Below are 141,856 nucleotides of genomic sequence, written 5' to 3'. Positions count from 1 at the left end.
GCGAAGTCCTTGAGTAAAATCTTAACAAGAAGATTCTGTTCAAGAATTCTCACTCAATATTCATACCAACATTTTTTCAAATCTGTAACACTTGCCGTCTCGAGCAATTCTCGAAAGCTTCAAACTCGCTCAACAGCGGAAGCAAACTTGCTTTTTTGATGTTTTTTTTTAATAAATTAAAGATGGATTTATAACACTTGTGTAGTTGGAAAAAAAAGATCTCTTCGCTGCTTTTTAACAGACTGACGACAACTCACATCAGACGATTTTTTTTATCGAACGATTAGGGATCAGAGTGCAATATTTTTGATCTCTCGCAATCAATCATCCATGGATCGGATTGTTTTTCAGTGACAAAGTTCTTGTGTCAGCTTTTTCCTTTTTTTTTCTTGTTTAACAAAACTAGTAAATACGTATTCTCTTAAATATTCTATTAATTATTAAATATTCTCGCCTAACCCTCCTAAATATGTACTTATTAGGATTTTGAATTCTTTATAGATACATATCCATTTTCGAAAACAATTGGATTGCAAATTTATTTCTACATAAAACAACAGTCGACAACATTGTGTCAAATTGATCTGCTCGTGTCTTCTGATTCTTCATATTGCTTTCTGGCCTTTCTTTTTGATTTATTCTGGAAGTATTAAACCATTGACACAGAGAGCTCATATGTAGATACAAGTTTTTATTTTTGCTACGAATTATACGTGAATTCTTGCACATTCGTGCATTCATTTCGCGAAATACTAGACGAAGTAAAATGTTTCTGTTAATATGAGAACTTCTCACCGTGATTTCTATCTTTTTTTTCGTGCAAAATAGAAAAGTTACTTGTTCCTGGTAACCATCTACTAGAAGAATAAAATCTTAGGGATTTACAAACCACCACTACTCCGGAAACCAACGCCAATCATGAATCACTGTCCTTATTTTGAAACGCTCCTAGATAACTCAACTTTATAATTAATTTAAGCGAAGCTCTTTTTTAGGATTGCGATAATTGCGTTTTTTTCGTTGCTGCAATTTTTCTTATTTTCCTATTTTCCTTGACACTCATTCCCTCTTCGCTTTGCTCGAATGTTCGAATCATGGGCGCACTGGAGTTACTCGGTGAAAACATTCTATGTTAATATTGCCCTGGGCAGCAACAGGACCAAAAAGGAGCGCAACTACAGCGGCGTCAATGCGTTGTGCACATCGGACACCCCCTCAGATGTTCTGTGTTCTTGTGCCGTTGAAAAATTTGATTCTATCGCAGTGAATATGTCCAAAGTGATTCCTTTTATTGATATATATTTTATATATTAATATTTGTTCCTTCATAGATATATTTATGTATATTTTGTAAGACAAAGTAGGAGGACAAATTACACAAAAGTTGAATGGATGTTACAAAAATCAGATAGCTCCCAAAATTTTGAAACCGTTTGAAAAATTGTCGCTAGTTTGAGGAAAGTCAATGTTTCCAATTTTTTCTCTTCCTGGATTACCCAAGCGAAATCTCAGTCTCAGTATCTCAGTTTATAGCTTGGTTTGAATAAGAATCGCTCAGATTCATTGGTTTTACCGCACGTAATGGAGCCGGAACCATTCAGTGTAAGAGAAAATTAGGCGATATTAACACTAAGTCAACACTTATTTATATAGAGTATTATTTCTTTGTGGTAGGGCGTTTTTCTTTATCTTTTTATAAAAAATGAAAAATATTTTAAATGTTTGAAGATTTTCAAAAATCTCCCACCGATTTTCCGCTACACAGGAGAAGAAATGACGCAAGAATGAGGAATAATGCGATTGGACTCATCACGACAACCACAAATATGATAAGTTCCCTACAAAAAAGTTAATCTCTGAAAAGAGAGGACCATTTAAGTTACGTGGAAAATTTACTGCGAGATTTTCAAGCCAAGCGCTGATCTTAGATAGTGTGTGTCCTTATATGCTAGGCATCGCATCAATTCTCGTCGTCTTCTTGCATCAAAACTTGGATTCACATGCCATAAACCAGGTATAGTTGGTAGCTGTTCGGGATTTTGACGAGAATTCCTAACCAGTGACTAAAAAAGAAAAATTATCTACTTTGTTTACCATTTAGCTGGAAAATATGATGCAAGCGTGAGAATAAAAATCAGAAAAATGCAAACAACGTTTACAAAGCTGGGCAAACATTAGAAAGGAATTAGGTAATTATCTTTTTCGGCACTCTCCGCTTCGCATGAAAAAATAATGGCACACCTACAGTAGTAAAATCAAACAATCAAACTTTGTCTAATGAAGAACGAGTGATGGGTACTGGTTACGGTAAGCGAAGTACGAAATCGTGCTGTTCCCGGTGAGAAACGATCGAGTGTCGCGAGCAATGCTTATATAACTCTCTCTTTAAACACAGAAATGAGTAAGGTGCACTCAAATATATCAGAAAAAAAGCAAAAAAAAGCTTTGTTGTAAAAATCGTAACTGTCATCAAATGACGATATAACTGACAACAATCGAGTTCATTTCGTTACATCCATCCGTACGGCAAAAGCACGCAACTACAACATGCGAATGCTTCGTATGGTGATAGGCTGTACATTTTCCACTTATCTGCAATCATACATTTCCATTGTGCTTATGGTTGCCTTTAAAATGACCAAAAACCCTTCAAACGATCTTCAGAATTTCACTCTTTTGGCTTGCAAACGCCAGGTAAACTTAGGTTAAAAAGGGGATAATGTCACTGGCTGATCAATCTATTTGGGATGCACCAACGCGTTCCAGTGGAGTTCGTTATCGTTGAGATTTTGGAACGTGCTGGCATATACAATGACTTGCGGGGGCCAGCCGATGATCAAGTCAGTGTTTTTATCCTCCAAGGCAAGTCTGGTACCAATTTATCGACTTCGGAGGAATGAAAGGCTTGCTGAGCACTAGGGCGGATTCGAACCTCTGATCGATCGTGTAGGAAGCGCAACCTCTAACCGCTACACTACACCCGCCCTGACTTAATTCATACTCGATATAATTAACCACTCGGAGCAGAAATACGGTATTCAGTTCGATGAATTAATTATTGAAAGGTCTATGTTGTAGTTATGGAGGAAAGGGTTCAATTCCAAGGATGAACACTGAATAAGCGGGGTGAGGTGAGTGCGGCCCTGTTCCATCTGCTATTTATAGTTTTTATATCATTAGACTATTTCAGATCTATCCAAAAAAGGTACGTCGTTGAGGGTTGCAGAAAAGGAGAGTCCTACAACCGACAGCCAGCGAATGTTGATGGCGTCGAATATATTGTTTTGTGTGTACTTAAGCACACAGCGCAAGCACTTACGAAGCGTGTGTGTAAACGTACACAACGAGCACATAAAGGACAAACAAGAGGACACATGGAGCAAAGGAAGTAAAACTTACCTGACAGGCACGAGAAGATTCATTTGATGCGCAAAATGAGCAAATATTACTCACGACCTGATAGAACATATCATGTCGTAGATGCTTGCGCTGTGTGTGTAGATACATACCACACATACCATACGTGGATACCACACGTGGTATTGTATTGGACGCCATTCACTTACGCGACGTATGGGATTTATACGATCTAGTACCACAAAATATTCGCGAAAAAACAATGATTGCCTCCAAATACTCGCCAGAAGCCAATATTTTCAGCCGGATAACTGCTATGCAATTACGATTCGGGAAAGGGAAGAGGTAATGCGTTTCAAACAGAGAAAAGAGAGATAGAAAATCACTGCTATAGATGAGTTGTACAGTTTTATACTCCTTCCTTTCTAGTTTTGAAATTCAGTTAGGATTTTTTAAATGAATTTAGTACTTATTGAATTTACTAACGAATTGTATTAAAAATTACCTCATCTAGTGTTGATAGAGCACCAAACCTTCCTATTGCCGTCTTATTGCATTCATCTGTAGGATATTCTTCATAATAAACACAATACTTTCTCTGAAATTCGAACCGTAGTTATAATTAGTAATTGTGTAATAGCAGAATTTCAAAAATATAAATCCACTTACCACAGTCTCATCGGATTTCACTACAGCACCTCTACCAAATTTACATATGAGAGCAAGTGCTTGGGGAGCAAATAATATCGCAAGAAATACGGTTAAAAGTTTGTTATGCACTAAAAATCGTTATAGTTCGTTGAACCGCAAGATATTTGATGAGGAACGAACTTTTTAAGCCGTACGTAAGCACGAGAGAATAGGAAATGAAACTACTTTTGCCCATGTTCGACTGTCTTTAGTCTTAAATGCTTACGTATGAACGTTATGATCAGTGATAAGAGCAAATCGATAATTCTGGACCATTCATTCTGCAGGATTCACCTGTCGAAATGGTATAGAATGAAGCACTGTCATGGGAATCTCAATTCGCATGCTGCTTCCGTCGTTGCCATCTGGGTATCCCGTACAGCAAGACAGACCAAGACGATCTCGTCCATGGCCTGCAATATGGCGTAAATGTCAACATTAATATTTCACCGTCCGCTAAATTGATTTCAACCGCATCACTGCAGCGCTGCAAACGTTTCACCCCGACAGCGGGCTCACGCAAAGGTCCCACTGCGCATACTGCAACTATAAACGTGTCAGCGACATAATGGATTGCAGCTCACGAATCTTGCGAGTTTTTGGCTAGACTGTACGATACATGGATTTTTTTCGGCTGCAAAGCATTCGTGTCTCGCCATCTGCGAGCAGATATGTCACAACCAAGGATTTCGATTATCTTATTTGTACAATTAGAGGTCAGTGATGAAATAATGATCAGCGATGGGTAGTCCCGCCTCATATCCCGCCATATTCTCGTGATATGGCTCCAAGTGATTATCTCCTATTTCCCTGGATGCAGCACTTTCTGAAGGAGAAGCAGTTCAAGAATGATGATGCGGTCCGTAACTGTGTGCTCAACTATTTTGAGTCCCGGTTTTTTGAAGATGGGATTCAGTGGATTTCGCGCTCGATGGAAGGAAGTCATCGATGCTTGCGGTGAACATTTCGATGAATAAAGATTTCTCGCTTTGATGATTTTTTTTTTGAATTTACCGTCCAGTCGAGAGTTTGTTTTGCACCACCCTAATATTAGACGTTTGTAGGCCATTCTTGAACAAGTTTTGATCCACCTACTGACTCCATAGGTTTATTTGATCTCATCGATTTTCTTTTAAGGATGGGCAGAGTGCTGTGTCTATATCTTGTTTCAGCTACGTATACCTTTGTTCTTTGCGGCATTGATTGATCCAGAAGAGCTCGAGATTGTTTGCATTGTTCTATTATGTTATTGTTATTTTCCTTAGCATTTGAAACATCCACCCTCATCTTCCTCTATCCATGTCATCACAATTTTGTTAAGAAATTGCAAGATAACAGCACTGAATCATAGCCTTCAGGAAAACGTCAAACACCAGTGAAACCAGATGACACTCTGGAAGTTCCTCGGCTGTCGAACTTTACTTGACATACCGGATATATATATATATTTTTTTTCAGTGACCATCGCAGTAACAATAATAGTCCATGATTTGGTTGATACAAACAATTTATCTGATCTCAGCCTCAGCTGAAAATAACAGAAAATTTCCCTTCTACCTTACATTTGAAGCCATCTAAATTATATTGCAACTTAGCTCTGTCAACATCGATTTTAAAACCCCTTACTCTAAATTTCTGAGTAAATTATTTAGCACATAAATGAATAATGTCGGTGCATTATCGAATATTGAGTTAGAACGATCATGTTTAACAATGTTGTAACTAAAAAACATAGTCATTAGCGTTGTAACTAGTAATAAACAATCACTCTTAGTAATTTTCTTCATTACTAGCATAATCATAACTCGATGCACTGAGTAGTAATCGATCATCTTCCCAAAAATCCCCCAACTCCAAGTCCACATCCGAGACCACCGTACATTCCCATATATCCCATTCCCCAACCACCAAAACCGCAATTCATCATTCCTCCACCGTAAATTCCACCCTAAAAATACATCTATTATTATATTTCGACATTATTTTGTATTGATAACGGTCTAAGTATTACAAGCATCAATTGTGCAGCTGTTTCCGTTGTAAAAGTGCTAATAATTAGGAGAAGTGTTGCGAAAAGAAACCTGAAATAAACTCATTAAATGATGCTTATAAAAAATAATAAATTCTTCAAATTTTTGCTTTTAAGGTCTTTTTTAGACTCCTTGACCCTTTTTAAGGATTTAAATGGAACTCCACCATCGAAGACACATTTCTCGAAAATAATCGATAAATAAGCATATATATCCATAAATCACTTAAGACCATTTCAATCTTTTTGAACGCTAATAGGATGCTAGAATAATTTTTTCGAAGTTTATTGAAGTTACCGGGCTTAATGTGCGAGTTCTGCCTTATTTCGCTCCCAAATGCGTTTAATTCTTACTTTACTATGATCGATAAGAGTATGCATTTGTGTTACTTTTGTACAAATATCCCATGTCGTTATTTTCAACACTGTTTCGCTTCACCGATGGTGTGTTGAGTTCCATGTGGTCCGACAAAGCGCGCTCGTGTCTTGCCGAGGGTCGGGTTATCGGCGCAAAAATCGTGTGATATAACTTCTCATGGCAGATTTTAAATAATCGAGTACAATGAAAAATGCAAAAAGGCCAATCTACACGTAACTTCCTGCAAATGATCCTCCGTTGCAGAACCTATTGGCGGCTACAAACTCGTCCTTTTTTTTTGGTTATGGCGTCCAATGCGCCCTACCACAGCGCTTGGTCGAAAATCATCGATAAGTATAATCGGCTAAAACGACATGATGGTCGGTACAGTTGCGTAAGCGGGTGTTCTCGAAGCGGCACAGGAGGATAGCGGTTGGGATCGAGGTGGGACCATCGTCAACTGCAGCGATGAGTGGAGCTAGCAAGAGTCACCACGATTCTATCCGGTAAGCTTCACCGAACCGCTTTGAGCGCAGCCGCTTACGCAGCTGCACCGAGCTTCAGGTCGTCTCGACCCGACTTTAGAGCGCGCGTGCTTTGTCAGTGTATGTGGAACTCTGGGGGCACCTACACGTGAGAAGCTACATACAATCGGGTCAGAACAACCTGAACCGAGTAAGAACCTAGTATTCCGGCTCGTGAAGTCCTGAAAGCGTTATAAATCCTACGTCAAAATCTCAAAAAATGAACCCCAATGATAAGTGCATCTCTATCGCGCTAGAATTCGTCCTCCGCCCTTAAGCTTGGTATTAGATTGAGCTAGTCACCTTACCACTGGTATTTCGCAGCAATAAAGAGGTCGTCCCTGTTCCTAACGTACGATTTATACTCCCACTTACAGTCATTAGATCGAAAACTGTACTTAGGATTCCGTATTTTGAACTGCTAGAACGTTTATCCGGACAAATCACTTTCGATTCCACCTTCTCAGACTCTGAGAAAGGTGAATTTGCCTAAAAATTAGATAAGAATGAACGATTATAACTATTATAACAACTTAAGAAAACAAATAATAAATTCTATATTTGTCCAGGTGTGAGAGACTATAAGGACCTTCAGATGATTTTAATTACAAAATAACTTACAGGTGAAGAGAACCCATCTTGCTTACGGGAGCGGCAGAGGTGTACAGCTTTTTGGCTCTGGAAATCCTTGAATTTATATACCATAACCCAAGTACGCCCAAGTAGCGTGCTCAAACAGACCTCTCGGCATTAAAAAGTTTGTAATATTTACACAAATTGATGTTAGTAGGTATGTGTAAAGTAGCACAGATGAGTGTTACTTGGAGAATTGAAGGTGGGAATGTTTTTTTTTCTTACATTCTATAGCCAAGCATTTCAAACGATATTGACAAACACGTGTCATGCGGGTTACGTTAGCATTTTCTATTTGTTCCGGCAAAAAAGGAGAAAGTGTCTGATTTGACGAATTCTGAATGCTTCAATCATTCGATTCACGGTTACTGTATATCTCTATGAAATAGGTATTCTTTTTCTTTGAAATAATCTCTTAGATGTATAAAACTTTCTCTCTATGATTAGGAGTTTAAAATCTATTTAAAAAAGTTAAAATAAAATAAAATAATAAAATAATACTTGAAATAAATTTAAAATCTTAGCCAATCTGCGCAAGTTCGCGAAATCTAAGATTACCTACTGAACCTCCAGACCCATCTGCTATTTATGGTGAACTCTTGCATCTACAATAAAGCTTAATGCCTCGGCGAATATTTTTTATTTTATCGCGAAATTATCGATTCGCTTACCTATCTTACAAGACTTTTCGTCACTAAATGTAGAAATATCGGCAGATTAAGGAGAACAGATATTGTTCTGATTTTTCGTTCCATGGTTTTATATAACACTTTTTGTAATCTAAAGTACCCGTTCCTATTTCGATTGGTATTTGATCAACCACAACCCCTCTACATTTCCATAATTTACTCTGGACCATAATTAGATTTACGGTAGAATCATATTTCATCTCGTTCTTGTTCCCTTCAAAAAGGGTAAAAATAAATACATTTTGTAAATGTATTTACATACATTCACAAAATGTATTTGTTTTTATAACGCTATTTATTGTTTATTTGCATCTATTTTTACATATTTTATTTATTTTTGTTTCTTCATTAGCCACCTTTGTGATTAAAAGCAAATATTTTCGTTTCGTTAGCTAAACTCTTTATATGATGCTAACACATTCATCTGTAGATCTATTTGAACACTATTTCATGTAAAGCCGGAATGACATTTGAGAAGTAGTGAACTGCTCGATTTTTTCGAAATCATCCAGTTTTGAGAGCTCATTCAAACGAAATCATGTAACCTGTTGAAGTTTTCCCAGTTTCCTTCAAATTCCTGTATTTACCTATCGGTCTGTTATGCATTTTTATTTTAAGAATGAGAAAAACGCAAAGTATGAAAAGTTCGTTTTTCTTTGATTTGTCCCCATAAACTAGATCTGGCATCGCGACGATACGAGTACAATCGTCGTGCTCTTCTCGGAAATCAGAGGATTTCTAAAAACTGCTAGAGGTTCCGAGCTTAAAAACTGTGTAACATTGCTCCCATGTTCTAGGAATAATTGACATCTGTAAATCTCCGTGTAGGCTGGTACAACTTGTTGAACCATCAAAAAGTATTTCGTTCTCAGCCATCTTTTTCAGGATAACGGCATGCTTGAACATCTCGTTCAAACAAACAAGGATTCTGGTTCAAGTATTTCAAACAGTTGTTCGGGTCTTTTCGTCCTTGCACTTGTTTTTTTTTTTCTTCAAAACACAAAAGTTTCAAGAGCAGTACAATTTAGATGGATGATCATCGAAAAATAAGTGTTAACGCATGAGACTTCTTCTACTCTTCACGAAGTTCGCAGTTGTACTGCGCCAGGACGTATACTCTTTTGCTTTGAGGTATTTATTAATCTGTTTTAATACAATTTTATATTATGAGTTAAACCGGAAGAACTAAAGATTTGAATATAAATTATTAAAAAATAAAAAATTCAATAATAAATTAAATAACAAAGGTTTAAAAGCTTATATTATTTGGAATAGAAAATGTCACCTCATGAGAATGAGATTTTGTTTTGCTTTTTGTTTAATAAAAGGCGATCAATACCAATCTTGGCTACAGCTCAAGGAAATCAATTAAAAACTTCGTTTTGCTATAGTCTAGCAATAAATTTCTTAACAGACTTTTCATACTCTTTTCGTGCGTTTACAATATATTTTTGTTATAGTGCTGCCGATTTGAAATATAAGCTATAAATTTTCCACGGTATGAGGCCAGACCATATTGTCTAGCTCTTGCAGTTGCAGTTAGTTTAAGCAGAGTAGGTCTTAAACGAGTTAATAGTAGCGGTAGAGGCTCCTTTACTTTTTTGGATCCCCTGCTGCTGATTAGCGTCGTTAAACGACTTTTAAAAGAAACTGAAAATAGCTGGAATGAGATTTTTTTTAAGAAATTTGTCTTGAAGAAAATGACAGTAATTGAAAGGTGTGTAGGCGAACTCCGTGACCCTTTGCAGATGATCTCCTGGAGCACAATACGTTTGCATCGAAATGCCTGTTTGTTCCAATACGACCACGCAGCGGTTGACGAGCTCACCTGACTCCATCAAGCTGCCATTAATCACCAAGGCCCGCTCATTGATTGCACCTAAAGTGATTTTCATCCAGCCAATGTTTCCATTGCTTCTTCTATTTGCGGGCAAGTTTTCTAACTGGATTTTCTAAAAATCTTGACTTTGATGCGAAAACTCGAACTTTCCCCTTGGAAACCTCACAGAACTTCCATAGCACCTTCTTCAATCCACGAGATTTGTAGTGATCATGACAAAAAGAAAAAACGGAACACCAGTAAACTAGGCAGCAAAAATGTCAAATATACCAAATGGAATATCAAATATCAATACGAATATCAAATATACCAAAATACCAATATACCAAAAATGCCAAATGGACTTAACTGTCACTGATTAGATAATAGCTAATATCAATTAGAAGAAGCTATGACCAATTATATGAAAATTCCTCAAAAATTTCAAGAATAAATTCAAATAAGTTGTTTGGCGACCGAACCGATTAATGCACAGAAATTTCCAAAGTTTAAGGAGAATCATCCGGAGTTAATATGAGTCTAGGCTATTTCCCAAAAGTTTGAAATGAGCCTAATACACTCGTATCACTCATACGTCTTCCAATAGTCAAGAGAAATGGAAAACTGGGAAAAAAACTTCCATTTGCTCACTGAAACTTCTTGCCTTTGTATAAAGCTTTGTATATAGTTTTTTTTTCTCTGACGCTTTACATGCGATTTTAGTGATTATTTTAGAGATAGAGGAGAAGCATCATGAAATATTTCACTGAAATTACATCTTCCAATTTTTCTTTCTTCTTTAATTTCTTTTGAATTTAATTTCAATTGTTTTATTCATTTTTAGCGCTAATCCTGCCAATATATTCCCATGTAAGAGTTGTTGGGAACTTGGCTATCGTAGCTCGCCCTATTGGACACGTCGGGACAGACGCGGCTCCTGTTCAGTCGAATGTTGGGGAATTTTGGTAAGATCACGGTTTTTTCTCCTGGTTTTGCACAACTTTTCTTTTTCTGCTCTATTTACGGAAAATGTGTAATTTTTATAGTTGTTTAATTAAAGGTGCGGAATTGAAAAGGTAGGCGAGGAAATACCTGTTCAATATGGAGAGTTCACTCGACTTCGAGATGGAAAGGTAACAACATTTGTTTTTATTGCAGTGTTTTGTTTTTTTTTTGTTGGAAAAGTCCCCATTTTGTTTTGAAAAAAAAGCCCCTCAACTTAGAAAAGTAGGTTAATAAGAACGTTTATGCAAGGAAATGAGGCAGTTCTAAGTTTTAGTTGGGTAGGCTTGTTGCAGGATCGAAAGAAACTCCTTTTCAACTTGTTGGTCCTAGCACGTCTTACTTATTACAGGTGCAAAATATGCTGCGCCAACAAATTAAAGCTATTCTATTATGTGAACCTCAGTGGTGACGACATTATCTAAGATAAAGGTACAGAAAAGTACTTTCTAGCACGATGAGAGTCTACATAGTTTGAACTGCCCACCACCTATCACTCAGCACTCATCTAATTAAGAAGATTTTTGAGGTTACATGTCCCAGCGATTGTAGAGTAGGCACAATCCACATGCATTTATGTTGTTTAGTGTTGTCCTTAAGAGAGGCACAAGTTAGAGTGAATACTTGTCATTGTACTCTTTCTTTTTGTTCGCTCTAATTATTTTCTTACCTTAAAATTCCTCCTTCCTTAAAATAAGACCCATCCTTAAAATAAGAAGAAATAAAACTTATTCAGGTTATTTTCAAGGATACCGTGCAAAATATACAATATATATGTTGTTCTTTGAGATTTTCGAAGCTAAAATAAAAGATCACAAAGCAAAGCTGCATTTCGGCAAAGCTCCTGCAACAGTTGCCGGCAAATATTTGTGCGAGGTTCGTGGCGAAGACGGGCAATTACTGAGTGGCAACATGTTTGTTTACTGTGAGCCCTATCACATCTTCCTTCCATGTTTCAAATTCAACTCACAGTTTAATTATCTTAAGCACCTCCCGTTCTACGACTCCCAACCGGCTCGGTGTTCCATGAAGTGCCGGATGCTCGTCCGCCAAAAGTGATCGGTGGATTGCGCACTGCAAAGAGTGGTGGGAGTATTGAACTGCGTTGTCCCGTCTTCGCATATCCACAACCATGGGTCAGATGGGAAAGAGATGGCAAAGCCATAGGTTCGTCTGTTCCCTTCACAAAGCAATCTTCTTTTTTTATCCCGTACAACAAAATTATGACTCGTTTCAGGACCTGATCCTTCTATAACATACGACGGGGACAACCTCATACTTTCTAATGTAGAAGCCAACATGGCCGGAACGTACTCATGCATTGCCGATAACTCATTTCCTATGTTTGTGGATGGACCGTCGATGCCTCATCAACTGATCTTCGAACAAAAATTCACTGTTGATCCTTAGCGATAAAATATCTGCGGATGAGGACTCTTTCTTCCTCTCGAGGACTCTGACCGAATTTGTAGGGATGTTCTTTGACGTTTTTCTGATATCCCCGAAAATCACGTCTTGAAAACTACTTGTCGGCAAAAGAAGCCAACACCTAAAATTTCCGCAAATGCTGGCTTCAACGTTGCTAAAAGAACTGGAGCAGCTGGGCAAGATCTAAGCACAACCCTCCTCTTCATCGAAAGTAAAATTTCTCAATAAAGTGCCAACAAAAATCGATGGTTCGGGTTATTCATTTTATGCATGCACACTGATATTACAATAAAATTACAATATTAATAGTCAGGAGAAAATAAGGTGAAATAAAATTGAGTGTAATTGCTTTACTTTCATACTTTACATGCAATATTATTATTTAATTAGACAATATCTCCGAATTGGGTACAAAAATTTCGAAAATTTTATGTACATAAAAGATATAGGAGTTAATCTGTGAAAATCACGTTGAGCATTATTGTTTCCTCCTGTTGCCCAGATTCACCATTGAACACGAAAATCAAAACCTAAAAATATGAATAAGCCATTGTGATCTACATCAGATAACAAATAATCTTTTAAAAATAAAAATAGAAACAAACTATGTAAACATATTGTGGAGAAAACACGAACAGAATAATATGTGATATTACTTCTAATCTAATTGGACTCCGAACTACATTATGGAAATGTAGTGGGATTGTGGTTGATTCCATGCCAGGAATATTCAACACCTCTTCCCCCACTTCGACGACGTCAGGACGTGAAGACGAAACACGAAACGTCCGCGGTATACTATATGGATTCGATATTGGTAGCTTCTAGAACAAAAAAAAAACATTTAGAGATGGTCGGAAGGTGAGAAATATGTGAGATCACCTTTGTAATAATCGTATCTTCCTTGATTGGAATACGCATGTCGTACGTTTTAGAGATATTAGGTGGTTCAGCTTTAGCGTAAGCTATCCATATGTTCAACAAGCGTTTTGAGGAGACTTCTACTGCGGTCAAAACATGGGTTCGGCGACCTGTGTGTGAAAAAAAACAATTGCGAACATTATTAATTCAGTCACACTTACATTAAATAATCATTGATGAAACAGTTCGGCTACATATCACCCACAATCCTCTAAATGTGCCCAGTATTTTATAAAGTCAACTTTTTCTAGACTTTTTTAAAAACGAAATCTATTTTTTTGCGTATGTTGTATTGTCATAACTAAAAAGACCGACTCTCGGGGATTGCTAGCATTATGCTCTCTAAATGTTTTAAGCAAATAGTTTACATCAGTGCCAAATGTTTTTTGAATGGCCCTACTTTTTTCTCCTCCACATAAATTGTATTATAAGATTATATAGAATGGTTCTTTTTTTTTACGAAATATATGGACTAAATATTCATTCACCCACTCTATTCTGTAAAAATAACTAACAAACTCGGATTTAGATAAAATTATTGGTTACAAAAAAACAACACTAATGAAAGTCATTTTAACAATATGGATCACAATGTTCCACATGTGTCTGGAAAGAAAATAAAAATCTTAGGAAACCAGGAAATACCTGAATAGTCCGGCTCATACTGTAGTGTCACTTGGTGGATTTCGTTAGTAGCCAGGAAAGGTTGTTGTGGTACAGCATGGACGCATGGCGATGAGGAATATATTTGCACCAGCTCATTCGAGGTTTGCGATCTAGAAATAAGTACACGCATTCATATCTGATAAATTTCATATCTAGCGAACAATCTCTCTTTAATCTCTATCTAACAAGCTGATTGTAAAGCAGTACAAGAAAGAAATGAAAAAAGCTAGCTAAGCTATCAAAACTTCTACTGTTCTGGTTGTGTATAGATGGCGGACAATGTTGTGTTTAGATTTTTGCAAAGAATCTTCAGGAGACAGAACCCGATAAGCTGTTTTCGCTCACCGTCTTCGTCGTCTTTGACGTTAAAAAGTAGCCTTTTACCAATATATCACATCACTGTCACATAATTACCCAAATTTGGATCTACTTTTTAAGGTGTTTCTGTCGTTCCCCGGCTACATCTAGTTATAGGCTGCCAGGTTCCAGGATTTCTCACCAGGAAGTGGCCAAGCTAGAGCTAATTGCTTCTTGCTAAGAGTTACGAAAGGTTGGCAATCACTGACGATTCGTACGCAACAACTTTCGTTGCCTGTGGATGTCTTTAGAGGGAGCGTTGAAGCAATTGATTGAATCTCTTGATCCTTAAGCACAGAATAAAAACCGGCGATCAACTTGAACTGCTTCTTCGCATACCCCCGACCACAAAAACAAATATAGGAATATGCTGACTCATGGAAATCCTGATCAAGATCTGTATTCTTTATTGTTTCCAAGATTATCTTTATTGTCTGTGGATCGCTTTTCATTCACTTCACTGCATAAGGTTCACATTGAATTTTTGACCAAATGTGAGTGAAAATCATTAGCTTACAAGGATAAAGATGAATAGAAGAACAGTTGTTCATAAGCGGTTTCCTTACTCATCTGAAGTGTAGTACAAACGAAGCTGAATTCAAAAAACGTGCTACTAATGACTAGATACTAGAACGCAAAATTACTGAACACAAAGAGACAAAAAAGTCTGATATTGGATAGGAATGCGGCAGAATTCCTCTTCAGCAAGCACTTGTGATTGCCGAACAAAAACCACCCGTTAGAACTTCTTATGCAGCATACACAGATGTTGATTTGTCAGTGCAGCTGCACGCTTCATCCTTATGTTCTCCCAATCGTGTTTAACGCTTGTTACAAACGAATACTTTCTCGCAGTTTCCTCCTCGTCTATTTCTTCGCCCTTTACTATACCATATCTCATATCGCCAACTCTCCGTAAACTCTCAACACCTGGATAAACAATCGGTAAACGAGAGGTGTGAATTAGCCACTAATCTATACCCAGAATCGGAAAGAAAATTAGCCCCTCAACTTAGAAGGGGCCTGCCTAAATCTACGATTTCGGAAATAGATTTGTTTCGGTATTACTAGAAAGAGATAAGTGCCAATGAAAGAGTGAAGAAAGGACAAGGATCTCTTTCCAGACACGGCTTATTTTGCGCGATATATGCGAAAATCCACCGGTAAATGAACATGACATAACCAACGAAATTTTAACGAAAAAAACTCCAAGTGGGTGATTAGTCAAGCTAATTTATGTCGAATTCATGCATATTTCATTCACCTCATCTATACGCTACAATGAAGTAAATTTCCCACGTGAATTACTCAACATACATATTTGTTTTGTCTTACTCCCACCGAAATTGTCATAGGCTGTTTTCGGCCGTTTATCAAAGCTCTCTTACCTTCTTCAGAGAAAAAAAAACTCTCGCCATAAAGCGTAGCCCAAAGATTGATACGATTATAACATACCTATAGTAGAACGCAACAATCTAAGTGAAAGTGTAACAAAACGAAAATCCTGCAGCCGAAACGATGCGTCAAGAAAAGAAAGTGTGGGTTTGATCGAAAGATCGTAGGATGTATACGGATCCACATACTAAAGAGTCAATTCCAATCTCTTTACCACCAAAATCGTTGGCTTCATTTTTTGATTTTGTTTATTATTACTATTTTTATATTTATTATTTTATATTTATTATTTGCTTTAATTTATTATTTTTTCTTTTGAAAATATGTGTTCACTTTACGTTGATTACATACCGTTAAACATAATATTAAATATAATTAAATACATTACATATACATTGCACCTGACGAATTTACGGCAACGGCTGCTAGCCGTTGACTGTATCTTCGCCATTTTCACTTACAAAATCCCCCCTTTCCGAATTTTTCTTTAGGAGAATAACTACAATGGAAACATAAACCATTATCCTCTATTCCTTTTCCTAACTGTCTCATCCAAAGTGATTTGTTTAGTTGTAAAAATTCATTACGGTTGTATTCCATTACTGGACCCTGTTCCAACCGTTTAACAGATGGATGTTTCCAAGGCCGAAACAATTTTAAAAATAAATATATAACTATATCTACATCGGCAGATAAGTTTTACTTAGGCATATTCAAGCCACACCCATATATGCCGGTGTAACCAGTTGCATTTTCTGCTTTCTCATGAATTTAATAATGATAAGGAATTAAATTACTTATTAAAATGTAATATCTGCTGCATTACAAGATGCATATTCTCTTACGAGCACAAAACTTGAAAGAACTGTATGCACGCATCCGATTTCAATCGTTGTGCGAGCATTCATAGCATGTAGTGTGGCGATGGAATATTACATCTTGATCGCCTTTGTTATGCAACTCTTCACGCTCACGGGTGTTTTCTCGCCGTAAGTATACAAATAGAAAACATAGGCAGCTGTTTGCATCTAAGGAATGAACAATCCCCCTCTTGTCAGCTGTTAATTGCGTTGATGATGAGCGAGAAGCGGTGCCGAAAATAAGTAGAGAGACCAGCCTCGTCAAGCAGAAAAAGCAGAACCTAGGAAAGCAAAGAGATTTATTAAGAAGTCCTGAATATGACCATATATTAATTGGCTACGCTCGCTCAAAGAGAAGTTTTCGGGAAAGGCATGGAAACCACCTTTTTGACTGGCAAATACATAAAAATATCCTCTTAATCCTCGCACGAATGCAAATACCAATTGGAATCGTCTTTTATACATGTGTTGTTGTTTATTCAAAGCGCAAAAATCCATTCAGAAGAATTACATGTGGTTCAACCCAAAATTTCTATGTTCATTTTTTTGTCAGAAGAACTGTAAGCAAGCATCACAACTTATTTTCGATTCATGCCTTTTCTAGGGTGTCCAAAAGTTGAAAACTTCACAAATCAGTGCATAAGAGCATTACTTCTTCACAGTTATTTTATCACTGTTACATGCTTATTTACTCAAATCTTAGGAGAAAAAAACTTTTTTCGTTAAATCACACAGTTGGCCACGCATTCTTGTCTCTTCTCAATGTAATAAAAATTTAGTTACAAAAATTCACCGATGCAGAATGTGCTTTCTTATGAATTTATTATGGATCTCGAAAAGAATGTTCGGATACCTTACGGAACAACTGTTCCAAGACATGCACAGAATAAAGTTGTGTTCTTTGAGAAAACCTACGTCAAAACCAATAGGGAAAAAAACAGAAATGAAGAATTTCTCAATTTCCAAAGAAATTGAGAAATTTCTAAAAATTTCTAGAGACGACCCATGTAAAGTGTAAAATTCTTGTTTAAAGAGTTCGATAGTTGAAAAAAAAAAACAACCAAATAGCTCGGGGGTTACAGCTCTTTTCAACTAATAACATGTCATTCAAAATTATTTATTAATTTTATTTCAGATCTTCTCGTTCCCCTTTCGTGCTTCCTTAAACGTCAACGTAAAGCTCAACTTCTTGGAGAAATCTACAGCTGGATTGATTTTAGTTTTCGTAGATGTAAGCGATAAAACGAAAATAAGTGATTAAAACTAGTGTAATCTGATCAGTGACCATTGCATGGAAGTTAAAATTGAAAATATCTCTTATTATAAAAAAAAAACGCTGCAGCACCAGCACACGGAGGTGCGATAATATTTCATTTCAAGATAGCATTAAAACAATTCTCGAGAAAAACATCGTAGATGGCGCTGTGTTGTGTGCATAAACAAATAGTTTTTAGTCTGAGCTCACAAGCAGAAAAATCACGTAGAAAAAACGATCCCGAAACAGGTTGAAGATCTCATTTCAGCTGCTTTTGCAGCGATAGCGGTGGTTGTTATAGCGTCTCACTCTTATTCTGAGACCGACATCTTTCTTTTTTACTCTTTTTTCATCATTTTTTTTAACATTTTGTACAGTAGTAACTGGTGAATATACAAACGAATAAAGTTATTATGGTCACTGAGCCACAAATCAAGTATCCTATTTTAAAGAAAAAGGTCTCCAAGTCTTTCAAAGAAAGAGTTGTTCAAAAATCACACAAATATACCCTTAGAACGGGATTTTACCACCAAGCTCAGAACAGAATTTTTGGACTCCGCCCTAATTTAAGCAGTAAGGAATTCCCCCATTCTTCACATCAATTATTAGAAGCGTAGTGAGTGTCGTGAGTCATGAATCAAGCATTCAATTTTCAAGAAAAAGGTCTCTGAGACCCATTCCATCACAAATTACAAAATGTGGGTGGAGAATCGAAGAACTCAATCAATCCTCAGTAAATCCAAAGACAGATGTCTCATCGTTGGCTGCAAAACATAGGAATTGATTACTGCGTCGACGAGAATGTATGCTCTGCACTCGTCGCTCACGAAAAACCGCAACTTCGAGGAAGTACTCGCACTGTTGGGATAAAGTTTATCCTAACTTTGAATGTTATTGCTCTAGTGATCACTAAACAAATTACAACTTCCTTCACCACTCTTCACTGATACTGATCGTTTAACTTTCGCTGACGTCATTCTCAGATCGAGTTCTCACACGGAGCTGCTTTATTTTTGATATCACGTAAGTCAGCTGCTCCCGTGCCGTGCCATCACTCGCCCGCCTACACGTTGTCTTCACAGTCGCCAGCAATCCTGACGGACGCAAGTCGACGAGTATCGGATGAGGTAATTTGTCGCTAATGAAATCCACAAACCGCTATAATTCTTGTAAATGATTCACGAAGGTTCCCTGTGTAGATGTTTGCCAACTTCGGAGGTCAATTTATCCTCAAATCCAATAAAAATGTGCCCCCAACTTAGCAAGCCCGCTGGTACCATCTGAACAACTGTCTGTTAAGAAGTTCGTGCGTTAGTGACTCCCACATTCAGTCCCTTTCTGGAACAATCCATAATTTTTCTAGCTGAGCTAATCTTCATTCATTTCAACGATGCTGTCATCATATGAATTCGTTAGCATTTCATAATGTCATCTTAAGCTGCTGTATTCAGCATGACGGATTACGCATTGGTGCGCGCAAGAAGCGCAATTTTCCCTCGTTCGTCTTCTTTGGACAGAAGTCCTAGTCTTCTGGTGGGTTCTCAAGTTTATTTTCCACAATATCTTGCTTGCTAGAATTAACGTTCGTACTATTTTCCAGTTATAACTTTAATCTCTGGTACCATGAATGCACACTTCACAAACTTTCTTCTTGTCTCAGAAGCAAAAATGCATGCAGTAATTTCCATTTTTGCTTAATTCTGCAGAGTATAAGGTTGCATCCTTGCATATATTGGTATCGTGGCAATAGTTGACAGTGGGTACGTAGGAATGGAGAACAAAGCCTTTCAGGGGCAGTTAAGTTGGGAATAAATTCCTTAAGAATTGCGACTTAATAAAACTCTAGCGTTCAATGAATGTTATCCACCGTAGGACATGCTTCCATGTGAGCTATGTTAATGCGTACCAAATCGATAAGAACTTGAAGTATGAGGAACTTATTATTGACGGATTAATTCCTTACACCTAACTATTGTCATATACTTTGTTGGTTTCTAGGTATAATTGTTTTTCATAACTATGAACAAATGCTCTTTTTTCCTGGAAAAAAGCATAGAAAGACCTAAACCCATTCAGTAGAAAAATCTACCTAAACTCGTTAATGCATTGCTGATGGATAACTAGCCAGGAAATGCACAAATGAATTAATTGACCAGATTCACATTCACTCGTTCACACAACATTCAGTGCAGTGGGAGAACAGCCATGAACCACAATTTGACTTCTTCATCTCCAAAATGTCTCAGTGTAACACCTATTCCCCAAGAGCCATGCACTAACATTCGAGCGACTGCTCAAATAATTAGAAAAATCGAGGAAACTCGATAATCCAGCATCATTCATCATGTTATATCCTACCACGGTAAGAAGTTTAGGGACGAAAAGTTGATAAATTAGCTTCACTTGCATTTTCATCTTCTTTTTCCAATGTTCAGAAAAATCACAAATATTCCTTCATCGCACTATTCGCAACAGTTAAATTTTCCAAGATTCTGTCCAGAAAAAAATTACTGTTTCGCTGCACAAACATGAAAACAAGAGTGGGCACCCTTAAGTTATAACTCCAAGTCATTCCCAAAATAAAACAGTGTCTGAACTGTTTCTTCCACTTAGAACTAACTAGAAAGACGCTAGACTTCTAATTTGACCTCACAGTGGAGCCGTAAGCGAATTTGAAGGGAACATTCCCTTCACTTGTGCCACGCTGAGACAATTGCTTCTTTCTTTTCTTTTTTTTGGTGCAGCTGATAGAATCAGCTTTTCTCAAATGTTTTTGACTATTGTGACACAATATAAAGGAGTGGTGGGACATCGCAAATATATGTGTTTCTTTTTAGTTGACATAAATTGCAAGAGTTTAATTTTCACTAACAGAATCTGTCCTACACAATTGATGTCATAACATTAGTTACTACTATTATTTGCAAACTTGATTCGAAAACTTAGGTTAAAAACTCAGTGAGAAAAAAGTTGAGTTTGACAGAAGCGGTTGCCGATTCGGCAAAGATTACAGCACTCTCCTTCGAAAAAATGCTTCATTCTTCATCTTCATACTTTTTCTGTTGTAATACTTTCTCTTTACGATGGCAAGCGTGCAAATAGGAAAAAGAAGAATTTGAAAAAAAGTAAGACAAAATTGAAGAAAATCGAAAATAGAAAAGGCAAGTGAAATTACACCATCATAAATCTTCCTATCTGCTATGATCATTCACAAAAAAAATACTTAAGCAGTTTATCAGTTTTAGTTTTCTGTTATTTTGCATCCGATTTGCAGTTTCAGTTTCTGTCTTTTGGAAACAAACAATATGTTTTTGTTGATCGGCAGGCAGATCTACGCAGTAAAGCGAATGTGATGCAATCAAGCAAGCTGAACCGCCAATGTTCACTGAAAAAATAATGTTGAAGCTGAGAATTTCGTTTTTTTTTCAACAGGATAAAAATTTCCGACAATGAGTGAGTTTCTGGTATTTGTTTTTTTAAACTAAACTTAGGTACTTTAACTCATGTGGACTACACATCATGCGGACTACCCATCATACAACCACACCATCATACCGTCATCTCTACATCCGTTTCTTTGCCTCACGAGTAAACAATCTACTGAAAATTGCACCAACTTCACGTGTTCCTTTTCTTTTCGTTGGGCGGATTTTCTGCTCCTCTCAAAAACACACACTCTATCGTAAAATGATGTTACAATGCATGTGTTTTGTTCATAGACACACATAGCGCCCACGCCTTCTCAAGAGGCTGAGGGAAAGGATTTCTCGGAATTACCTACTTGTTATCGTGCACGAGCACGAGTTTCATGGAGAGCATTTTTACCAATAAGACGAGATAGGCGTACCATTAAACCATCAAGAAAGTGATGGATTCCAGGAACAAAGAAAAAAACGAACACCTCAGTTTATGAGTCTGTTTAGGAGCAAAAAATGAGCTATTCCCGAAGACAACTTTAGCTATTTTCATCCGCTATAACCTATCATGGAACACTGATGCGGAAATTTTTTCTCCTTCACTTAACCAATGGACTAGTAGCAAGAGTACACGCGTATCAGTTCATTTAGTAGCGCATCACCAACAATTAGGGAAATATCGTCTAATGATGTGCGATAATAGAAAGAGTTTGACCTTACACTGATCCGTCCACCTCATTCATTTTCTTCTTCGATCACAAAAACTGAAGAAAAACGAGAAATATTTGAGAACTATAGCAATGAAAGACCTACAAAGGTACTAAGAATAGGTGAATACATGGGAAAGAGCTGCTTTATGACTGAAATCAATCATCTGTGGCAACTCCATCAAACTGTAATGAGGCAACATCCCCAGATAGGACCAAAATTGTCAGCTTTTAGCACTAAATACTCACGTAAAAGCATCACCCCACGAATCTGGGATATTGAGGGTTTCAGGTGGGTTATGCCTACACGAGGTCGTAGATTATGGAGAGGGGCTTCGGCTACGAGCGTTCCGGGGCGCTATTTTCAACGAGTTCGATTGGAGTGAGTCAGCCTTGTGCACGCGCCGCATCTTCCGTGCCATTTTTACGGCAATTAGGAAGAAAGGGACGGAAGCACCCTCCTCCCAATAATCTACGACCCCCTATAGGCATAACCCACCTCAAACTCGCACCGCCCCAGATTCGTGGGGTGACGCCTTTAATCCCGAAATCTTGAATCTGCTCCAGTGCGGGCATACGCCAATGAGAAACGACACATTCCTTGAGTTTGTAAGCAGCAAAGCATTACGAGGGTGATTGTTTCAGAGAATTTCAGCTCTGCGTTACGTTTCTCCTCTTCTCATGTGAGAGCTGTAAAAAAAAACTCGCTGCTGTCGACAAAGTGCGGACTTTAAGACCCTTCACTGATCACTTTTTAAAGTGAAAAAAGGATGAGGAAACATGTGGAGGCTGTCGGTCGTCGTATGAGAACCAATTACATGATATGGCTATAAAGAGCCTCTTCCAAGAGGGTTCCTGAATAAACGATCGCGTATTGATTGCTACCATAGACAAATCGACATTTTTAGGTGACACGCAGTCGCTCGCTCAGCGATCTTGCTGGGTACTACCGTTGGAGTGATAAGTACAGACCACAGTGGCATACTGTGTATCAGTACACACCGTACAGATGGCGCCGCGATTGGGAATTGGTTTGTATTTGCACTTTTTTTTTTGCTCAGCCAAAAATAACGTTCTAATATCTGGAAAAATGCACATTCTCAACCCCTTTTAAACAAACGTTTACAGTACGACGACTACTGGTACGACCGTTACTACTACTTCTCGCCACTGTACAGTTCTACGTACTCTCCTTATAAACGATACTATTACAGGTAACCATCGCCTGATAATTCAATAAGAACCACATCCCTTTAAAAAACTAGCAAACGCTCTCACATCCTTTCTTTCTATTACATATTACTACTTCATTCTACTATGCATAATACATAGAAATGAATCTATCTAACACAATCTTACAGCGACTATCTACCTAACCCATATTACTGGAGTCCGTACTCCAGTTATTGGACTCGCTACAAGGGTTACTGGTAAGTTGAGTTGAGTGCTGTTGTGTAACAGTAGCACACTAGCGGATCTCACCTGATCTACAAAGGATTATTCGGGAAATGGTGGTCAAGGTCCTTATCCAAATCTCAGAAATTCGTAACATAAATGTTAACAAAATGAAAATAATCAGAATTTTCTCGCACTTAAATAAAAAATTTTCTAATTCTGTTCCGATATAAAGCAGGATTCTCTGTGCTCTCACCGCATTTACAGGCCTCGCGAGTATTAGCCAGTATAAATACGTAAGCGCAGATACGGCAGTTGTTACAAAGCAGTGAAGAACTAAAAACTACCCCTCATACTTATAATTTTACCTATAGATGGCCAAATATTTTTTAAATACACTTTATTAGTGAATTTACCTACGCTCCCTTAAGGAAAACTTCCCCGTCTGTATCTAAAAAAAGAAGAAAATATACAGGACAGCGCCAGAAATTGATAGATACAAGCGCAGCCCGAACTCTTCCTAAATTCAAAAAGAACAAGACAATAGCAAAAAAGCGAATACAGGTCGAAATTCAGGGAGCAACACTGCAGCCGAAGAAAACTGTAGACAGAACGAGTTATGGAGCTATAAATTTGGTTCAGGGACCTGTCATTACTTTCCGGATTATCTAGTAGTTGCTGCTAGGACATTGCACTTTCCATAGAAGTGTAGCAGTAATATAATCTCGCGCAATATTTACAGTTCTTCACGCTTGTACTATGCCAGAAATGTATCAATCATCTCGCAAATATCAATATGCCGTAGACACCAACAACAAAATTTGCGACACTTCTAGCACATTTTTGAGCCGGACCCCACCAAAAAGACATTCGTGCCTCGAATATCCAAATATTCAAATGACAAATGTAATTATAATATTCAAGCATTTAAATCATATATCAACTGCAGCACCGCTATGGAACGTTCATTGTCCTAACGACTAGAAAATTTCACAGTATGCTCGCTTTTTTAAAACTGAATACAATAGTGTTTCTTTCCTCCTTACGCTTTTTTATAACTGCACACAAACGTTCCTGTTATCAAGCTTAATCTTCAAAGAATTAAGGTACGACTACGACTACCCATACTATTACCGCCGTTACTGGAACTCCGCCTACTACAGATATCTCAACAACACCTACTATCCGTACAGGTACCGGTCGACGATACGCCACGCGTACGTGTAATTTTGTGTATTTGCGCAAAAATCGCTCTGGAAGTTTGCGTTACACAATTTTTAAAAGATATTTCACACTAAACAGTTACCGTTGGCGAATCGTTCCACATCTTTTTGTGTGAATGTGTTGTTATCGGTCTGTGAATATCATCCATAGAATAGAACTGTTGAAAGTACCTCCATTAGATATACATAGGTAAAAAATGCATGGATTTTTTCGTAGATTTGTAGTACAATGTTCTGTATAGTGTTTAGCACTACACATGTGAAACTTCACAAGCATAATATCAGTGAAATCCATCCAGCAAAATTGAAAACGAAAAAAATAGAAGGGAAGAAAAGACTGAATACCTATGACGTAAATGTCATTTGACTCAACCAGACCTTTCGAAAAAAATGCGATAGACTGGAAGTGAACACTGATTCTTCCGTTCGAAATCCCTTTGTGCTGGTAGAATACTCGCATAAAATTTTCAATATTTCTTCAATAATCGAACATATCGCGTAGAGGTTTACTCGCACATAGATAGATACTTATGTCACGAGTAAAGATATAAAAGACCACGACGGGTTGCCTTTCATATCTAATCCGTACACTTCAAGAAAACCTTGGGATTACTGGGCTTACAATGTGATGTTACCGAATAACTCTATCCCAAAAATTAAACGACATAGTGCGAGAGTGGGACGCGCAAAAAAATCACCTGATAGAAGGACCCACCCAGAAATAAGAGAAATCGACATTACACACCAAAAAACAAAACAATGCTCTAAAATGCGTAAATTTTCCTGCAAAGTTTCTGAAATCCTTAGATTCAAATATTACAAATACCTCATAAGAAAAGCGCGACTAGGTTACAAAAAACACCAAATTAAGAAAATTAAAAAAATAAAGACTTTTTAATACGTAAAAAGTAATGCTAGAAAGTGGAACTAAGAAAACAATTATGCACCATTTCGAAGTGATTTGCCAAAAAAATTCTACAAATAATTCCACGACCTTTCTCTTATGGGGATCAGTACTGAACACGATTTCTACGGACCCGTACTGCAATCTAAGCTTCATGTTTGAGAACTAGGATGAATTTAGAAAATGTGTCCTGTGCGGCTTTTTTGTGTGTCATCATACAACTTATATGTTCACAATGAATAAGTTAATTGCAATGCAAACACACAAAATTTCAGGTCCTACCTACTGGATTCTCTCTCGACTTCCCTTGGTCGTGGGTTGAGCATGTATAAGGCAGGTATCGTAGGCTTAGTAGATTATTTCAAAAATAACCATTAAAACATTGATAGAGAAACTATTTTTTGACAAACAGCATAAATTTTGAAATAATCGCACTAATGCTTTTATGTGCCTGCCTTAGCGTTTTCATCTAACACAGTTGGCTTTTCAAAATAAGTGCTTAGAAGTGATTTTTTCTATTTATTTAGGTCGATATTTATGGTACTACTAATCCGTTTTCCCCGCTTTACCTGTACACTAGATATTGAGAAAAAGGTCTGTCACACGGATTCAAAACCAACACGGGTAATATAACGTAGGAAATACCTGCAGGCACAGCTAGGACGTAGCTTAGTGATAATATTCAAAAAAAATTCCTAGACCGAGTTGAGAGCGAATGTGAAAAAGTACAAAAAAAACCAAATTTTCTGCATTTCGAGAAGACCAGTAATATCCACTAGATCGAAGAAAATCAAACACACAGAATAGCGAAAAATCCGAAATCGACCTAATACCTTATTGAGAAGCATTAGGCAACGATTGAGCTGTATATTTTAAAGAAAATAGATTCAAATTACACTTCCGAAAGCACAGAAACAAAGAGGAAAAACTATTTTGGGAATAAGAACTATAAGGATATACGATTTCGATCACGATAAACCAGTTTGAATTTGTTTTGCAGATGCAATGGATACATATTTAAATGTAAAATTGGAAAGCAAAAGAAATATTCTGACAATGACGGAAAAAAAAGGCGGAAATAATAAAATCAAGTTCAAAAATCGAATGCCTTCGAATTTCCTTTCTTTTGCATTTTATTTTCAGGCCTTATACCGTACCGTACGCTTGACACATATTGGCTGACACCATCTTACTGGGATAGACGTTTCAGCGATTGGCGTGATGCTTACAGCACTACAAAAGACTTGTACCTACCGTCAACGTTCGACAGAAAGACACGATCATATTTTGCTAGCTGGACTACGTAACTTCTGCTAGTCTTTGATTGTCCGATTTTATGCATGAGTTTTAAATAATCGATCGATGTTAACGATTATGACATTGTATCAAATCCATAATCAAAGAGTAATGTCGAAACAACTGAAGTATTGAGCACTTCAATCAAATGCCATAATCGTTGAACTCGTCCATAGCGATGACGCTTCGCTTTTACATGTGTAAATGTTTTTTTTTATTCCCGAATTTATACTGCTACACTACTGCGTCAAGTAATGCTGCCATTTTAAACATATGCACAGGCGAAATGAAAATATTACCGCCGCCAACAACGAATAGTTCGTGGAATTTATGGAAGAGTAAATATTTGCTATGAAGTAGCTTTTCGAGTTAATTGCTGCACAAAGATAAAGTGTGCACACCATCTTTGTAGGTAGAAAAAAGAAGAAGTTACAGACACTTATTCTCTTTCTCACTGAAGGTTCTTTTTTGTAATTTTTAATCGCATGATTCCCTCTTGAAATGTCCAATATTGAGAAAATTTCACGTCATTTAATTTCGGTCAATAAGAAACGTTTTTTCTTTTTTTGCCCCTTAGTCTTTTATTATCGTCCTTAGTACTGTGAAGGGACCCTAGAAACTGTTCCAAAAATTTTTTCTCCGCAAAAGCATATCGCATATATGCACCAATAGAAGAAGCTCCATTGAAAAATTTGCTTCCTAGAATCTAGAAATGCAAAACAAAAAATATGTTAATCTAAACGTATATGAATGTATGTAAGTAGGAAGTTTGCATGACCCGTATGCGTGAACCGTAAAGAAAGAGTAACATGAATTTTTCACATGAAAAGATGGAAGGAAAAAACATGTTGGCTACGTGTTGATGATTATATTTTCAACATTCCAGCTTCCAGACACCTTCCAGCTTGCTAAACACATGTGAAGAAAATTTCTTCGTGTTGGTTCCACGGTGAAAAATACAAGAAGTTTTTTTTTTATTGCGGATTGAATAGTATCCACGATCGTACTAAAACTACGCCAGATTAAAGACTAATTTTCTAAAGTATCAAATTTTGAAAAGTTAGCAGGTTTACGCAGGCTGGTGAGAGATTCATGAGTAAAGCAAAGGATTCTCGCCAAATAACAAAAAACTACCAAAAAAAGTTATGATATTATTAGAAGAAAGTAAAAACGGTTCAGATAGGAATTCTAAATCGATAACTTAAATCCGAAAGAATTTTAAAGGATTCAGAGGCATGGAAAATCTCAAATCAGATTACTATTTCTATAATTTCAACACTCGCACGGTGAAGTGGGAAACTTCAATAAATGTAAATTTTAGCTGGCAATGCTCCGCTTTTGAACGGGAAGCCACAATATTGCAGGTAGTGACAGTTTCCCTGTGCGCTTTAATAATGCCTTTATTACCGTTTAATCAACGTATTACTTTACAGTTTATTCAACAAGCACTTTCACCTCATAATGTCGCAACTTAAGAGTTTATGTCTCTTAACGACTGCGACAAGAATCATTATAAATTCCTTGCAGTGAAAGGTGAAAGAATCCAACAAAAAAAACAAAAACAAGAATCCAACAATCAGTCTTAGGAAAAGGAGTTCCTAGAAGTCCTTAGAAGAAGAACAAGAAGAGCTTTTAGATGGAAAGAAAAAAGAAAATTCAAGATGATATAGTTATCGTCAAAAAGCAGCTGGAATGAATGTCTTCCTACCTCTTAAGCGTAATAGGTATCTTAACTGACTGTCCCATAGTACTGTGTAGATCGATCCGCTGTAGGGCGTGGATCATTATTCGCCACGTCGACAAAAGCCTAAATGATCGCTAACATAACAGATAGAATGAACAAAGTAGAGGTATATACGGTTTTTTCCCACAAGATACTGTCAATAACCTGATAGAGATATGAAGAGAAGAAAAACAAAATCAATTAACAGTAATAACTATTCCACCGACACACCTGTATCCATAACGATCTCCGTATAACAACACCAACAAAACTCGCACGCTGGTCGGCTCACCCGCAAATGCCTAAATTCAAACGTTTCTTAAAAAATATGCGCTCCAAATCGTTTCGTCGTTGAAACCTTAAGTAACGGAAAGTAAGAAAGAAAGCGGACAACATCGACGGTAAGACATGTCAGTGGTGCTGACGTCACAGTCCTCAATGACCCAAGTTTACCCCGCCTCACACAAGGAATTTAACTTTACATCAAAATGCGAAGCAGGCGGACACAGGTATTCCACCGAATATTTGTAGAAAATTTTCATCACACCGTAACTGCCAACTCCTGTTCAAGACCATGATGCTGCAGTAAAACCTTTGCGCTAGGATCCAAGCACAAGACACTTCCAATTCGTCGATCCTCTTAAAAACCAAAAATCAGACAAAACTATCAAACCGTAATTTCGAGTGACTGAATTCAGAAAATGCAACTATACTCGAAGATGCAACACACTTGCTATTCCTCGAATTTTTATAATTCTTTCGCAATTTGAAGCGGCTTCAGTGAAGAATCGATATGTCTCATTGACAACACATGGACGATGTTCAATTCGTAGGTCCAAAATCGAGATTGCGGACGAGTTGTCCCATCTGCGGAATACGACCTAAAAAAAATATTATTGGGTCTTTCTTCGACTCGGCATACTAGTTCGTCCTTCAAGTGAATGTTTTATTTATTTGTTTTCTGAATTAATAGAGATGACCATGGTACAGTGTATAATTCACTAGATTCGAATCGAAAATTGATAGATCTTGAAATTGTGGTGCTTCCAAACTGTCTTTCGCGTATGTACTACAAGATTTCACTTAGTCGAAAAAAAAAAACCTACTACTAGTTATGTAGGTAACTGGCAAATCTGTGGAAAACGTCTCACCTTTGTGGAAGTAATCTTGTCGTCCATTTGTTTCGTAGCTTTTAGATCATCGTACAAAAACGGTACGTGCACGGCTTCCATTGGTTTCAAAAAAATTTCCATGTGGCCACTATTTTGCAGAACAAGGTTCTTTTCCATGGGTGTTTCCAATGAATTTGCACGTTTATAAAACGACCACTCATCCATATCAGTCACTATGCTGAAGTTCAAAACAGAAGTGCTGCTCAGGTACCCCAAAGAACAATAAGAACAGTGAAAAAGCCTAATTATCACCTTAGACCAGGCACATCAATTTCGATAACGCAATTTACTGGTTCCGGATAGGTGTTCTGCAGCAAGTATTCAAAGAAGGACTTTTCACCAATAGTCGGAAAGATATAATGGCGGGATGTGATGCCTGAAAGATTTCACTTTGAAATCAAATGTTCGAAATCAAATTATTAGCAAAAACCAAATCTAATTTTGCACCTTGGAAAACAGCTTCAAGAAGTTTCGAGGCTTTACTTTGGTTGCGTAACTTTCGATAAACTTCTAACTCCTCTTCAAAAAGAAACTTCTTAACTGTCGTCTAAAAAGATGATATTCATATTTTTCGTTTATAACGTTGAAGAAAAGGTGAATGAAAAGAAAATGGTGAATCATGAGCGCGGAAGTGACAGCATCTATATACGACAACATCAATAACGCATGTTTGAGAAAAAGACCTTTTGTTGTGTTGGAATTACTCCATATTTGAGTTTTTCCCATTGACGAATTCGGTCGTAGCTTTGTTCATCAAAAATATCTTCATATCTTTGTTGAATGTCGAGTCTAAACATAGAACTGAAGTAATGAATCTAATTCGTGTTGAAAATTCCAATAGAATTGCATTGCATGAAGGAAAAATAGCGAATAACTTTGAAAGATTAGTTGTTAACTGCACAGTTTTCCACAGAACTCTGTCAACAAAACAATTTTTGAAGATGCAAATGTACGATTGGATGCAGAGCGCCGAAAAGAGAAAAAGAACAGAAGAGAGCAAAAGTATAGTACACCCAAACCAAAAAAAAAAACTGTGGACGCACATTTGAGCCACTCCGAAATCAAACAAAAAACAGCAGGTGAGAAAAGACACAAGCAAAATAAAAAATATTGAGAAATTCTGAGTTGATAACAATCGAAACACATCACAAAACGTAGAGGTAACAAAACAAATAGTTCAGTGAATGTGCATACCTTTGAGCATGTAGGAATTTTTGCAGATTACTATCATGGACAGGATTCAGTGGCTTAGCCCGTATTCGATAACTATCAGGACCTTCCTCACCAAGCCCTTTGAGGCGACGATTCACCACACAGGTGGTGCGACTATGGACCAGATCTGGAGCAGTTTATTGGATTGCAATTGTTCAACAAAAAGCCAATCCTAGAAAATAAAAAAAAACTACTTCCTTAGTATTTTGAGTTTTTTTTCTTGCAAAAGAGAAAAAACATTAGAAAACAATGTGTAAAGTGCGATATGGAATTCTTTGTAAATAGCACCTGGCCCCATAGACTTCACTAAAGATAGGAGATGCAGAGTTTGAACTTACTTCGTATACAACAATGAGCTAGATAAAGTGGGTGAATCCTATAATCGGCGTCAAATCCATGGAAACACCGGAATTCGCCGTGTTTGCCCGCTCATTTTTGTGTCGCAAAAGTTTCCGGAGTTCCTGACAGGGCCGTTAGCGGAGTAGCCGTTATAGATGACGTGCGATCAAACATTTCGTTGCACCACTGGTCCGGTCTGGACCAACGAAGGAATAGTGAGTGATATTAGGAGACGCAGCGACCCACAAAAACCGTATAAATAGTTTGCGATTTTGGGAGAAAGACATCGAGAATTTCATCCACTTGCATATTCCAATGGCTTTTACAGCAAAAACCCTTCTGGTCTGCTTCTCAGTGGGCGTGATATATCTCACACAACTACAAGTAAGAATCTTTACGAACTTTTACGAAAAGAAATTCGACTTCCTTGCTATTTTCTGAAGTTCTAAATTTTGAAATTCATAATATTGCCACGATACTAGTCTTCTGCTAACTCAGCGGTATATACATTTCTAAGTTTTCGTCTACCTTTTTCAAAATATTCTGCACATACAAAAACGAAAAAAAACGAAATACTGACTATTTCAAGTTACTGCAAATCCTACAATATCTATGCATATCACGTATAGCAATGTCCACAAGTCAGTGAAACTACAGGCGCTGCCAATTCCCGCTGGTGATTCCGCAATCGAGAGCACCTCTACTGATCTTGCAATTGTGAATACTACTGCTATCGACACCCTTTCGGAACCAGGCAGTTCTCTAAGAGTGAAAAGACAAGGTGGATGCGGTTGTGGATGTGGTTGCTGCTGTTGTAGACCAAGGTAAATGCCATTGTAATGCACTTACACCTCTTGTCGACATGCATCCTGTAGTTACTCCTATTACGGTGCGCCCTCATTTCGTTCAGATGTTGTTGCACTTGCTGCAGAACTTGTTGCTGTACACGATGCTGCACGTGTTGTCGCCCATGCTGCTGTCGGCCATGTTGTTGCTGCGGAGGAGGTGGTACACAAGACATTGATTCCAATTTATAGGATCTAAGCTGCACTATATCTTAGGTGGTGGTGGTTGTGGTTGCGGATGCGGTGGAGGATGCTGCGGATGCTGCGGTTGCGGTGGTGGTGGCCGCAAGCGACGATCACTCCAGAATTTAAAGATTAAATTGGCCGATAAGATCGAGAGAGAATCTAGGTGAGCAGGAGTTCCAATAATGCGCAGTTTGAAAAAGTAGTTTGTGGTAGAAAAGTTTTCAAAAATATCTCTGAATAAATCCATAGCCCAAACACATTTGCAGGGACGCTCTACCGGCACTAGAAGCCGCTTACGAGCAGTCTGAGCAACTCGAACAGTCCAAGCAAACCGTGCAACCCCAAAAGCCAGAACAGCCTGAACAACCACAGCAACCTGCTCAACCCTCTATCAACAAGTCCAAGGATCTCAATGAGTTCCCGTTCACCAAGCCAGAGGAGAATGCTGCCACTGAATGGCCACAACCAGTATTCGAGTTGATAACAGAGACGTACGCTTAGGCAACATAGGAATATTTATTAGCTATTTATCATAATACAATAATAAATTTATTTTTAAAAAATTATACTCATCTATGAGCTAGATTTCTCTCATTTGACGCATTTTTATACAGGTTTAGGACTGCCCTCGCAAGAATTTGCATTAAGCTCAAATTAGACACCAAGACAATATGAGAGTGACTTTCCAACTCATATAGCCAACAAATCATTCATTATACGGGCCAACTGGTAGATTTACTTTCAAATTCTCTGTAAGAAATTCTCCAATACCTTGACAAAACCATTTACAGCCGGACTAGTTTACCTTAGTTAACAGATTTGACCAACCTTAGATGTTTCAACACATCAAAAAAAGTATTGGCTATGATTTCAAAGGATATAAAGTAGAAAAATCAGCGTACCTATTTGATTAGAAGATGGATGACCTATGTTCGCTAATCGCAAGTACAGTAAAGCTGTTACTCGCACTGGTTCAGGTAAAGCACTAAACACGACAGGACACTGTACTGTGCACTGAACGGCATCCCTGCCATTTCGAAGTAAACTCTGAATTCTTGTTGCATATAGGAAATGGCGTACAAATGATGTAACAGATATGATAGAAAGTAGTAAGGAATGACGTCATTAAATAATAAATGAAGATGATTCCCAACCTGAAGAGGAACATAACTGGCTCCAAGAAGCATCAAAGACTCAGCATCCCACACCTCTATACAAATTGAACTCGTACTTAAATACGTTATAAAATCATCACGATCGCTTTCATTTTGTCGTTGAGGATCCACGAGAAATTTCACCTGAACCAAGCTGAGTAAATTCAAGAACCAGGTTGTCAACATCAGAAACATAATAGTGTGACAAAAACAATCACTTTAAAATATTTTAGAGCATTCAAAGCAGTAAATTTGATAAAAACATCATATGAGTTCCGAAAGGAATTACGGCAACCTAATTTAATGTGCAAGGAAGTATCCCTGCCGGAAAATGTCGAAAGATGCATGATCAAATATCATCTTTCACGTAAGCCTTCATAAGGCACTGTGTATGCGGGGATTGAACAAGAACAAGAAGATTAATCTTTTCATCCTCGCCAAAACTTAGTGCAAGAAAAAAAAAACAGTAACAAATCGTACCGTAAAGCCAGAACCGCTATCAGTGACTTCTTCACCATTAGCATCCAAACGTTTGAGGATGTTTGGATCGTTACTAGAAGTGCTGGATTCTGACAGCAGTAGTCTAAAAAAGTACTTTCTTAAGCAGAGAAGCTTTAAAAAAAATTCTGAATCTTGTTCTCGATAATTTGAATGAAGCTAAATTGAGCAAGTAATTCCAACTTCCCACATAATTGAACATGGTCACAGCGAAATTAATCTCAAAAAATTCTAGCAAATTAAAAGCGTAGTTTTAAAAAGATAAACTTTACAAAAAATTATTACCCACCCTTCCGTGGCAATTTGCTGGAAGCGGTAGAATTCCAGCGTAAAGAATATCTTACGCACCGGAATCACGTCACGCTTGTTTAGGCTGTAACACGACCTCCATGAATAAAATAAAAGAAAAATATAAAAAAATATGGTTACATCAATGAAGGTGGATTTGATATAGTGGCCTAAGAAAACTGTTGAGACCATAGCTTTTTTTTTCAACCGTCTTGATTATGAAGTAAAATTACCACTTTAGAGCCATAAATTGAAGAATTATTTCGTTGGTTCCTAGTCCGTCATTCATTTCCACTGCTCGGTTTGGAAGAATTGCAGAAGACACGTCAATAAGAGTGGGCGAATCACCGTCACGATCAAGAATACAAGGAAACTAAAAGTACAGACATTTTCTTACCTTCTCAAATAACTAAAGAAAGGTCAAGATACCTGAACATTAGAAAGGAAAGCGTAGACCGATCGAGATACATTGGAAACCCTAAAAATAAAAACTTTCACCGTTTTCATTGACTTTCATCTAAAATGCGTAAATATCGTGATGTGAATCAGGTCAGCACTATACCACAGTTCAATCAAATAAACTTTAGCCAGTCAACTGGAACTTCACTCAGTGCTGCCAGGGCCTAAGACATGAACAGAATATAGTGTAAAGAGGCTTTCGCTTCGAAGGCTACAAACCACCTGCGAATCCAGGTTACATGGGAATAGCATCAACACTGTCAGTTGTTCCAGCTAGTAAGTTTTTCCTACGGTAATGATAAAGCCGACCCCATACCTAGCTTCTTTCATTGGCAGCACATAAGACGCTGGCAAATTTTGTCGAGGTGACTCTTGTTCGATGATGCTATCAATCTTCTCCAGCAACTTAGGAGTGGTAGTATATGTGGGTCTCTGGAATTAATAATACTGTATAACAGATTATTAAGAATCCCAAACTCACATATTTCACTTGCAGTGGACATACTCATAATCATAAAACTGGCTGATTCGGACAACTATGCAAAACATTAGATTTTGTTTAGAAGCAAATTTCTCTTCAATAACAGATACAGTACAATGTACAGTTGTACAGAGACGACCGTCCTCGAGGAAGGTAGTTAATTGCACTCTCCAGAATCGGTTTGTCTTCACAAGAGTACACTTATTTAAGCTCGTACTATTTTACGTGTAGCACTTCTCAATTGTGATCGCATTTCACATATTGGTCAAAGCCCAGTTAAATCCAAAAACCCGCAGAAAATGCACGCAATAATCTAGGAATTAAACCTATTTGTAGCTTGGTGAATTCCTAGCTAGTCAAGCTCATAACATGCTTACCAATACGCTTGCAGATAGAAAAGGTCTACTTCCACCAATTCCCTTATTAGTATTTATGAACGGCTCACCTTGGTAATGATAGGTGGCAAGGCATCTTCGTGATCCTTGGCGTCTGAAGATTCATTCCGTCCTGATTCTGGTTTCTTGGGCGAGGAAAGTTTTTCCTTGTCAGAATCATAAACATCTATTATCTCTCGGCGAGGTGCAGGTGTAAGAATGGTTGACCGTGATAAAGAGTCGTACGAGCGCTTAAAACAGCAGATCATCATGCTTTCATTTCCAATATATTTATATATATTATGTCTATCTTACACTTGCTAAATCTTCTAACACAAAATTGAACTGTATCGTGATCTTTGGTGCACTTTCAGTGAATATGCTGTCGTCCCTGCGGTACAAGTGAAGCAAATTTTTGAAGCACAGACTTTCTTCAGGATTGGGGCGAGGACCACCGATGAGCGAAACTATAAAACAAACATGTAACACCAAAAGTTTAAACATAAACAAAAGACATAAATGAGGTATGTGAAGTATCGATAAAACACAAAGGGAACATCATTTCTAAAGCAAAAGATTTTTTCGACAAGATTTAATTTAAAACTAACATTTATTTATCAATAGAAAAACTATCTGAAGCTTGGTGCGGTTTTGTAAGCTGCTGTGCTCGAACTGGTACGATGGAGGTGGCTTTATCATCGGAGGTGGGACCATCTTTAGCTTCACTCAGACTGCAGCGATGAGTGGTACTAGCGAGGGTCCCACCCTAGGCGCAATTCACAGCTCACCAGGCCGATTTTAGCACGACCGCAACACACGGCGCAAGCTTCAAGTAGTTTTAAATAGTATTGCCCATGTTCGACTGTCTTTGAATCTCGGCATGTTGAAACGTAGCTTTTAATTGATTTTCTTGAGCTGTAGCCAAGATTGGTATTGTATTTTAATTTTATTCTCGTTTTATTCTCGCTGATACTGTAGATTGTCTGCCTTCCAGTTAGAATTTTATTCTCGTTAATACCATTTAAAACTATGTTTTGAATAGTATTAATGAGTATTTAAAACGTAGTTTTAAATAGTATTAACGAGAATAAAATTCTAATTGAAAGGCAGACAATCTAGAGTAAACGCATATGTTTAGAGATGCGAACAAGGAAGATGTTCTACCTGATGCTTGAATGCGTCCGTTTGATTGTAACTGCGCACGTTTTGAAAACGGTTGCCACGCTCCCCAACAGATGATTATGGATTGGCTGTGGAGGATGTTTTTCTGCAAACGATGATATTAATCTATTAAGAAGTACCTCTACTGTCCATTTACTAAGTATCTAATAAGTATACCAGTCCCTTCCAATTTGCAAGTTTAACATAACAAAGTTAGAAATAAAAATCAACGAATTTTTGTCCAATTAATCTGGCGAAATAAATGTATTCTTTTGGCGGGTGTAAGGCAATAACAATTGATTTCGCAGCGTCTGCATGGTCAATATTTCCCTAGGCCAATCAATCCTTTCATCCGTATAGTGTCATAAATTGTTACCAGACTTGTCTGGTAAGACAAAAACATGGCTAGCTCCGTGAGTCATTGTATGGCCCTCACACGGTTTTCAACCTTTTTTTTGTGTAGAAGTCGAAACATTACACTCCGGCCACGAGCAGAACAAAGACGTTTATAGAGTAATAATACAGAGTAACATGCTACAAAAGTGCCGTAAGGCTTTTCTTATGTCTTCAGAATAAAGGCAACAAGATTTCACTTGTTCAAATTAAAAGATTATCCTGATGTATTTCAGCCCAGAAGCCACCTTGAGTAAGTACTTTCGTGGAAATTACAACACCGAGTACAAGCTCTACAGGATCCTTCGATACGCCTGTTAAACATATTTCTAGCGTCACTTTAACGAGAACGGTCTACAAGTTCCTCAAAAATTGAAACTCACGTCGTTTGAACGAAGTCCAAGCAAATAGTCGAGAGCAAAAACAATTACCAGCCGATCGTCGTCTGCCATTTTTGGTAATGAAACACGTGATCTCACGAATAGGGAGTTCATTTCAGATCTGAAAAAAATCTGCATAAACAAATAACATGAGTGTATCGAGGTAGTGAGCAAATTAAGAAAAAAAACTAGTCATACGCGAAAATTTAACGATAGTAGAGAACAGAGAACTGTTATTTGCTATGACAAACCTTATATCGCTACTACTTCTGCTCATAGGTCGACCTTTGCGACGAAGTGAATGTGTACCTCGAAATTGTTCGTCCAAGGTAGACAAATGGACAACCAAAGGTTCAAACAAAAACGTGAAACTGTTGTGCACACCAATCTAAATCTCGAAGCAGAAATGAGCACAAAGGAAAAATTTCTGACTTTTAAATGAACTTACTCGTAACCTTCGTTCAAGAACTTGCATAGGTTCGCTTTTAGCCGACGGGGCATGGTTTTCACGATATAATCTGTCAGTGTTTATCTAAAATGCAATATTAAGCAATGTATAACTCACTCTGGAACAACGTTCCCTTCTCTTCTTATAAGTCACCTAATTCGTCAAATTTCATATTTATTAGAAAAACTACAATAGTTAGCCCACATCGTCTAGCACGAGTTTCTCAATTCGTTCTGCATGAGGCCCAAATGAGAGTGCGATCTCATCCAAAGAAGACAGCACATGTGGCATTTGAGTTGGGGTCGCCAATTGTGGTCCTGGAATGGATTGGCTAATGAAGATACTTTTACAAGAGTTTTTCTTAGCACTTTCAAAAAACTTTACATGTGAAATTATTCCTGGTAGCAGCAAACCAAATTTCTATAGCTAGTCTAGCCCATTGCACTGCAATACAACGGGAGAATTGTCTACATTTCTGTTGCCGAAGATTGATCGCGGAAACTTACTTGTACAATTCTTGCATAACATTCGATTTATAAAGGCTCACCACTTTCGTTCATTAGCAATCCAGGGATGTCACAGCGATTCCCAACAATACAGAAATCCGGGAAGTAGTCCACAGCATCAATCAATAACGGGTGAGAGTAGAGTGAACACTCCAGCGTTCCCGAAGCTGTCGATTCGTGAAGTGATTTTGGGTTGAACGTGAGCACTTTCGGAGACCCAGGGTACAATTTTATTCTAAAAATGTCTTGTGTTCCTTTTTAAAGTAACTAATCTACGAAATATTTAGAAGTTATAGTTATGGATATTCCGAATTAAGTTAATTGCGGACAAGATCATATCCTTGACAAAAATGTCTCCCGATTTTTCCTATCATCGCTATGTTTCACTACTTGTGAGCATGCGTACATTTCTTTCTCAGCAAAGAAAAATAAGGCTATTTTCAAGAAAAAAAAAAGCATGAGGTTTGCTTCTGAGTTACGTATCAATTGCTGTTGACTTTTCTATGCTTTGATGAAAAGGAAGTAAAGGAAAAAGACCAAAAACCGCTATAAATGAGAATTCTTCAAGTTAAATAGATAATATTTCGTTCAAAGAAATAACATTGACATTCTTAATATGGAAACACATCTCTGTATTCGAATGAGAATCACAGCAGTATGAATTCAATTTTGATTTCGAATCTCAAAACTAACTCATTATTAGAGGAAAATTCCGGCATCACTGCGCAGCAAATTTTGTAATACACTAACATACCGGAGACTACTACCTGTCAGGCACAAATTCTTACGAATTAAGACATACCTGTGCAGTTCTAAACCAGATGGTACACGTGAATAATTAAGTATCGTTTCGCCGCAGCCGCTTATGGACAACAAGCCCCAGGCGACCGTAACTGGCTGATGTTCACCTCGTTGAGAAAGTACAGTTTGAACGATCTCAAGAACCAGCTGAACAGAATCATCAAGACGTGGACAGTGGAAAAAGAGGTCCTAAAACGAGGAAGGCTAGTTTATCAATGAAAAAATATGACCATATATCTGGACACAAAATATCGAATCGACATGTCTTGTGACGAGCCTAAGTAACCATGTAACATGTTGAATACGGAGAAAAATGAGAAAAAGGATGCAAATTTTTATCTAACTCTGTATTCAAGTACAAATTCTTATAATCTACTTATTTTGGTTATGTGTTACAACATATCTCTGCGTACATCCCATTGCTAGATTCGGTGATACTCAGTAACAAGAGATGGAACTACAGAAAGAAAAAAAAAGAATTTTTGTGGCCTATTTGTGAAGTAAAGAAAGAGGTAAGCTTTATTCATAAAGAGGAAAGCTCTATTCATACTTGAAAATGGCCGCCACACAATAGAACATTCAATTCAACGGTTCTTTTTGGGTAGCGATTAGAAAAAATAAAGGAATCAATTTAAGAAACGAAGGAAGCGTGCTCACTTCATCAATATTACATTCGTTGTGTCCCGCCTTTCTATCAGCAGACTGGTAAGGACATCCAAAAAACTGTCCTGTTTTCGAATCGAAAAAATAGCACGATATATGATATGGTGCATTATGTAAGAGCTGTAAAACTAGTTGTTGTCATAATACTTAACAGATCACCAATCATCCGCTAACCTTAGTTAATCTCAGCGTACGTACAACCACCGCATAACCTTCGGTGATTGCATTAGACGGCACTTCGCGACGTATTGGTACAACACGCCTCCTAAGAAAATGCCCATACCAGTCGTTCACACGAGACGTCATCCAGAAGACAGCATCCAGGCAAAACCTTAATAGATTTCTAATGCTACTAGGGAAACATTCGCTTAGTACCATAGGTAGAAAACATACACAGCGAGAAACTTTAGGTAAGAAAAGATAGATATCCTCATGAAGAAATGCATCAATTTGTAAATACATATGTAACGCAAAAAATCAAAGCGGAAAGAAATAAACCAAAAAAAAAAGCAGAAAAAATAAAAGCTATTCACAAGACAGAAACGTTAAGGCAACATACCACTTTTTACAGTGCACACAGCTGAAGCGTGACCTGCAATCGTTGCTAAGCAACAGACATGAGGTTCTTTCCACGGATCACCCATACCTTCAGTACATAAGTACTCAGTGTTTCCTAAACGCATCCATAGAAAAACGACCAAAAGAAAATTAAAAATTTTATCGCGAACATTTCCCATGTGTCGAAGAATAACTGGAGTCTTTGTTTTTTGCTTGCTAATCATAAATAAATTTCATTATGACAAAAATTCAATAGAAATTGATAGTGTATGATGAAGGTTCCAGTTTGATTGTTGCAATTCACATGCATGAAATACTAATTAAAACTTTCCCCTCCGAAAACAGCATAAAAACACGTAAAAAAATCAACGAGCTTCGTTCTTGTCATACTTTTATTAACGCATATGTATATGTATATATGCATATATTAATTCCAAGATCTCTCGGCGAGAATAAGTACACTTCGAAAAATAATCACCGCTAATTTGATGAACATATTTACTCATGTAAACAGATAGTATATGAATGATAAATAACCTCATAATTGAGATATTCGTACCGTGACTCACATTAGCTTCAAGAAATCTAAACCTTAATGTTAGGTAATTTAAGTGCATAATCGTGTATCTTTAAATATCATAACTTACAGTAGGGTCAAAGCGACATGAAGCTTCGGTGGAGCGTAGCGGCTAGGAGTGTGTTGAAACCCTTGCTGGGACCACCCATCGCTGCTGTTTGCGACGGTCCCATCTCGGTCTCAACAGCTACCTCCACCGCGCCGTTTCGAGCGCGTACGCAAATGCACCGCAACTACACTCGTGATTCATGTCGTTTTAACCCGACTATATAGTAGGGTCAAAACGACATGAAACACGTACGCAATTGCGTACGCGGCTTCTTTCGAGGCGTTTCGGTGGAACGTAGTGGCTAGGAGCGTGGTGAAATCCTTGCTGGGACCACCCATCGCTGCTGTTTGCGACGGTCCCATCTCGGTCTCAACAGCTACCTCCACCGCGCCGTTTCGAGCGCGTACGCAAATGCACCGCAACTACACTCGTGATTCATGTCGTTTTAACCCGACTATATAGTAGGGTCAAGACGACATGAAACACGTACGCAATTGCGTACGCGGCTTCTTTCGAGGCGTTTCGGTGGAACGTAGTGGCTAGGAGCGTGGTGAAATCCTTGCTGGCATCACCCATCGCTGCAGTTGGCGACGGGCCCACCTCGGTTCCAAGTGCTGCCTCCACAGCGCCGTTTCGAGCGCGTACGCAAATGCACATCAACTACACTCGTGTTTCATGTCGTATTGACCCGACTATACCCAACACTGCTATGAGCGCAACTCCCGCAATGGCACCAAGTCGTTTTAAATCGCCTTGACCCCTTTACGTCTTATCGCTGCTGGGATTCTATTTTCGATAAGTGTTCATTTTCGACTGTGCACTAATGGCGGGCATTTACTAATTCTTGGTTCTCAATCCGTACGTATAAAGAAGAATCTTAAGAGATGTCGGTTGCAGACCATCGTGAACCACCTCTCGACGCACTTGCAGAGAACGAATGTACAAATATTTGTTCTGATTTGGAATCAATCTATCACAGTGATCAACAACCAGACTATAAATAGGATGGGATAACCGCACTTTTGCTTATACTTTCGGTTTATGTATGTGATCCACGCACAGCCAGTGAGTTCGCAAACGTTTGTTGTGAGCAAGCTTTGAGCTGTCATTTTGAGTGCGTGTACGGATGTTATGGACGATAGCAGTCTTTCACTTCATATCCGTCCTATCTTCGGACAAAATACAATCAAGCATTCGATGTACTGGCAACGCCACTTTCCCAAGCGAAGAAAATGTTGTGGTTTGTTGAGAGAAACGAAAGTTCCTTTATAAATATATAGATCGACAATGATTTTTCCGTCTTTTTTTCAGTACAACTACTGCACCTACTACTACAAATTTCTCACGGATGATTGTACAGGAAAGAATGGTTCTTTTCAAGGATACGGATATTTCACGAACGGATCGGTAGCATCCTTCGTATACATACAGAGACACCGTTACCTATGTCTGCCGGACAGAAACGTGTTCGATTGGAGCAGTGTAGAGTGAATATATTAGGATGGCCGTGTGTTTGCTGCGAAAGGAGGTGGATAAGGCACGAAATTCGGAGATTAACCATTTCGAACGTTTGCCTACGGATTACTATAGTCAGAAACCTGAACTGAAGCCTACAAAAACGGAAAAAAGCCCTTCTTGAGTGCGACTAGGCTGTTCTTAAATGTAACATACCACGAATCTGATGTAGTGTGGGAATCCGTTTGAAAAGGTTCAGATGGAACGTTAGATCGCGGGATCCGACCTGGTTAGGCTCATCTTTTTTCAATCATCGTAAAAGGAATGGCGTGGGACCTGCTTTAGTTCCTACGAGGTACTTTAGAATGATCACCTTTTCCAACGTCCCAGTCTCCTCAGCAGCTTATTCTTTGGTTTTACTCGAATAGGCTAGTGAGTAGACCTCATTAATTTTCGACCGCTAGCACGTGAGTGCGGCGCATGTTGGGTGGGGTGTTGCATTTGAAATCGTAGGAAAGAACGCCGCCATTAACACCGTTATTAATGACCATTAGGGAGAGATGAGCGGAACCTCCACAAGGATCGCGTAATCTACAAACCCATCTCTAGCTTTTCCCGCGGATTCCCACATCACGTCAGATTCGAAATACGCTGCCTTTAAGTTAAGAAATTCCGACCGGCATACAGCCGGGTCAAAATGGCCTGCAGCCTTTGTGCACTTGTGTAAACGGCTACACTATGCTGAGGGGAAGAGGCGAGGTGGAGCGTGGCTGTTGGGATCGAGGAGGTGCGAGTCAAGCTAGCCATTGTCTGAGCTCGATTTCAACCGCGCCCCGCTTCGAGTGCAGCCACTTACGCAATTGCACCGAGCTGTAGGTCATTTTGACCGGACTACTCTTTTGGTAGCAGTTTGAATAGTTCGAGAGCAGGGATACACCTCAAAAACTAGCAGCTTGCAAGGCTTATTTTGGTCAACATACTTTCAAAAAATTATTCTTACAGTATGGTCGCACCTGTGGTCCATTGGCAAGAGGACAAAATATCTATTATATTATTTGTGTATGCGACACCGACTACTGCAATAGTTTGGAAGGCGTCCAGGTCGAAACTGAATGTTTTTCTTAACCGGGCATAACTTCTAGCAAATTCATTTCCGTTCTTACTTCACCCGAGGTCAGACCTTCATGTCTTAATAATGCCGAGCACTTTTTAGAGCTGTTCAAAATAAGCTGTTTTTAAACGTCTTTTAGTTTAGGATAGCAGTAATGGTCTTAAGTTTTTGAGAAAAAGGTGCAAGCAATGATCCCAAAAAGTGATCGTTGATGCTATCTAAGCCGGTTTCTTGAGGTCTGAACCACTAAACTAAGTTGGTTATCTCTTCTTTTTTGTTCGGATTCATCGTAAAGGCTAAACCCTTTTTGGAAACTAACAACTAAATAAATCGTTCAAAATTCGTTGCGCCAAAGGTTGATTGCGAAATATCGTCAGCGCTTTTAAGCCATGGGTCAACGAAAATCTCATTCATTTCCATAATGAAAAATTTGACGTCTGCTGACTCTTCTGATGATTTCACTCTGATTACTATGTGACTGGAGCTTACATAGAAGTCCAAGGAAGAACATAAGGGCTGGGCTGCCGATCGTGGATTGCTCTGAAAGGAGCATTGTTCCCCAATTCTGGAAATCTGGTAAGCAGATTCACGAATTCACAAAGCAGACGAATACGAACGGTGAAGATGCGTGCTGCAAGTTCGAACCCTACAAACGCCAATGCAAGTAAATTATGCTAGTTGTCCTAATTACTGAGCCAACCAACCTTGTCCAATTGCTCGGACCCCATGAAACCTGTTTAGATACCCATTAAAACCACTTTTCGAGTTCCCCAACTCCTTTTACCTCCATTTTTGTAGTCATATAGAACGTAGCCGGATGAAAATGTGTGATTTTTAAAGTTATACTACTGCTACAGTCGGGTCAACATGACATGAAGCCTGGTGCAGCTGCGTAAGCGGTTGCGCTCGAAGCGAGGCGGAGGAGATAGCGTCTAGAATCGGTGTGGGACTATCGCGAACTGCAGTAATGAACGGTCCTAGAAGGTCCTCACTCGATCCTTACCGCTAGGCTCCCCCGCGCCGCTTCGAGCGCAACCGCTTACGCAACTGCACCGTTCTTCATGTCGTTTTTACTCTACTACACCAATGTGCAGACGGCGGGTCAAAACGACCTAAGTATGGTCCAATTGCGCAAGTGGCTGCACTTGAAATACATAGCGCATGGATACCCCTACCTGCAGTCCGACTGAAGATAGCGAGCGTTCACTCTATAGCGTTACTGTTTACCACATCAGACTTAAAGTCATTTTGGCACCACTGTACGGTCCGCATCTCTCTGGTGTTGTACACACTGTTTCTCCAGGCATGTGATTTTTTTTTCAGTCTATTATGGCAAAAAATGCAAGAATGACTCAATTTGATGTTTTTGCATTAGATTCCTATCCAGAATCTGATTCAAGTATTCGTATGTATAACTGTGCGAAAGAAGACATAAATGCAAAGTACCAAGTTATCCATGAGGCAGAAGAGGCTAAGAAATTCATGTGAGAAATTACAACATTGTTTAAATAATATGCTCAAACCTTGAGCTGATCGATGCGCAAAAAAGTCATATGAAAAATCATTCCATATTCTTTGCACTGTTTCATGAAGAAGAGCGATTTTATTTCGAAGGCAGCTTGCCACGATCTTGCCTCGGAAGTGATAATGTTGAGATCTCTATGAAAAGGTAGTATTGGGGTGTAGATCAAGAGTACCAGCATGTTAACATAAAGTTTTTCCTGATCGTCTTGAAAAAAGACTTGGCGCGGAAGACGACCCTCGTATTTGAACCTCTTATGTTCGAATCGAATCCACCGCCCCGACTGTACTTCCTCTGCGCACGAACCGATTGATAGTTGGGTCAAAACGGCATGAACCACGGGGCAGTTGCGTACACGGTTGCGCTCGGAGGGGGTCGCTGGAGATGAACTGTGGTCGCTTAGGTTGTCACTCCATCCCAGGGCTCCACCGCATCGCTTCGAGCGCAGCGATTTTCGTACGTTTGAACGCGCCCCTTGTAAGTGCTCCGACCCCCTTGGTTTTACTTGAATCGCGCCTAAAGAGACCTGGTACTTCACCGCTCGCTCGTGGACGCAGCGTGTGCACGAACGTGCACAAAGGTGGCTCCTTCCAACTTACATGGAAAGAACGGAACGAACGCCGTTTCTGAGGACGATTAAGGGAAATTGAGGAGGCCATGCTCATAAATTCGTAATCTACACCCGAACGCTAACTTTTCCATCAGTTTTCCACCCTACATCAATTTCGTGATACGCTGCCTTTAATGGAGTTGCAGCTATGAACGGAACAACCATAATGAGACAACCGAAACAGGAAAAAATTCAGGCGGAAACTTTATATTATCGAAGGATTTTCAGGTTTTTCATAATTCTTGCTTCTGTCTTAGGAGGAGTTGGCATAATAGTCCTCCTTGCAATTCTTATTCCAATTTTCATAAAAATCCGGAGATATCGTCATAAGGTCTATTTTATCATATATTTCATTCACAAATTTTATTAGAAAAGGCATGCCCAAAATTTCAGAAATGGTTAGCAGAAACATGGGAGGAACGTGTGAGAAAAGCTGCTACGGAACTAAATAAACAAGAAGGAAAAGAACCAAATAAAGTGAGTACAGGAAGAACACGTGCGGAACGCAAAGCTAAAAAAATGGCAGAATCGAAGGAATCGAAGGAGAAAGGATCTAAGGAACAGGGTTCTAAGGAATCCGTTGAAAGAGGATCAAAAGACATGGGTTCTAATGAAAACTTTCAAAACGAAATATTTCCGTCTGCGTTTGGTCCGAATGAGCGGAGGATGTCGGTTGACGGAATTGGATCAAGGGAGAACATTGAAGGCGGAAAAAGATGGTGAAAACGAATAGTGATGATGCATTTCGAAGACAGGACACCACTATTCTGACGATTTTTAAAACTATAACTAGTAATCGCAACAATTTCTTATAAGTAAATAAAGGTTTTTCGCAGCTTGGATGCGTGTCCTTTTGAGCCATTCACATTTCGTTTTTTTTTTTTTTAACTTGATAGTAGTAGCAGACAAATATAGAATCTAACAACCACGAAGAACAATGCAAATAGCAATGCAAATCTATAAAAAACCACACTTCTGCTGTGGGTTGAACTTTTTTGGTAAGCTGCTCAGCCAACAGAAGAACGTGCGTTCCACTGGTCCGCTATGAGACTTAAAGTGACGTCGCGGGGAATGGGTTCCTGAGATAGTTTATTTTTTGTCAGCTTTGGGACTATTAAGCATTTTCACCTGTATGTACTGCTTTACTGTAGGCCATCTCCGAGCTTTTAGTTTGTACGCACTGGATTTCTGAGGTTTTTCGTCGTAGGCCTGTGCATGATTAGCGTTTTTGGGTAATAGTCTACTTGGGGTAGCTCAGGGTAGGGAGCTTTTTCTCCATGATCAAGTCTTGGGCCCTATACCTTAGCAGACGTAGCACAAGTACTAGTTAAAGCAGCTGGATAAAGCCTCTAAAGTCGAGGGAAAGGGATTAAGAGCGCTGAGGAGGAACATTTGAGGCTGAAGATAATAAAGTTCAAGGTTTAAAAACTGATATGACCTTAGGGGTGCTCGATGCTATTGACACCAGAATAAACCGGCTAGGAACACAGACAAAACAGAACACAGAAGGAGAAAAGACCTTAGTAAGACTACACAGCTGTATCCATGTATTACTGTGTGAGCAAAGAATGGAAGAAATTGGAAATGATTTAGAGAAGGCCCGAAGAGCTGTTTGGGCACTTGGACCAGTCTCCGCTACCACCGGAATACATAAGGCCGTTACATCTTGTCTAAAGACAAGGAAATGAGGGCGGTAAACTCTTCGGAGTTAGTTTTCTTTCTATTTTGAGGATGCTCCTTTCTTCTTGTTGTAGTTCTGCATGAACTGGCTCATGTATTCTCAGCTGCAAGAACCTTTTTTGTTAGTCTTATCGCCTGCTGTTAGGGGACCTCTAAGACCCTCTTTGTCGGTGCTGGATTTTTGTCTCTTTATTTAATTGTGCATTATTAGGACTACTTCATACTCGTAAAATAAGCCTAACTAACTATGTGTATTCATGCATAATTACATGAAAGGTATGGTAAATCAGAAGTTCCAATCCCAACAAATTAAAACCGAAGAGGGAACATTCTGGCAATAATACAGAAATCCTAACTAGAACAGATTCTGTTGCCACTAGGGCCTTTAAATGATCTTAATTATGAAAAATTACACAAATAAAGAACAGAAAGCTACGAAGGAAAGAAAAAGCGCGATTTTCATACTAATCGTGCGGACCAAGGATGTAGAGCATCAAAACGCTCAACTAGATTGTGCACATGTCCACTTATAGTTGTATATTTCGTTATCGTCGAAGCTGAATGTTCAGGAATGCCAGAGAAATTTCTACACTTGGTGCTTTTTAATAGCCCCAATACGCCTTGAACATTGACTCAGTGGAAAAACTGGATGCACCATTCTCAAACCTCGATGACGAACTCGTTGAGAATACCTTATAAAACCTTATCCAGCAACCTTCATGAAACTGACATCAGGTTTCGCTTGACCTCTGTAACTGAATCCAAAAACATGACAGCTAAATTACACAAACAATCTCTAGTTTATTTAAAACAATCGCTCATAACGTATAAAACAATTTCAAGACTCTGTTATAATATTTCAATAAGAAGGAATATGCAAGAAGAATTACCGCGTAATTAAGATAGAATTAGATTTTTTTTTATTATTAGATGAATTAATTGTAAAGTGGCAATTGACATATGTTTAGTTGGAGATATAGGTAGACTTTTGTGAACATCTATATGGAAGATTTCAATCAGTCCATACTTTTCAACATCAACAGTGCCTCGCTCTTATCCCGAATTCACATGAAAAATTCAGCCACGTGTTAGTATAAGTTTCTCGTTCGAAGAAGATACCATAAACAACCAAAAGAACTGCCTTCGCGTTAAAAGAGAAATGACCATAAAAGGTTACTAAACCCATACAATTTTGTAGACTTGGGTTCCATGCATCCCGATTGACAAAGACTGAAGGTCCTGGACAAACACGCATCACGAAGGCGTGCATATCCCGCGATTCTTTGAGATATTTAAGCAAAAAAAAAAAGAAGAAAGAAAAGATGAAGAGATGTCTACTAATCTTGGTACAAAAATTCTTCACCTAGACTTTTGCAACCTAGGCAGCTTCCTTCGTTAGGTTGGAAAATTGAGAGCGAACGTAGGACTGAAGAGTTGAAGCATGTGACCTTTGATGAAAGTTAGCGGATTTGGTTAATGATCCTAATTTCAAGCAATCAATAAACATGAAGACGGCGAGAAAAGTTCGCGCACTGATTGAACGCATCAAAGGTATAAATAGATTGGCAAGATGAAGAATTAATAAGAACTACATTAGCTATCCAAGGAACCAAGAGAGAAAAAAATTGCGAGATTCCAGTTTACACCTTGTCATTCAATGTCGTTGGAAGCCCATTTCTGATGTTAGCAGGTCCTTTGCCGTTTTGTTTCATCGCCAATGTTTTATCGGACTTTAACTCATAGCATCGATTATGGTCTGATCCCGTAGGTTGTTCTCTCACGCTTTGTTCGTAAAGCATCCGTTTGTACCTGAAAACTCTAATTTTAACCACTTATTACTAAAACCGAAACATGCTGGGTACGGAATAAATGCAATGCAATTTGACGTGAAATTTAGAGGAAGAAATTACAATTGAAGCGCTGCATCCCAAAAAAGACTGAAGCGAAGGAAAACGAGAAATCATGCTCCTTTCCATATTGTATTAATACCTACAGACAGAAACAATGCAAGATCCTTACCGTCAAATTCATCTGGACTCTGCACTCATTAATCGAAAGGAACTTACGTGGGATTAATTATAAACGAAAGGATGACAGCAAAAACAGCTAGCACACACCAAATGTCGAGATTCACTGAAATGATCCACATCGACCGAAATTAATGAATCTTCTACAATCATCGAAGTAACAAAGAAGAAAGAGTAAAACAAGAAAACTAACACTGCCAGTTCCCAGATGTTGACTTCTCGTTGAAATCGTAAAACAGGTTCAGATTCTTCACAGTCTCAAACATATAACTCATGATGAACATCCATAACTGCCTATAGGATAGTAATATCAACATTATATTCAACAACTGGGAAGGTGGTACCCACCCGCTCAGCACTAGTAGTCCAGATGACGTCGCTTCATATACGGGGAAGGTGGTCTCGACACCCATTTCCACGCCGATAGGAAATTGTGGTATCGAAAACGCACCGAGTGCCGCACAGGCGAGCAATAAAACGGCCGAGTCGCTTGTATCCGTCCATTTATGGCGAAGCCACTAGAAAATAGTTAATTTAACTATCTATTGGATGCTGCTACAGATAGTTCTACACTCCCGCTATACTCGCTTGTCACTGGCGGTGATGATCTTATTGAAAGCGATTAGGGAAGGATCGACAGCAGCATTCCCCAGTTCGGTACTGAGTATAACCAGCCCCTATTAAATATCTATCCGCCATCCTGGACACTGTCGGCACCACCATGATAAGTAAAATGAACAAAATGAACAATTACATTGAGAGCACGTTCGAAATAACTCAACATCAGTCGAATTGCAATGCTTCAAGTGGGAGCAATCCGTAAATATAGTCATGTAATATTCAAATACATCTGAAACTCGAAAACGGCTGGAAAGTACAGAAATCACGTATTTTGGTAAATTTTTCAGTTCTTATCAATCTCGGTTTAACGAATTTTCTGAAGATCTTTTTAACTACAGTCCATTAACTAAAAACAAAGAGTATTAGTAACTGATTAACTTCGGTGGCAGAGCGTCAGAATGAACACGTCTATTGGAACTTACTATTCTGACAAAGATGGCAACAACAGCAAAGCACACCCAACAAAAGCGAACGATTTCCTTGAACATCTTTGTAAAATCGGCGATTGCTCCGCAAATAAGCGACGCGGCGACTCCGGTTAACGCTGCCAATGCGGTCGGATAGCTGAAATTCTGAATCTTGCAGTGGAACAACATTAGCAACGTCTCCGTTTAACCAACGCAAAGAGATTGTATCCTTGCTCGCTGATGATATCGGACAAGATCACCATGAAAGCCCAAAGTTCAGCGAATGCTAGAGCGAAGGTGAACAGTTGTAAGACGAACTGCTTACTCCTGAAAGTACCTGAATAGAGATGTCTACTTATGAATAGGTGATAGGATCATTCAACTCTAACCTGAAGCATACAATGATAGCCTTCCAAAAAGTTGGCGCATCACTGGAGTGATTTTCAGATGAAGCAGATGGAGGCGTAGGAGGTGAACCGCTCCTCACGAATAAAGATAATGCAAAAGTGATAGTTGGCATAACGGCCATGCTGGCGTTCTGGAAAAATATGAGGCATAAATTTCCACCCATAAACAGAATAGTAGTGGAGCCACATAAGAGGAAATTACAATTCTTTCAAAATCTGATTAAATGCAGCCAGTGAAAAAAAGGATGGAAAATTAAGGTATCCTGAGGGACAGCTTACAAATGCCTTTATGCTTACAAGAGCATTAAAAGGAGACGGACCGTGTGGAAAGGTTATAGGCATAAGTGAAAATTTGGAAGGTCATGAGTTTCAAACCATACGAACAAAAGTAATTAGCGTTCAAGCTTTCGACAGAGTCAACTACAGTAAACTGCTCAATCAACAAGAGCTTTACGGATAGTGCGCTCGCTCCTTTTTATATAATGTATGTAGTGTATGAACAATATCTGAATAATAATACTACGCTCAATTCCCCCTAATCGTAGTTGATTCGCTTGTAATCGAGACGTGTTTAGAGTGAAGCGTTCTAACGCACCTCGTAGGAACCAAGTCGTTTCCCACGCTTTCTTTTAGGACGATGAGGGAGATTCGAGCGTAATAACACTTATTCTGAACGTCGTTATTGCCCAATGGTACAAATATCACACGAAGACACTATCTCCACTACTCCCTAGCATACAGGAGTGACTTCTCTGATTGTTCAGAGAAGTTTGAGGACTAAGCTCCTTTCTAATGACATTAAATTCTTTACTCGTATGACTGTACAAACCGAACCAAGTCATAAACGTAACTCACAAACTCGAACATGTGCCACGAATATCGCTCTACATGAACGCCCTCTGCGAAATACACTGATGGGACGATAGTTGCCAAAACAACGCCGAGAGGATTAGCTGAATAAAAACTAGGTCAAGAGCAGTTTGCTAATTCATTGCTCAAATTTCCTAAAAAAAAACTGCTTATTATTTGCTAGTCGTCAAACAGCTGATATAGTCGGGTCAAAGCGACCTGAGTCCTGGTGCTGCTGCGCTAGAAACGGCGCCGTGTAGCGAAGTGTTACGATCGAGTTTGACTCTTCGTCAGCTCCACTAATTTCAGCAGTACGATTACAGCAAGTGAGGGTCCATCCCGGATCGTAACCGTTGCTCTGCCGCAGCCGCCTAGGCAAGTTCACTAGGCTTCGAGCCGTTTTGACCCAACCGTAGCATTTTCGATATTTATTCAGCTGGAATATTTGTGGGCGTACCTATGAATGTTAGTACATTTGCAAGTGATCGCTGACGATCCGGAAACCATGTCTCGGCAATTTTGGACGGCAGAACCAGAAAGAATGCCTGAGCTGACGCGGCAAATACTGATCCTGCAATAGCACATCATGTGTCAAAAGGAAAAACGTTGTTAAATTGCTCAATCCCTCCTTATAAGACAAAAAAACCAGCACTTTTTAGAAGAGGCCTCTAGATTAGATTTCCTCACCAGATTGGAGGAATCAAACCTTGTAACCTATAAAACTCATTCTATTGGATAAAGGTGCTGTAACGGAAGAGGTGTACTTTGGTTGGACACATCGGTTGGATACATATGTTAGACTTACGGTACGATTTTTTTTTCCGCGAAAAAACGCATCGTGTAGCAGAAACAATTTTTCATTCATTTTAGCACTAAAAACGTTTCTGCTGCAAAAAAGTCCCAGGTCGCTAGGTCCCACAAGGAAGTGCCGTTGCAGCGAGGATATTTGCTTCATCTCCATCGTATTCATCTTCCCAAGGACAGATGTATTGGATAAGAACCCCAGGATACACTCAGAACTCCGAATAAGACCACAGCTGCCTCCTGAGTAACAAGCACACGGTCGTCAAATAAAAACGAGATATTCTGGAGTGAAGGAGTATACTCCGTGGGTTGCGACTAAAAAAGAACTTGTTGGGGAACAAAGCCTTATAGGGACCCATCGAGTGGGGGCACAGCATTGGACGGTAATGAGGCCATAATCAGTGCTGGACATTATGTATCTTCTTTTTCATCATAGGAACTCCTGTCTAACAATCCATTTTTTTCACTTGATTTTTAAGTTGATTTTTGTTCATTTTAATTGATGAACAATTGAACGAATGAATGAAATGAACAACAAATGAACATTTGATAAAAACACAACCAAAACACATTGAGTACCTGTATGAAGCAATGTCTGCCTAACAGCAGTGTTGTCAATCGTTGGTATCGACGATATTACTCGAAGCAGAGATCCAACGAAATTCAGCGATGTACCGCACATGATCTGCAATATCCGCTCATCGTTCGTATTTATTTATGACGTTCGTTGATTGAGAAAAAAAAAAGAAGAGAAAAGAATAAATGAGGTCAGTTATCAAGCTGACGTTACTCCACACTCGTGGTTCACCAATATTGACGACATCGAATTCGAATTTGTGCATCGTAGCGATTTTCCCAAAGTTCTCTACCAACAGTACGGAGATGAAACAGCCGTCACCACCAACAACGAGGGTGAAGCATAACGTTAGCCCCAACAGATAAACTAACCGACAGACGAATACCGTAATTGTCAGTGATGTACATTCCAATTATACCAGTGATAACAGCCACCAGCTAAAAATCGAAAGTTTCACATGCGCGTTTGTTTTTTCATTGACGACACTTCCAAAATCAAATTGCGACCTCAGAATGCTTACTTTCGTCATGAAAAAGTTCTGAAACATGAAATCAAAAGAAACAGATATACCTGAAATATCTGGCTGGTGAAGAAAGCAGGCGAACAATCGCTACCGCTGCAGTAGAATTTCCGTGTCTGTTCGGTTAGTGCGATGAAACTAAGCCAAAGCTGAAAATTATTGTATTTTTTGAAGACGTAAACGCTGCATTTGATCTCTTATAATATGAACTCAATGGAATATTGGTTAACCTAAATCTCACATCAGAGTATAAATACAGTCGGTGTAAAACGTGTTGCACCGGGATGAACCCTCCACTGAGCCTTCTCTACCACGCGCAAAAATCTCCCTGGACTTCTTTTCCTTTTGTTTTCTTTAAAGCGTTTCCAATTTTTACCGCAAGTACAGTATATAGATGGGACTGAGTATTCTTTTCAAAGTACTTTCCCGTTAGCTTCATACTTTACTTTGCTATTAGGGCCCCTCTAAAATCTTATTTCGTACGGATTCATTTCTTACTCCATATTTTTGTGTAATTGTACACTATTAGCATCCCCCATAGTCATAATACTGAGAAATCCTCTTTTTTTTTGCCTATCAAGTAGTCTCTTCTGATTTCAGAGCATCTCCTCAAAGACGTCTGTTTATAGGAATTGGATTCCTGCCCCCACTTTTTGTGTAACTGTGCATAGTGAGCCCTTGTCTGAGACGGATTTTGGGATTTTGCTGGTGTTGGGATTACACCACACAGTAATAATGCATAACTACTTAAAAAGGTACAGAAATTGAATTCCCACAAAATAAGATCACTGAGAGAATGTAGAAGCGACCGAAATGATAGAACTAGATAAGGTGTCCTTTGCTAAAACCGCGTAATCTTATCTATACATTGTTATACGGAAAACGATGAGAACTAAAACTAGAAGTCACGAAGAAAAGATGTTCATTGAGCTTTTCGCGCCCTGTAGAGAGATCTCAGCGCAGGCTTCAACTGCGGATGCGTCGCGTCGCCCAGATACACACATTTTACGCTGAGTATACTTCTAACGATATTTTTGGAGCGATCTTCAAAAAAGCGACACACACTTTCAAAATATATACACTGATTTTTTTGAGCGAAGTTTTAACCTCGCTACTAACCATCAAACCACTTTAGAGGGGAACATAATGAAATAAATATTCAAATTCAATAGAAATAAAGTACCTACTTTCGAGTGAAGTCAGTAAGTAACTAAGTCAGTCTTAAAAAAAACAATAGAAATCTCGAACCATTGCATTGGAGATTGCGAGAAGACAACACACACTGAGCACCAACCAACGGGCAGGGTAAACTCGGTACCGTTTGCCCTCGTGGGTTGTATCCGCCGATTCGGGTTGCGGCAGAATACGAGAGCGCTCACCCGAGAGGCCCATGAGCAACTAAAATTTTTCTGTTGTAGATTTTGAATGCAACATTTGCAGCGTGCTGAGTCTAGAAAAAAGGACAGACAGCATTTGCACACTTGCAAACGGGAATTAGTGGAAGAGAAGAATTCGAGGGAAAAACGTGTCTCCAGTTGGTTGCTCTTTGATTCCTAATTAGGTTATGAAACTAGCAAAAAGTTACCAGAACTAGGCTAGGCCTATCTGCTGAACGATAGTGATCGTTAACTACTTGTTTTCACACTGAAGTTATAGTCGAATTAAATCGGCATAAAGCTCGGCGCAGTGGCGGGTTGCACTCGAAGCGGCGCGGTAGAGCACAGCGGTTAGGATCGTCGCGGGACCCTTTCTAGCGCCATTCATCGCTGCGGATCGCTAGGTCCCACCTCGATTCCAACCGCTACACTCTACTGCGTCGCTTCTAGCGCAGCCGCTTCGCAACTGCACCGAGCTCAAGTTATTTTGAGTTGAGTTTAACAACGACGACATAAAGTCCTAACCAAAATCACATATCACTATTTTAGTGCTGTTTTCAAAGGAAATGATGAGAAACTAGTATATACTTTTTACTAGTGAAACAATAAATGGATGAAACACTTTTTTACATTTATTTCCAAAACAAACAAGTGTGAAAAATTATAAAAAGGGAATTTGAAAACAGAAAAGAATGCAAATGCAACAAATATGTGAGATGAAAACTTCCGAACCATAAAAACCATTATTTATCTCCTTCTTAAAAAATGCGGCAGATGTTCTAACACAATTATTTGTGACCTAATGGTAATGTGCATGAATACTGCAGTAAAAAATAGGAACACCCTTTTACCCATCATCTCTACATGGAAGAAAAAAATTTCTAAGCATTGAAAGTGATCAGTAGAGGAGAATGTCGAAAAATAAATATTTTAGAAGTTTATTCAATGGAAATGGATTACGTGCTTGGTTAGTGATTGATTTAGGAAGTGATTCGAATGGATTTCGGCGCCATAAAAATTGATTGAAGATCATCCAGTAGAACAACAAACACACGGCACTCTCGAATTATAGCCTCCTCCACATTCGGATGAGGGAATCAGGGGAATGAAGTGCAAGTGGGAGCAGCTAGAGGATTTTTTTCCTTGGTGTGCATTAGCGGTAGAGATTTTGGTTGACTAAAGTCATCTAAACAAAAGCGCGGCGAAGTTTACTAACAGCTAAGAGAATATGATGACGATTGTTGGATCTTTGACGCCATGTCCGGAATTGTACTAAAAATTGTACTAAGTGAAAATCTGGAGCTGCCCCCTAGAGCGAGCAATGGTTTGTCCACTAAGTTAGAAAACAAGAAGATATGGGAATAAAAATTCAAAAGCATCGAAATTCTTGCTGTTCTGCCGACATTTTTGCTTTACTAACAAGAAGAAGCGGATGTAGGATAGCCAATAACATCCGTAAATGTTTCAGTACAAATTGATTTCTTCTTACAGGAAAGTCTTAGATTGGAACTCATAAATTTTTGAAAAGCTAGCTATACTTAATCAATTATAGCGCGAGTAACAATCCCGTTTCAGGTCCCGAACTCAGCTTAAAATTTAGTGGTTTCAACGCTCTAACCTACTAAATATAGCCAGTTAGAGGGATCTGGGTTCTACTAATTGTAATCGTTGAAAAAACTACTTTATATGAGCGATAGTTGCGTAATATTAGTACTTTAATGTGTTGATTGTTGTGAGATGTGAGATAAACCACGACTAATCAAACCGTCCAACCCATCTTAGTTAAATTTACTTTACTTGACACACAGTGGTATCCTTAGCCAACTACTGTGTTTGACGATTCGTTTTCGACGACGAATGTTTGGATAAATAAATGGGTTTCTTGAAGCAACTGTAGATTCCCCTTGAATCTTTATGCCCTATTATTTTTACAAGAAGACGAAATAAAATAGTAATAAAATTAGAAATAATCGAAGTGTTCTTTAAATAACAGATGCCTTCATAGTTTTTATTATACGATGTGAAGTATGGTCTAAACGACATGAACCACGGTGCAACTGCGTAAGCGGTTGCGCTCGAAACGGGGCGGCGAAGCGTAACGGTTGGAATCTAGGAGATTCTTGCTGATACCGTTCCTCGCTGCGGTTCGCGATGGTCCCACCTTGATCCCGACCGCCTTTTTCACCTCGCCGAGCGCAACAACCGCTTACGCAAGTACGCTACGCTTCATGCCGTTTTTATCATACGACGCGCCGTGTATTAGTCTGTCGGATGGCGATAAGCCCAAAGAACAGCTCGTAGATCCTCGTTTTGTGTGTGCACGTGATAATCGGTCCGATCGTTCACAAATATTCGACGCGTCCTACGAATAGCATTAAAATATTAACTATTGATCCTAAAAGTTAATTAAACTTGATTCTCAACAACACATTTATAGAAAACCCACCAGATTATAGCATATAGCATGTAACAAGTTTTTTAAAAAAATTTTGGCAAAACTGAAATATGCGTATTCATTCCAAACAGCTTTTATTCACAAATAGTGGATGCTTGAAGGTGATGGATATCCAACTCAGAAATTTCCACTACAACGAATTCGAGGCGAAACATTACCGAAGACATCGTTACGGGTGCATAACAGCTTTTTCCCAATTTTTAAACAGGAAACCACTTGGAGATAGGCAAGACCAAGCAGAGAACGAGTGAATGTCTTACTGTTGGGAAATTTAAAAAAAAATAGAAATTTAAATTCAGATAAAATATAATGGAAATATTAACAACTACAGTTACAAGTAAAGTCAAAATAAATAAATATGAAATATAATATACAACAAATATATATAATATACAATAAATAATTGTACAATTATTCTATACTAAAAATATTAATAAATTATTATTTGTGGACTTAAATTTTGACAGGATTTTTTATGGGAAGCGACGGGAACTTGCAAAAGAAGCTTCAATGATGTAAACAAAACTTCGAAACAACACACTAAGGCAGAATAAATTCTGTAGGGAAAGTATTAACGACATATCAAAATCACGGAGCTCATTCTGTGAAAGAAGTAGACGCAAGGTAAGCGTGACTTTTCGGCGAAGCACGAAAAAAAGAAAACACCGCAAAAATTGGGTATAGCTGAACTCAGCAGCAGCAAAACAGTGGTTAACGATATGCTATGCGATTCTCCGGAACAACATGAGTACGGCCGGCCTATATCCGTGCCAGCGCTTAAGAGAGCAAATATGTGCTAAACCATCTTCACTGATCAACGCTGGAAAACACTCACGGAACCATCGTCTCAGCTCTGATTGACAGAGTTTTTCACTTACGAAACTGTGGATAAATTTCAACAATAAATCCAGTACCTCAATCCAACAGATATGCAAACATTTCTCCAAGAAGAAAAAATGATAACTCATTCAAAAAATAGATGGAAGTCGTCCGGTGATTGAGAACACGGAAAAACGTCGAAATGTGTTGTCACCTTCCGTGAATTTACTTCACCGAAGGAGAAGAAGTAAACTTCCGTGTCATGTATGTATAAACTAAGATTTCCAGCATGGAACGCTTCTTTTCGACAACAACACACAGCGTTCCAAAGGAAAAGAAAAGAGGAAAGATTTGTATATTCCGTTTCCTGAAGTGATGCACTCAGTGAATGGGAAGAAATTCTGCAACACCAGAGCAATCCCATATAAAGTTATTATGGCAGCGTTGTTATGATCGTGAGAAATTCATCCTAAGTGTCATGGGATGGAAAAAATGATCAAAGCACGAATAAGCATGGCTTTTTTAAACGACTTTGCAATTTAACTCCACCAAGTATTTCCGACAGGTCCAATGTGGTAGTCTCTGGGATTTCTGATCACATTTGCAATTTATTATTTGTGCAAATTATTTATTTATGCAGTTTATTTAAACTGTTTAAGAATTCTTGTAGATGTAATGCTAGGAAGAAGTTCTCGCACATTGTTCTTTTTCTTTTCTTCGATTTTTTTCTTTTTTCCTTTGATGCTTTTCTGCTAGCCAATACTTTTCTTGATAATTATAAATTAAAGGCATCACCCCACGAATCTGGGGTGGTGCGGATTTCAGGTGGAGAGTTCCTATACGGGATAGTATATTATGGAGAGGACGGTGATTCCGTCCATTTCTTCCTAATTGCCGAAAAAAAACGGCCCGGAAAATGCGGCGCGAGCACAAGGCTGGCGCGCTCCAATCGAATTCTTTGCGAAAATTAGCGCGCCGAAACGCTCGAAAACGTATCTTTTTTTACGTTTTTTTACTGCAATTAGGAAGAAATAAGAATCACCCTCCTCTCCATAATCTACAACTCCGTATAAGCGTAACCCACCTGAAACCCGCACCACCCCAGATTCGTGGAGTGATTTCTTTAATTAATTGTATAATTCCTGCTCTGCTTCGCTTATCATTTCAACAGGTAAATAGGACTACATGGCTACATGAGACTCGAAAGTGTATGCTAAGTGATTAAGTAAATAAGCTTTCAAATGTTATAAAGCTGCGCTTACACCGGAGATATGTATGTAGGTAGAATCACTCCCCATGACAGAACTTCGTGCCAAATTCTCATTTTAGTCCCTTTCTGGACAATTTAAAGAGTTCATTCACTCATTCAGAATAAAAATATTGCATTGATTTTTCGATTTTTCTTTTCTTTCCAATTTCCCATTGAAATGTAAACATAAAAGATCCAATATGCTGATAATACCATCAATCAAGCATTTATCCCAAAACAGTTAAAATACACCATACGAACGTGGAAAATGTATGTGCTGAAAAGCAAATTCTTGCTAAATAAACGTCTGTCAGATCGCAAAGTATTTGACCTATCTTTTTTGCTTGAATTTCGAAGGAAAAAATCAAGGCAACATGGGAGTTAAATGATGTGAAAAGTGTTAAACTAAGAAACTAGTTGTTTCTATGAAATATTAGCAATTATAAACAATAGTCAATTGTTCTGAATAAACTATGAATCTCCAGAAAATAAGTTCCTGTTCAAGGAGCGAGACATGAAGGCTACAAAGAAAATTGAATTATAGCAGTGTTGCGAGAACAGAAGGACGATGAGCCTACCGATAAAGCAAATCCTCCATCATGCTTAGAAAAACTTGGACTTTTATTTATAGCTCTCATGATCGGTGAGTTTTTTTTGTTCTGGATTTTGTAATATAATTCGTTTTTGACGGGATTCACCACCTAAAATTTCAATCACATTTTTGGTTATTATTGGCATTGGTATTATTTATTGATATTATTATATTGGTATTAGTTATTATTATTTATTGGTATTGGAGGACAACCACAACTGTACAACTACAGAGTTTGATTTTTCTTGTCAAAATTCTAAGTAATGATTTTCTCATTTCCTGATTTCAGTCTAATGCTCGGGAATAGGAGAAAATGAGATACTTTGGGTTTTGTTTTTTCTTGTTTCTTTAGAAGAAGAAGACATTCGAGAAAAAAATAGAACCAGCAGAGAACTAAGAAATCTTTGCGTGTACCCTACCATTCGGCTGTCGCTAGCTTCCATGGATTCGAGGAAATCGGAGTCTTTACAGTACAGGTGCAACAGCTAGGTTTAATTGTTTGAATGAACGCTATATGATGAGTCTACGGTGGTTAGGATGATGTCGAGAATAATAAATCTGCATGGCAAGTAATAAATAATAAATCTGCATTGCAAAACATGACCCACGAAGAAGCTTAGATAGCAATAACAACGATGTGCTCACCTTCGTCAGCCACGAGACCATCACGAGCAAGTTCTGGGAGGGAGAATCTGAAAAAAAAATAGAGCGTAGCGTCGCGTCAGACGATTCACCACCTAAAATTAGGCGGTTTGAGACCGTTAGGTAGAAAGTATCACATCGAAAAAAAGGGAAAACTGCTGCAGTAATAATTTGAAACAATCAAAACTCTGTTGAAATGAACTCTTACAAGAAATGGTAGCTACATCATTCAAGTTTTTAGAACACGATAAAGTATTTAATAGTATGGTCCAAAACTCTCGCACCAGATTCCAAGCAATTACGACTTTATTGTCCGTAGATATTAATAAAAAAATAACTGCTTAACTATAAAACAACTACTATAAAAAATTTAATAAAATGCCAGTAAAACAATTATAAACTATTATGCCTAAGACTTCACTAGAGTATCAAGTCCAGAATTTTCATCTACGAGAGGAAAAAATCGATGATCAGAAAGGGCTGGAAAGTGGGATTTCGCGTTTCTTCGACTACCGGGCGCCAGATTTCTGAGCTTCTGGAATTGATTGTCTAGTGAAGCATTGTAGACAAGTAGTAAAAGATAAGGTATTATCATTTTATTGTCATTGTTTTTTTCATCAATATCCGTGAACAACAAAGTTATAATTTAGTAGTGCTCATGTGAGGATGTCCTTCAATCTTTGCACGATTTATTATGTAAATACGTTAGGTGTTAGCTAATAAAGAAGATCAATACCAATCTTATCTACAGCTCAAACAAATCAATCAAGGTTATAACTGTTTGGAAAAAAGGTGGAATTTGGTGCAAGACGTCCGGACCAACCTAATAGCTACTGTCTTTGAAGTCACTTGTAGATTTCCATCAGTAACAGTCCGCGGTAGCAAAATGAGCTGGAAGCAATATTTATTCATTCGGGTAGCGGTTATACTCACCTCTAATGCGACCATGAAACGTTAATTTTCTAAGGACAAGTTATATGACGGATGCTGTATCAGTGAAATATGTGTCATTCAGATGGAAAAACACGTAACTCCGCATAAATGGAGGGTAATGTATGAGATTGAGTGCCCGAAGTCCGATGGGACTCACAGTTGTGAAACCGGTAGGAATTTTGAAGTGAGTGCTACAGAGCACACAGCAGAACGCTTGACAGCATCACTTGAAGGCATATGTAGATATTAGGCACACAAGGGAATGTGAATGAATGAATGAAAGAATGAATGAGTGGATGAATATGATGAAAAATATGCATACGATATGAATATGAAAATGAGAAATAAAATAAATAAATAATAAAAATACTATGTATGAATTTGAATATAGCATGTGAACGAATATGGTGTAAAATGCTGCTGCTGCTACTGAAACAGAAATATCGGTTACGAAGGCACCGGAGGCATTTCGAATTTTTGGAAAAAAGTCTTCAATGAATAACGGAAAAGAATTATTGTTGATAATGAATAATTTCTTGTCATTTGCACCGCTCTGCTAGGTTTGACGGCCTGATATTATGTGTGGCGATCCAATACAAAAGCAATGCCAATTTGCTGGTATACTTAGCAGCGACAATTGAACAGTTCTTCATTGGTACCAGTTCTCGCCTGTGCAATGGGACGCTAGATGAGAATAGTTTCAATTTATGTCTTCAATTTTTCATTAACTTGAACGGATATCAAAATAGTAATTCGAAGTGGATTCTCACCACGGGTGCCGGAAACTGTTCAAAGGCTTGGTATGACATATATACAACCGTTTAAATGGTGACCAGCAGTTTATGTGAGCTGACGTTGAACTTTTATGATTATCGATTGACGAGGAAAACGTGCGATCGATGGAATCAACCTCTACTTAGACTTTAGGTCAAAAGATGTTGAAAGAGCTGAAATGTCAGGCAAAATATAGGTCCCATCTAAAAACCTCAAAGACCCGTCGGTGGAAATGCAAAAAGATCTTCTTTTTAAAATCCTGGTTAGCCGGAGGTTAGACACCACTGTAGAACCCTTCGATGCAATCTGTGAACAATACCTTACTGTCGGAATTGTAGTAAGTTGCAGGATTAATAAATTTGAGAATTTAGGGAGAAACTTTGCAACGTACAATGCTGAAATATTCAATGAACCACTACGTTTTTCTCCCAAACAACCAAGAAAAGGTTAATTTTCTTAATTAAATTAAGTTCTTTGATTTCTTCTTTCTTCATCAATTAAATAAACGTTTTCCTAATCGAATTAATTAGTTTAATTTTTTGGAAAAAAGGCATCAGATGCCTTTCAGTTATTCTGGCCACAACTAATCACATAGGAGAGATGATCTGTAATAATCATTTTTTAAATGTAATAAAGCACGAAGCAAGCAGTTTCAACCATCAAAGTACTGGAAAATGGCGAATCCTGAATCCATCGCTGCTAAACGATAACGTCATATTATATCATTTCTTGCTCGCGATGATTTTTTTTTACAAAAAAAGCTAGATGAAATCACAAATCACATTCTTTCAAATTTTATCACAGATCACATCTAAATCAGCTGAACGAATCATTTTTCAATTCGTAACGAAAAAGCGCGTTTTCAACAGAGAAAGGTGTCAGCTTATCTCAATGGAAATCTTGCAGTGAAAAAATCGACTTTCGTAGGTAAAATGAATGAGTAAATGCAACCCTTCCTGGAATCTCGACATAATTTTCTCTGTTTCTGTTTACTGCGCCTGTGAAGACAACGAAAAAATCAAAACGTCAAGTGAATAAAGGTCCCGTTGAAAAACCTCGTAGAAACATTAGTAGGAAGCATTATCTTGAATGAACAAGGTTCTGAAACCTAAATGGAGATTAGTCAAGCATTAATTACAAGAAGAAAAAGCAAGACACCAAATTATCAGAGAGAAAAGAAAATAATAAAGAATAATGGGAAAAGTAGAACCTAAAAGGAAACTGGCTGATGGCTTCTAAATTGGCAGTAAGTATCACATATATGGTGTACTTTTAAAATCTAAACTTCTTATAATATTTACTATACTGAATATTATTTTACATCACTAATTTTTCTGTAATTCGTAGTTCCTCGCAGTAATACGTCACGGATAGTCGGATCGTTTGCTGTTAGAAAAATGTTTGAGATTTCCGAAACTAACTGCGTTGGACGCATAAGAGTTGAGAAAGACATAATAAACAAATATTTCGTTATTTTACATTTTTTTTTATCGATCTAAACTATGTAATCAATCTAAATTAACAATTACGTGATTTAAATTTTTTAAAATTCACTTATAATTAATATATTCAGTCCAACTACTTCGTTTTATTTTTGGCGTCAAGAAAAACAAATTTAAGAATTTATCCTAACGACTGCTAACAATATTTTGTCCCGTGTATATGGAAAGTCGCAAATTACACCAAATTCAAATAAAATATTGGTGTTGTCTTGGATAACTATCCACGATTCCACGGTATCCAAATATTCCTTCAGTTCAGACTCTGCTATCTACCTGCACCTCAGGTGCCTTTTTAAATTTAGTTTAAAAATTTTAAATAATTACCGATTGCTACGAGTCACCCATTGATATTAACGGAATGGTCTGATGCGAACACTTCATCCTGAACAATTAAATGAATGCAATAAATAGTTTGACTTTTTGAATAAAATATATTTCTAGCAGAAAAAAGACAATTTAACACATCGTTATCCTAGAGGCACTTATGGGATTGCGACGGACCAGGCATTTTTTTTCGGAAATAAGAAACAATGTTGTAACTACAGAAAAGAAGCACGTGCAGAAGTGAATGGATGATGAATTGAACATGACGAATAGTAAATAAAAATAAATAAATAAAACATGGAAATATGCAACGCAGAGACGAAGCTCGCTAAACGCGATGTTAGCTGGAATAAAGTTCAGTGTCTGGAATTTTTCCCAGCGTATAAAAGAAATTTTCAACGCGCGTTTATATAAATTGGTGACAGCAACAACGAAGGAATTCATAACGTCTTCACATTTATCCTGTAAAAACATGGGTTTCTCATCATTCAGCATGCAAGAATGTATAGAATATTCATTAGTAATCGAAAGCGCCCGACAAAGCTAATAAATATCAAAAGCGGGACTGACAGAAATTTCGTGGAATTTCTGACTCCTAATGTTTTCCTTGAGAAATGACACGGATATTACAAAAATACGTTTTCGGTCGGTAATCCGAAGCGTCAAAATTCTCAGCAAGGTGTTCCGCATTTCATTTTTGAGAATTTATGTAACCTTTTCCGGTGGGTGATTGCAATAATTTTCGGAATAATAAAAGAACACGGAAAGAATCGAAGAAGAAAGGCGGAAACTAATATATTTATTGGCTTATAACGTACATATATTCCACGTATAAAATACCTTTTCCTTCTTGATTTGGGGAAAAACTTCGAGGAACATTCTTCAGCTCAAAAAATAAGAATGCTGAGCGAATATCCGAAGAATGAATCGAGCGAGTGACGTGAGATGTTTCCGTAGCTCGAGAACAACAAATCCTCTTTAGCAAAATATCGTCCCCAAAGTTGTGATGCCAAATCTCATCCTAGTTGCACTAAAAATATGAGGATAATCCCTGCGCAATTCCCTATGTAGTCCAAAACTGGCTGGGCCGTTTACTCAATTAAAATTCACTTCTGAAATATATTTATTTGTAGATGATATATATTTATCTATATTATTATTTTATTTACCATGTTGTATATTTATGTAGTGTATACATATATATACATTGTGTATATATATACATTGTGTATACATATTTTCAGCATTTGATTTGATTTTGGAAGGGTTAAGAAGAACACCGAAAGAGCCGAAGAAAGGTAGGAAGTGATATATTTTATCTTATAACAAGTATAAGAAGTAAGGAGATGTCGTTAGTTTTCATACATTTATACATATACATAAAGACACAACATTTTAACCATTTCCAGAAAAAAAAACCTAAGCAAATTAAAATACTTAAAAAAAAAACTTAAAATACTCTGTGACTTCACCAAAGAACCCAAAAAGGGTGGTTGGAAAACATCTTATATGTATGTGCGGTCAACGAAAAGAATATTTGAGAAATGGTAGCTGACTCAGTGTATGCCAGGAATTTCCGTACTTTGATACAAAGATTAGTAATTCTCAACAATTCCCCGTATGTAAACAATCATAAACTTTATGTCATGCTCATTGAAGTCCAGTAATGTTATAATTTTCACTTTGAACTTCTCGCATCGTGCAGAACCAAGCACCGTATTCATCTGAACTTTCAAGTAAACCAGAGCAAGCATTCCTTACATTTCATAGGATAGAAAAGGAGAAACTCGATCATTGCCTGAGGCATCGATTCACGTCTGCCCAGCCTTACCTAGCTTCGCATCGCCGCTCACTACAGCACTGTTGAACGTGTTGTTCCGTGACCTCGTTAAAGTTTTCCCCTCGCAAATTTAATTGCACATTCCAATTCAAAATCCTGGCTTTGTGCGATGTACGTTGAAGGTAATGGCCGTGAACGGCACCTTAGCTGGTTATGAACGGGTCGGTTCATTCACTTAAATATACAAGTAAATAATTAAATAATTAAATGTGATTATCGCCGGGAATTTTTGTCGAACGAACGGACAATTCTGGATTCTGCATGACAGTAGATGGTTCACATCCCGTATTGAGAACGGGAACCACTCCATTTTGACTTTCCACACCACAGTGCCGTATTTATTGCAGAGGATTTTTAATTCCTTCATGAAACAAGTGCATTTTCTAGTTCAAGTTTCGCAGATGCTTTTAACCACTACCATAATTCCTTTACAACTTTGACCTGTTTTAATCTATTCATAATTTGGTCCCGCGCACCATGTTTCATACCAGAATGCTCCGAAAATAAGGTGTTCATGGGAGGAAAATTTTTTTATTTTTATATTTTTGGAGCAGAATTATTTCCGACACCTTTGATTCCGCAGTTTGTGTGCGCAACATACCCATTTCGTCAATGATGAAACAGTGAAGGAATGACCAGCGTACTTGGGATGTGGATAAACGGTCCAACTGGAAAAAAGAAGATGAGATGTTAGGATTTAGCAGAGCAGTGATGTGGGTAACCACCTATTTCACTTCCTTCTTCTGTTCTTGAAAGAAAACATCCATCCAGACTGCGTCCTGTCGTTATCGGCAATAAACGAGGTGGTCTCATTTTTTAAGTGATCATCAAGACTCCCGTTATTGCGATAAAATTAAATGTAATTGTATGGAATGCGCCCCGCTTAAACCGATCTTCAGCCATGTGCAAGCCAAATATCGGATGGATTCAAGTCCTGAGGAGTAACATGTTCTGATTTCTTAGAGAAATCTTGAGTGTCTCTAATAACCACACTCGGAAGCTATTATATTCGACAGAATTATCTTTAGAACTTTCGTCCTGTGTACGGTAAGTTCTCTTTTTTTGCTTTCCGTAAATTGCTAGATTGTCAGCAATTTCTGCGACTCAAATGACTGGCTAGGATCTTAGCTATCTATGATTATGAGGATCCCTCTTGTTGAAGTGTGAAACTTCTTGAAATTACTGATTAGTACCGTGGCCCTAGAAGCCAGTTCGTAGTCAGGAACTGCTGAACAGAACACTTAAATTATTATTAAAGTCACCCTTCACATTAGCAAATAATTTCACTCACTTCTTCCATTTTGTCATTTCTTCAAGATTTATGTAAGACAGCATCTAACAAAATAAGTGTGATCAATTTTGAGAAGGAACTCGAGTAAAAATGGTCTCTTTGTGTTTATTTTCTGAAGATACATGTACTATTATAATCTGTTATGAGCTTGGATTTTTTTTACAGTTCCTTTGGTTAACGGTTAGCAGTTAACTTCTGACAGGGAATTTCTCAACCACAGATCACAGATGAAATTGGAATCTTGTGCATCCGCAGAATTTTTTCTTTTTGATTAAGCATATTTTTACATTAGAGTCTTACATTCGAATTCGTAGTTATTTGAATCTGAGATTTTTTATATAAGCTTCATTTATCTAACTTCTTTCACTGTTTTTTTCTCAAAAATAAACCCATGGCTCTTAAAAGGATGTTACGTTTTTCTCGGAGCTGGCTAAAACACCAACTTCACTAATTTAAACCCGGTATATTCTCGTTTCTCCAGATTCTCGAATGTTCTTTCCTCTCGTCAATTTCATAATTTTTGATTATTCATAAAATCATATTAGATGTTTCAGCTAAATATTCAGCGAATTTCTCCCACCGTAGAAAAATCAAACAAATTGCAACAGTGGCAGTTTTTTTTTAACATTTATTTTTCTTTTTTGTTCACAACATAGCAATTAATGTGGACTATCTGATTATGTAAACTTGATTTTAATCGTTTCGCCTGGCAAGCTTATAACGTACTGTAATGTGCTGCACCGTAACCAAATTAAGGATAATTTTTATTGGAAACTGCAACAGAGTTTTGACAATAAACGAAGAAAACTATAAAAATAATGGTAGTGATCTGCTTCAGGTGTAGTTTAATTTGAAGCACACAAATTGACCATGAATGTACTCAATTTGAGTCTACTAGCACCACAGGGTCACCTTTTTCTACGGTGGCTCCTTCCGCATGCTTAACACTTTTAACTGTGCCTGCCATCTGCAAATATTTATAATTTTATCGGTTTTACTAATATTAATGAATCGATCAAACCTTGCTCTTGATGGTAGTCTCCATTTTCATTGTTGTTACTGTGAATAACGGCTGACCGACAGTTACATGATCTCCTTCTTTTACCTAGACGATTCTAATGAATAGCAGAATTAAACGCTAATTAGCACACAATTAGCAAAAGCAGTTAATTTATTTTATGACTATCAGAGCTGCAAAAAAGTGTGGGTCGATGCTCATGAAACTTGAAAAAAAATTTAAACTAAACAAATATTTGTCTCTTTTTTCTGAAAAACAAAAGGTTGTAACGGAGTAGTCTCTTCCAGTTCGACTTCAATTCCGAATCACACAAGTTACTAAACTGTTCGTGCGATAACTTGCAGAGGACAACTTTTTTCTCTTGCTTTATCCAGGCGATGTATTCACATTCCGAGAACAGTTTGTCACCATTTTATTGATATTGGAGGGAAAAAAGGCTTGCCTGACGTTGTACAACACTTTTTTTTTATAATATAAGCATCAGGAAATCGTTGCGGGAATCTCCAAATTCCCTTCCTTTCTTTTTTATTACTTTATAATATAATATATTATATACTATATAATATATTACTTTTATAATGTATTTATCATTAATGAACTGCACACGAGATTTTTAATTTATTTTAATGGTTCTTCAATTCTAGCGATCAAATCTCTCATTAGGGGGAAAAGCAGAACTCTTAGTCCATTTTTCGATCTGTGACGTTGCGGTTACGGCAAATCCTCGCTTTAGATCTAAGAAGGTCGGTCAAGCGAATAGAAAACAAATCAAAATGAACCATTCGAGATCTGGCACGAGTGCTCGTTTAATCGAGAGACATTCACCTTTGCGATTTGTCTTAGGACTTTGCGGTCTTAAGATTAAAGATTTTGTCGAGAAATCAAAATGCTTCCGGCGATTTCCGAGCCGACGCTTAACGTCCCGATACCAAGACGTAAGTGCCGATTTCAAAACTGACTTTTCCTTTTCCTCCGTTTGCGTTCTCTCTTGCGTTCTGTCTAGAAATGTCGATTTCCGTGACTTATTCTTGTCATTCACGTGCAATTTGGTACGAAAACACAGCACGTTACACCGACATATTCGTCGTCACAGCTAGTGCAAAGTGATTGTGTAGGTTCCGTGTGTTTCGGGTTTCACGCAATCTTCTGGTCGCTTTATGAACAGTACAGAACTGTCTTTTCTATCATTTTTATGGTATTTACAGACTAAAAAAATAAAATTAGAGTTGAACCACTTACTTTGATAGTTGATAACATGCCTTTCATTGGAGCATTGTGATGATTGAAATCCTCGGAGTGTTCCATCGTTTTCTGGAGAAAAAAAAAGATGTGAAACGTGATCAAAGGCAACATAAGAATGAAGAACATTTTTTTTTCACAGTTCAAATGAATACACTAGCATGGATATTATGATAGAGATGAAATTGAGGTGAGTTATGAAAAAAAACGTAGATAAAGATGAGGATTCGCGCCTTTTCGCCTTCTGTCAAAGAAGTAGCGATTATACTGTACAATAACCAAGATAAAAAATAATGCTTCATTACTTTAATACAAATAAGAGTCATCAATGCTTGGGCTAGAAGGTTTAGAAAAATGTTCCCGTTCAGAAGCAAAATAAGGACAAAATTATCTAATGAACCAGCTTACGAGCAAAGAGATTACGGCATCAGCAGCGAAAAAAACGACAACCTCTGAACTCGCTCGTACAGCTCCGCTCAGAAGCAGGAGATAAGGTGGTGACCTGCACAGCTTTTAATAAAACCGGCTAATCATAACGTATTTAACCGGCTTGGGACATTAAATAGGTGATTTTATGGGAGAGAACATGCATTAGCTGACGTTGCACGCTGTTATCTTGGAAAAGATATGCCAGACGGGTGTATGTAGTGTTGCGAGACAAAATGAATGTTTTCCTATGATTGTCACCGTTAAGTAACAAACAGCTGTACATCATTCATTTTTCTGCGCAAATAGAGAATTCGGAAAATCTTTTTCCTTAAAATTTCCTGTTCTCTAAATGTCAGGTTGGATGTTTGTTTGTTGGAATGTGAATAATGTCTATCCTGTACAGATAAAAAACTTCGGAACAGAATTGATGTCCCTAATTTGATTTAATAATAATTTAATAATATAATTAATAGTAATCTAATTTAAGGTCAAAGTGAGAAAAGTGTTAGATTTCTATTTGTACCAAAAAATGGTGGTGATTAAAAAAAGCAGAAAAGTGCTGAAACCGAATGGAGACTAATCAAGCAGGGGAGAAGCTAAGAGAAAGAAAGAGAAGTGATGAGCAAGAGTGGAGTTAGCCTTGAAAATAGGTCTTAATTTAACACACAAACAAAAGACCAGACAACATAGCATTACATTAATATTCCACAGAATGCCCCTTTCTGTAACCACCAATTTAAAACTTTTAGAAATAGTTGAGTGGACTGAAATAGACCTATAGTTGAAATAGATTAACATCCTGAAAAACAGCTAAGGAGAACTTTTAAGCTGCTCAAATCAAATTACAAATCAAAATCAAAGATTACAAATATCGTACATCAAAGAAATGAGTCAGAAACCTTAAGCGAAAGCTTAAAAAAAATTTGAAAGATAGGAACGAAGTACCTAGACCGGTTTAACAGCATAACGCTTCTTCCATAGATAAAATCGCTTCACTTTCCCCCAGTTTTATCTCAGATCCCATCTAGATTATTTGGACACATCACTTTCTTTGTCCACAACGGTAGACAAAAAAAACTATTTCTGCCGGAGAGATGTCTCGAGTTATCTTATGATAAATCTCATACAAAACTAAGGGAAAAGCTTAATTGTGCAGAAAATATGGAGCAAGGAAGTGCTAAAACCGACTTAAGACTAATCAAGTAAGACTAAACCGTTAGAAAGGAAAGGAAACAATGAACAATAGTGGAATCAGTCTTGAAAATAGGTCTTAATCCAACCAAAAAAAATGCTCACATGCTTTTCGAGACCAGGAACGGGAGTAAAAGTGAGCGGAGAGCAGATCGAACTCGTCAATGAGTTCTGTTAGCTGGGCTGTATGCTGAAGAATCAATCGTTGTTCTTAAAGGGGTCACCCCAGGAATCTGAGGTGGTATGGATTTCAAGTGGAGTATTCGTATACGGGACAATGGATTATGGAGAGAAGGGTGATTCCGTCCATTTCTTGCTAATTGCCGTGAAAAACGGCCACGGCCCGGAAGATACGGCTTGCGGCGTGCTACTTTCTACAACGAGTTCGACTGGAGCGCGCCAGCCTTGTGCACGCACCGCATCTTCTGGGTCGTTTTTCGCGGCAATTAGGAAGAAATGAACGGAATCACTCTCCTCCATAATCTACGGCTCCGTATACGAATACTCCACATGAAATCCGTACCACATCAGATTCGTGGGGCGATGCCTTTAAACACCGTTGTAAATTGAGAAACAAAAAGGATCTTTGTTTATACGTTTAATTTTCGATTCTGCTTAAAATGTCGCAGAATTTCTCGGTTTTATACCAGCCAATTCAAAATTTCTGGAAGTAGCTGAGTAGATCGTTAATGCCGGCACCAGTACTATATCTGAACAACTTAAACACATTCGAACCTAAACACATACCTGAACACATTCAGAAGCAAAAAAAAAGAACGAGTACAAGGATTTATTTTAATATTGTATGCATCGGTAAAGTGCATATTTGACGTGAAAATGCAGCCGAGCAATGAATTCAGCAATACGGTCAGCTGCAATTTATTGAGATTTCTTTTAGGTTTTTTTAATGATTAAGAGAACGCCCATATCGGCGATAAGAATTGTCATCTTTTGATTGTTTTTTACTTGGTACAAAGAGTGCTGTCATCGTGACGACCAATGCGTGTTAACATTAAAATCATCACCCCATGAATCTGAGGTGGTACGGATTTCAGTTGGATTCGTAAACGGAATCGCAGATTATGGAGAGAAGGGCGATTCCGTCCATTTCTTCCTAATTGCCGTGAAAAACGGCCCGGAAGATACGGCTTCGAGCGTTCCGGCGCGCTACTTTCTACAACGAGTTCGATTGGAACGCTCCCGCCTTGTGCATCTTCCGGGCCATTTTTTACGGCAATTAGGAAGAAATGGACGGAATCACCCCTCTCCATAATCTACTACCCCTATAAGAATACTCCACCTGAAATCCGCACCACCCCAGATTCGTGGGGTGATGCCTTTAAGCTATCATTTGATTAAGTCACGCGCAGAATTTTCCTCCACTTCAGATCATACTCTATTTAAGAAATTATCCTCATTTTGGCTACGTTTATAAAGGCTCTAAATGGTTGAACGAACTCTGTTTTGCAACAATAAAAAAATCTTACGACTCCTCTGAAGAATTGCAGTTTTTTCTTCTCATAGTTTTCAAAAAAAAAACTGTCCTTGCTGATTAAACGAAAGTGTGTTTGTTTTTTTTTTCAATTTATCAAAGGCTCTTTGGTTCAACGCTCACGGTCTGCAACAGTTTGGAATGTCTACTGAATAAAATTTGAATACTAAAAAGAGATAATGACGCTCCAGTGGAACACTGAATAAGATTTCACTATGTATTTTTTTATTAGCACTCGTAGTAAAATCTTTTTTTTTAATTTGTTTTTTTTTATTACAGTTAAAGTAATTTCATGGCTACCTTTTTTCTAAACAATCCCTTGCTATTTTAGAATCAATCAATCATATTTTATTTTATCTGTACTTTCCACTTTTAATTTTTCACCCAGTGCTAAGTATGCATGTGTCACTGTTCATTGGACGAAATTTCTTCAATCTAGAACAGAAATTAATCATATAGTGTCACGCACGCAGAATAAGGCAACAAACTGTTTTTTTTTGGCATTAAATGAGCGGTAACCAAAATTTGCGGCAATTGTGTAAGGATAACGTTCAGTCTATCCGTCTTTGCCAGATTTTTCAAACGCCGTCGAGCATCATTTCAGTGAGCACAGTAAAGCGGTGGATTTGCGTGGAATGGAAATCGTGACACCACTCATCTTGTCATAACTCATTGATGCTTAATCCAGATTAAATAATTTGCCACATCATATTTTAGTCAATCTATGTAAGTTTTAAAGAGATGTTTGTAGTTTATGTGGACTGATTGTGGGAATTTCGCTGGCAGCCAAATAAAAAAGGTGCTCTACAGTATGCCGCACTGAAACTATTTTAAATATAACACTTTATTTTAAAAAATAACATATTCATTAGAAATTGCAAGAAAGTTATGAAGATAAACAAATCAAACGATCAAAATTATAAATAAGGACACCTGATTATTTAACTAGTATCCCTTAGTTATAGTTTAATTTGAAACACGTAAACTTTTCACTTAACGAGTTCAGCTTGGATCAATCAACACCACAACGTCGCCAGCTTCCACAAAAGCTCCCTTAGGATGTAGAATACTTCTAACTTTCCCGGAAGTCTGCAATTATTTGAGTTTGTAAATTTCGAAAGAGTTCAGGAATCATACGAACCTTGCTCTTTACAGCAATCTCCATTTTCATAGATGTCACGGTGAATAACAACTGACTGACTGCTACTTCATCTCCTTGTTTTACCTGAACCGGTCTCATTATTAGTAGAAATAAATAAAATATAAAGACATAAAAATAAATAATAAGGATGAGTCGGTAGTAATTTTTCTTTTAAGGTAAACGTTTAATCAGAATTAGCTCTTCCAAACTGCTAAAAATAAAACCAAAAAATAAAGAAAGAAACTGATTCTTATATTTTCACATTTGTTCTTGCATTCCTTTGCTTCCTCCTTTCTTCTTCTTTTCTATTATGTTTTTCTTTTTCATATACACATCCAAGCAGAAGGTTTAAACAGCAGTAGGGATTAGCCTCCACACCAGAATAATAAAACAGTCCAACGCACTTCAATAAATTTCAGGTTTTTTTTTTCTTTTTTTCATTTTTGATTGAGAAAAGGAACTGCTAGAACTAGATACAGGCAACAGAGCGAAAATAAATGCTTTTACGTAACGTATTTTTTAAAAATAGCAGAAAGAATAAAAAGTAGAAGTTTTTCCTCGTTCTTGAAGGATGCAGTTGTCAAAAGAATAAACTTTGAAAAAAAATCAGCGAAAAAGGAAAGCTCTGAAATATTGATATGCAAAAGTTGTTTAAATACCACATTTGAACATACTGATAAAAGCAAAGGAATGAAGATGAGTTGATAGAAGATTTTTTTTTAATTTGCCAGAAATTCAAACAAGTGATTTAGTGGATAATTTCGTTCGAGGGAAGAAATCGCTTACTTTAATAATTGATATTACTCCTTTCATTGGAGCGCCATGCTGACTCAGGTCGCCCTTCTGTTCTTTAGGATACTCCATCCTTTTCTAAATCACAGATTTTTAAGCAGAATCGGAAATTTAACATAGGAAAAAAGAAATTTCTTTAACCACAATTTACAACGCTGTTTAAGAACAACAATTAATGAGATAAAATTAACTAATTAATAAATTCAGCGACAAAGAGTTTACAGTACCGGCTGCAACGAAGACGATGGCCTCCTAACCCGATGAACTTCAGCTTACAAACAACAGATAAGACAACATGTTATGGATATTTGAATATATTTAATTATTTATTTATTAATTTATTCATTCATTTATAATATGGTATTTGACATGCTTATTATTATTTGGTTTATTTGAACTTTAGCTTAAGCGTACAGTGGCGGTAAGACTGTCGTTTTGTGCGGAAGTGATCGGTCTTTGTTGTCATTATCCTGGCGCCCTTCACGTCCACAACATAGCCTTTGTCCTCTTTATTATAGATTATGAGAAGACCAGTACGAGTCAGCGTAAGCAGACGCGGTTCAAGATTTGTCATTTTGTCGAATAGCAAACCCTTTGATTTTGTCATGCACAGCACGTATCCCCTAGCGGCAACATCGCTGTCCTTCACGCGCCAAGCGCGAGCAGGTAGGAGGTCGTCTGCTTACGCTGACTCGTACTGGTCTTCTCATAATCTATAATAAAGAGGACAAAGGCTATGTTGTGGACGTGAAGGGCGCCAGGATAATGACAACAAAGACCGATCACTTCCGCACAAAACGACAGTCTTCCCGCCGCTGTAAGCCGCACATCCTTGCATCGCTACATTTTTCGGAAAGAAAGCGACTGGCATATGTTCGAAAGCCAAGTCCTCTACACAGTTCTAAAGAGACCAACACTAAGTTATCCTCATGTAATGAGTCAGTCGCCGAGCTCCAATAGGGGACGTTCTACTTGAGAGTACTACTAAGCTTATGTTGTGATTAATTTCTCTTATCTTTAGAGAATTATTTCCTTAGGGATAAGCCAAATTAATGCGGAAGGTTGTGCAACTAAAAAAATGTTGTAATTATTGGAACGTGAACTGACGAACTGCACAGGACCAAACGCAAATAAAAAAAAATCGAAAAAAAAATCAAGAAAAAATTAAATGTCCATTTCAAAGGTTTTTCAAATGAAAATGATTCAAATGAGCTAGACAGATCCAGTATAAGAGGAAAGAGTCTAACTGCCATTTACTCCTTCAGAACAGTAAGAAGGTTAAAGAAAAAACAGCCGAAACATTTTTCAAGGAAACTAATATTTTAGAAGAAAGTGGCCAATGCGTTGCTGCGGGTCAGTAGACGACTTAGATGAGAACAAATAAGTGTTATTTCCCTAGAAAGAAAAAAACGTAATAAATCCCGGATGAGATGTTGCTGGATAGGAATAAATATTCGTATATGTCACCTCTTGTAATTGATATCTAAACAAGGGCGCTGACCCACCAACAATGGCAGAGATAATTCTCGGAGAATCATCCCAATGAATCATTACTTGTTTATTTATTTATTTATCATCGAAAAAGGAAGATTCTCATCGAAATTCTCGAAGGATCGGGACCTCTTGAGAAATCCCCGTCACGAAAAGGATCGATAAAAGCATTATATAGGCGAGTTAATCGAGGATCAGCATGAGTGATTCATTTGTGCATCAATTTTTTGAAATTTTCCCATCTGTTTATGCGGTCGCTGGAGTTCATAACCATGAGTAAATTAAATTACAACATCCTAGACAGACAAAAACAGTGAAAATGACCAATTCCAGAAGACTGCAGCAAAAAAAGGTGCGTGATTTTGGGAAAAAAGAAATAAAAATATGTAAGATATGAGAAATATGTGTGTAAAAATGTATGAATGTTTAAAAAATATGAGAAAAATTTGTGAAAACAATCTAATTAGTAGTCGTAGAACTTTAGTCTGACCGTGCCAGTATTGTTAAATATTGATCCCAGCAGATTACGCTTATGGCATCCCTCTGTTTACATAAACAGGCCGAGGTCATGCCAATACTCAGCACGGTGGGATGTATTTATTATTCAGCACCTTCCTATTAATCTGGAATGTCTACCTGTGCTGCTTCTCGATCCAGAACGAAAATACTTCGTTCTTGTCCGTTGTACTCGAAATGAACTTGCCGTTCTCCATCTGAGTTCACTCGTCCGATGCTCGTCAGTCGGATTATTAGCGTTTTACCATGCTCCAGTTCAATCTAGAAGAATGCTCAGTGAAAATGACACACCAGAAACAGTTTTTCGTCCATATTTTTCTTTTGTTTTTCTTTAATTAAAATATTCTATACTATTAAAATGAGGTTTCATTCTCATTTTCCATCTCCTATTTTCTAACCAAACAGCTTTCCTTTCGTTGTTGACAAATTATGTAAAGAATCAATCTTTGAGGAAAAAAACTCAACAATAAAAGTGCATACTTCTAATTCTTGCTGATGCTCAGGCCCAGAGAAGAACACATCAGTTGGAAGAAGATCTACTGGACCGTATTTTCGACGAAAATTCACCATTTGATCGAATTCCTCCGGAAACATGGCTGATGACAAAACGTCCTGCATTCTATAAGAAGCAAAAATTATCGTATACTTCGAAATGCATCCGAGTTCTTAAGCCTGAGTGAAGAATAAAATGATATGACATTACAAATGAATGACTGTATTAAACCCTGTCGCGAGCGGAATCCATCCAACATTCACCTAAAAACAAGTTCATGCTTCTTCTCAAGCTTTCTTCGTTGATAATCAAAATCCATAGGTTCGAGAGTTGCCCCTGGTCGACCAGTGATCGGTTTTTTTCCACGAAGCACCTTAAATGCTAGTGGTTCATAATTATTCCACAATGTACTCACATTTTGTTTAACAAGACCGAATCCAAAAAAGGCGTAATGCAATCAGCAGACTAAGAATCTTCATTTTACTTCAATTGTTGTCTCCAAGTGGAAAAAGTTGTTTGAATTTGAAATAAAAAGCATTTCTCCAAGAATTCTCTTTAGAATCTAAAAGTGATGTGGAAAAAAAAAACTTTTAGATTTTTTTTTGCCGATGAATTTTATGTTTTCTCCATTCTAAAGCAAAACTAGGTACGAGTCAAAGTTGTGGAGTCTTCATGTAGGAATTTTCAGAGAGAATTTATCCTCTTTAGTTTTCCTATGATAAACAAATAGACAGATAGGATACGATGACTTCTTACTGAAGATAATAGCACTTGTAGTAAGGGTCCCGTGAGTAGTGGTTTTCTATAGATTTTAGATTGCAATACTCTTTTGCTCCTCTCAACCTATCAACAAATTTATTCTTTTTGTGTTTATGTGCTTATTACAGTAATGCTCCTTTCCTGGATCTAGGTAATGTGCTGTTGCAGCAATATGAAGAAGTAAGTCGGTGTTGAAAGGAAAGCGAGATGAGGCGAGAAAGAGGTCGTAGAAGATCGCTAAGAGTGAATCTCATTCATTTTTGTCCTAATATTATTTATATTATAATTGTATTTTATCATATATTAATGATTAATCTCAAGAGATGGAGATTAATCTCAACTAATCTCCATCTCAAGCGGATTGATCAACGCCAGACACTTTATCCTTTATCCTCTATTATTTTATATATTATTACTCCATATTTTAATCGATCGTTAATCGTTAATTATTTACATGTAATTGTTCTTTCATTTCAAAAACAACATTAATAATCAACTTACTTTCTCCTGCAATGATTTTGGGAAACCATATGCGGGTTGTCCCAATTTTCTCTGAAATTATTTTTTTAAACTCAGAAATCAGCAAATCATACAATGAGTCTGAGAAGAACTTTTAAAGTTGAGGATTTATGCAACTGGCCTCGAAAAAATCCTGTACGCTCTTAGGAAGTGCGTACTTCTCCGCATGTTTCTCCAAATGTTCGCAAGAAGAAATCCCCTGTTGTGTCATGAACTGCGCCAAATCTCCTGCAGCCTTTGATGACGGTGCAACCTGACAACAGCGTTCCCATTTAAGAACAAGTATGGTACATATATAGTCAAAAGGTACCTTAATTATATCTCCGAGAGCTTCATTAGCTCTTGCATAATTTTTACAGACCAATGGGAATTGATCTGCCAGGTCCAGCGAGTATGACTGAATTTTTAGGGCGTAAGAAAGTGAAATACAGTAATGGAGAGCAATAAACGAAATCTACGTAAGAAATGTTGCATCTGAAGAAGAGAGCAGAGCGTGCGACAAGCACAAGGTACCCTACAACCGTTCTCTCTTCTGGAACCTGTGAAGTGGTGAGCACGTCTAGCACGCATCTCCATCAAAACGTCTAAGATTAAGGGACTGCACACTTAACGATGCTAATGTTCGCCCAGAAGAGAAGCAGCCGAAATCAATGTCAGCAGCAGTTTTCTTCTCGATTCACATTCCTTATCCACATTTTGCCTGCTTCAATCAAACATGGATAGTGTTTAGACAAAAATGTAGACTTCTACATCCGAAACAAACTGTTCGTTGGTGTTAAATGTGTTTAACAGGATGGATGGGATGCGTTTTTGATTGGGAGAGAGCAGAGAGAGGAGGGTGTGTGTTGAGCAGCACGCCTTCAAGCAAGACGGGTGAGGAAAGAAGCATTTGAGTTTTCAAAAAAAAAAAACTAAATTAGGCAGACGGCGACAGTGCTTTGTATTTATCCAGATTATGACACAGTTTTAGCCTCATTGTTCTATGATAGCGTCAATAAATTTCCCAGTCACCCAAACAGAATTGCAGTGGACGCGTCGCAGTCGGGGCAACACGAGTACCGGTGTCAACATGTGACATGCATATCATATAGATTTTAGGAGAACGCAACATTTCCTGAACTGTTCAGAATGTCACTATTTATACCTGAAATTGCAGGTTAGTGTACTGTCCTCCAGGAATATTATGCTCGAACACATCTGATGTGCCGCTCTTCAATGTGTCAGTGCATTCGAAGTTGGCATATAGTCGACGAGTCTGTTCCCAATAACGATTGTATTTTGAAATGGCTTCCAAATTCAACCCTGAACACAGGAACATTACCTTTTCTCCAAGCTATTCTTTCAAAATGGAAAACTAATATTTGGAAAAAGTACTTCGACAAAACACAGAAGTTAGTGTGGATGCATCTGTTGATGTAATCGGCACAGAACGTGCTTATCCGAGCTAACGCAACGCCCTTATCCTCGGCGAAAGTGGATGTGAATTTATCCTTTTTATCCTTATTATTTACTCATTTCATTTATTTCTATCACGGGAAGAAATGAAAGTGGCAAGATTACCGGTTGCTTTTGGCGTATATTCCATGCTGCGCACAATTGCACCCAAACTCGGCTGGCTGGTCATTCCACTCATGCTATCAATTGCTCCATCAACACCGTCAGCACCTGCCTTAAAAGGCTTATTTTAGAAAATCTTCCTATCTAAGTATTTCGTAAGTGACTGCTTCGAACGAGTTCCATTTTCGTTTTGCTCGAAAATGCAAATATACCTCGGCAGCAGCAATCATCGAAGCGACGCCTGTTCCCGCCGTGTCGTGAGTATGAACTTGGATTGGTAGGTCAGGATATCTGAAATTTAGTAGAAGAATAATGATAGAACAGATCAAGAAATGAATAAAAGACTGCTGGCTCCTATTCGCTTCTAATTCATTTTAATTAGTTTAATTTGGAAATTTGGAAGGGTTTGTTTGCAACCGTATGTATCGGAGAGGAGAGGAAGTAGATGATCAAAGCGCTTAAGGCGGTAAATGATAATAGCTAAGACATATATGAAACTTTTGATTTTGTCATTTTTGAAATGTAAAAAAGAAAATTCGCAAACTTTTCTCGTATACTTCCAATCAGGAGACGAGCAGCAGAAGGATGTAGTACACCAGCCATGTCCTTGATTGCTGCAATCAGAGTGTAAAGTGGAATAGAAAAAATAAAACAAGTAGATAAAACTTGGGTAAATCCGAGAAAACGAGCAGTGCCCCGTCCTAACTGCAGTATAAACGATACAGATAAAATGATTTGATCTACCTAAAATGTGAATTCCAGCTTTCACAAGTTCATTGACGAGGTTCATGTAGTACTGAAGATTGTATCTGGTTGCATTTCGGTCAGTGACGTCACCGGTATATGCAATTGCTGCTTCTATCACACCTCCAGCCTGCAGTACACATTAAATTAGCACACAACTCTCTGAATTTTTGGAAATTTTCCATTCTTGTTCACCCATTTTTATTCCTCTGTAATAAATGCCAGCTGTGTCTTCGTTTTCATGTTCGTCTCACCTTTGCGACTGCTTCTATACCAAATATTAAGTTTGGTATATAATTCAAACAATCCATTATTCGAAATATGTCCATTCCAGACTGTACGGCTAATTTACAAAATCTGTAAAACAACATTTCAATGCTCACGTTGTACCTGTTGAAGAATGTTAGGATAGTTCTAGACACTTAAAAATGTCCGGAGATCATAATTTTCAAAATCTCTTGTTTGCATTTACAGTTACGTTGAGGATTCTTACTCTTTTTATTATTTGGACTCGAAGTAGTCGAAGACTATCCGAACTCGAGGTATTCGGAATATTCGGAAAATTGACTTATCCCAACATACAAGTGCTACTACATGACAACCCAAAATATGCGGCTTTGACAACGGAAACCAAGAAAAAACGGAGAATATCGAACAACACCTGCTACTGAAGCTAAATCAAGATGATTTCTTTATATTGCCGTTAAAATGTGATCATTATGGAAACTGTTTTGATTTAGCTGAATAGCTGAATGAGTTGAAACTTCCCAATATTTGAACCCACAGCACAAAAAGCACAAAAAAGAACAAGCACAGCACAAACACCAGCAGCCAACTCAAGTCTCAGAGAAATTTCTTACAAACGTTTCAAATATTTTATCTGAGAGATAGAGGGAGTAATTCTATGTACGTTTTAAAGTAATAAGAAATTAGTATTTCAGTCAGCAGTGGCACTTGCAATGTCGTACTTCCAGTGCTTCAATGCATTAATTTGAAGAAGAAATAAAAGTTATAAAATGTTAACAAAAAGATAAAATCAGGAACTCACTCATTGATGTAGTTGTCTGGAAAATTACTGTATCCAAAAGCGTTAGCGCCGCGAAATATGCACTGGAATGGGACGTTAGGAATAGCTTTTCGTAACGCCTCCAACCTCTCCCATGGGCATTCGTAGAGGAAGTTCATGCAGACGTGAAATGTAGCACCTGGAATCCTGCTTAGTTGTTCAATAATCAATTAATAATTAGCAATTCAGGATTTTCAATAGCTAATTAAAAGGATAAGGTCACTGGCGCATCAATCCACTCGGGATGCGCCAACGCGTTTTACTGGAATTCGTAATCGATGGGGTTTTAGAACGCGTGTCTGGTACCAATTTATCGACCCCGGAGGCATGAGAGGCTTGGTTTGCACTAGGGCGGTTCCGAACCCCCGACCGTGCGGCTACATCGGCCCTCTAACCGGATGCGCTACACCCGTCCATCAATAACTAATTAGTAGTCAGCAATTGAGGATCCAACTTTTAGATTATTTTGTAAGATCTCGAGAGCAAGTTTAGTACTATAAATACAACCATGTAGCTACATGGCAACCATGTAGCTGCGTCCCTATCATCGCAATTTCCTGTTCTTATTAGATTTTTTTAGCTAGGCATAGTCGTTAATTTTCTTAATTCTTAACAAAAACGTATTTTTACATCACCACCTCCCCAATTCTCAATAGATCTTAATCCACTCATGTGGTGAGTGATGTGAGGAGCAATTCTTAGTAGATCCTTCGTCCGAACTCTAGTGGCCAACAGTGACTGATGAGCATCCCTACAAGAATAAATACAGCTAAAATGTTCTCTGTAGGTGTTGTGATAATTCAGAACTTTTAATGTAGAACTCATTGGCGATTCACCTGAATGACGTATCGGTTATGAGTAGGCCTTTATGGTCTCGCAAAGCTTTTGCGAAACCAGCTGGTCCTTCGCTATCGAGGATTTGTTTCAAGCCTTTCGGAGGTGCACCTAAGTTGAGGGAAAGACTTTGTGAAACAGATAGAATGGAGAAAACATTTTTTTTGTAAATAAAATAGTAAATTGCAGCTCAATAAATTCTCTTCTAAATATTTAGAAACAAAGTTTTGTAACCCTTGTTACTTAATTTTTTAAATGTGCGGAAAAAGGTTTGCCATTGAACGTTCGATGATGTCTTACTAGTTTTGGTATTTTAAGTGCCCAACTTATTTTTTAGAAGAATATTCTAGAAAAAATAGCAGTGTTTGGTACAACTGTAAGTGTGCTCTTACACAGAATTTCTATGAACTTTCTACTTTTTCTTTATTCATTTTTGTCGGGTAGAAAAACTTAGTGTTTTTATACGTTTGAAATTTCCATTCGCTGCAACTTCTGACTGCCTCCGCAAAATTGTTGGGTGATTCCATCCATGTGAGTTTTACGAATACTTTTGCCGTTGATACGAACAGAAACGTCGATGGGGAATCAAATGATTCAAAAAATCGAGTTTTCCACCAGTTCAGAGATTCTCCCATAGAGACGATGAAGGTGTGGACAGAGAAATAGTCTTCTGCTCAAACCAGTAGTGAATCTACGAGAACTCAATTCTCGGATAACTCGAGGTGAACTGCAATTGCGAGCGTTATGTCAGTGGAATTTACTTGTCGAAAAATGACATAAAAAAAGTAAATGACGTCACAGAAAACATCTAACAAAATTCTTTCTTGAACTGATGAAGAGCCCAAATGATCTGTTACTAAACAAGATGCGGATATGTTACGGCTTTGCAGCTGCGCTTATTAGGATGCTCATGTGAGTTCCAGAATAAGAAATTTCATCTACCTCCTTCAGGTTGTGGCGTATCCGGCGGTGTACGATAGATTTTGGCATTAGGGACTCCGAGTGGTGAGAATGAGCCATTCACCTAAATACACTTAATAGTAAATAAACATCTGAATAGTCCACAAAAAAAATTTAAGATTCAAGATAAAGCCACTGTGTTTCCATAGGATTTCATTCCTGTGGGCAGTGATTAGTGACATCTCAGGTGTATTATGGAAGAATTGGACTTGGACAACAGCTCAGTGAATGACTACAGACAAGCATCGGGTAGGAAAGCACCACGTTCTACAGTTTGTGTTATTAGAATACGTTGCGTTGACTTTGTGCTCTGTATAAACATTCTCAGAAGATAGGACATACAACGCCTTAATGTCAGAAAAATCATATTTTCTTGTGATTACCGAACATGACCACAACATAAGTGCATAGGGAGGACCCGGACCATCTCTAGATGAAGGGCGTCTAGCCCACGGGGTGCAGCACAAATTATGACGATCCCTTTGCCAATCGTCCAAAAGTGAAGGAGGTCCCTTGGAAAACCACCAAAAAAAGGGGGAGGATCTTTAGCCAACTGTCCAAAGGTGGAGGGGGTCCTTTCGCGAACAGCACAAAAGTGAAGGGGGTCCTTTCGCCAACCGTCCAAAAGTGATGATTGTGATTTCCCCAGCACCGTTCACCAACCGTCTAAAAGCGAATGTGGTCGGAGGACCGGCTCCGACTATCGCATCTATGCCCCAGAAACTTCGTTACCGTCGTCAAATCTCTCTCCACCAACATCTCAAGGAGTGGATCTCTGCTCTTTCCACAAAATTTTCACACTGTCGGATAGCCAAATGCTTCAAGAAAGTAAGTATCCGTTGTACTGATACAAAAGTTGTTGAGTTGAAGATTTCGGAATAGAGGATACTTTCACTTCATGCACTGAAATGATGCGTTGACCAAAGTAGTTCTTCCTCAGCCTTTCACGCACTGACCAGGTGAAAATAAATTTCGCTTGTAGATCAAGAATCAGTAAAATCGGTCTCCGAATGTTTCCGTTTTTTTTTTGGAGAAAGGGTTCCTGCCCACTCAATCTCAATGTATTTCGAGGTGTTGGAGAAAAATGAGGTTCACCTTTACTTCGCTCATATATCTGAGCAATTTGAGACCTCTGCTTCGGGGAGGAATTATTTCCGCCAATGATGGGTTCTCTTCTATGTATGACGTGTGTGCTACACCTTCCGTGAACATAGGATCCTTTAGTATGTTTATTAAGTACAAGACATTCGACTGGAATAGAATAGTTTTTGTAACAATAATAATAAGAACCATAAAATATGTCTTAATGTAAACCTCAATGCCGCGTATCCTTGTGTCCCGTAAGCACCGTATCATTCTTTTTGTAGCCTCCACAAAAGTTGGCGCATGAGAGATCACCTTAAGAAAAACCATGTATTCATGGTAATAAAGTAATGGAAGTAAATAATAGAGTAGTTATGAAAGCTTAGCAAACATGGCTGAATAAATACTCGTTCCCAGGCAACTTGTTTTTTTTTTATTTTGCGGTCCCATTAACGTTTCGTTTCTTCTAGCAAAGTTTAGTTGATATTTTTGTTTCCTCTCAATTAAGAGACAAGAATGTTAACCTTGCACAAAAGTGGACCGTAGGTGGTGCTGACGTTGCCTCCATCATATGCAAATTCATCCTTACGGATTCCCAATCCACAACCAATTCGGTAAACCTGCAATGGAGATTTGCAATGGGATTATCATTGATTTACTCAATATTTGACTCGAAAACGTGGTGAAGGGATCGTCAAAGTGACACATTCTGGAATTCAGACCGAAAGTCGTATTCGCCGGATTACGGTATATTAAGGATAAATGGTTGGTGTGGAGAGGCGCTGTTGACGCATATCACACGTACAGCAGTGAAAATTCGGTCTTAGCGCTATACAAAGAGGGCGATTTTTTCTTTTCTTTCACATCTGACCTCCTGCAAACGTGGTGACGTTCTCTCGACGTTTGGAGGAGTGTCGTGGAATTCGAAGGAGAATTAGTATCCATGTAGGGATGCTGGGCAAAAACAGAAATTTCGTTACTTCTGAATCATTGGAAATTATTTTCCCGTTTTTTTGAGGGTAAATACTAGTACACTAATATGAAGCGGGGGGTACAAACCTTTCCAACGATGTAACGAAGAAGACCAAGAACACCTTGCTCATCTTTTTGACACCACCGTTCGCGATCGGGACAAAAGGAGACATTATTGAGCCCACTCAAGCAAATCGAAAAACAGCAGGAGTGCAGAAGATGCAGGTGGGCATTAATAATTAATTGCAGTTGCTGTTTTCGACAGAAATGCGTTAATTCACCCAAAATAACCGTGTACAAAGCTTTTTTTTGGATCGGTTATTTTTCTTAGATGGCTGACTTAACTAAATGAGGCACTGTTTATGTGATAAATACGTAATATGATGACAAGGGGACTTTTTGTTACTTGGATACTGATAAGAGTCCTTTTTTTGTGTATAAAAAAGGAATAACTACTCCTTTTAACAGCTATTATTTCTGTCATTAAAGAACATCTACAGCAGACACTGGGAGGAGAAAAACAAACCTTCAACCTTCCTGATTTGGGCTTGCATGAATCAACTGGATCTTCACTGGTGATCTGACACTGAATAGCTGCACCTCTGAGAACGATGTTCTCCTGATTCAGACCCAATTCGACCAAACTTGCTCCTTCCGCTAGACGAATTTGTGCATGCACCAAATCGATCCTATTTTTAGGGAATTTATAGTCATTGTTTTTATGTTTCGAAACTTTTGACTTATAAAACAAAGTATGATTACTTAAAATATTGTGGGTTGTTATACTTCAAGTTACACATGAAAGAGATACTCATTAAAAAAAACTTCCAAACAAAATGTGCAAAGACAGTGAAAACAAAAGAGAGCTGTTTGAGGAATCCTTCATCACAACTATTCCAATTTTATTTTTTCATCTTGCCAACTTCAAATCTTCCGCAAAAAAAGAAAAACTCTCAACAAATTTGTTTTACAACAGCGTTTCGTTCCTAGGATTCACCCTGTCACTTCTTCTGTAACACAGTGTTCCATCTGCAAGCGTGGACTCATTCCAATAAAGTAATGGTTTCCGTTCATATCCACAAGAAATTTTACAGTACCTTAAGAAGATAGAGCTAACCTTTTTTACATGTAAATCTCACAGCATATTTCGAAAACTCTATATCCACTCTATTTCGGATTTGATTGGAGTGTTTGTGAGTATAATTTAGTCAACAGTTATATAATTTATTCAATAATTATATAATTTATTCAATAAATCATCAACAAAGAATAAAGACAAATATAGGATAAGATATAAAATATAAAATGAAATAAAATAATATTTCTAAGGTGAAAGTGCAGGAGAAGACGATATCAGGAGAGTTGAGCCAGAGCCAGCCGCCGGTGACGCTCTCAATCTTGTGTTTTTTTAGGAAAAATATTTTGTGCTTTATTATTTTCAAGAACAATTCGGTATTTCATTCCTTTCTCATTCTTCTTACTACTATGTTTTCTCTCCGACAATGTTGGTAGATATAATGTTGGCTTATCTAAAGGGAAAATCTCCTTCAATCACTTTCCAAAACATTTTTTTTTACTTCTTTAGCTTTCTGAAGGTGTCACGTTGCACATTTTTTTTTTGTGAAATGTTCTCCTTGTCTGATCAAAAGTACTACATTTAGAGAGTTGTGGTGAGGTAAGCTCTACACTCTGGTAAAGTTGATAAAATTGGTCAAGAGTAAGGCGGACGGCCTATAACAAAAAATTCGAGGTATCCAAGGTCAGGACATCTCTTCCTCTCCCTCTCCTCCAAACAAATATGTAAAATGTTTGGAAAGTTTTCCTTTCTCTGGTTACAGGTTATTAGCTAACTGGCTAAGTAAAGTATTAGTAAACTAATGTATTAGTTAGTAAAGCCAAGCAAACTGGCAAACTTTTAGCCGATTATTTTTTGGATTCGGGAATCCGAGGTGCTCATCACTGTTCTACGTGAGTCTTAGTAGAACTGTAGTAATTAGCGAAGGATTTTGCGACTTTTTTTCAAATGTTTTTATTCAGACGAATATCTTTTCTTTTCTCTTTTTGGTGTGTGTGAATAAATAAATAAATAAATAAATATTTCAAATATTATTATGACCACTGCTTACCAGCATTTTCGTAAGCAACCTGCCTACTAAAGGCGATAGCATCTGCAAACAATTTTGATCGAATACCGTCATCCAGCCCTCGGGCCGGTGCAACTTCCAGCACTAAACACATATTAAAACCACCAATATAATATTTGCTTTGCAGAATCTACTCCTCACATGATCTAGGAATCATATAATGTATAACACCAATTGTTTTCTCAAAAATGTTCAAAACCTAATATTGAGGTGTCCCAGGAAGATTTAGTTAAAATTTACTCTAGAAATTACTTACCTCTTCTGTGCTGTCGTTGATATGAGCAGTCCCTCTCGTGAAGATGCGCGACATCGCCATACTTATCAGCCAAGACTTGGACTTCAATGTGCCTGAAAATTGTACCACTATTTACTTTTTGGTACGATTTCATTTAACAATCTGCCATATAGAAGAGTATTAGCAGAGCTTTCAACTTTTTTTTACAATTTTACAATACAAATTACCATAGGGAAGCGAAGAAATTTCAAAAATTTGAAGTACGGTCTAAAACTGGGAGGAAATGTTGTTGCTGTGCAGATTTCTCACATCAAAACTGATAACGACGGGAAATTGCAAAAATTTAATATACACTTCTTTATATTATACATTTACCCTTCTTTTCTTATTCTCACCACTATTTTTTTTATTTCAGTCAAAACTTTATGTCCCTTGTCTGTTAAACCTCTTTTCTACTTTTTATTTTCTTTCCTCGTACCGGCGAAGTTTCAATGAAGGTACTTACATTATAAAACTTTTCACAATTTCAAATTTCTGGGTGGAAAGATCGGCTATGCGCGGTGGGTCAACTGCCATACCTTGGGCTTTCGATGAGCTTCTCAGCTATGAGGGAACCGTCGCCGAATCGCACATGCGCCTCCTTGGATGCATACTCAAATGCTTCAGCAACCTCAACACAAGCTACTAAATGATTTATCCAACAAAGCGGACAGATGTTTGTCTTACCCTTGCCAGACTTTCCACAGGCGTCATCCCTATACCTCCGAATCCACAGGCAGGTTTCAGAATAATAGGTGTATTGAGTTGTTTAAAGAATTTAACTGCTTCCTCCGGCGTTGTTATTGGAGCTGTTGTTCCCGGAACAACCTTAAGGAATAGATTAAGCGCGGTCCTTCTTTTTCCAATTTTCATGTTTGTTCTTCCTTACTGGAGTTTAAAAAAGGTCTATTCTGCTCTGAATTTATTTTTTCATACTTCTTTACAGTTGTTTCTGCCAAGGAGTTTCGTGACGAAGTCTGACCAAAGCGGGCGGCGGAGCATTTAATAGTCCTTGAAGTGTCCTAATCCTCAATCCTTGTAGCGTATCTAATATCGCATAGAACTCAGTTGGTCTCAGCACTCTCTGGTGCAGTGATTGCCGCTGAAACTCATAGCATGGCTGACCCATCCTATTTTACCTTTCTAGGTATACGCGGATGAGTCTCCGATGATCGATCGTTGACGTGGAAAAGAACTTCGGATCCTTTTTTTTATTCGGGAAGGGTACAGCTATACTCCTCACGTCACCCCCTCGATGAATAGTTCAACGAAACTACTGTATTTTCCTCCTCCTTTGATGTTTCCGGATTTCTGAAGCGAAAGGCCGAGCAAAAAGAATGATGAAGAAGTGGAAATGGAGCGGGATATTTTATTTTTGGACTTCTTAGTTCTACTGCGTCATTAGTAAATAACTTTGGCTTTACCAAATAGGTTATTCAAGTCCTGAGAATTTCATGAGAGAAGCTCGGTGGGGAGTTTCTGCTTTCTCAAGAAAAAAAAAACAGTTTGCTGACTCACTACAATTACGAAAGTGACTAGAATCAAATCTAGATTTTAAAATGTGACCAGAAAATCTCTGTTTGGCATATTTTTGCATTTTTTCGCGCTGACATATTTGAATAACTAAGTGAGGAAAAGGTGTCTTACCAGAATATTATTTCTTTAGGTTTTTGGATTCTAATGCTGTTAGTAGCTGCGCTGCATTGATGCAGCGAGAAATATCAATGTAGAAGTTGTCAATTGGTGTTTTGCGTCGTAACTTGAGAGGGATAGTGAGGAATTTCTGAAGAGTTGTTCCAAGAAATATTTCACCTTCAACTCCGCTCCAGATGCGCACTGTCGAGCCATTAACTTATCGGCCACACAAGCGACCACTGGAGGAGGTGGTCCGATGAATGACATACCAGCATCGATGACCTGCTGAGCAAAGTCTGACCGCTTCGCAAGATTACAATTTCCTGGGTGAATGGCGTCAACATCATTCTGAAAAGCAAATTCCTAGATGGACAAGAACCAACTTTATTTTCTTCTCTAAGTGAATTTTGAAAAGTGGAAGTATTTTTGCGAATAGATAATGAATATGAAAAGGAATTCAAGCATGAGATGCAAAGTGAAGGGAACCACTATCGAGACTAATGTATTTATCATTATTATTGATACCATGAGGTGTAACTAGTGACGTGTAAAACATTATAGTGATTTTGCGTCTCAGGATCCCACTATGTGGGTCACCTGTTTTCAATTTATGGGTTCTAGCCTCTGAAGAGTTTCCATCAAACCGTTGCACTTGTTGTTTTTGCTTTGGCATCGCGCATTTGGCTTTTCTCCAAGTCCACTTTTATATCTCCCTCACATAATTACAATTACATAATACAATTACGTTTTCATAATTTTTCTCTGAACCAAGCGCGGTGCAACAAAACTCTAAACTGACCTGAAAGTGATTATAGGACTACAGTCAAAATCAATCAACGAAGAGGTAGTATTCGACATGCCAAGATTCATGGACAAACATGGCCTCTACAAGAATGACTCGGAGATTTTCAAGGATTCCGCCAGACAAATATTTCCTCAGAAGTAATGGAAATTCAGAAGTATCTTATCAAGGTGACGTGTCAACACTGGGTGATGTGGTAAGATTCATGGGACTTCCATAACTTTTTTTCAGTTCCTTGTAAAAAAAACTGCATATCGCTACAACTGCAGTTCCTCAGGATATGCGGTTGAGTGGTAGTGCCAGAACGAAAAGAGCCAAGTATAGATTTCTCAGCAAAATTTACTTGAACTTAATTTCTTTCGAATACTGTTAGTCATAGCTCTTCCATTTACATCTGAACCAAAACTATCTGTGTGATCAGAATTTCAAACAAAAAAGGCTGACCTCTGCACTATGTAATAGCTTAATGTTACTGAGGTAGTCCGATAGAATATAATAATATAATGACTTTTATAAAAGTTTGGAAAATAAGGTACGGGGCAACGCTGAATGGTAGTTATTTATCAGTGAAGCGTTGGCGACAGCTTTGCGCTCTGCATTTGGCTCGTTTTCCATTTCTAGCAGCTGTCTGGTTGAAAAACACCATGCCGTCAAAGAAAATATGTTCAAAACACGCAAAATTTCCCGTAAACCTCCATTCCGTTGAAGTTTCTCCTTCCACAGACATCCCATCCCGGACTTCATAGTTTTACAAGAACATTAGTAGGATCACCTCTTTCGCCAAATTAATGATCTCGTCCAAATCCTGGTACGCCGAAACAGGATCGAGACCTCTGCCAACCAAAAACGATTTGTCTGCCATCTGTAATAAGATATGCCTAGTTTTACATTAAATTTAAGACTATACATTTTCTTCTATAGTTGTGCGATACGAGCCATGTTGCATTTTAGTAAAAAAATATGATAGGTTTTTGGCGAAAATCCTTCTTTTGAGTGACATCGAGCTGTTTTAAAGGCATCACCCCACGAATCTGAGGTGGTGCGGATTTCAGGTGGAGTATTCGTATACGGGATGGGAGACTATGGAGAGGGGGGTGATTCCATCCATTTCTTCCTAATTGCCGTAAAAAACGGTCCGGAAGATGCGGCGCCGCACAAGGCTGGTGCGCTCCAGCCGAACTCCCTGTAGAAAATAGTGCGCCAGAACGCCAGAAGCCGTATCTTCCTATCCGTTTTTCACGGCAATTAGGAAGAAATGGACGGAATTATCCCCTCTCCATAGTCTCCCATCCCGTATACGAATACTCCACCTGAAATCCGTACCACCTCAGATTCGCGGAGTGATGCCTTTAAGGAACCAAAGGAACTACGTTCAACAGGTAAGTACTTTTAAATCACACTTGTTTAAACAAAAGTGTTGATTTGTTACTTTAATAAAGAAACAGTTCCTGAACCTGTCGATGTTGCGAGAAACGATCCTCATAGGCGTAGATTCCGATGGACTCAATTTCAAGTTCGCGAAGTGTTCGGTAAACTCGAAGCGCTACCTCTCCTCGGCTTGCAACCAACACCTAATATTGCGATAGCAAGTAATTTTTCTAAAATAACCATTGTTGATTATGGACAACGATTTGATTCAATAGTGTCCATAGCGGAGTATACCGTTATCTTGAAGAGCTCAAAAGTCTGAAACATTTTCTTGGTTTCATAATCAATCACTGATAACAAAGGGTTCAAAAAAGTTGCTGAAAATCTCATAAAAACAAGTCCGAGCAGAGATGGCCCTTTTCAGGTCTACAAAATAGGATGACCAACCGTATGGTGTGTGCTGGTGCGTGTGCATTAATTTATTAATGAACAAAATTATCTAAGAACAATGTTAACGAATTCTGGAGAACATTCATATGGATGATGATTTTTTTGATTTGATTTCAAACATCGACACTGTGCAAATCAATTAATTTTTATGGAAAATGCTAGAGCAAAGTGTTACAATACGCACAGTTACTTAGATGGGAGACGTCTCCACATATCTGCGGTCCCCAGTATCGTCTATACCCCCATTACATAGCACACAATCTCTCAGCGAAGTCGGAATGTTCACTCCCATGTCATAGGCTGAGAGAGGGCCGTTTTCGTAGTTTTTTTTCAAATTTGCACTTAAGAAAAACCACAGCGAGATCGGAAGTGCGCAAGCACTCTCCTCGCATCATTCATCAGAGCTCGCCTTTCGTTCCCCATCGCTGCTTCCCAGGAGGTTGCGCAGAGCATCGTGGAAGTAGTAACGCGGAACGTTAAATGTATGAAGTAATAAAGTATAAAGTTTCACCAAAACCTCGTCAGCATAACAAGAAAACATAAATACAGTTCCCAATCCCAAGGTGTCGAGAAGAGAGGAAGATTGCAGCACAGAGCTCCAAAGCTATGAAAACGGCCAACCGCAGTCCTATTACTTAGTGTAGTAATATATAAATATACATTTAGCAAAAACTAAGCTACCCTTTAGATTAACAAGTCTTCAAACTTTTGCACCAAGTGATGCAAGGATTTGCCTCGCGCACTTTGCGGGGGTTCCGCAACCTCAGATAATGCCTTGCTTGCAAGCTTATAGTTGGGTCAAAACGACACAAAGTACGGACAGTTGCGTAAGCGGCTGCGTTCGAAGCGGCGCGGTGGGGCGTAGTGATTGCGATCGTGTAAGAATCCTCGCTACCGCCACCCATCTCTACAGTTCGGCCCACCTCGACTCCAACCGCTGTCTCTACCGCACCGCTTTGAGCGCAGCCGCCTACACAACTGTATGTGCTTCATGTCGTTTAGGCTCGACTATACATGTTCTAGCATGTTCTTACTTGACATCCAATGGTTGTGGCCTGGAGCGGAAGCCTGATGCATACTTGTAACGTTCTTACCTGGTATATCCTAAACAAGTAAGAGCATGCTAGAACATGTAAGACTGCAAGCAAGTCATTCTTCGAGGTTGTGGAAGTTTCGCAAGGTGCGAATCCCATCATTCACCACCAAGTGATTGCAAGTGGGCGCAAGTGTTCGAAAATTTCTATCATTATTTGCCCAAATGTTGAGTGTCACACCAATATTTTTCAAAGATGCAAAATGGAAATACTTGCAAACGTAGCACCTTCTTGAATTGTTTCCTGACAGGTGTCCTGGCAGTACTCAGGAGGCGTAAGCAGCCCATTGATTGCGGTTGCACCCAATAGTTTCGTGCAAACATCGCATGAGAATGCAGGATTCCAGCGCGGTAGGGACTGAAATACAGGTCTAAATCACACTAATTCTCTTCTTCTGGATGAAGAAATCATAGACAAACCTTACTAGAAAATTCTATCTCTGCTGCTTTCTAGATCGGCTAGTAATGAGAGAACGAAAAAGCAGAAAAAATCCGAAGACTACTTGATGCAGTGGTCGCAGATGACGAGAGTTCCACAGTCACCTGCTCATTGCTCCATAAGGTATGAAATGGTGCACACCTGCAACTGTGGGAATTTATGGGTTAATGTAGAACTTGGAAGACATATACACTAAGAAACAATATGAGAACTGATATGATAAACAGAAACAGAAAACAAAAACGTGCACGTGAATTCATGTAGCATCGATTGTTTTGTTTCTTGTTTCAATAATGTCAATATCAGATCAAACATTTAAAATCATGATATATAATAACGGGCTTATTCTGTCAGGTGTGTGTGTGTGAGTCACGAAATTCAAAAAGGGAGGTGCGACGAGACCACCGGCGTCAGATTGGTGCGCCGGCACCAGATACCTATAGAAGCGGTTGCGACGGGTCCACCTTCGCCAGATACCTATCTATAGAAGGAGGTGCGACGGGTCCACCGGCGCCAAATACCTATCTATAGAAGGGGGTACGACGGGTACACCGGCGTCGGATTGGCGCGCCGGTGCCAGACACCTCTAGAAGTGGGAGCGACAGTTCCACCGCCGTCGAATTAGTGTGTCAGCGCCAGACACTTCTAGAAGGGGGTGTGACGGGTTCACCGGCGTCGGGTTGGCGCGCTGGTGCCAGATAGCTATAATACGGGGTGCAGCGGGTACACCAGCGTCGAAATGGTGCGTGATTACTTCGTGTGCAAGACGCAAAAGATAGATGGTAGCAGCCGTTTCATAGCCGTGGCCACTGGGCGCTTTGCTTTTCAACTTTATGACTTTATGACTCCCCCGCGTTTCTATTTTCTTCTTCGTTCTCCTCAGGTTGGTAGCATCGCGATAGTCGCGAGAACGTTATCTTTATTGGTAGGAAGATGTCTTTCACGTTCCTTTCATTTTATACTAAAACATTCTTCTTTGATAACTGTTTGGGGAAAACAGAAGGAAAACCCATATTTCGCGTGATACTTTCAAACTTGGTCTAGAATATACTGGTATGGAGTGTTTGAAACTGAAGTTCGAATGTACTCCAAATGTAGAATTGACGCGTTGAGAAAGAAGACTATGAAATTTTTCGCTTTTAGTTATAATATAAAAAGGAAGAAAGATTGTTGGAGATACACAAGTCCAATTTCACAGAAAATGCCACTACTGTTAATTTTCGTTGATTAGTGAAGAGAGCGAAGTGAACACCATAGAAAGGCTTTAGCCGGACGTTCACACTGGTAAAGGATAAAGGAGTTGTTTCTGGCGTTAAAACCGTGACCCCACGAATGTGAGGTGATACGGATTTCAGATGGAGTATTCGTCTGCGGGATAGTAGATTGTGGAGAGGGGGTGATTCCGTCCATTTCCTCCTAATTGCCGTAAAAAACGGCTAGGAAGATGCGGCGCTTGCACAGGGCTGGCGCGCTCCAGTCGAATTCTTTGTAGAAAATAGCGCGCCCGAACGCCTGAGGCCGTATCTTTCGGGCCGTTTTTTACGGCAATTAGGAGGAAATGGACGGAATCACCCCCTCTCCATAATCTACTATCCCGCATACGAATACTCCACCTGAGATCCGTACCACCATAGATTCGTGGTGTGATGCCTTTAATCAATCCGTTTGGGATGTGCCCCATGTTCACTTCAATTCAGAATCGTTTGAAGTTTACGAACGTGTGACTGGCCCATACAACGACTTGCGGTGGCTAGCTGATGTATCAAGTCAGTGTTTTTATCCTCCCAGATAAGTCTGGCACCAATTTATCGACCCCGTAAGGATGAATTCTTGGTGAGCACTAGGGCGGATTCGAACCTCCGATCGATCGTGCAGGAAGCAGAACCTCTAACCGCTACGCTACACCCGCACCAAAAAATTTAGAACATTCGGTGTAATATCTGCATAATTTGAAATATGTACCGTTGCTAGTGTTCAAATTCCTTGCTGTCAGTTGAAAATGACCCTGCACTCCACGGTATTCATCTTGTAATCCTCGAACCAACGACATGATTTTTCTTACCCACCAGTGATCACATGCGTATTTCGTGGCTTCCATTGTTTACGCAATGATATTCTAATTACAGTATTATCTATGCTAAATATGGACAGAATGTGCTGATATCGTTCGGAGATAATATTTGTAGCTCAGGTCTAAGGATAACACATTAACTTCATTTAACACATAAGATAGATAACAGATTCACATGTAACTTGAAAAGGATAGAAAGCATGAAATATCGTTGGGTCAATATTCCTTCCAGTACTGTTACCCGTATTGTTTCTTTTATGTATATTATTGTTGTGTGTTATATTTTTATTTATTGTTATATGTATGCTGTTTTATGTATGTTATGCTATTCTTCATATTCATCCTATCAACAATTCACCAGATAATTCCTTCTTATGAAGTATCCTTTTTTTGTGCAAGATTTCTCGAATTTTCTCTGAAATTGCCACAGTAAGTGACATTTATTCGCTACATCAATTCATTTTCAAGCTTGAAGAGTATTCTAATATTTAATACACTAATATCCTGCGTACTCCTCTTATAAATCACTCATGTATAATTATTATTCTTGTGGTTTCTTTATTAGCATATACGTTGACAATTTCACTATAATAAATTTCTTATAATGGACATTGGTTCCCAAGGATTTTCTCCCGAAGTTGTTTACCATTTGGCGAAATGAGCACCATCTGCAAAAGTTAAGTAGTAGTATATTTGAACAACAAATATTAAAAGAACCACATACATCTCGTCTCCTAGTGATTTCCATGAGCTCCTCTTCATTCGGTTTCAACTTGTCGTCTACAGCTACTGCAATCATTACGACACCTTCTGCTCTCGCTGCTTCAGCGGCTGCGGAAGGATCTTCCTGGAACATTTACCTCAATCAAATCTTCTGGGATAGCTCCCTCCTAACAAAATCCAATTTAAAAACCTGAGAGTATCCGTCAGTGAAAACAACAACGAATTTGCGTGCATTTTTCCTTGCGCCATGTTTTTTGTTCTCGAATTCCTTAACTGCATATTGGATTGCTTCACCAGTACGAGTGGTTCCGCCTGTGGGTTCCATACGGAATAGCTCCCTGAGTAATTGTTCACTGATATGGAAAATAGGGAGTTAAGGCCCAATATATGTACTCTGTAGCACTACTACAATTGAGCAATCAATTCTACTCCAGAAAGACGTTAGCGTTGAGCGTCAATCCAGAAATGACATCTGGAGCACATTTCTTCGTCTCTTTAATAAATCAACAGTGAATAGACTGCTTCAATCTATCCACTTCTTAATAACCAATTAATAATTTCTAGCGGATGCTTCTATTCCAATCAAAGTATTCGGACGCGGTGCGTCCCGTGCAACGCATCCTCTGCGTCTCTGCCCGGTACGCCCTCACCTCTCTCTAACTTGCTCCAATCGAAGCACCATTGCGCTGGCTTGCTTGATCATCTTCGTAGCAGTGATGTTAAAGATAATTTTGCTTTAGCTGCTAACATTCGTCAAAAAGTGTGATTTCTTCTCAACGTTTTATTTTATTTTCTGCTCTTAGCACACATTAATGCTACAAAATAGAGATAAAAGTTGTGAAATAAGCAAGCTTCCTTATTGTTATTACATTGTAACATCGAACTTACTCGATAAGGTCGTCTTTCTTTGCGTGTTTATCGAGGTGGAACAACGTTTCAGCTCGACCAGGTCCGGAATATCTTATAAGCGATACCTAAATACCAAATCAGAAGTGGTATATTCAGTAAAAGAATAGCACAGAATTAATGTGCATATTAGTCATGAAAAGACTTCTATTTTAGCTTCGCATGGTTTAGAATATGATCAGAATTGAGATTAAGGACCTATGAGAACAAAATATGGCAAGAAAGTGACATGTTGAGGAAAAACGCATGCCTTCATAGTATTTAATCTCAATCTGTTCCCCAGTATTCACAAATGACTCCGAACGGGTCCCACCGGACGGACGCAGCGCGTTTTCTCATGCTTATGAGCTCCTCAAATGAGTACTTTCTGCTTTCGCGGAAACAACACAACTTTTTTTTTGTGCTTTCCGCCATTTTTTTTAAGTGAAAACGTGGATGGATGGGGTTACGTAGCCTTAACAAGGTTCTTCCCCAGTAGTTTCTTCAGTTGCTTTGCTCTGAGTACACCTCTAAAATTTCTAACCTAACCTCTAAAATTTTTAACCTATAGGTATTCGATTTTGTCTAGAAGAAGGTTAACTACGCACAACTGCACAGAAGTAGAGCAGAAGCTCAGTTTCTGCGAATTGACGTCTTTGAGGAGATGTTCCTCCATTGCGAGAAACTACCGAACAAGCGAAAAACTGTTTTCTCGGTACTTCAATAAAACAAACGAAAGAGCTAACAGAATAGGACTTCTCTAGGATTATGTGATCCTATTCATGTATTGTTTCAGTGAAAAACATCTTTAAAAAGCAGAAAGAGAAAGGGTCTGGGAAGTTTTTCGCACACGGTAGATCTCAGTGCTCATCTTCACAGATTACGCGTCGCATTATCGTGTTACATGTTTTACCCAGATATGTGTATAGTGCGAAAACGACATGAAGTTCGTTGTAACTGCGTAAGTGAGTGCGCTCGAAGCGGTGCGGGGGCGGTAGCGGTTGGGTCGAAGTGGGATAATGGCGAACTGTAGCGATGAGTGGTGCTAGCTGTGGTCCCTCGTCGATCCTAACGCTACGCTCCACCGCATTGCTTTGAGCGCAGGCGCTTTCGGAACTGTACCTTGCTTCATATCGTTTTGAACCGACTATATTTATTTGCAATCAGATGGGAGCTCACCCGAACAGCATTTGTTGCGATCGGTAGATGTCCCACAGCGGCCGCTGCAATATCCAAGTATCTACAACGAAGGAAAATTGCAGAAAGAGAGGATCACCTTGGTGATTTTTGAAATCCTTAATCATTGTTTGATATCCTGCACCAGGCTAAGTAGAGTACTGTGTGCTAATTTTTTGAGTACAGCTATTAAGTTTGATGGTGACCTAATCTAATTTCCCTGATACAACTATGCTTATAATTCACCGGGCCATCCAGATTAGAGCAAAGATCTCAAGAGTCACAAGAGTTGTTTTCCTTACAAAACATATTTAAAGGCGATTTCTCTGGAGGTGGGTTCTGACTAGAAAACACACTGATGAGAGTAACTTCAAAGACAACTACCGTTTGCTTTTATCTCCAGTACCATCGGAAAAGTCCATAAGGAATATGATATCTGCTATACAGCCTGTAATTGTTTTTGAGAGAAAGAACCGCTCACAGTATTTTACTTTGATTTCTGAAGCTATGAGGCAACAATTGTAAAAGGAAAATTCTAAAATACCCGGAGGTGCTCTAGGTGTTGTCGTCGTAGGAGTCGTTGTTGTAGCTCTCGTAACTATTTGCACGGAGGTTAATCTGAAAGTAACTAAAATTGCTCAAGATAGTGGATTAATTCCCAACCTGGAAATCAAATAAGAATTTTTTTCGGAGAGTCCTCTAAATATCAATATCTAATCAATAAATATCAATATCAATATCTAACTATATAGTGATTCAATAATTGTTTTCTTTAATTGAGCCGAACACAAGTTTGTTACAATCCTTTATTCGTGGCTAACTTTTCGGCAATATCGTCTTCTTCAGAGCCTGAAAGGGTGAAATCGAACGTGATATATATATATATATATATAATATAATATTATATTATATCATATTATATTATATTATATTATATTATATTATATTATATTATATATATATATATATATATATATATATATATATATAGTTTTTGATCCCAACAACTTGTTTGCGGTAATTGTTTGCCTTTCTTTTACGTCAAATAATATAACTTGAATAAAACACTACTTATTTTTCCAAATCTATTTATAATCGTGAAACATAAAGCTAAGCTCAAAGATTTATTTATCTGTTTAAGTTTAGTTGTTTATTCTGAGAGATCTTTTTTATGTTTAGTTCATGTTTTTATTAATGTCTTGTTCTTTGACGAATCTTCAGTTTTCAAACCAACCAGTCGATTTTCTGTGAACTCAGCACAAAAAATGTTCTCGAAAAAACTGGGAAGAAATCGGAAATGGCTTTTAGAAGATAAAAACAAGCAGATATTTGAAAAGAAGTGATCATGGAGAAATGTAAATTGATAAAAATCCTTATTCTTCATGGACATTGTAGCTGGATTAAAACCTGTGCTTTTTCTTTAAATTATTACTAGATTACAAAACTGAGGATACAAGATAGCTTAACTTTGATTAAATGTCCTGAAAGACGTAGGAGTCCTTGTAGGCGACAGCACTGAAGAGGTTGCAGCTATCTTTGATTGAGTACCAATATCTGCTTCGTTAAGTGACCTGAATTGCTGAGCTCATCTGAAAATTCTTCCTGACATCTCAAGTGATCCTTGATTGCTTAACCTTGCAAAAGACTTTGCTTTGGGGGTTGTAAACAGTGGCTTTGAGATAATATTTCTGGACGCTTCTGCGGATTTGATAGAAGGTGCAGTTCCAAACTGTCCTAATTCCTTATCTTTCCTACGAAAAACCGGTCGAAGTTTTGGTCCAGGAATTGTTGTCGGTCTGAACAAAATACTATGAAGTAATGAGAATAGGGTAGAATCAACTGCACAGTTGAAGGGAATGACCTTGGTGTTGTCGGTCTCCGAGTAGTCTTTGAAAATTGGATTTGAGGACGTCGCGATGACGTTAAAGTCGAAGTGATCGCCGGTCTTCTACGGATTTCCAAAGGGTCCTATAACAATTTACTTTGTTCCTGAGAACTACGATCTAAATGGTCGCCTGTCTTATCATCTTCTCATCTCCTATTTGGTGTCATTCTATCAGCTAAAATACACTTTTAGCGATGTGCTATCAATAAATAAATACAGCATCACATGAGAAATATCTTCAAGATGTATCTACCGGAGTTTCTTTTCATCAAATTTTTTGACATACTTCTAAACGTTATTTTGCATCATGTCAGCTTCATTTGCACCTTATTTTTTTTTAGAAAAACGCTAGAATTCTCTTCCAATTTTTCTCATTCCAACAAATCTGTATCGCCTCAATTACGTAAACACTCACCCCTTCAGCACCGCTACAGGCGATCAGACCTTCAAATGATTTTTCTTCAGGATCTCCAGAGAGTAGTTCACTGCAAATAAAGAATATGTACTAGTCACAAGCATGTGACTGGGACTCAATTACTTTGAAACTATCTTCGAATTTTGTAGAATTAAACGGATTTAAACGAATTCCAAATCAACGGAAATCAAAGAAATTAACGGAATTCCAAATTAAACGGAAATTATGGAGCAAAAATTGACAACACTAATTTCTTACATTAATGTAATATTCCCTTATTTCTTGCTTGATACACGTTATATGTTCATGAGATGTGTGCAGCAAGCATATTATGCACGCATGAAACATACATCTTCATGAAAAACTTGTTAGAAAATTCCCACTTCGTGGTTTTTGCATTTCCAACTCGAAATACATGAGCTTTGCCGTTGGCAGACAATTTCTTCCATGTTTCCACCAAGGTGCTCTTCACTTCTCTTTCAGAAAAAAGCAGCACAACAAGGTAACGACCTAAACAACTTTTTTTAAAGTGAAAAATGGGGTTCTTGAATGGAATAAATGTGTATTATTGCTAAAATAGTTTTAAAAAATCAACTTGCAGATTCGTTTCATAATTATAATGGTTTGATAAAACTCGAGAATATGCGATAGAAGTGGACTATCTGTTTCTATCGAGGATGTTTTCTTATATCAAAAAACTCGAAAAGACTAGCGGAGCTTGTAACTACATAAGACCGAAAAATTGATCACCAAAAAGTGATCAAAGTTAATGGTTTTCACTATTCTTTGAAGGTTTTTTCACCTGTTTGTTTCAAAAAAATAATATAGACACAAATTTAAGCTTTCAGGGTTTATTCTGTTTGTAGCCGCTGCTTCTTCAATTTCTTCTAGATTATCGACAGTAGATTAATAATGAACCATGCTTTCTTCTTCCGATTTCGCTTGTCACCATACTCAAATAACGTTCATAATCACCATCCACGGCATCTAACTGTGAAATAAGGTCAGCTGAATTCTGAAAATACCTTTGGCTCATTTAAACTTTGCAGAAGCTTTCTAAAAATAGAAGATCAAAAAAAGGAGGAGTCATCTCACCTTTGCCATCACGAGAACATATCGATTTCCATGGCGGCGAGTTGCAATGGAAAATCGCAGCCCATTACGTTTCGTCAACTCATTCGCTACTTTTGTTGCACGAGGACGTGAGAGCTGAAGACAGTCGAAGTTAGCACGCGTTAGCTTGACCTATGGAAAATATATTTGAAGAAAAAAACCACAAAAGAATATATGTTCCTTTTAAAGAAGTCAGAACAATCTTACTTTTGAGATGAACAATGAAAATACCGCTGGTTCGGTGCTTTTCGTAAATTTTGTGAATTTACAGCGCTTTGGTGAGCAGAACCTTGAGGCTCTTCTGTGGATTCTGTAGCCTACGGTTTACCGCATGGTGGACAGATTTGAGAAAGGAAACTTTTAATTTTCCGACTGAGGCTAAACGATGAAAAAACGGTGCAAAAAGCAATACTGTACAATTTCTTTACAAAACTCATGAAAATAAGTTTTGCAGGTTTTTCTCAGCACCTTTAAAGTTAAGGTCCGAATACTGTCAGCAGCCCGCAAAACTTCAAAATTAGGTTTATCTGCACATTTAGAAGGCGCTAAATGGTTAAGAATAATTCAAACCCTGAAACGGGTGAATTTCAAAGATTGAAAACAGTGACATATTTCTGGATCTGTATCTATATCTGGATTCCACTGCGTGCTACATCGATATCTGTCCACATTCACGATAGAAATTCATTTCGCGACAATAGATACATATCTACAGTCCACAAATACAAATACAAAATGTCGAATCAGATGGTAGATCAAGTTTAACGCATTCAACAATGGAACATTGTAAAATCAATCAACCACTAAACGAGGCAAACTTTGAACAAGGAGAATATGTTTGTTTTGAATCCCAACGCCTTTTATAATTTGTTTATTTTTAGCTGTTGTGTTTAATTCTACGAAAAGGCGGAGATCATGATAGAAAGAACCACTAAAAGCAACTTTTATATTTTCAAATTATTCTGCAAAAATTGAGGGAAAATTGGATTTGAAGAAGAGAGAGGATTACATGACAAAGCCCCAGTTTTACATTCATTTTGTGACATTCCATTCATAATAATTAAAATAAGCTAATCTAAACGGTCTTAATTACTCAGTGCAGTATTGCTATAGATTTTTTTTTGACAAAAAATGTTGCTAGTTTATTTTTTTGCATTCACTAAAAAAAACAAAATCCATAGTAACACGACAAACTGAAGAAGGCGAAACGAAAAAAAGATCACCTCAGACGACGGATCCAATACGAGCAGTAGATCAACACATGAAAGAACTAATTGTGGTAGAAAAAGGAGAACAGCTGTCAATAGTGTTCGCATTGTTGTGACAACAGAGAGACAATCCGATAATCGTACGGATCTTCGACGGATTTAATCTAGATCGAGATATTGATAAGGAGATCATCTGATCATTTACACAACATTCAGCATAACGAGGCAACGTGTGTTGAGCGAGCCTCGTACACTGGTTTAGCTTGAACAGCTTCAAACGAAGTGACGCTCTTGGATCCACACATTGGAACCAGTTATTTCACAAGAAGCTACCATAAACAATAGTTCAATATTAAGAAAAAAAATTCAAAAAAATTTCCTCTCTGAAAAGTAAAAACTTAAGGCGACATTCTTGTTCTACCGTCAAACGTTTTACGATCAGAACAGTCAAAAGACACTCCCCAAAAAAGGGGATCACTATTTCACACTTTCAATAAGTTAGGACCATAATCCGTAATCTATAAATGCAATTATTGTAAAGAATCTAAGAGTTCGGAAGGGTTACGACATACAAATCTGAAGATCCACGTTTGGTGAATTCAAAAAAAACAGCTCACTTTTTTGATCTTAGATCTGGATGGAAATGTTCCTCAACTACTCTGGGATCAAGTTTAAGCCAGAAATAACGTGTAGTCCCATCCAGTCATCGCTTAGGCCTGAATTTTTTTAATGTCTATTCGACGTACATATATCACTTGCAAATATCGCAATTTTGCAGAAACAAGATAAAAAAATGCTCAGTCAAGAACATCACGCTAGATGATCAATCAATTTAAAGTCCATTTCCAGATTTAATCCTCGCACTGCGACTGTCAACATGTTTTGTTCTGAAAAAGGTCGTTTTACATTTCTGCCTCAAACTTTCTTGATGAACTTAATTTATTTTTACGCACTTTTCTTCTTCGATTTCAAAAAAACACCGTGCGAGCCAGGCCTCTCAAATATACTGATTACAAATGTAGTTAATAGTTTGATTAATAAACAAATACAATTTGAATACGAAATATCGATGCCATGTATTTTTATTTCCCTTCCAGGTTCGATGAACGCTTGGTCATAGTTTTAGGTTGCTCTGGTTAACGATATGATAATTATGCTGTGCGAATATATTGGCTTTACTAATTTGTTGTCTATGTATGAATCCATTTTTTTCCTGGGATCAGTGAAATCTTACCTACTGAGTTTTCCTGATTGCACCAAGAGTGTTTTTTGGCGAATTTAAGCATCCGCCGTCAGAAGCAGCAATGAGTATAGAGCTATTATATAAGCAGCAATGATTATAAAGGATATGCAGCCTTCACAGTCTGATTATATCCTGCGCCCTTCTATACTTTGTATAGGAAAGACTATAAGAAAGATCACAAAACAACAGCATCGATGTATACATAGAGAACCGCCTGAAGGAAAAAAGTCGCATCCTCAAGGTAATGTTGTAGATTTTCCATAATTTCTCGCCGGATTCAACGCATGTAAGTCATGAGCTGACGTAAGCATCCATCTAGTCGCAATATCCTAGCGCAGGAAACAACGAAACAAAAACCATCCGAAAACCTGAAAGATTTTCACAAATCCTTGGTAATGGTTTTATCAAATCAAATATCAAATTACGGTTCAGGAGCAATAGTGAATCCTAGAGCTAAGCTTACAACAAAATCTAAGGGTCTTCTCCCACTCCTCCTCTGATAGTCGCTATTGCTGAAAAATAGCTACGAATATATTGTGTAGAATGAACAATTCTGCCTGTTTCTAAAAACATTGGTTTTCTTCGGGAGCGATTTTCAATGAATATTTCGGTGAACACCGTAACATTTCCCCAAAAGCATATGTTGAGCCAGATAGTCCAGTTGGATCGTTCTAGGTTGATATGTTTCCTAAATTTTCGAGAACGTCTTCACCTTGAAATTGTTCTTCAAAATTATACAGAAACAGACCTCACAGTCTCGAAGGCCACAGTGTGCACTACAGACCTTTGAGAAGGGAGGACAACCCGTGGCTCATGTCATGTGTATCCGTGAATCATGCGTGTATCGTGTATGTCAGTGTATACGTGAAAAGCAGTATATCCAAACGAAGGACTTAATTTTTAAAAAAAATCTGTTATATCTTTATTTTTTCAAAAAAAATCGGATTGAATTCGAGGGCAAAAGCTCACACGCAACAAAGCATAGCACAACGCTCATTCCTCGGACCACAATCACAAATCACATTTCGATGGAGAGTCGGTGGATAAAACAGGGTATTCATAAATATTATATAAGAGCGACTATTTATAGGGATTGATTACAAGTAAAGGGGATAAGCCAACTACGGTAAGAGTTGTGTGAACACGGAGGCCACCAAATGAATCCCACCCACACAAATTTACCAGCTGGCTGGACACAAAATGTTGGAATAAGAACGGGCGCAGACGAGTAAACCATACGACTTACAACACTCCCACTGTCTGCGACAGTGCCCGGGGCACTTGAACACAAAATTAAAGGAATAAATTAGGACGCGAATGTAAAAAAGATAGGGAGACGAACAGCGACCAAGGAGAAGTTAACCTAGCAATGAAGGAGGATTGGTGCAAAGAAGAAAAAGTCAGCGTTCAATTTATGGTCCCGTTCACATCTCGCTCAGCAACATCCACCGCTCTTCTTGTCCTGTACCGGTTGAGAACCGGTAATACGTACAGCTGGCGCTCCACCAGCACCTTGCACGGGTCCCATGCGTGATTTAATCTCCGATGCCATAGTCAAGAAAGCCTGGAAGCAACCATGAAAAAGAACAAACTAAAACACCACTAATCATCTCTATCACGAGTTTTAATCAATTCAATTAACACTGCTGTACTGAAATACGACTTCATCGAATTGCTCAACCTCCCGCAGATGAAATCAGTTGAGGGAAGTGAATGAAAAAGAGAGAGAAAAAGAAAGCGCTCACCTGTTCAACGTTCGTAGAAGACTTAGCTGATGTCTCCAAGAACGGAATTCCAAGCTGATCCGCATAATCCTACAAACATCATGGTGAGGAAAAAATAACCCCAAAGTTCCATCAATAGGTTCATACAAAGGGAACACTAAATATCTAAACGTTCTCAGAGATCTGAAAAAGATAGTATCGGATGCGGCCGAACTGAAGATGGAATTGGAAAACCGACCAATTTAAAAGCAAACATATTTATAAGGGACCTCTAACACAGAGAAAATTTATTTACACATACCACATATAGAAGTTTGCCATCCAAATGTCATAGACAAATGTCGTAGCTTATTTAGGAAAAACAAAAGAAATTATGAAAATATTTCTATTTAAAAAAGTACAAAAGGTGAATACTAGTTAAGATCATGAATTTAACAGTGCTGATTTTGAAAAATTGAACTTCGATGCTCAAGATTTGAAATGAAAGCATTGTAAAAGATTTGCTAGCGACTACATCCATCACCTCACTTCAAATTAAATGGAAGTCTTATTGTTCCATTTATTTTCATTTATTTCTAAGATTCTGTGCTATAATAAGATCATTGCACACATCCGCAGTTTTTTAGACTAGGTGTTCATTACGCGCATTTTTAGCTAAACATCCCACGCAATCCTAGCTCTTAGAGATCCTACAACTGCTTATTTTATAAGTTGCTTATGAAGTCACGATTTAAAAAAAGCGCATAGAGCAGCCGTCAAAGACTAAACCGCTATTCGATCTGAAACCATAATTTTCTTAAAGGAGACATTAACGCTAATAATCTCTTCTACGATCTTCCTCGATTCTGATGTTATGGAAGAAATCAGGAAAACACTAAGCAGTGGTCTTTTAAAAGTAATGGGATGGCTTTTATAAAAACAAAGCCACTTCGCAGATGTAGCTTTGTTTGATGATTTGATGAAAATGATGAACTTCCTGAACAAGGGCAAACAAATATGTGTGAACACACCCCTAAAAAAATGCCTGAGGCCATAACACTGTATATACCTACGGTGGTCCATTCCAACATTCGATTCACAACTTAACAACACTACAAGAATTTCGTAAGAAACCAATTTATGGCCACATAGTACGCATCATCAATCGCATAATATATTTAACTGATTCCAATAATTGTTGCGAGCATATAGCTTTAGCACCTACAGTTTTTTTCTCATTTCTGGAACACTTATTTTCGCGATTTCGAAGTTATTGCTTCCAGAAATTATTCATTTCAAGGTAGAGAAAGCCACGTTTGAGTGGTTTCGCAAACAGTTACACGAGAAAAAAAAAACAAGTGAATACGAAACCAAGCTGAGCGAACAGTTTTGACGAGTAGAAACTCCATAATTTCAGAATTCACTAACCAGTAGAGAAAACGAACACGAAAATGAAGCAACAAAATGTTACAGATATACTTAAATCCACTAACTTTAGCTGCCTGTGTCTCAACAGCCCTTTTTGCAGTCAAATCACATTTGTTTCCAACCAATAGTTTGTTAACATTCTCGCAAGCGTATCGGTCAATTTCCTGCAGCCACTGCTTGACATTGTTGAACGACTCCTGAAAAAGGATTGCAACCTCCTAGTAAACCCTCATCGACAAAGTAGTGGAGCTTAGATAAAGTTACGAAAATCCTGCAGAGAATGAAATATTTCAGAAGTGCGAAAGTTGACTTTCCCTGAATCTTGGCATAGAGATTGCAACTTGTTGATAGTGGAATTTAAACAACAGCCAAGATTGTTAACAAACTTTATTACGGCTAACGTTTCGGCGTTGTGGCCTTCGTCAGAGCCTGGAAAGTAAGAACATTTGCAATATATCCTCTCAAATGCCTCATCCAGAACAAGTCATCATCCCCTAGAATATTACACGCAGAAACAAAAACCAAAAAAGCCCAAATCGTTGTGCCTACCTCAGTAGCCGCGTTGCCGTGATGTTAGCGGATATCCGCGTGGTGCAATCGCTCCGCTGATACTAATTAGGATATGACCCCGTATATCAAACCCGCACAGGTCTTGATATAGAGCCGCTCGCTGGTCACGGCTAAGCTCTCTTCCTTTCTCGCTAACATCACGGCAACGCAGATACTGAGGTAGGCACAACGATTTGGGCTTTTTTGGTTTTTGTTTCCGGGTATAATATCCTAGGGGATCATGACTTGTTCTGGATGAGGCATTTGAGAAAATATATTGCAAATGTTCTTACTTTCCAGGCTCTGACGAAGGCGACAACACCGAAACGTTAGCCGTAATAAAGTTTGTTAAAAATCTTGGCTGTTGCTTAAATTCGACTATCAACAAGTTGGAAATCTTTCATTTTACCAAGATAAGTCCACGAACCATCCAAGCGTCTTTTTGCTTATTTAACGTGCTGTTAACCTTACTTCTAACAGGCCTTCACATGGCTAATTTCGCTCTATTGTAAAAATGAGGTTTTCTTAGGATCCCAATGTTGTGGATGGCGGTCACGAGTCACAAGTATATACAGTCTGTAGGCATGTCCTGCAGCAACGATCGATCCTATCAATTCTTGCATTTTCGATGCAAACTTACCGGTTCCAGTTTCTGGAATGCGCCAAAAACTTGCCTACTAAAGTAGTTGATAATGTTTTTTGGGGATTGTCGGTGCATTGTGCACAAAACCCGTAATTGCCGATATTATTTGTTTCAACCTTCTTTTGCTAAAGAAACAGTACAAAAATCCCAACTGAGGTTTCTGTATACGCCAATCACAATTTTTACAGATGCACAGAGATTCTCGAACTTCCTAAGGTAATTTAAGGACCTCTTCTATGTATGAATGTATGAATGCAACTACATATTGCTTTCCCATATATCCATTCATGCTGAGAGAAAAGTAATCAGCGCTGGTATCCAATACTCGTATACATATTAGGTTAACAACTTATTTTTTTAGCATACCATTTACAATTTCGTAGTTTCTTAATCACACATTGATGACCAGGCATCGGTGTACCCACTATGAAATTCTATTAGAGTGTTCCATCTTTCTGGGAAGGTAAAAACTCCCTGGGATCAGAAACTGGAGCCTGAGACTCAAAGGACAAATCAGCGACAGATTTTGGGTCAGTAAAAGAGGTTTCTGATTTAGAGAGTGCTTAAGGGGCTGAATGGTGGTCTGATGGGACGAGGTGTAGGGAAAAGAGTGGATCTGAGCGTGTGAAAGAGAAAAATTATGTGGCCAACCTAATATAGTACAAGAATTTCGAATGACAGCAACCCTAGCAAACGTTTGAGTAAGAAAGGAATCACACTGTAATTTCCGTCGAATATCGTAATTTCCCCAGTCAACGGGTCACAAAAGCTCATGAACCAACCTGATCCGTAATATCATAGACAACAATTATGCCATGTGCACCACGATAGTAGCTAGAAGTGATCGTACGGAAGCGTTCTTGTCCTGCGGTGTCCCACTAGAAGCAAACAGATGAAAAGATCAGAAACAAAGAGAAGGTGGAATCTATTTAAAATTTCTGCTTCAGATTGGGATGCCAGTATGAGATAAGAGAAAAACAAGGAAGGCATTAATGTGAGATGATGAATTATTTCAACATAGTACTCATAAAATACAAAAGGACACGAATGACACCAGTTCCAGATGACCAAGACGCGTTATCAACGAAAAACTGTTATTGTTGAATTCAAAGTTACAACAACTATGAAGACCTACAATTTGCAGTTTGATAGTTTTGCCATCCAGTTCAATTGTACGAATCTTCTGAAAATGAAAAAGAATGTGGGGACGAATTGAAGAATAATTGAAGAAACAGGAAGAAAAAGACCCACAAAATCTACACCAATGGTAGAAATGTATGACTCGGTATAGGTATCATCTGCGAATCGTAGCAGAAGACAAGATTTTCCAACTCCAGAATCTCCGATAAGAAGAAGTTTGAAGAGGTAGTCGCTGCAAGCAAAGAAAGGAGCTTTGTACACTTTCCGCCGTTCCTTCAAGTGTGCTCATTAAACAACCCTTCGAAAAAGAGATATAGATTTGTGTAGATGCAATTTCTCTGGAAAAAAACGTTCAATACAAAACTTTGCATTCATATTTCTTTTCCTTCAAGAAGAATAATGTATAGTTGATGTGAGACAACCTATCTTTTTTTTTTTTGTTAAGGAAACCCTACATATAAAACAACCTATAGCATGTGTAGTTCAAGAGTCCTATACCCCAAAAGGGTGCCTTTCGTAATCCAAAAATTTGTACGTGAGTAAGCATATCAATACTCGTGACAAATATGATAGACGCACAAGTTGACAAATTGTCTCAGTTATTTGCGATGTACTTTAGGTCTTTGGCCACAATCTCGGTAAACTGCTATGCAATTATAAGTTTCACCTAGTTCCTTTCTAAAGGAAATCTTGGCTGAATTCAAATCGATAACTTCATGCAAAATGTTTATCATCTTAAAGATAAGGTATCAATAGAGCTTCAACGTGCAAGTTTCCGCACAAATCGGTGACGACAAAGGTTTGAAAAAAAAAACGGAATGAATCTACATTGTCACCCAAAGTGTTTGAAATATCCCGAACTTCTCATCCAGAAATAGTCGAAATAGAGGTTTCAGCGGGAATTTCTTCTATCGCTAGTAGAAGCTTTTTTTCTCTTCAACAGCACTACTTCAGTATATTTTACAACTACCGATAGTAGTATGTACCAAGCTATTGTAATTTTCATTCTTTATATGAAAATTAGTGCAGTCACAAAGTGAAAACGAAAGCGCGAAGCAGTTTGTACGACATATTCACAAAATGAATACATTTTAGATTTCAATTAAATGATATAGCATACCAAGTGCATATTTCCGTAAATTCCTCCACTTCAAAAAGGGTTCACTAAGCGAAATACCTATTCCGAACAATCTAAATAATCGATTTCGTAAAAATCCTTGAAACAATCACATCTGTTCCTAGATACAATGGCCTACCTGCCGAACGTGAAAGTTTTTTTTTTTTTCAATTCGCGAACTTAACCAAATGGAAACAGTGCTGTCTTGCGTCATACATTATATCATTAGGAGGTTAAACTAATCAGAAAACTGCATAACCTTGACGGCATCGCTCGTTCTTGTGCTTTTCATGAAGTTAGACTATGAATTTCACCCAGATCTTTCTTCTTCAAGAAGCTCAGAAGAGAAAAAATGAAACAGGAATTTATCTTTAACACAAAAGCAACAGCCTTTTTCGCATAATAAGGTTTCGCTGGAAACAGAACTTCTCTTACTCAAACAATAATGGGCTTGGTCACATTTCTCAAGTTGGAGAAGAAGTGATCCATCAAAAAGTTCACTTATCTATTCGAACACGTGTCTTCCCCTTACTTCAAAAGACAACAATGAAAGACAAAAGAGGTCTCACATGTTTCCAATCCATACGGTTAGCCAGAACTGTTCCTATCCACCTTTTCTCTAACCATTTCTTTATGCTCCTTTACTATCGAAAAGAAAAGAATCGATAAAAGCTAAGACAGTAGTCGCTCATTGTAATTTTAGCTCTAGTATGAAAGTAGTCATGAATCTCTCTCTCTCTCCAACCACAATTATAGGTGAAGGCTGTGGACTCATACGCGCAACGTCAATAACCACGATTTTTCGACCCTTATTCATCTCCTTCTTCATTAGCGTCTTCAAAAAAGTTGATTCTAGTGAATGTTGGGATGGGATGCCTTTCAATTTTCGTTAGAAGTGATGTTCCTAAATTGAAATTTCATGCCATCATTTTTCGGCTCATCCAGCATGGAATCTAAATAATGAGGACGATTTCTCTTCTATGCGTAGTCATCCTAATGATGCATTTATTTACTATTTTCGACCCTTTAAGACTCTTCATTAAAGTTGCCGCGCACGGGTAAAATGCAGCTGGAGAAGTGGGGAGGGGGCACTGACGCGACAGAATCGAACTATACTACTACTGCTGTAATAAGGCGTGTAATGGCGGACTCGAAAAGGTGCAAAGACATCCATGGAGCACAAAAACCATTTTTAAGGACAAAAGGGTATCCCTTTTGAGACGCATTTACGAAAGCGGTAGTGCATCAATCGACAACTGGAACTCGACACTAGAAGTGAATAGCTCAGTCACTCTGAGCCTTAAAATCGAAGCATCAGCGTTATAGGATCCACATGTAGGTTAAACCTACTTAAAAAAAAAGGAAGACACAGCTGGAACTACTACTGCTTTAATTTTATCAAACCTTCCAAACAAGCTAACCAGAAGTAAACGGTTAAATCAAATCATGCATTACTTTCAAAGAAAAAAAAGGACCGAAAATGAATTTTACACCAATGCGCTGTCACAAAGCATGGATGCAGCAACTTCTATTCACACATTTTCCACCTGTGTTCACAAGCGCACCCTAAACAGGGCCTTTGGGTTAGCCTTAATGAAGGCTGCTCAAATTCGTTAGATTCGCGAATTTAAGGGGACTTCCACAGTTGGAGCAAGGTCCCTCTCATAGAAATCCACGATCAGCAAGACATTCGTTAAATCCCTCCTTGGACTTCGATGCAAGCTTCAGCCACGTAGTAATTAGAGCGAAATAGCGAAGAGTCAGCAAATTAGTAGCAGCCGTTATGGAAATGAAACGGTCAAACTACGAAAGTGGTTTCTGTGCTGCATGGACGTCATCGCTCCTGTTCTGCCAAGTGATCATTTTCGCGTTCTGAGTGCTGGTCAATACATGCTATTACAGCAGTAGCACAGTTCTGCCGCGATTCTATCGCGTCAGAGTGCTTCCCCCAACCACAGTTTACCCCGCGCTATTTATTGACCATTTCTAGCGTTTCGCATTACCATCGCATTAGTTTTTGTCTCCTTCTCTTTTATTACCAGCAATGGTTAATAAATATCTGAAGTCTAGCACTTCATTGTAGTAGAGAAACTAGCATTTCAAGGAAGCCTACGACAACTGCCTGCAAAATTACAAAACTTACTGCACTCTATTTGAGTAATGTTCTCAGGGCATTGCTGGTAATGAAACAAAGAAAACAAAAACTGGATACACAAGAAAAAAAAACAGTGTTGAGAAGAAAGTCATATCCTTTATGATAACCATGAAACTGAAAAGAATCTACAGCGAATATCCGATCAAAACATTTGATAAAAACAACTCGGATAAAGCGCTTACAATGGAAAAGACAAATCAGATTCGAAGCACTACAACATCATTATTTGCCCTGCAACGTCATCGCTGTTCAATATGTCTACTACAAATCATTAGTTACACACTCGGCCATCTAATACATTGGCAGGCTACAAGCAGTGGGCAAAGGTGACCCAATGTAGCGAGACTGTCAACTTCAGTAACAATCAATCTCCACAGATAATTCTAACTCAGTTATGTACAAGCATAGGTGCTATAGGGTCGAGCCGGACCCTCCTCAGGTGAAGGGGGTTTAGCTCATGGGGTGCACCTCAAGTGAAGAGGGTCCTTTCGTCACCCGTCCAAAAGTGAAGAGGGTAATTTCGCCAACCGTTTAAAAGTGAAGGAGATCCTTTCCCCAACCGTTCAAAAGTGAAGGGGGTCAGAGCACCTGCTCCGACTATCGCAACTATGTGTACAAGCATAGCATTGTCACTTTTGTTTACGAACACACTGCTTGTGTGAGGTGTTAACTTTTTATCTTCAGATCTAAACTAACTCTCTGCTTTTTCCCTCTCTCTCTTTCGCTTCTGAAAACAAACACGGGAAAGACTAGCCCATACACCATTATAAGCGCCATAAATAGCCTTTGTGCTCTTGTTTGTCCATTTCTGAACGATCCTTAGAACACACTAAATAATCGGACTTGAAAGGGATTAAAAATATATGACTACTAGCATCTAAATTACGCACAAAAAGTTAAATGAATCAAAGCTTCTAGATAAGTTCACCATACGAAGGATGGAAATAAACTAGCCAATTAAAATCTTTGAGGAATCGAACTTACAATGAGCAATTTGGGAACTTACATCTATTTGCGCTTATTCCAGATATTTTAGCAATGCGGTTTAGATATATCGCTATTTCCGTTTGAATAAACCCTTCCCTCCCACCCACCAAATTACAAGTAGTAACAATACGGCACATTTATCATATTCCTGTGCTTCACATGCACTATCCATTGTGCAATAACTAAATATTTATTTCAATAAGGACAAACCATCTACTTTATTAGAATAAGTAAGTAACCATTTCAATGAACTTACTATTCTGGGTTCATCGCTGCCATCCTCCTCTACTGAAATGAGCGGTCGTGAAACCCTGAAATCATACGGTATGAAACATTTACGTACAATGTGAAATGACGCAGCAAAGGTCATTTAGGATACATAGGCGGCCGGTTACTTTGATCAGAAGAATCGACAAAGAAGGAGGAATAATGAGCTGCAATGACAGCTGATATATTGGATGAAAAAAAAAATAGGAAGAAAAACGTTTGCCAAAGTTCGGAATTAGTCACTACTCCTCCGATGAAAAAGAGAAGCAGTCACAAGATAATAAGTAGCAAAAGTTGAGAAAAGACGAGAATTAATAGGAAGGAAAACGCGCTAACAAAAAAAAAACCGAAAAAACCTCGCCCAGATCAATAAGGACCCTAAATTGCGAAATGCTAGAAATTTTAGAACCAGGAACTCCGGAAAGGTACCAACTCTCAGTGCCCGCTCAGTTAGGTCAGCCACAAATGAGTCAGAATCATCAAACCATCACGAAACGCAGAATGACACCACGTGCGGCCCGATCGATATTGGTCATGCCTCTGTCACGACCAACGTAGATTCCACGTAAATCTACAGTAACCCCGGAGAGGCAGTCGGTCCTCACACGAAACTTATGACAACTAGCTGAAAACCGAGTCCACCATGTGGTAGAGGTGGTTCCAGCTGCCCGACGGTGGATGCACATGTCGACAGATCAAGTGAGGAGAGCAGCTAAAAGCGGCACACGACTGCTGAAGCTGGCAGCGCATGCGTCAGCGCTGCGTCCTTTAATATGGCCGCGCCGCGCGGTGTTCGCGTCGCGCCGTCAGGATTTCACCGCGCGAACTAGACTTTTCTACGGAATAACATCAGCTGACCAGGTTCTCACCTTTCTGTCTCCTGGGTGCACAACTGTTTGTTTCTCAGAGGGATCCATAGCGGTTCTGCGGTAGTCACATGCAATTTGAGGCTTAAGAGAGGCCGAATTGGAGTGATCGCCTTTCTTTTTGTCGTCGTTTTGGCAAGTGTTTGCCGTGTTTAGTCCTTGTATATGAGAATTTCATTACTGTTTATTCTTCAAGGGAATTGGAGATCTGTACGTAGAGATAAGATGTTTCCTTTTGTATGGTAATCGTTTATTTTTCTGGGTAGTCACCGTTAGTAATACTGCTGGAACATACATAGTATCGTTGTTGACCGGGATATGCGGCTTTTGTCAGCTATCTATTACATATTTGCGAAAAGTAAGCATTAACGCACCATCATTAGATGTCCAACGATTTTTGTCCTAACAATTTCGACTTCGTCAGGTGCCGAATGTTTAGCTAAAAACATAGGCTTAATTTTACAGGTCATATTGTGGTCCAACGGATCCGAAACTAAGCGCCAGTATTCAGTCTGTCTTAACTGTATTCATCTTTATGAATCATCACCAATTCTACATCGACACTCTCACAAATCGTTCTTGAAGTATTGTGCACACTTTGATCTACGTCTTGGAGGAAAATGTAGCTGGGGGAGGCGTTCAGTGGGGCCCTTATTCCTGGACGCTCGATCTCACTTTTTTCTCTTAGTAACTTTAGCTTACATCCCATAGATCCTCTAAGACTATTGCTTAGGTTTTCGGCTTCCGACTGATTTAGTTATTTAGTATACTTCCAGAAATAAGGGAAAAACTGAGTGTCTCCCAATTGTGAGATTTAAGAGCCATCCTTATGTATTCACGTATCGTTCTTTGTTCTAAAGATCTTATACACATCTAATTTACTTGAACAGGTTCTTGGCCGCTCCGAACCATCTCGGATCTCGGTGATTTTCGACTTGTAACTTGTTAGCATTAAATCTCTATGGAGCATGTGCAGCGCAGTAGTAAGAAGTTCCGCAGCTACTACGTGGTCGATAAAAATAGACGACCAAGCATTTCCTCCCTCTACGGCGCCGGCAAATTCACGCTATGCTTGTGTGCGAGGATAAAAACACTGACTTGATACATCGGCTACCCCCCCACCCACAAGTTGTTTACTACTTACGGGCCGCACTTACGTTCATTAATTTCAAAGGATTCTGATTTGAACTCCTCGTTGGTGGTTGCAGAATAGTACCGATCAATGGCAAGCATTCAAGCTCTCTATGATTTCATATATTTTTCTGTCGTTACCAAAATTTCGAATAGTACACGATTGTGCTACAAGTGAAAAGAGTGCATCTATAGCTGTTATGCTTTGCAATCGCTTGGACATCTAGCTCCGGAACTAAGATGTTATAGGAAAAAATTGCGTGCGATGTAGTGCCTACCTTGAGTCCAAGTTCGAAATTCTAGATTTTCAATGCGAAGTTGCTGATAGCGCTCTGGGTACAGTCGCGAGTTTCTTTTTTTCTCCAATAAAAAACCCTTCATCATACTTTTGCGGTAATTAGAAGCTGGTGCAGCAACTTTAATGGGTCCCGAGCTAATGCTAAGTTCATCTGTCCTATTGTAACTGTTATCTCTTAGTTACGAATCATCTTCTACTCGATTGAATCTTCTTGTTTGTCTAAGTAATGCAACGAAACCCGATAAGCATAGCTGATTACGTAACGTAACTGATGCTCCTGGACATGATTTTATATAACTTCTCTCATCCGTTCAACTTGTAAGAAGTATTTTTTTATGAATATTTAGAAATATTTACTTTTTATTTGTTTATTTTCTGAAAATGAACGGATTTTTTTAAAATCTAAACACGTAAGATATACAAATAAGACATTAACGATATTTAGGTGCCTTTGAATGTTGAAAAATGGGCAGACAAGCAGCTAGTTTTTGTTTAATCCTATTACTGCTTCTCTTTTGGAAACAGTATCTTATCTTACTAAAGAAGTTTTTTTTTCTTCCCGCACATTTGTTATACATTTCTCGTTTGTCTGTTCATTTTCCACACAAACATGTATTTTTACATGAGAATTTTTTAGCTGGATAATTCTACTTGATGGGTGGAGGCTCGTCCTCTCTCCGGGCGAAGAGTCGTTCATCGGCTGATTTAGATCTCCTCAAGCCAACTGCTGAGCAAAGGACGCCAAGGACAAGGAGCAGACTAGCATCCCTTGCTCAGTCTTCTTCCAAACAATTGTCCAAATTTTCATTCAAGGTAAGAGAATTTAACTGGGTTTACCTTTCTCTCGATTCCGTAATACGTACTTTAAAAGCTGGGACCTTGTACAGTACAACCTAAAAAGCTTAAGCCAGGTTACAATTATTAATCGCACATGTGAACTCGCTATTCGTAGCATGTTGTTGTTAGAACTTGCATTTATTTTTGTGATTTTGGCCGTTTTCATAGTAAATGCCGGTGTGTTTAAATTGAATGAATTCAACTAATGCAACTGTTGCTTATAGAAAAAAGAGTTATCAAAAAGTTTGTTTTTTGTTCTACTTCTTGCAATCTAAGCGTTGTTCAAACGACAGCATAAAAATGAATCCAGCCAGCGTATGTTTTAATTACTGGAAGCCGAAACATCCAATCTCTACTTGTGAGGCTTGAAAAAGTGAATACTTCACTCAAAATGAATGTCCCATTTATCAAAATGGGAAAAAATGTCAATATGTTATTGAAGATACTATACTCCACATAACAGGTTTGACAAGTTCTCTTCCTAAGTAAAAATTGAAGCAGGTATCGACTCGAAAACTTTGTATTGAGAGAGGACCAGGATCTTGGTAGATACACACAAGAAGTGTAATGTACGAAAATGATGGGAAGGTATGCTGCAAAAACACGTGAATACTGAAATAGTGCGCAACAAATTAAAAATAAAATGAAGTAAATTATAGGAAAAATTGAAATCTAATGGATTTTGGGTTTTATTTGTTACTTCAAGATAAAAAGGTAATGATTCCAATATGATGTGGTTATATCAAAACATTTGGATATTTCTCTCGTTAGTACAGTTAATTTTCTAGAATTCAAAGGACGTTTTTTCTGCTTTTTTGAGCGTTTTTGTGAAAAAGGTCTTACCGTGTTGCGCTATATTGTGAATAAGAAAGACTGAGACGATTTGCGTAGTGATTCATTGCTCAAGGTTGTCTACGACGTCTTGCTTGTTGGCAGCATTCGGGGGAATTTTCGATGTTGGGTTCTTTCCACCCATCGGTAGGATTCAGGAAATAATTTGTAGGGATCATTATGAAAGTACGAAACAGTGAGACTCACACTGCGATGGGTGGAGCTAGCGATGGTCCTACCTCGATTCCAAACGCTCATTCCATAGCCTCGCTTCGAGCTCATCCACTTGCTTCTCTCTTCGCTGAGCTTCAGGTCTTTTCGACCCGGCTACACAACATAAATAGTGGATGGCAAACCTGACAGACTGATCAGAAACAGGGCGGTACGATTAACAATCGAGTTTTTTTTTTTAGCAGAAAACAACCACAAAACGCTTTATCACTGGTGTAGAAGTTAAGTCTCCAAGCTGGTTTCAATTATAACTGCCATCGTTGTATTTCCCTAATGATTGGAGGGCGATCAAAACGCACAAGCGACTTGTATAGGGCAGAAATACTCCAAGAGGCGATGTGAACGCGTCGCGGTAGTGTTAGGTATGTGAAAGCGTCTTTGAGCCCTTCATGGGATTGATGTAAATACAATAGTTGTGAGACTTGTATCCCGAATCGATAACGGTTGCAGATGATTGGTTGCTTCTCACTTCTTCACCTAAAATTCTGAAATACAAAATTTTTGAAGCATTCGAAAGATTCGGCCCTATGGAGTTAAGTTTGAGTTGTTTTGTCATGACATCAATTGTCAGGATCTCACGTCTCTTTCCACCTCATTGATTTTCATGTGAAGTATTGTTCTTTCCAACCACGTTTTTGTTGGTTGAGCATCAGAACCATTTATACGAATTAAAAGGAAACATACCACGAATCTGGTGGTGCGGATTTCAGATAGAATATCGCTATACGAGGTCGTAGATTATGGAGAGGGGATGGCTCAGCTCATATCTCCCTGCATCACTGCAATCAGCGGCCTCCACAATGCTGTTTTGTACGACGCCATCTATTGCAACGCTCCACCCCTTGCACCGCCTCCGCCTTGCGATTCGTCGAAGATCAATTCGGACTGCCCCGATAGGCAATAAGGGACGCTATCCGTGCAAGAATGGCGCGCTGCAATAGAAGGCATCGTACAAAACAGCATTCAGGGTCCGGCTGCTTGAAGTGATTCAGGAAGAGATGAGCGGAACCACCCCGGTTTCCATAATCTACGACCCTGTATACGGATACTCCACCTGAAATCAGTACAACCCCAGATTTGTGATATGCTGCTTCTAAACCAGCTAATGGGAAACAACTTTAATAACGACTATGGCGCTGATGTGTGTTCTTATCATTCAATCCCACCAGGATTTTTAGGAACATTTTTTTGTCTGAAATAGTGAGTGCTCCCTACTTGTAACTGGCAGTATTCTCCTCCTTCATATTCACTCGATGTGTTGTAAAAGAGCAGAACATTTATTTTCATCCGATGGAAACTAAATGTTCATATTTTCTCTTGAAGGGAATATCTTGATTTTTCTTGATTTTTTAAGCGTAAAAATGGCAACCGCGACAAGGTGAAATCGTTCCGTGACCTGATATCCACGTGGCCTCTTCACGACATCGAAACTTTGTGCAGGGTTTGTGAACTTTATCTTAGTATACAGACTGCATTTTTATTTTAGATGAAAGCAATAAAAGAGTTACTAATCTCTACGACATGATTAACAACCAAATAGTTTGCCCCCTGAATTCGGTTGGAAAGTTAAAGGATCATTGTTCTTTATTCCTAGAACAGTTTGTTAGTTGTCTTTGCCCTGTAAGTTATTCGAACGGTCGGCAGATAGAAAATTTCGTTAACTCACAACTCTAACACGATTATTTTGTGGTTCTTTAACTGGTTCAGACAATTATTGAAGGCGATGACAAAGTCTTAGTACATCCATATTTAGAAGTAACAACTTGATTTTGGAACTTCCAAAAAGAAAAAAAAAACTTTACATCTCAGCTTTGCATATTTACGTCTACAACTGTTGAAAACAACCGTTTCAGTTTTGGTTGGTTTTCAACTTTAAAAATAGGAGTTCATCTGTTTTTATTTCTGCTGTTTCCAGGAGTTGGAAACATCGCGAATTCTTTTCTTGTTGAAAAGTTCCGCTGATTCTGCTCGGCCTTCATTTTTAAGCATCGAAGAGCAGCTTTCTTCAAGTGACTCGAAGGACTTTGCATTAATTATTGGTGTAATGAGTTCTTTTTCTTTTGTTGTTTTATGCTACGCGCATATTTTTCTTCCAACTTCAGGATCACACTTATCCCATTCATAGACGTGTCGCAATCGCCCGCTGTGATCTCGTCCAACAACTGTTATGTGAACAAGATTTTCGCGAATTTCATTTATCATTTCCTTACGGAAAACATTTCACTCATCATGACATGTGGTACATTTTCATCCCAGTTTTTCAGGACATCTATCTACTACACACTTATTAACTACTACAAGCAAATTACAGCATGTTCATTCATTACGTGTATACTGGAGACTGGAATGGCAATGCTGATACTCTGCAATCTATTCGTAAATGGATGAAGTGCCACAGAGATTTGGCTGTCGACTTACGAAATGCTGAGAAGATGGCCTTGAAGGATGGAGATCTTACCATTATACTAACTTCTCCGAACTCTCATAATGAAAAGCTTGCAAAAGGTTTGTGGGCATGAATTTGGAGTTGAAAATTACCACGCTTACTGTCAAATACTTTAACTCTTTTCAGTCTGTGTTCCCGATTACAGTATTCGTTGTGATTCATCAATATTATCTTCGCGAAGCGAAGTTTTTCGGGGACTTCTCAAACATGTGAGGGACACACGTGATATTGTATTAGATGAAGCTCTACTTCCTCGCGGCTTTGCTCCAGTTCTCATTCATTTTCTGTACACGGACGAACTTGATTTCTCATTGGTACGTTTCCCTTTCAAAATCTAAATAACGGCATATGTATTTTATTTTATTGTTTATTTCATTAAACTCGCGTTCTGACACTCTTGTAACTGTTGCCGCAGGAATTTCGATTGGCTTTCCGTTGGTGTCTTTTGCTGTTCAAAGGTGGCGCGTAACGAAATTGACGATCTGGGATCTCTAGGTGGATACATAGGTTTAGTGGTGTGGTTCACGAATATGATCACGTTCAATTGTTGTGTTTGCTACTGTACATGTTGGCCAGCTTCTACTCCTTACTCGAGTGATATTACTTCGATTGCCGACGTTGGAGACACAGAATTGCCCGCTTCCAACAAGTTGCATCGTAGTGTGCGCGGATGCGAACTAGCTGTTCCTCACGCCTTTTTCTGAATAATTGTAGGTATCTTTTGTAGGCCAAATTGAGCGTGATCACGCCCATAGTCGTGAACTACACCCCTGCCCCTATCTATTCGTGGAAAGACACAATCAGTTTCGTTAAACGCTGGCTTTTATACAAAATCTACCACGTCATGGAAATGTTGGTAATTCAATTCTTTATCCGTTCAGGTCCCGGATACGGCGTTGTCGCAATCTTCGTTATCGGAAGCTCGTGCCATAGTGGCTGGTCATGCTCCACATTCTCCCCTTTACTACGCAATTCAACTAATCCATATAGCGAAGTTTTTCATCCTTGAGAGACTCGTACAACGTAATTCATCTTTAATTTGTAGGAAGAACCCATCAAATTTATGAGCTTGACATACATTATCATATTTAGTCTGTGAAGACTTGATCGTTTCCGCTCTTTGCCCAGAAAGTTGTGTATCAATTCTCAGTTGGGCCACTGACGGAGGATCTCAGTATGTTGCTCAACGTGCACAAAGGTAGAAGTTGAAGTGTTTTACTTGTTCCGTTCTCTTGTTCTGTATCGTAGTCCACTGGCTTTGTTCTGCAAATGTAGGATGATTGTGCATCCTAGGATTGTTGCACTAACTTCACGGGAGCATTTTCAACGGTTTTTCTTGAAGTATATGGAATTGTGCTCTGCGCTGCCTTATCCATTAACGTTTGACCTCAGAGCTATGGGAGGTTTACTTTTGGTGTATCCACGATAGAACTTCCAATTTTCCAAAGGTCGTCATGAAAAGTTGCAAACTGAATGTGAAGGCAGTTGTTTTGCGGTTTATGGATACATTGCAGAGAAGTGGATAATTGTCCAAAGATTTGTTTTAAAATGCTGCCGATACTAGCCTCATTTAGTAGAGGAGATCTTCAGTGACACTACAGTTTTCTTTTCATTTCGAAGATAGTGAGAGAAAAGAAAGCGGGCAATCTTATACTGGTGGTTGCTATGCCAGAAGAGTGGTCTGCGTGGTCATTTTTGAGAGAAATTCCTGTTTTGGTTGACGTACACACACTGCTGGCGAAATAAAAGGCAGATCAGAGCTTACCGATCTCATGTTTTGCACAGACTCTCGTCGAATCGTAAGCAGAATTTAGTCAGAACGTGCTCGCAGTTCCGGCGCGCTAATAAATCGATCACCTTCGAACTTTCGTTCCGAATTTTGAACATGGAAAACTTTGGTCTTCATAAACCCAGTGTCATCCCACGCATATGCAGAGCAGAACTCGATTCAGAAGGGCAACTGTGACTCAATTCTTGATGTTGTCGAAAGTTATCGAAATGTATTACAGCTTTCTGGAGTCTGAATTCGCTCAAATCGCTTCTACACATTGTTTGTTTGACATTTCTTTGGAAAGCTTGGTTAAATGTGCTCAAAGTCAGTTCACTCAGGTATGTCTCTGTTTCCGGAAAGCCTTTATCTGTGTAGTTTTCCGAATTAAGTTCGTTTCATTCGAGCTGTTTTGTGTTAACTGACCAGATACAACCTCATTAAAATACTTCAACAAAAAGTATGGTTGCTAAGCGTTTCATTTTCATCACAGAAGTATGAAATACGACTTATTTTACACGTTTAGATAATTGATGAAGCTGAAAAAGTGCCAGTAGTCATTGAAATATTCTGAATATTAAGACATGTGCCAAAAGTATGCGGAATTGTATGTTCTGCGACTTCTGACTTGCAGCTTTTGCGAATTTAAGCAAATCTACCGAATCATTTGTAGCAATTAGTAAGGCTAGTGGTCTCTGCATCGACATCTCCAAGAGTGTTTGAACGTGGGCAAAGTCTTTTTTCTACCACCAGCACAGTCATCCCAAGTATGCTTCGCACTCAATACAAGACTGGTTTTGTCAGGGTGTTGACCAAGATGGACTGGCTGCGCCAATCATCGGACTTAAATCAAACTGAGAGGCTGTGGGAAAGCAGGGAAAGACCATTTAAGCCACAACCGGCAAAAATGAGATTACTGAATCAGCGGAACATGAGAACAGAGGCAAGAAGGCATCTTCCAGTCTCTACTACGACCGACCGCGTGATCTCTGGTGTCTTCATCGATGACGGGGGTGATGAAACGCTTTTATCGAAATGACCATCTGTAGTTGTCATTGGAGGTACCGTGTTCTTGAAGGCGTTCTTTGACGAAAAAGTTGAAGTTTGAAACCGCAAAATATCGTCAAAATGCAAATTTATTGATGATTGGATTTATTTTGTCGATTACCAGTAATGTTATTCCCATGGACCATTTTTCTAACTAGTGTTGTTGATGACAATTTCACCCAGTTTGTTTTAGCTTGTTCGTTAATTGTCAGGTATCACGTGTAACAGCCTTTTTCAGGCAACTGAAGTAGAACTTCTGGAGGCGGTAATACGGTGGGGTGAACATGAATTACTGCGTAGAATGGAGGTAAGAATGATGTAGAACCAGTTTTACATTAAATTGAATTACCTTGCATTGGAAGTTTTGATATTAGTGAATAGTAATGGTCTCTACTATCTAGTAATGATACTAGTCTTGATAGTAATGATACTTGCGTTGACACTGACTTGGTTAAGGAACGAGAACCAAATGTAGTGGCTGACACATCGCATTCAATAAGTCGACGAGGTGTGAAGAGGGCTGATCTGAGTGGAACAGAACTAAGGGCCATCCTTGCTCCTGTCGCTGAACATCTTCGCATCGACTATATTCTACCACCTTTTCATCAGGTAACCATAAATGCTTATGTATAACCTTTTTAAACTCCTTTTCCAAGTTGCAGAGTTTGAACGCCGCGTACAGCCGCGGCATTCTTGATCGTGCACCACTGCGCGCAGATCTTGTTTGCCCATCAACCAGCGAGATTATTCCCGATATCCATTGGTTCCGACCTGATTCAGATTCGCCGGGACCACGCTACTATATTCCATATTACAAGGTGTGACAATGATGCACGACTTCGTACGAAATGCAAAATTTTGATGAACTCATATGTTTCTACAGACGACTAAGTCATATTTGTGCGATGCTCGCGAACGAGATGAGGTTGCTTGCTTCCCTCACCCCCTGTTTTCCATGGACTCTTCATTCCAAGTTGTGATCACTAATATGCTGCCTGATTTGCTGTCGGCGGAAAAATTCAACGAGGTGAGATTCATCGATCTACTGATGTTGTTTCGGATTAGAGTGTAATTTGTAATATCAGATCCGCGACAAGATCCTTCGTGCTATTGAAAACGCCGATTGTCAATATCATGTTCGCTTCTTTCCGCGATCGTTTCATCGCCGAATGGCAGTCGAGTTGGTATGTTTGGTTTATTTCGTTAAAATATTTGTTTAGTTATATTCAAAGTTGAAGTCTGTGGTTCATTCTTATTCAGATCGCACTCCGAGTTTTGCGTACGATGCAGATGGACACAAATTACGTGGATGTAAAGCTGGCATGTGACACTGAAAAGAATACTTTGACTGCTCCTGAATCTGAGAACCAAAGCGGTCTAATCTACCGCAGCCAACCAAGTTTGCATTGGCCAGACATCATGACTTTAGAGAAGAAAGATTTGTGAGCACAAAATGCGTACAAGTAGTGTTCCATTTTGTGTTGAAATTTGTGCCAGCTCGCGGCCTTAATCGCTCTAATAGCTATCGATAGAATGGCTGAAACTTTTTTCTTGCTAGAAGAAACGCCTGCGTACAGAAAATTAGAGATCCTGATCATATTTTTTGTGAAGTGATTTCTAGCTCTGGTTTTGCAGCGTTCGAAGATCTTACTTCACTGTGGGTTGTTGGAACTTTTGGTCAAAGATAAGTTTGGAAGGGATCTCATACTAAAGTTTGAATTAGTCGAGTTTCATCTAATTTAATCTTAAGCAGGAATTGTTAGTAAGGTGCGTTGGACTTTTCCTTTAAAGTGAAAAAGTTTCAAGCTCTTTCCACTCTCCCAGCTTTTTAGAAGTAGTTTTAATCTTCACCAAGATACATAGGATTGAATCCTTCAGAACCGATTGTAAATGTAGTGTATTTCCTTAGGTTATCTCCTAGTTCCTGTTCTCTTTCTGTGATAGTTTTTGCGGGTAGCAGGCATGTGTCAAGTACAACATACATTAGCGGTAGATGTTCTTTTCATTTGCATCGTTGTTTATCTTACGTGTAGTGTATTTCATGTATATATGTTTGCATATTGCGCCCGATTACGTGTCTAACTTGCTATAGAAAATGCATTTGTAATATTAGTTTATATTTAGGAAAGTTTAAACAATATAGTATTCTATTTATATTTTCGTCTTCACTATATCGATCGTGCCGTTTATGTGAGCAACCTTTTTGTCCTTGGCAGAGGCTGTACGTTTTCCAGCGAGGAGTTTCATTTCTAACTAAAATTTATGAGTTAATTACGTTCATTGACGTTCCTGGAGAGCGAACTACCTTTGCAAACGGGAGCTCAAATGTACAGCTCCAAAACACGGCTACAGCAAAGGTGAGTATGGCGACGGGAAGACAAGTCCGAATCAACTGCAAATAATTCGTTGTCGTATGTTTATCAGCCGATATCTAGCTCACACAACCCCACGAGATTTTACGATTTCAGGAGGAACTACATTCCGAAAACATTGATGTCATGTCTGAAATAAATTTTCATTGGTTGAGATCTGGGTTTAATTTTAGGGGATTCTCCAGTGAAACTGAAGAAAAGTGATCGCAATTTTGCGATATTGGCTGCGAATAGCGTAGAGAGTGAAGAGTGGCATCCTTTGTTTTTGAGAAGGAACCGACTAGTGGCGTGGTTCCAAGAACCATAGTTTCGCCAATGGGAGGTTTTTTTTTTCAAAAACGAAGGATGACATTTAATTTGGCTACATGTTACAAACATGTATCCTGCTAGAGAAACATCCAGAAGGGTTTAGTTGAGAATTGGAAGTTGGGAGCGTAGAACAGCTAGTTAAAAAAAGAAGGAGGGCCCTGTTCCAATGCGTATTGGGCTTAATTTAGGTCACAACTTCTTTCGTTTGAAGGTTTGGTTTTGTGGAAATCTTTCAGAAGTTCGAACTCTTCGGATAATTATGATGAATTAGGACTCTTCAGATGCTTGCTAGTCTTATTACTCCTTAATGAAGTATACTATTCCCAAAAATGAACTTTGCATTTGTGACTTACATTCTAACTAATAATTGCAGCAGTACTCAAGCACAATTAAATGTAGAATTGGTAACCTACCGCATTCGATATTCCTGAGAAGTGTACAGCTCCATGATCAATGCCAAATAGAATGCCAATAACTAATATATGTACAAGATAAGCACAGAAAGACAGCCGAGAAAGCGGCACCCAGATCGGCAAAGACATTAAAGTACTTATGAGACCTGAAAGAATTTTCCTCTAGAACACATTTTTTTTCTGCGAGAACATGTCGGATACTCAGGACTGAAAAACGTATATAATTTGAAAATTTCCTTCAGCCCATTTTAATTGTCTTCTCAAAAAGTTTCCTTTTAGCACAAAAAAATACTGTTCAAGAAATTTTGATTTCAGATTTTCCCTAATTATATGGATGGTAAATCTGATTTACCCTCAAGAGTAATTCGGAAACTTTGATCCCAAATGATTTGAACGCTGGCAATAAGTAGCTAAATCCAAAAAAAAAAATTGATTTCTGGGAAAGTTTGAAAACGATGTAAGTATAGGCGCTCAATGCAGAGAATGCAAAGAATGAAGAGAACCGAGTGAATTCGATAACCAAGTCATTTGGGAGAATGACTACGGCACAAACATGGAATTGCCGTTCGTTTTATTTATCCACTTAATTCCTCTCTGTTTGAGTTTTCCTAAGTACTGGTTCCTACGTTTTTTTTTATTTTAAGGTGGATGAAGAGGTATTAAAGACAGTTATTTAACGTCTTCCTAGCCACCAAATTACAGATCTATCGAGCATGAATACATCCGAAAATATAGTATCTTACTAAGAAATCGAGTAAACTGTGAGATTTATTCATCGAGACGAAGTCAGAAAAGTGCACGATTGTTAAACCAATTGGAAATAGACTGGGGTTTTTTTTTTTTGAAAATTTATGTTGAAAAAAAGAAGAAGAAAAAATTTATGTTGAAAAAAGGACTGTAATGAGAATTCTCTAAGCGTACCTCCGTATCCATAGTAGCAAGCGATGACTATCCATGATAAGCCAAAGGCCCATAATGGGCGCGCGAAAGCTGAATACATTGCTCTGGGGAACAAAGCCCATTGATGACCGCTCGCCCAGTCTTTCAACCCAAACAGTGCGATACTCATTGATATGAGCGCAACTAACCACATTACTAGGTTTATACTCTGAAATGGAGGGAACGGATCTACAAAAGTAAAAACGGAAAGGAGAACGGATCTACAAAATCAAGTCATGAAAACTTCCTAGTAAAAGAAATGATGACCGAAGCCAACCGGAGACAAAGCGGTGGCAGTGCTCCTAGAACTCACTCTCCGAATTCGAATAGTTTTCTTCTTTTCAAGAAAGTATCCCACAAGCATGCCAATGATGAACGTTTGACATCTTATGTACGGCATTTGATAGATCCAGAAATCATAAGCGCTGAAATGATCTCTATCAGTTCACCACATAGCGCTTCAGGGAAATTCGGTTTCCTTTTATCATATAATATTCTGCAGTATATTTAATTTAGATGACTTACTCATTATCTCGCATTCGTGGATCTTTTGGACCACCTTGATAGTTTGAAGGAGGGAGATAGAAGTAGAATATTTGAAATATATTTAGGCCTAAAGGTAAGGAATGAAGCATAAAGAAAATAGGTAAGATTTATTACTAGATTTTGTGGTAAATTTATAATGTGCTAATCGTGTAGGTCGTGTGAACGTGAAAGGTCTACTGTTCCTTCAACATAGAAAGGTGTGCGCGTACCATTCATTCTAATCGATATTCACTTTTCCGTCTAAAATGAATAGGATGTAGTCTATCTTTTAATGTATCTTACCTGATACTGTAGTCTCGGACATTCTACATTTAGTACTGTCAAAACGACATGAAGCACGGCGCAGTTGCGGAACCGGGTGCGCTCAAAGCAGAGCTAGCGTTGGAGTCCAGGTGAGACCACCGCGAACTGCAGCGAAGAATGGTTGCTAGCAAGAATCTTCCCTCGATCATAACCGCCAAGCTCCACTGTAGCTCGCGAAGGTCCCACCTGGATTAGCTCTGCCGCGCCGCCCAGGCAATTGCACCGTGCTTCATGTCGTTTTCACAATACTATAATTTCAATTTGCGACTGCTTCCTAAAAAGTAGCGACAGGAACATTGTAATCAGGTAGACCACAGCCGGGTAGGATTTGATCTACGTGTATTCGATTGGAGCGATTGGGCACCATTCTTCTCATTTCTTTGGTCTTTTTCTCAACTTTTTCCAATTTTCAAAATTTCACAGTCATATGCAGGTTTCCCTGGTGATTTTCTCTCACTTTTTCCCTCGAATCTAAGAATCTTCTTCTTTTTGTGGTGGGTGTTAAAGGATCAACGGGAACAGCACGTTTTTTTTTTGCATTACTTCTTGAAATTGACTGTTTATTGCGTATGGATAACATTTGTAGGTCCAAGACTAGGAGCTTTGTATTCCTGTCCGTTTGCATGTATTTATGTAAAGCCGCCGTCTAATTCGTCCAACCATTTCTGGTATCGATTAGAGAAGGACAGAATGGCAGAATGTTTGTCTAGCAGAGAAGAAGAGTGCACTGGAGTGGACATGTCATTGTCATCTTGGTAAACCCGTTCAGCGTGTACTGTACAAGTTGGTATTTTATTCTTACACCTCTCGTTTTTTTTTGTTTTCTGCCAAAATCGGTCACAGTATCATTGTGATGAAATAAGTGAATCATACCAGTAGATATCAAGAGAAGAATGATAGCTACAGCAACGCCAATACCAGTTCCGAATAAAGCGAATGGTAGGATGAGCAGTGGTGAAAATATGTAAATCTGTAGGTCCGTTGCCAAGTACCAAGACACCGGAAAACACTGAAACAAAGTTTTAAAATGCTTCTAAAACGGCTACATGACGTCATTCATGGAAAGTTTCCATGTCTTACGTGGGCGAAAATGTTGTGTCGCAGAAAATGGATGCTGTTTACATAGTTCAGTGTTTGCTGAATTGTTTTACAAATGAGTTTGTAGGAAAGACGTGAACAACAACAACCAGTGCTTCTCAAGAACGGAAGGTGACAACCTTATCCCTTTTATAAAAGAAAATATTCGATCAGATAATCACGCGCAGTCAAAGAGACAAATAAGTTCTCCACTATATTTCTCAGTCCGTTTAGGTAAAATAAATTTTCTGGAAAAGTGATAGCTTTTATTCATAATGTTTCTAAGTGCTTTTTCATAGATTTTGAAAACTTTCTACCATCGTTTGAGCACATTGTAGATGCTTTTTCGATGGAAATCATTGAGTCTATATCCAAGGAAGTGTTCATCCTTGGCGTCGTTCTTTCATTGATTCATTCTTCTGTACATACAAATCAAATATCGGTCAACGAAGTGTAGAAAGTATTGAAAATGCTCCTTTTATCAGTTTTACACACTCTCGCTCCGTATTGAGACCTCGATACATTTTAATTCTTAAAATCTACAAATGCGGTGAGGTCGTGATAAAATGATCTTACCATATTATGATGGTCGATAAAATTGTTGAGATAAAGGAAGTTAATCCACCAATTTTCTCTGCAAGGACCGCCGGAAAAACCTGGCCCGAGGAACGCAGGCATGTCATACAACCATGATGTGTAAATAAACCCATAGAAAAGAATTAGTATGTAGTATGCAGGTGATAATCTTAAATCTATATTTCAATTAAAGTTTTCAACATTGAGATTGAATTCGTCTGCATTAAATTGCAAACTATTGCTGTATTTAAAGCCAAAAAAAAAAATTCAATTGCAACAAATATAGAGATATCTTAGAAGTCCGAACCGGAGAATCCTGTGCACATAGAACATTAGCCATGAATGTAAGGAAAGCGCTGACGGATTTCTCCTTATATCCTGAACATGAAGAATTAAGCATGATCATAACGAATAGACAAAATTCACCTTAAATTTGAGGAATGCCACAAGTATGCCGCCTATGAAGAAAAATGAGTCGACAGCCAGGTATGAGTTGGTGAATATCTGACCGTAATAGGTGGTACCGGCCTCAAAGAGATCGAGTGGATTATCTAAAAAGCAAATCTACCAGGTTTTTCTAGAGGAAATAAGACTTGTCAGACCTCAGTTATGTTGCTAACAGTGCAAAAACTCACCCACTGTAATTACCAGTACTATAAATGAATGACCAACCATAATCCATAATATGGAAAGTGCACGAATACAGTTCAACGTAGCGATTTGTCCTGGCTGAAATGTAAAGAGAATTACAGTCAGTCTGATCGGAACGACCTGTCTTGTAGTGCAGTTGCAACGGCGATTGCATTCGCGGTGGAACCATCGCTAGCTCTGATCGAACTGCGGAGAAAAGAGGGGTCCCATTGTACCAACTTCGAGCGAAACAGCCTACGCAATTGCGCCACAAGACCTGTAGATTTGACCCGACTGTAGCATTCTTCAGTCGTCCCTGGAAGTGTTAAATCGGGCTAATACAATGCATCTATCCCAACACAGTTATTTTCTCTGTTATACATATACCTTCTCTTCTCTTCAACCTGTCCCAACCGAAGACGTATAGTAGCGCATACGTTCAGCGCGCACAACATGCCATTCTGTCCAAAACAGTTAGTTTTTCCAGTCTTACGGAATTATCTTCTATCCTTACCAAGTCTTAGAGTTACGGTCAGCTGTCAGTAAAGCTAAAATACAGTTAAAACTGCGACTTCTCGCCACTTTTGATTACGATGCTATCAGATCTACAGTTGAAGTCCGCGCGATGTGATTCCTGGGTTCCTGGGTCTGGAGGTAAACAGTAGTGCCACACAATATGTTTGCAGCATTGCCAGAAGGTAGAACCAGTATCGCTTCGAATTTTTCCACTTATACTGCATCATGGATCGGGTCTTGTCTTTCCATTGGATTTTTTCTTCCCACACCTTATCCGAATAGTATTGCTTCCAATTATTCTGCGTTGAAAATCTTGACTGTTTTTGACGAGTGAGCTTGTTTTTAGTATTCCAGAAGAAATGCCGGATAAAGCTGCTCTGTTGCTGCTTCTCTACGAGCTCTAAAGGATTGTGGATCTGTAAATGGTCGATGTTTATGGCTCTAAGGAAGAACTAAGACTCCGACGAAACGATGGAAACGCCCAGAAGGAACGACTAATCTACACAGTAGGTTTGAATTAGTACTTTAAAGAGATGGACTCAATGAACGTTAGCAAAAAAAATAAAAATAAATAAGCCATGAAACTGCTACCTAACCTATCCCTATTGTTTTCAGTCCTATAACCTACAACTGTGGGAGGAGACAATATCCATTTGAGTTAACCATCTCAACATCTACAGTATTATTCTTGGATATTGACTTCATATGTTGTATAACTGAGGTCAATTGAGCAAAGCTGAGTGTTGTGCGTACGTGATAACCTTGCCTGCAAACGGCGAATGCTTCCACTCTTCTCACCGCGCGCGTACTCTCTGCCTTTTCTCTGGGCTCAGGCAGGAATAGTCTGGTCAAGACGACATGAAGCACGGTGGAGTTGCGTAAGCGGTTGCGCTCGAAGCGGCGGAGATAGCGACTGGAATCGAGGGGGGACCATCGCGAACTGCAGCAATGAACGGTGGTAGCAGGGGTCCTCATTCGATTCTAACCGCTATGCTCCACCGCACCGCTTCGCAACCGCTTACGCAACTGCATTGTGTTCCATGTCGTTTTGACTGTACTATACCCGCTATTCTTCGGCGTGCGATGAATTAGGCGCATCAAGCTCAGCTGCTGCGCGTGATTTCTCGTGTCCTTACCGGATTTGAGGGTGACTATGGAAAGTCGAATACCTCATGCTGCAACATGAGAAAGATTTTCGAATTTCACGAGATTGTAAAAACTTCATCTTTGAGAACAATTTGAATGGAACGACCTTTTTGGACGAACTTATGGAGAACACTTCTCGCACGTTCTGGTACAAGGAAAAGCACATCAGAAGCTCATGCCATGCACCTGAAATTTGCACCCACACTTTTTTTTTACTACATCCCAGTGTAAACAATTTCTCACCTTTGTTTTTTAGGACATGTACATTCGTTTGATAGTAATCAACAGCGCCCGTTACCATACACATTACGATTATCGTCATCATTATTGATCTGTATTGATTAGTACTTCAGTTATCACTTGAACTAATTCACGACTTATTCGTCTTTCTTTCCTCACCCAACAATGTACGATGTCGCGACGTATTTGGGGACTTTGTCGTATCCACCTGTTACAGTAACTACATATTTTCCAATTCTTGGATCTGCAAAGATTAGTTTCTGTACGGTATTTTGCTTCCTATATCCATACTTACGTGTCTTAAACGCTGAAAGCAAATCCCCTCCAGAACAAGATGCCGCCAGGCACACATCCCAACTGGTGTCGACAGTTCTGTTGCGAACTGGGAGATAAAATCTGAGGCTAAAAACAAATATTTGAGAAATTTTTTCCTTTCATATAAGATGGTGGACATTAGCGATAGGTCTTGCATTATTTCCTTGTCCTCGATTTGTCAAGATCTGGTTGCGATTATGTTTAAAGAGATATAATTAATCATTTAGCTGGACAAGGACACAATGAGGACAAGAAATTTGAGTGGTTATAGGTCTAGTGCATTTGCACGTTAAAAAAGATATAGTAAGGTAAAAACGACATGGAGAACGATGCAGTTGGATCCATGGGGAACACTTGTTAGCCATCCCTGCAGTTCTCGACGGTTCCACCATCGATTCCAACCACCATCTCCACGGTGTCGCCTCTAGCGCAGCCGCTAACGCAACTGCACCGTGCTTCATGTCGTTTTGACTCGAGTGTATAATACTATGTAATACTATATATTATATAATAATCATCATGATGATATATAATATATAATAACGGGCTTATTCTGTCACGTGTGTGTGTCTGTGTGTCTGTGTGTCACAAAATTCGAAAAGGGGGGTGCGACGGGTCCACCGGCGACAGATACCTATAGAAGGAGGTTCGACAGGTTCCGCGGCGTCGAAACAGTGCGCAATAACTTTGTGTGCATGTCGCAAAAGGTAAATGGTTGCAGCCGTTTCATAGCTGTGTTGCTTTTCAACTTTATGACTTTATGACTCCCCCGCGTTTCTATTTCCTTCTCCATTTGCCTCAAGTTGATAGCATGCCTTCCTCAAAAAGTGAAAAATACATGCAAACGGCTGCTTAAATAGTAGCGAACAGTTTACATGATCTGACGAAGAATGTTATCCTTATCAGCAGGATAATGTCTTTCACGTCATTTTATGCCAAAACATCATTGTTTGATAACTGTTTGGGGGGAAACCACAGAAAAACCCATATTTCGAGTGATACTTTTAAATTTCGTCTATAATATATTGGTAAGGAGTGTTTGAAGCTGAAGTTTGAATGTTCCCCAAATGTAGAAGTGACGCGTTTAGAAAAAAGACTACGAAATGTTTCGCTTTTATTTATAATAAAAATATGAAGGAAGATTGTCAGAGACACACAAGTCTAATTTCACAGAAAAAGGCAATATTATTTTTGTTGATTAGTGAAGCGAGCGAAACAAACACTACAGAAAGTTCAGACTGGTATAATACAATAATGACTATATAACAATATAAATAATACCGGTAGTATCCGCCTCTGATTCGGCGATTTGAGTCCTTATCCACATAATCAACTGCTTTGCATTCTTCATATGAGCCGAAGAATGTGAGATGACCGCGGAGAACTCCAGAACCAAGTTTCGCACTTGAATCCATTACTGAATGGGAACTCGGCATGAACGAAATGCAGAACTAACCAATGAGAGTTGAAAAAGTTAATTTCTAAGGTGAAGTGTTAGCACTAAAAAAAATTTTAGTGCTAACACTTCACCTTAGAAATTAAGGTGAAGTGTTAGCACTAAAATTGAAATGAAAAAGCACTAAAATTGAAAAAATGAACTGCATTGTTTCGTACCAGGAATAATCAGCTCCTTATCGATCTCTCTGGTCGCATTTCCCTCGCAGTCATCGCCTGCTATTCTGGTGGGTGCTGTTCTTATGCCATTCAAGAGTATGGTTAGATCCTTCTCACATTCCGTAGAGATCTCTACTTTATCAGTGACGTGTGGTTCTTGAAGAGCGCGTTGTAAGCCAGAGAAAAGTAAGTTTCCAGCAGAGAGGTCCTGGAATGATTGCTGCTTGTTTTAAAGGATAAATGGTAGTGTTTGGCGTTGATCAATCCGCTTGGGATGGGCCATCACTGCCATTCGAATTCAGAATCGTTTGAGATTTATGTGCGTGTAACTGGCCTATATTACATAAAGAGATGTAGTAGGGTCAAAACGACTGTGCGGGAGTTAGCCAGTGTTCGAAGTCAGTATTTTTATCCTCCTAGACAAGTCTGGTACCAATTTATGTATTCCGTGCGAATGAAAAGCTTGGTGAGCACTAGGGAGGATTCGAACCTCAGATTGATCGTGCAGACAGCGGAACCTCTTACCGACTGCGCTACACCCGCCCTCTTCCCTTTTTTTCTTCCCCTCTTTTTAAAAGTAGTAGTTTTTTTTTGCTTTTCTATCTTTGTTCAGGGGCTTAATATGCATTACTCATCTTGAGAAGTAAGTAGGCGTTGGATCGTTTTTCACTATTACAGTATTAAAAATTACTAGAAATTAAAAAAAAGAAACTATGTGCGAACAAGCGTCGGAAAAGGTGGTGCAAGCGGACTGCTGTGGAGTCTGTTCGGCAAAATGAATAATATTAGATACTGTAACATATTACATAAAGAGATATAGTAGGGTCAAAACGGCATGAATCATGGTGCAGTTGTGTAAGCAGCTGCGCTCGAAACGGTGCGCCGCAGCGAACAAGATCGAGAAAGGACCCTTGCTATTCCATTCTGCGCCGCGATGGTCCCACCTCGATCCCAACCGCTTTCTCCACCGCGCCACTTACGCAACGGTTCCTGACTTCATGTCGTATTGACCCTACTAAATATATCGTATCACAAAATGATGTATCAAGTAAATTTTCTCCAGTAAGATTTCTGATGAATAATGGAGTCGTTTTGTTTGTTTGTTTTCGCACATCAAAATTATCGGAGGCGGCATTGCACGCCGCATCCTTAATTGTTAATAATCATATAGAAAGAGAGCTGAGAAAGCTATAAAATACTAAGTAATAGTTAGAACAAATAAAATAGTTATAAAAAGGAAGTTATAATAAGATGAGTGATAATTCTGGTCAAGGTTCTCTGTAGAAAAGGTACTTACATTTATATTCGCTCGCACCGAACATATATTATCACTAATTTGCCTGCTTTCTATTTCTACTCTTTTCGATTAATCGTTAAAATATTAAAATGAACGAATAGACGGATTTAGGTGTACTTATAAGTGAGGAAATTAATAGGAAAATAGATAAATAAACGTGCCCCTAACTTCATAAATCCATCCCTTTCTTTGTCCTTTGACATGATATCCTGTTTTTACGGCGTGTACACACCTGCTCATTTTCGCAGCTGTATTTTCTATATTAGTCCATATGCCTGCCCATCATACAACAGATTTGTTCTCTCCGATCATTTTCTCCCGATTTGTCCTTGAAACATTTTTTTCCTGCTTGGCCGTGTGTGCTTTTGTCAGTTTAAAAAATAGTAGGTACCAACTTTTTCTATTTCTTCACCTAGCCAATTGGGAAATTGCCGAGACGCAATGCGTTTGTCTGGATAATTTTTGCCGTAAGTGCAGATCCGTCTCGGGATGCACCTTCACACAATCCATCTGCAATTCCATCCACCAATCTTATCCATAGCAACCCATCCGCTGAGAAGCTTCAAGGTCTGCGATTGCATCCAGATCACAGCAAGGTTTTGTAGGGAGGGCTACTCCTCTATTTGCGGATCCGGATTTCTTTCTGGGGATTCTCGTGGCGATTCTGATAATGTATGCTTTCCTACTTTGTTGTACAATAGGACAAACGTTCAATATAGTGTTTTTCACAAGGCGTAACGCCATAATTCACTGTATCTAGTGCATTTGCACCTTTGTGAGCAGAATTCCTGCCTGTGCAACCATGTGCGATTAATGTTTATGCACTGTTGTTGGGAATTGAGGCGTAACGGCTATTCTTCCCTAGCGCGACGAATTAATTTTTCTACAGATCCTTCAGAGATATTAGGAGCTTTCAGAAAAAAGAGAAAGAGAACATAATTGCGCAAATGTTTCGAAGACTTCTATCGCTTGAGAAAAGGAGAAAAGGAGATGCATTTTCTCCCTACTTCCTTCCTTTTTCTGTTGTTGTCAAAGCTTATTCCTTCATCGCCGAGAAGAATGTTTCCAATGCTTCCACATACCTTTAAGAAATCTTTGATCTCCGGATCGTCGAAAATGTCTGCTAGCTCATTAGTTTCATCAATGTTGGATCCTTTTGCGAATGAGAAGAAAAGAAAAATAATGATAGCTCTCATTTTGTCCACTGGAAAATTTTTTCAGAGGAATAGTTGACGGATTTTGGTATCACTGCTGGAATTGTTAGGCAAGACATTTAACAAAACTACACTGTGAGCATTATGGTAAACAAGAATAATAGCAAGAATGCAAAAAATATGCACAGGGATCATTAGATATTGACATGAAACTGGAAAACTTCCTACACGAGATAAAAAGTACAGTTGTCCTGAGCTGATGCACGATGAAAACATATATGGGAACCAGTCGACGTAATATAGCTAAAACAGTGTGAACGAACGTGGACATGTGTGGGCAGTGTTTGAAGACGTTATCATACTTACCGCCATCGAGTAAACAGTATTTAGAAGCCAGTAATCCGTCCAGACTGCATTTGTCCAAGTTTACCGCAGAAATGGGTTCTCCTTGAGCGTAAAAAGAATCAATGGACAATTTTACCACATAAACTGCTGCGCGCTTTTATTATTTTTTTCTTGGAGGAAGAACAGAGTTTTATTTTGAACACACGCCGAAATCACTGTCTCAATGTTGTGTTATCTTAAATTTTATATTCACGATACTTCTGGTTTTGGTAGTTTTCCACTTTTTTCCGTATAGTGCAGGATGAATAGAATTAGATACGTAATTATGTACTGTTCGCAGTAACGCATAGGTCGTACCATTGTCAATTCGTTAGAAAGGAAAGTGCTAGGTGTTTAGAGTTCAGAATAGTATAGGTAACTACGTGCATGCGTTTACATATAGGAACGTATGTGTGGCCCAGGTAATGAATGACTTGGGAGGAGGACAATCGATATATTTAGTTTCTTGTCCTTTTTCCTTTTCCTCCAATCAAATCTGGCGTACTTTTCCACTCCAGAGGTAGGAAGGCTTGATTGACTTTATACCTCTGGAGTGGAAAAGTACTCCAGATTTGATTGGATCGGTGGTGTCGACTCATTGGAACCGTAGTTTTGAGGCTCTGAGAACTTCACAATCAACTCATATCCCTAACTCCATAATGAGTTCCTCAATACGTGTTTCATTATCATGATGTACTTTCTGCAACTTCTCAGGTGCTCAGATGGCTTTAGATTCTTCATTACTTTTCTTTGGATGACCAATTCAGTGTACTGATACTGTCGCGAACGTTCTTCCTTTTTTCTATCTCCGTATAGAAGTTGGGCACAGTGAAGGACAAGTGAAACGCAGTTGGTAATAGATTCCAATGCAACCACACAGTCGATGGTTCAAAACCTCCATGGACTCCAACACAGCACAGACAACTAAGCCTTTTACGGGTCGATAAATTGGTAAAAGGCTTCTTGGGAAGATAAAACCCTGACTGACATATCAGCTGGGACCTACTAGTCATTGCCTAATGGAATGGATTGGCGTATCCCAGGCGGTTTAATTGACAGCAGGACTTCATCCATTATTTTTTTTCATTTACAGTGGAATTTGCTCTTGTTTGTGAATATGTGAAAAATTATGGTCGATTATAGATTTTCGTAAAATATGGAGATTTTTCTTCCAATTTCATTCGTAGCGTTTCCCATTGTTTCTCGTTATTTGGAGCAATTACATCAACGCAATGTTTACCTAGCTATCTAATTTTGGAGTGTAAAACATCCAAAACATAATACTCAGCACTAATTCTGATGTTTTCTGAATCAACGGAAACGTCAGAAGAAATAATTTCGCTTACACTAAGTTCATTAAAGGCATCACCCCGCGAATCTGACGTGGTGTGGATTTTCGATGCCGAAAGACTATTCGGAGTCGTAGATTGCAGAAGCAGGTGGGATAATGCTCATTTCTTTCTAGTTCCCGTAAAAATCGGCCCAGAAGATGCGGCGCGTTCACAAGGGTGGTGCGCTCCAATAGAACTTCGGGCTTCCAGGGACGCTGTTTTCTACGACATCATCTGGGCCGTTTTTTACGGGAACTAAGAACAAATGAGTGTTATCCCACCCCGTTTCTGCAATCTACGACCCCGTATGGTCATTACCCATCACACCACTCCAGATTCGTGGGGTGATGCATTTATGAAAGATGTACTTTAGGCAGCAGTTAAGAAACAGCAAGACATTAGTGATTTCGTTTCGCAAGACGTAGTTTGGTTAGAAATTGATGGTGTCTGTGCCGTCTCTATGTTAATTTCTACGGATCTCTACAGTAGGCGATTGAAATATGGTACTCTCTTTTAACACTGTGGTTGAAGGCCAATTAGTTTATTGAAAGTTTATTGACTACGTTGCAGCGATGCGATCGCAGCCACCTGAGAACGATTAAAACCACGTCGCCTTCTGCGCAACTAACTTACTCTGCTAAATTGGTCTACAATTTCAGAAGTCTTCAACTGTAAATACATATGCTTCTGTGACCGAAGTACTCCAAATTTGAGCCTTAACGATCTATAGGACATTGCCTGTTCAAAGTCAGATATAAATTCGATATGCCCAACGCATGACTTTTCACTAGTAAACATGAAGTGCAACCTGATAGGAACGCATTACAGGAAGATAATCGCCTTGACCTTTGTTGCTATGCTAGAATACCGTCTTGAACAAATGGTTTGCTCTAAAAATATTGAACACGTGCGTAAGGTGAATCCTACAAACATCGCTTGCTTGAGTTACGCGATCCGCGAAATTCTGGAGTCATGGAAGAAAAATCGTTGTAATTTTAATCTTGCGAAGCTTAAATTTTACCACTAGTCTGGGAAGTTTCCCATGATCTTTTGAGCCAAGAAGGCATTGTTGCTATTTTGAGAGAGGTCATTTAAAGTTGATTTTATACAACCGTTCTCTGTATCCCATGATTTTAAATGTTGGATGAAGCTCGGTCTTTTTTTTTGTTTCGAGTTATCTCAGATGAAAATGATTAAATTTATTTGATGATTCTATACGAAAATGATTTAATTTATTTAATGAATTGAATGATTGTCATCGCTATGCTAGTGAAATTTAGCATGTCATATCAGAGTCGTATTTAACACCTAGTTGGTCTTTAGTTGATCTTACTGCCTCAATCTACTTCTTAATTTGAAGTTCTCTGAATTAAGGTGTGGCTTCATTTGTCATCTGTCATCTAACCCGCTTGTTTTTGGGTTCATTTCCACCCAGCTTTTACCGTATTTGCTATAACCCACAAAAAGAAGCCCTTTTTAATTGAAATAAGCGAAGACAGGATATATTGAACGAAAAGAAGAGGAAGATAAAGAGCTGAGAGGTGAAACTGTAGATCTAGAAGTAGTAATATAGCTGGAGAGCGCTTTAACGATGAGACGAACGTGATTAGTGTCCTGCTCCCTTCATTTTATTTGGACCTACTGATTCGGTCCTAAGAACTTAACCATTCATAGTCCTTTGGATTCGTAGTAATCCAATCGTCCTGGCGAGATTGTAGTCACTTTTGGTGGAGGAATATTGATCCATTTTATGACCGACTATTTAGTTACTATTACTATTACTAGCTATTATTAGTTAGTATTACTATTGACTCAGTATTTTTAAAACTAGCGCGAAGTTGCTTGGATGTGAAAATGTTGAACAAAAAAAAATAACATATCAAGAAGAAACTGCAGCGCTACTCGACCACTCCGTATTTTTAGGTATCCTGATGTGACTATTCGCATCACAGGACAAAAACTAGATGAATTCTTGGTTTTCTACTGTCTTCGATCGGGAGTGGTCTCTACTAAATCTTAGCTAAATTTCTCAAAGCTGAAAGAAGTTCCAGCCGAGGTGTTTAGACCCACCGAGAGTCAGTTCCACGCCTCTTCTGGAATCGAAGCTTTTGTGCATGAATACTGCCCTTGAATTCACTTCTTAGCGTGTTATCTGAGATCTTGGATCTGTTTGACTGTTTCTGGAGGACCAATTTGAATTCAGCGGGAATACAGGACTTCAAAAAAAAAAGAAGTTTTCGCCGGTTGATGTGACCTATTAAGAGAGTGGAGTATGGCGGAGTGGTGGCAATGGGTAGTGTTAGTGTCTACCTTAAAAAATAGAGGTGACGGATTCATTCCCAATGCTGTTCCATTTTTGTAAATTTATTACACTATATGAATTGTGTATTCAATGAGAATTAGATTATAAGAAAATGAGTTTGCGTCAGCAACTAATTACAGTCTTCCTTTT

At 38.5% G+C, this 141,856-nt stretch overlaps 15 protein-coding genes across 29 annotated transcripts; 4 read left to right on the top strand and 11 right to left on the bottom strand.

Annotated features, from left to right (window-relative positions):
- Positions 1-574: 574 nt before the first annotated feature.
- On the bottom strand, positions 575-5,281 carry RB195_016403 (uncharacterized protein; the record flags this gene model as incomplete). Of its 2 annotated transcripts, XM_064207554.1 has the most annotated exons (9): positions 575-640; positions 1,748-1,838; positions 1,897-2,063; positions 2,491-2,592; positions 3,863-3,955; positions 4,027-4,136; positions 4,189-4,249; positions 4,342-4,460; positions 5,230-5,281. In XM_064207554.1, 9 exons carry the CDS (start codon positions 5,279-5,281, stop codon positions 575-577), a joined length of 861 nt encoding a protein of 286 aa, XP_064063434.1. The 2 variants fall into 2 exon arrangements, with proteins under 2 accessions (XP_064063434.1, XP_064063435.1); XM_064207553.1 differs by lacking the exons at positions 4,342-4,460; positions 5,230-5,281 and having other exon boundaries at positions 4,189-4,243.
- A 594-nt stretch (positions 5,282-5,875) lies between these two features.
- On the bottom strand, positions 5,876-8,170 carry RB195_016402 (uncharacterized protein; the record flags this gene model as incomplete). 2 transcript variants are annotated; one of them, XM_064207552.1, is made up of 4 exons in its annotated part: positions 5,876-5,995; positions 6,059-6,128; positions 7,580-7,636; positions 8,154-8,170. In XM_064207552.1, the coding sequence occupies 4 exons, from the start codon at positions 8,168-8,170 to the stop codon at positions 5,876-5,878; spliced, it is 264 nt and encodes an 87-aa protein (XP_064063432.1). The 2 variants fall into 2 exon arrangements, with proteins under 2 accessions (XP_064063432.1, XP_064063433.1); XM_064207551.1 differs by lacking the exons at positions 6,059-6,128; positions 8,154-8,170 and adding an exon at positions 7,334-7,447 and having other exon boundaries at positions 7,580-7,663.
- Positions 8,171-10,182: 2,012 nt separating this feature from the next.
- Positions 10,183-12,511, top strand: RB195_016401 (uncharacterized protein; the record flags this gene model as incomplete). The annotated part of the gene is made up of 6 exons (XM_064207550.1): positions 10,183-10,210; positions 10,944-11,064; positions 11,160-11,232; positions 11,891-12,026; positions 12,089-12,268; positions 12,339-12,511. 6 exons carry the CDS (start codon positions 10,183-10,185, stop codon positions 12,509-12,511), a joined length of 711 nt encoding a protein of 236 aa, XP_064063431.1.
- Positions 12,512-12,981: 470 nt separating this feature from the next.
- RB195_016400 (uncharacterized protein) lies at positions 12,982-15,043 on the bottom strand (the record flags this gene model as incomplete). Of its 2 annotated transcripts, XM_064207549.1 has the most annotated exons (5): positions 12,982-13,059; positions 13,186-13,353; positions 13,412-13,560; positions 14,096-14,226; positions 14,991-15,043. In XM_064207549.1, the coding sequence occupies 5 exons, from the start codon at positions 15,041-15,043 to the stop codon at positions 12,982-12,984; spliced, it is 579 nt and encodes a 192-aa protein (XP_064063430.1). The 2 variants fall into 2 exon arrangements, with proteins under 2 accessions (XP_064063430.1, XP_013306398.2); XM_013450944.2 differs by lacking the exon at positions 14,991-15,043 and having other exon boundaries at positions 14,096-14,246.
- A 4,062-nt stretch (positions 15,044-19,105) lies between these two features.
- RB195_016399 (uncharacterized protein) lies at positions 19,106-26,935 on the top strand (the record flags this gene model as incomplete). 3 transcript variants are annotated; one of them, XM_064207548.1, is made up of 9 exons in its annotated part: positions 19,106-19,110; positions 19,435-19,516; positions 23,015-23,137; positions 23,235-23,320; positions 23,468-23,536; positions 24,608-24,694; positions 25,904-25,965; positions 26,217-26,222; positions 26,772-26,935. In XM_064207548.1, the coding sequence occupies 9 exons, from the start codon at positions 19,106-19,108 to the stop codon at positions 26,933-26,935; spliced, it is 684 nt and encodes a 227-aa protein (XP_064063428.1). The 3 variants fall into 3 exon arrangements, with proteins under 3 accessions (XP_064063428.1, XP_064063427.1, XP_064063429.1); XM_064207546.1 differs by lacking the exon at positions 19,106-19,110 and adding an exon at positions 24,974-25,076 and having other exon boundaries at positions 19,436-19,516; positions 25,904-25,941; positions 26,156-26,222; positions 26,772-26,810; XM_064207547.1 differs by lacking the exon at positions 26,217-26,222.
- A 1,164-nt stretch (positions 26,936-28,099) lies between these two features.
- RB195_016398 (uncharacterized protein) lies at positions 28,100-41,848 on the bottom strand (the record flags this gene model as incomplete). Of its 2 annotated transcripts, XM_064207545.1 has the most annotated exons (31): positions 28,629-28,731; positions 28,879-28,949; positions 29,195-29,286; positions 29,378-29,528; positions 29,799-29,997; positions 30,072-30,195; positions 30,267-30,366; positions 30,503-30,608; positions 31,014-31,158; positions 33,304-33,448; positions 33,556-33,699; positions 34,036-34,138; positions 34,343-34,426; positions 34,575-34,714; positions 34,771-34,819; positions 35,117-35,232; positions 35,727-35,906; positions 35,971-36,122; positions 36,820-36,922; positions 37,593-37,710; positions 37,841-37,977; positions 38,038-38,121; positions 38,242-38,354; positions 38,585-38,778; positions 39,346-39,533; positions 40,002-40,127; positions 40,182-40,338; positions 40,567-40,587; positions 40,625-40,680; positions 41,213-41,254; positions 41,792-41,848. In XM_064207545.1, the coding sequence occupies 31 exons, from the start codon at positions 41,846-41,848 to the stop codon at positions 28,629-28,631; spliced, it is 3,600 nt and encodes a 1,199-aa protein (XP_064063425.1). The 2 variants fall into 2 exon arrangements, with proteins under 2 accessions (XP_064063426.1, XP_064063425.1); XM_064207544.1 differs by lacking the exons at positions 40,567-40,587; positions 40,625-40,680; positions 41,213-41,254; positions 41,792-41,848 and adding exons at positions 28,100-28,112; positions 41,444-41,553 and having other exon boundaries at positions 28,633-28,731.
- Positions 41,849-42,075: 227 nt separating this feature from the next.
- On the top strand, positions 42,076-46,612 carry RB195_016397 (uncharacterized protein; the record flags this gene model as incomplete). Of its 3 annotated transcripts, XM_064207543.1 has the most annotated exons (8): positions 42,076-42,081; positions 42,196-42,256; positions 42,307-42,431; positions 42,503-42,598; positions 43,649-43,747; positions 45,081-45,241; positions 46,118-46,220; positions 46,283-46,612. In XM_064207543.1, 8 exons carry the CDS (start codon positions 42,076-42,078, stop codon positions 46,610-46,612), a joined length of 981 nt encoding a protein of 326 aa, XP_064063423.1. The 3 variants fall into 3 exon arrangements, with proteins under 3 accessions (XP_064063423.1, XP_064063424.1, XP_013306403.2); XM_064207542.1 differs by lacking the exons at positions 42,196-42,256; positions 45,081-45,241; positions 46,118-46,220; positions 46,283-46,612 and having other exon boundaries at positions 42,076-42,130; positions 43,649-43,771; XM_013450949.2 differs by lacking the exons at positions 42,076-42,081; positions 42,196-42,256; positions 42,307-42,431; positions 42,503-42,598; positions 43,649-43,747 and adding an exon at positions 44,919-45,060 and having other exon boundaries at positions 45,145-45,241.
- Positions 46,613-49,209: 2,597 nt separating this feature from the next.
- On the bottom strand, positions 49,210-55,173 carry RB195_016396 (uncharacterized protein; the record flags this gene model as incomplete). Of its 2 annotated transcripts, XM_064207541.1 has the most annotated exons (15): positions 49,210-49,378; positions 49,636-49,702; positions 49,790-49,890; positions 49,945-50,114; positions 50,640-50,781; positions 50,838-50,951; positions 51,014-51,162; positions 51,887-51,984; positions 52,100-52,251; positions 52,338-52,451; positions 53,040-53,088; positions 53,264-53,369; positions 53,633-53,698; positions 53,832-53,930; positions 55,030-55,173. In XM_064207541.1, the coding sequence occupies 15 exons, from the start codon at positions 55,171-55,173 to the stop codon at positions 49,210-49,212; spliced, it is 1,740 nt and encodes a 579-aa protein (XP_064063422.1). The 2 variants fall into 2 exon arrangements, with proteins under 2 accessions (XP_064063422.1, XP_013306404.2); XM_013450950.2 differs by lacking the exons at positions 52,100-52,251; positions 53,040-53,088 and having other exon boundaries at positions 55,030-55,032.
- Positions 55,174-68,458: 13,285 nt separating this feature from the next.
- Positions 68,459-71,935, bottom strand: RB195_016395 (uncharacterized protein; the record flags this gene model as incomplete). 2 transcript variants are annotated; one of them, XM_064207540.1, is made up of 5 exons in its annotated part: positions 68,459-68,545; positions 68,600-68,683; positions 69,836-69,907; positions 71,561-71,626; positions 71,873-71,935. In XM_064207540.1, the coding sequence occupies 5 exons, from the start codon at positions 71,933-71,935 to the stop codon at positions 68,459-68,461; spliced, it is 372 nt and encodes a 123-aa protein (XP_064063421.1). The 2 variants fall into 2 exon arrangements, with proteins under 2 accessions (XP_064063421.1, XP_013306405.1); XM_013450951.2 differs by lacking the exons at positions 71,561-71,626; positions 71,873-71,935 and having other exon boundaries at positions 69,836-69,901.
- A 2,014-nt stretch (positions 71,936-73,949) lies between these two features.
- On the bottom strand, positions 73,950-96,177 carry RB195_016394 (uncharacterized protein; the record flags this gene model as incomplete). Of its 2 annotated transcripts, XM_064207539.1 has the most annotated exons (34): positions 73,950-74,036; positions 74,089-74,172; positions 74,875-74,958; positions 77,008-77,148; positions 77,368-77,506; positions 77,644-77,753; positions 78,641-78,691; positions 78,780-78,911; positions 78,969-79,055; positions 79,803-79,960; positions 80,219-80,327; positions 80,428-80,506; positions 80,760-80,829; positions 80,960-81,089; positions 81,214-81,316; positions 82,008-82,164; positions 82,664-82,776; positions 82,862-82,970; positions 83,802-83,883; positions 84,915-85,070; positions 85,134-85,217; positions 85,427-85,522; positions 86,401-86,563; positions 86,872-86,971; positions 88,001-88,102; positions 88,275-88,366; positions 88,832-88,923; positions 88,980-89,120; positions 90,105-90,275; positions 91,502-91,591; positions 92,184-92,300; positions 93,869-93,998; positions 94,061-94,064; positions 96,042-96,177. In XM_064207539.1, the coding sequence occupies 34 exons, from the start codon at positions 96,175-96,177 to the stop codon at positions 73,950-73,952; spliced, it is 3,699 nt and encodes a 1,232-aa protein (XP_064063419.1). The 2 variants fall into 2 exon arrangements, with proteins under 2 accessions (XP_064063419.1, XP_064063420.1); XM_064207538.1 differs by lacking the exons at positions 94,061-94,064; positions 96,042-96,177 and having other exon boundaries at positions 93,869-93,964.
- A 572-nt stretch (positions 96,178-96,749) lies between these two features.
- RB195_016393 (uncharacterized protein) lies at positions 96,750-103,663 on the bottom strand (the record flags this gene model as incomplete). 2 transcript variants are annotated; one of them, XM_064207537.1, is made up of 16 exons in its annotated part: positions 96,750-96,818; positions 96,875-96,997; positions 97,064-97,211; positions 97,762-97,847; positions 98,938-98,998; positions 99,319-99,382; positions 99,479-99,552; positions 99,735-99,783; positions 100,402-100,505; positions 100,569-100,730; positions 100,796-100,902; positions 101,235-101,304; positions 101,618-101,744; positions 102,153-102,249; positions 102,330-102,443; positions 103,571-103,663. In XM_064207537.1, the coding sequence occupies 16 exons, from the start codon at positions 103,661-103,663 to the stop codon at positions 96,750-96,752; spliced, it is 1,548 nt and encodes a 515-aa protein (XP_064063417.1). The 2 variants fall into 2 exon arrangements, with proteins under 2 accessions (XP_064063417.1, XP_064063418.1); XM_064207536.1 differs by lacking the exon at positions 99,735-99,783 and having other exon boundaries at positions 100,425-100,505.
- A 2,570-nt stretch (positions 103,664-106,233) lies between these two features.
- On the bottom strand, positions 106,234-114,799 carry RB195_016392 (uncharacterized protein; the record flags this gene model as incomplete). Of its 2 annotated transcripts, XM_064207534.1 has the most annotated exons (8): positions 106,234-106,362; positions 106,544-106,612; positions 107,995-108,126; positions 109,904-109,999; positions 110,257-110,304; positions 110,373-110,493; positions 114,628-114,702; positions 114,777-114,799. In XM_064207534.1, the coding sequence occupies 8 exons, from the start codon at positions 114,797-114,799 to the stop codon at positions 106,234-106,236; spliced, it is 693 nt and encodes a 230-aa protein (XP_064063415.1). The 2 variants fall into 2 exon arrangements, with proteins under 2 accessions (XP_064063415.1, XP_064063416.1); XM_064207535.1 differs by lacking the exon at positions 114,628-114,702.
- Positions 114,800-117,736: 2,937 nt separating this feature from the next.
- On the top strand, positions 117,737-125,688 carry RB195_016391 (uncharacterized protein; the record flags this gene model as incomplete). The annotated part of the gene is made up of 15 exons (XM_013450958.2): positions 117,737-117,895; positions 120,336-120,422; positions 120,897-121,022; positions 121,084-121,220; positions 121,293-121,486; positions 121,554-121,741; positions 122,309-122,450; positions 122,520-122,625; positions 123,437-123,536; positions 124,481-124,549; positions 124,699-124,851; positions 124,905-125,060; positions 125,126-125,269; positions 125,328-125,426; positions 125,503-125,688. The coding sequence occupies 15 exons, from the start codon at positions 117,737-117,739 to the stop codon at positions 125,686-125,688; spliced, it is 2,046 nt and encodes a 681-aa protein (XP_013306412.2).
- Positions 125,689-126,393: 705 nt separating this feature from the next.
- RB195_016390 (uncharacterized protein) lies at positions 126,394-129,125 on the bottom strand (the record flags this gene model as incomplete). The annotated part of the gene is made up of 7 exons (XM_064207533.1): positions 126,394-126,495; positions 126,548-126,634; positions 127,337-127,482; positions 128,258-128,444; positions 128,589-128,700; positions 128,801-128,888; positions 129,104-129,125. The coding sequence occupies 7 exons, from the start codon at positions 129,123-129,125 to the stop codon at positions 126,394-126,396; spliced, it is 744 nt and encodes a 247-aa protein (XP_064063414.1).
- A 628-nt stretch (positions 129,126-129,753) lies between these two features.
- RB195_016389 (uncharacterized protein) lies at positions 129,754-137,731 on the bottom strand (the record flags this gene model as incomplete). Of its 2 annotated transcripts, XM_064207531.1 has the most annotated exons (13): positions 129,754-129,899; positions 129,998-130,133; positions 130,778-130,946; positions 131,085-131,155; positions 131,204-131,328; positions 131,413-131,506; positions 133,176-133,255; positions 133,313-133,401; positions 133,469-133,553; positions 133,605-133,711; positions 134,906-135,041; positions 135,239-135,446; positions 137,618-137,731. In XM_064207531.1, the coding sequence occupies 13 exons, from the start codon at positions 137,729-137,731 to the stop codon at positions 129,754-129,756; spliced, it is 1,560 nt and encodes a 519-aa protein (XP_064063412.1). The 2 variants fall into 2 exon arrangements, with proteins under 2 accessions (XP_064063412.1, XP_064063413.1); XM_064207532.1 differs by lacking the exons at positions 135,239-135,446; positions 137,618-137,731 and having other exon boundaries at positions 134,906-135,039.
- Between the last annotated feature and the right edge of the window lie 4,125 nt (positions 137,732-141,856).

This window comes from Necator americanus, chromosome V (genome assembly GCF_031761385.1).
Source record: "Necator americanus strain Aroian chromosome V, whole genome shotgun sequence".
Classification (NCBI taxonomy): Eukaryota; Metazoa; Nematoda; class Chromadorea; order Rhabditida; family Ancylostomatidae; genus Necator; species Necator americanus.
The sequence above is the reverse complement of the archived record's forward strand: the minus strand, read 5'-3'. Positions and strand labels throughout refer to the sequence as shown.